The sequence below is a fragment of the Panthera leo genome, chromosome B4, assembly GCF_018350215.1.
Source record: "Panthera leo isolate Ple1 chromosome B4, P.leo_Ple1_pat1.1, whole genome shotgun sequence".
Taxonomy (NCBI): domain Eukaryota; kingdom Metazoa; phylum Chordata; class Mammalia; order Carnivora; family Felidae; genus Panthera; species Panthera leo.
This window is the reverse complement of record NC_056685.1, coordinates 66887567-66993469: the sequence shown is the minus strand read 5'-3', so window position 1 is coordinate 66993469 and position 105903 is coordinate 66887567. Positions and strand designations below refer to the sequence as shown.

General features: G+C 36.9%; 1 protein-coding gene and 1 pseudogene across 3 annotated transcripts; one reads left to right on the top strand and one right to left on the bottom strand.

The window, feature by feature from the left end:
• Positions 1-35072: 35072 nt before the first annotated feature.
• Positions 35073-105622, top strand: ABCD2 (ATP binding cassette subfamily D member 2). 3 transcript variants are annotated; one of them, XR_006204786.1, is made up of 12 exons: positions 35073-35155; positions 39180-40448; positions 42014-42194; positions 52859-52980; positions 56304-56472; positions 57113-57207; positions 61334-61479; positions 85120-85265; positions 92373-92457; positions 96386-96511; positions 100173-100292; positions 100482-100563. XR_006204786.1 is itself a non-coding variant. In XM_042946259.1 (11 exons), exons 2-11 carry the CDS (start codon positions 39510-39512, stop codon positions 102268-102270), a joined length of 2229 nt encoding a protein of 742 aa, XP_042802193.1. In that variant the 5' UTR covers positions 35073-35155; positions 39180-39509; the 3' UTR covers positions 102271-105622. The 3 variants fall into 3 exon arrangements, 2 of the variants coding, with proteins under 2 accessions (XP_042802193.1, XP_042802194.1); XM_042946259.1 differs by lacking the exons at positions 100173-100292; positions 100482-100563 and adding an exon at positions 102051-105622; XM_042946260.1 differs by lacking the exon at positions 100482-100563 and having other exon boundaries at positions 100173-100303.
• LOC122225785 lies at positions 77520-77599 on the bottom strand (annotated as a pseudogene).
• Positions 105623-105903: the final 281 nt, after the last annotated feature.

Here is a 105903-nt window from a genome sequence, read left to right as displayed (position 1 = left end):
AAGTGCTTTTATTCCAGGTTGATTTTCCATTATCCAGGACACTTCTTATGGCTCTCACCAAATTCTTTGTACTACACAATCCCCATCACTACGTGCCTAAGAAAAGTCCATTAGGAACTCAAGACTAGCTCCTACATCAGCCTACTAATCACTAGACCATAATGAAAGTGAAAAAGGATCCTGATGTAGAAGTCAAAGGTAATTTCTTAAATAGGACATTTTAGATTGTTATAAAGGAAACCAATGCTACTCAACAGTGTCTAAATGTTTTACTGAATATAATCACTCTCAATGAGGTGCCCTAAAGAAAAAACATTGCATCAATTAGGATTCTTAGTTACAAGAAACTGAAAGCCCCTTTGGTTAAACAGAAAATAAATGTATTAAAAGGAAGCTGGGTAGCCAACAGACCTGGCAAGAAGGCTGAGAAAGCAAGTTTGGCAACCAGTAGGAAGAAGAAATCGAGGCTGTTGTGAGGTCACAGTAAAAAATCATGCCATAATTAGTTTCATAGGACACCACTGCTGACATGGTGAACCCTGGACACCACTGACTATACCACTGTCACCAAAAACCCAAGTTTGGCTGCCTGTCACTTGAAAAGCCAATACTCAAGAGCTTTGATTGGAAAGGAATTTGAGCTTTATTCAGGAGGCTGGCCACCTGGGAAGAAGGCAGACTCCTGTGCAAAAACCAACTCCAAGGTTTCTGCCTGACCCAAAGATTTTTAAAGGAACTTTAGGGCAGTTAATCAGTAAAAGAAAAAAACCTACGACTATCTGGTCAATTAATCTTTGACAAAGCAGGAAAGAATATGCAATGGAAAAAAGACAGTCTCTTCAAAAAACAGTGTTGGAAACTAGACAGCAATGTACAAAAGAACAAAACTGGGGGTGCCTGGCTGGTTCGGTCAGTACATCATGTGACTCTTGATCTCAGGGTCAGGGGTTTAAGCCCCATTTAGGCATGGAGACTACCAAAAAAAAAAAAAAAAGAGAGAGAGAGCTAAAAAAATACAAAATTGGACCACTTTCTTACACTGTACACAAAACAAATTCAAAATGGATTAAAGACCTAAATGTGAGACAGGAAAACATCAAAACCCTAGAGCAGAACAAAGACAGCAACCTCTTTCACATCAGTCATAGCAACTTTTTACTAGATATGTCTCTTGAGGCAAGAGAAACAAAAGCAAAAATATATTGGGACTTAATTAAAATAAAAAGCTTCTGCACAGCAAAGGAAACAATCAACAAAACTAAAAGGTAACCTATAGAATGGGAGAACATATTCACAAATGACGTATCTGATAAAAGGTTAGTATCCAAACCTATAAAGAACCTATCAAATTCAACACCCAAAAAACAAATGATCCAGTTAAAATACTGGACAGAAGACATACATGTTTTCCAAGGAAGACATACAGATGGCCAACAGACACACGGAAAGATGTTCAACATCACTCATTATCAGGGAAATTTAAATCAATATTACAATGAGATAACACCTCACACCTGTCAAAACAGCTAAAATAAAGGACATAAAAAACAACAGGTGTTGCTGAGGATGTGGAGAAAGGAGAACCCTCCTGCACTGGTGGTGGAAATGCAAACTGGCCCAGTTACTGTGGAAAATGATATGGAGGTTCCTCAAAAAGTTAAAAATAGAACTACCCTGTAACCCAGCATTTGCACTGCTAGGTATTTACCCAAAGACTACAAAAATACTAATTTGAAGGGATACATGCGCCCTGATGTTTATAGCAGCATTATCGACAGTAGGCAAATTATCTAACAGCCCAAATGTCCACTGATTGATGAATGGATAAAGAAGATGTGGTGTATGTATGTGTGTGTGGGTACACACACACACACACACACACACACACACACATACACACACACACACACACACACACACAAAATGGAGTATCACCCAGCCATAAAAAAGAATGAACTTTTGCTACTCACAATATGTGGATGGAGCTAGAGAGTATTACACTAAGCAAAATAGAGACAGACGAACAGAAATATGATTTCACTGATACATGGAATTTAAGAAACAAATGATCATGGGGGGGGAGGGGAGGAAGAAAGAGGAAAACTGAGAAACAGACTCTTAACTACAGAAAACAAACTAATGGTTACCAGAGTAGAGGTGGGTGGGGGGATGGATTAAATAGGCAATGGGAATTCAGGAGAGCACCTGTGAGGAGCGCCAGGTGTTTTATGGAAGTGCGGAATGACTATATTGTACACCTGAAAATAATATTACACTTTATGTTAACCAACTGGAATTTAAATAAAAACTTTAAAAAATTAGTGGCACCTGGGTGGCTCAGTCGGTTGATCGTCCAACTTTGGCTCAGGTCATGATCTCACGGCTCGTGAGTTCAAGCCCTGCATCAGGCTCTGTGCTGACAGCTCAGAGCCTTGGAGCCTGCTTCAGATTCTATGTCTCCCTCTCTCTCTCTACCCCTCCCCCACTCATGGTCTGTCTCTCTCTGTCTCAAAAATAAATAAACATTAAAAAAAAACTTTAGAGGCGCCTGGGTGGCTCAGTCAGTTAAGCGGCCGACTTCGGCTCAGGTCATGATCTCACGGTCAGTGAGTTCAAGCCCCGCGTCGGGCTCTGTGCTGACAGCTCGGAGCCCGGAGCCTGTTTCAGATTCTGTGTCTCCCTCTCGCTGACCCTCCCCTGTTCATGCTCTGTCTCTCTCCGTCTCAAAAATAAATAAAACGTTAAAAAAAAAATTAAAAAAAAAACTTTAAAAAATTAAATTTAAAAATTAAAAAAAAATTTAAAAAATTAGTAAAAGGGGACACAGTGGTAACACTCCTTGAATGCTTACAGACTCAATGGTGCTAGCTACAAATGTCATCGTGGTGGTTGGAGGTTGTACCAGAGGGTTTTATTCTGAGTCTTTCTAGGAAACCATGCATGATCTATAGATAAAGAAAGGTTTAGTTAATCATGAGGGCTGAAGGTGCTTGCTAAAAGTTAAAGACTATAATAGGTTGGCCAGAGGCGCCAAGGTGGCTTCACCCTCTCCACTGCTGAACAGTAAATACCTCCGTCTGGCATCATTGACATTACTGCCTCTGAAAATTCAATCCTGCTGCAGCACCTACAAGTGCCTACAACTACAATAGATGCTCTGTATTCCTTAACTACTATTCAATATACAGGACAAATGCATCAAAGTCTGAGCTTAGATCATACGCCCATTCCGTAGCTGCAAAACAGACTGAAACAAGTATCTGGGTTTGTTTTGTTTTGTTTTGCCAGATTCTATAGAGGAATGTGGCCTATGCCTAGCACCAAAACTCAGAAGGTGGGAAATATCCCACATGCCAACAAGGGGCTCAGATGCTGGGCTGCCAAAGAGTGTAAACAGCTACTTAAAAAATGTTATACAATGAAATTAAGAAGTTAGTGACTCAAAAGTAATTTTTTATGTGGCTATGTCAGATGTGTGTGTGTGTGTGTGTGTGTGTGTTCCTAACAGTTGCATCTAATGTTCTAATGGATTTGCTTAGGTGAAAAGGTGAATATCAAAATAACAATGTTATTCTTTTTTTTTTTTGCTCCCCAAAGGGTTGAGCAAAATGGCAATATAGAAGGCTCCTGAGCTCCCCTCTTCCCACAGACACACCAAACGTACCACATTCCCTCTGAAAGAGATCCAGAAACTAGCTGAGTGACTCCTACATACTAGATAAATGAGAAAATACCCACACTGAAACGAGTAGGAAAGGCTCAGACACACACTTACCATAAACACGCCCTCCCCCCCAGCCATAGCACAGTGCCATATAGTGAGGAGGGAACCCCCAACTCCTAGTTTTGACCAGAGAAGCAAATGGTTTGTACTCCATATACAGCATTCCAACTCTCACTGGAGAGTCAGGTTCCTAAAAATGTAGGTCTGAAAGCCAACAGGGCCTATCTCCAGGAGACCCACAAGACATAGCAAACAAATAAGCTATTCATAATGGGCATGCAGCATTCATCACAGCTATCCCTGAGGGTTCAGCATGGAGTGAGCAGGTAAATCATCTATCTCCCAGCCTTTCCCTGAAAAAGGTTTATCTGCATACTTTAAAAGCTCCCGCCTGACAGTCAGGCTGATCATTCCATCAGAAATTAGCAAGCCAGAGGATACCTCTCCTGCCTATTTCTAAACCACTCCAGTTTACCAGCATCTCCCTAGAAGAGGATGCTGTGCTCCAGCCACTATAGCTGTCACCCAAAGAACAAGTCACTGGATGTCCTGACACTGATAACCAAAGGGGCTTCCACTCAAGAAACCAAAAGAACATTAGTAAACAAAGAAACAATTCTTAGCCTATCACCCCAGGGCTAAGCAAGAAGTAACCAGGCAAAATCTCTTAAATCCATTATTTCTCTGAAAAAGGTTTATCTGTTTACCTTAAAAAATGCTGCCCTGGGGCAAAGATCCTAATCTAGCAAGCATTAACAAGCTGTCTGTGATCTTCAGAGACCTTCGAAGACTGCAAACCTCTCTCATGCCTTCTCCCCACTCCAATGAAACCAAATCTCCAGTATCTACCAGGAAATAGCTTGTACAGCATATTTAGCACCACAACTTTTGTGACAGCCACCTAAAGGACTGGTCTCCAGATCACCTGATTCTAATAGTCAATGGAGCTTGCATTCACCATTCCCACAGAAATGTAGCAAACAATGAAATAGTTCTTTGGGCATAGAAACACAACCCAGAGGCTATCCAAGGAGCCCAGCACAGCTAGGGCAAGCAAAAAAGCTCACCTCTCAGTTTTGTTTTGTTTTGTTTTTCCTGGAAGGAGCTTAAATACATGCATACCTCAAGGCAGTTAGCAACCAGATGCTAACTGTATCTTACCCGCTAGGACCCACCTACTACTAAGAAACAGAACAAAGGAGGCTTGGACAATAATAAAAGTTTGAGAGACAACTAGGAGGTAGAGCCTGGCTGATCAAGGAGATTTAATTCCTTCATTAAGACCATTCTGTCAAAACTGGGAGAAAGAGGGAAATTTAGGGAGGATCAAGGAGTAGGAAGATCCTGAGCCTACCTCTTCACACAGACATAGCAAGGCAACAATTGTATATATACAACTCACTCTACAAATGACTTGAAGACTGGCAGAACAGATCCTCCACAGCTAATGCCACACTGAGAAGGGTAGCAAGGGAAGAGTTACAGCCAGGAAAAAACCCTCCGGTGAGACAACCTACAAACAGGAAGGATGTCATAGGGATGGAGGTCCTGGTGAGGAGTGAGGGAATCAATCCCCTTATCAGGCACACCCAGCACTGCTGGGGGTCAGGATTTCAGAGTCAGGGGGGCTTTACTGCAAGAGAGCCAGAGGGATACAGGAAACTGATATTCCACTCTTAAAGAGCCAGCATACTAATCACTCAGTCCAAGACCCAGAATAAAAATAGCATATTGAAAAGCACCAGGGTTATAAATAAAAGATTTATTGACTAATTTTAGGGCATGTGCCAGAGGGGCAGGGATCTGTAGAAGCTTTCTCTGGGAATAGAAATGCTGGCACAACTTTTCTTGCCCTCCTTCAACCTAGCTGGTCAGATTCTTGCAAGAGCCAGTTCCAACACTCTCTGTGTGCTCTCTATGTGCTCTCCATGTACTTTGCTAGTACCACTGGTTCCACCCTGGCATTCCCTTGAAATTATGCACTACCTAACCCACCTGTCCCAACAGGCACCCCTCCAAAGCAGCTCCCACCCCGCCACACCCAGCAGCCCCAGAGGAGATTAGCACCACTCTAAAGCAGTTCTTGCCCCAGAGAAAGGGAAGTCAGGCCAAGCCACCAACATGCCCACCGCAGTTGCAGATGGGCCTCTCAGCCAGCCATTCCAGTGCCCAGTCCTGCCCAGCGGTGCACCCATAGCAGTCAGGGCCAATCATTGCAGACAGTTGGCTTGGGGGCCAGTCCAAACTACCAGGGAACCCACAGAAGTCACAATCACAACAGGAAGGCACATGCAGCCCATAAAGGGGATACCCCTAGAGTGTCTGGTTCTTGTAACCAGGGGCAATTGCACTACTGGGTGCCACAGGATGCCTTCTACAGAAGACCACTACTTTCAAAACCAGGAGCTGACCTCCCTAATACATAGAAACAAACATAGAATCAGAAAAAAATAAAGAGACAAAGGAATATGTTCTAAACAAAAGAACAAAACCACAGAAAACTAAACAAAACAGAGATAAGTCATCTACCTGCTAAAGAGTTCAAACTAATGGTAATAAAGATGTTCGCTGAAATTGAGAGAAGAGTGGATGAACTCAGAACTTCAACAAAGAGAAAATATAAAAAGGAACCATCAAAACTAAAAAAATAACTGAAAGGAAAAATATATCACGGTGAATAATAACAGATTAAGAGAATGCAGAAGGGGCGACTGGGTGGCTCAGTCGGTTAAGCAACTGACTTAGGCTCAGATCATGATCTCACAGCTCGTGAGTTCGAGCCCCAGGTCGGGCTCTGTGCTGACAGCTCAGAGCTTGGAGCCTGCTTCAGATTCTGTGTCTCTGTCTCTCTCTCTGCCCCTCCCCCACTTGTGCTCTGTCTCTCTCTCTCTCTCTCTCTCAAAAATAAATAAAATGTAAAAAAAAAAAAAAAAAGAGAGAGAGAGAGACTGCATAAAAATAGATAGCAATCTGGAAGACAGGGTAGTGTAAAGCACCCAAGGACAATAACAAAAAAGAAACAAATAGAAAAAAAAGGAAAAACAAAATGAGGATAGCTTAAGGAATCTCTGGAATAATATCAAGCATAATAGCATTAACATTATAAGGGTCCCAGAGAAAAAGAGAGAGACAGAATGGGGCAGAAAACTTATTTGAAGATATAATAGCTAAAAACTTCCTTAACTTGGAGAAAGAGATAGACATCCAGGTCCAGGAAGCAAAGAAAGCCCAAACAAGATGAACCCAAGAAGGTCTACATAAATACAATAATTAAGATTTCAAAAGTTACAAATAAGAGAGAATCTTAAATGAAGCAAGAGCAAAGCAAATCGTTACATACAAGAGAAATCATATAAGACTATTGGCTGATTTTTCAGGAGAAACTTTGCAGACCAAAAGTAAGAACATGATATATTCAAAATAATAAAAGGAGAAAACTTACAAGAATCCTTTACCCTGTAAGGTTACCCTGTAATCTTTCAGAATTAAAAGAGAGAGAGTTTCCCAAAAAAGGAGTTCATCACCACAAAGCCAGGCTTTCAAAAAATATTAAGGGGACTTCTTCAAGGGAAAAAGAAAAAGTCAAACAAAGATAAAGAAAATAATGGAAGGAAAAAAATTTCACTGGCAAAAGCAAATATATAGAAAAGACACTAGATCAATCACTATAAAGCTAGTATGAAAATCAAAAGACAAAAGCAATAAAATCAATTATATCTACAAATTAGGAAATACACAAAATAAAACATCTAAAATATGAAAAATGTATTTTAGAAATAAAATCTTAAAAGCCTCTAAAATATATATATAATGTGGAAAGGGCAATAAATATGTTTATAAATGTGTTGTAACTTAAGTCACATCCAAATTAATATAGACTGTATTATACAAAGGATATTATATATAAGCCACATGATAACCAGAAACTAAAAACCTATATGAAATACACAAAGAACAAAGAGAAATAAATGCAAACACCACTAGGGAAAATCTGCAATTCACAGGGGAAGAGAGCAAGAATAGAGAAGAACTATAAAAACAACTAAGAAAACAATGAATAAAATGGCATAAGTACCCAACCAATAATTATTTTTAAAAAGTTTTTAATGTTTATTTTTGAGAGAGAAAGAATGTGAGCAGGGGAGTGGCAGAGACAAAGGTAGACACAGAATCCAAAGCAGGCTCCAGGCTCTGAGCTGTTAGCACAGAGCTCTAGGTGGGGTCAAACTCATGAACCATGAGATCATGACCTGAGCCAAAGTCAGAGGTTTAACTGACTGAGCCACCCAAGCACTCCCCAATAATTAACTTTAAATGTAAATGGAATAAACTCTCTAATCAAAAGACATATGCTGACTGCATGGATTTAAAAAAAAAAAAATTATACACTACTTACAAAAACCTTCAGAACTAAAGACACATACAAACTGAAAGAGAAGAGAAAGAAAAAGATATTCCAAGCAAATGGAAGCAAACAAACAAAAATTTGGGGCCGTAATACCTAGACTTTAAAACAAAGACTGTAACAAGACACAAAGAAGAGCATTACATAATGATATACACATCAATCCAAAAACTTTAATAATTGTAAATATCTGTACACCCAATACAGGAACATCTGAATACATAAAGCAATACTAACAGACACAAAGGGAGAAATTACAGTAGTGGATTAATATAATAATAGTAGTGTATTTTAACACCTCACTTACATCAATAGAAAATCATCCAGACGGAAGATCAATAAGACAACAGCGAATATGAACAACACATTAGACCACATGGACTTGACAGATATATATACAAATACAGATTATACATTCTTTTCATAAATTTTTTTAAGTTTATTTATTTATTTTGAGAGAGAGACCATGGGAATGGGGGAGGAGCAGAGAAAGAGGGAGACTGAGAATCCCAAGCAACTCCATACTGTTAGCTCAGAACTTGACAAGGGACTTGAATCCATGAAATCATGAAATCATGACCTGAGCCAAAACCAAGAGTCAGTTGTTTAACCAACTAAGCCACCCAGGTACCCTACATTCTTCTCAACATAGAACATAGTATGTTCCCCAGAACAGGGTGCATGTTGGGCCACGACACCAGTCTCAATAAATTTAAAAAGGCTGAAATCAAATAAAGCATTTTTCTAATCACAGCAGTATGAAACTAGAAATGAATTACAAGAAAAAACTTGGAAAAAACACAAATATGTAGAGACTAAATATCATGCTACCAAACAACCAATGGATCAATGAAGAAATCAGAGAGGAAACCAAAAAATATCTGGAGACAAATGAGAATGCAAATTTTCAAATTGGGGACATAGGAACGGCAATTCTAAGAGGGAATTTTATACCAATATAGGTGTACCTCAAGAAGCAAGACACATCTCAAATAAGTAATATAACCTTTTACCTAAGGGAACCAAAAACAAAACAAAACAAAAAGCCCAAAGTTAGTAGAGAGGAATAATAAAGCTTAAAATGGAAATAAAGAAAATAGAGACTATAAAAAAAGGAAAAAAAAAAAAATCAATGAACTAAGAGCTGGTTCTTTGAAAATTTAAACAAAAACTTAAAAAAAACCCTTAAACTTAGATTCATTAAGAATTTCAAAAAAATTAAACCAGAAATGAGGAAAAACTGATACCACAGAAATTCACAGGATTGTAAGAGACAACTTCAAAAATTATATGGCAACAAATTAAAAATGAAGAAATTAATAAACTTCCAGAAACATACAACAATCTTTCAAGATTGAACAGGAGGAAACAAATTCTGAACAAACCATTACTAGTAATGAAATCAAGTCAGTAATCAAAGAACTCAACAAAAGGCCAGGACAAGATGGCTTCCCAGGTGAATTTTACTAAATAAGAGTTAATACCTATCCTTCTCAAACTATTCCAAAAAACAGAAGAGGAAGGAATGTCTCCAAATTTATTCTATCAGGCAAGGGTTATCCTGACACCACAACACAACGAAAGTAAAATTTTAAAAATACATTAAAAGGATCATTCACCAAGATCGACTGCATTTTAACTAAGAGCTGCACAGATAGTTCAATATACACATATCAACATGCTACAGCACATTAACAAAATAAAATATAAAAATCACACATCATCTCAATAATGGCAAAGAAAACATTTGACAAAATTCAACTTCCTTTCATCGTAAAAAGTCACAGCAAAGTGGGTTTATAGAGAACATACCACAACATAATAAAGGCCATATATGACAAACCCACAGCTAACAACATAGTCAATGGTGAAAATCTGAAAGCTATTCTCTAAAATCAAGAGCAAGACAAGGATATCCACTCTCACCACTTTTGTTTGACAAAATATTGCAAATCCTGGCTGTGGTGTTCAGACAAAAAAAAAAAAAAAAAAAAAAAAAAAAAAGACATCCAAATTGGTAAGGAAGAAGTCAAACATCACTATTTGTAGATAACATTATACCTAACACAGAAAACTCTAAAAGCTCCACTAAAAAAATTTTTATAATTAATAACTGAATTCAGTAAAGTTGCAGAATAAAAATTAATATGCAGAAACCTGTTGTGTTTCTATATACTAATAATGAAGTAGCAAAAAAAGATATTAAGAAAACTATTCCATTTACAATTGTATCAAAGAGAATAAAATACTTAGGAATAAATTTAACCAAAGAGGTGAAAGACCTATACTCTGAAAACTTTAAGACTTTGATGAAAGAAACTGAAGAAAACACAAATAAATGGAAAAATACTCTATGTTCATGTACTGGAAAAATTCTTATTGTAAAAAATGTCCTTACTACCCAAAGCAATCTACAGATTCAGTGCAAACTCAATAAAAATATCAATTATATTTTTCACAGAACTAAAACAAGTAATCCTAAAATTTGTATCAGGCTACAAAAGACACTGAACAGCCAAAGCAATGTTGAGAAAGGAGGACAAAGATGAAGGCTTCACAATCCCAGATTTTGAATATACTACAAACCTGTGGTAATCAAGACAATAAGATATTGATATAAAAAAACAACACCAGAACGAAACAGAGTCCAGAAATAAACCCACATTTTTATGGTCAACTAATCTATGACAAGGGAGGCAAAAATGTACATTAGAAAAGACAGTCTTTTCAATAATTAGTACTGGGAATACAGGACAGCTATATGCATTAAAAAAAAAAAAAGAAGAAGAAAGAAACTGGACCACTCTTTTATACCATACGCAAAAATGAATTCAAAATGTATTAATGATATAGATGTAAAACCTGAAACCACAAAAAACTCCTATAAGAAAACATAGGCAGTAAACTCATGGACATTGACCTTAGCAATATTTTTCTGGATCTGTCTTCTTACAAAGGGAAACAAAAGCAAAAATGAACAACTGGAATATCAACAAACTAAGAAGCTTTTGCACAATGATATATACCATCAACAAAACAAAACAGCAACCTTGTTAATGGGAGAAATATTTTCAAGTGATGTATCCAATAAGGGGTTAATATCCAAAACAGGCAGAAGACATGAAAAGACATTTTTCCAAAGAAGACATACAGATGGCCAACAGACCATGAAAAGATACTCAAAATCGTCAGGGAAATGCAAATCAAACCACAATAAGACATCACCTCACACCAGACAGAATAGCTAGTATCAAAAACACAAGAAATAACATGTTGGTGAGGATGTGGAGAAAAGGGAACCCTAATACAAACCAAACAAAAACACTACAAGGAAAGAAAATTACAGGCCAATAAACCTGTTGACCATGAATGCAAAAATCTTCAACATAATATTAGCAAACCAAATTTAACATAACGACAAAAGATCCTTCACCATGATCAAGTTGATTTAATCCAGGGATGCAATGATGGCTCACCATATGCAAATCAATGTGATAAACCACATTAATAAGAATCATATGATCATGTCAATAGTTACAGAAAAAGCATTTGACAATATTCAACATCTTTTCATCATAAAAACTCCCAAAAAAGTGAGCACCAGAGAGAATATGCCTAACCAAGGCCATAAATGACAGCCCACAGCTAATCTCAAATGCAATAGTGAAACACTGAAACCTTTTCTTCTATGATCAGAAACAAGATGCCACTCCCAACACTTTCATTCAATATAGTAAGGAAGTCCTAGCCAGAGCAATCAGGAAAGAAAAAGAAATAAACAACACCCAAAACAGAAAAGAACAAGTAAAACTGAATTTATTTGCAGATAACATGAATATACAGAAAGCTCTAGAGACTCTACCAAAAGAACTGTTAGAATAAACAAATTCAGTAAAGCTGCAGGATATAATATCAATGTACAAAATCAGCTGTATATTAAAAAGAGAAATGAAGAGAATAATCCCACTTACAATAGCAGAGAAAAAAAATACTTAGAATAAATTTAACCAAGGAGATAAAACATCTGTACACTGAAAACTATGACACACTGATGAAAGAAATTAAAGAATACACAAATAATGGTGAGATATTTCATGCTCATGGATTGGAAAAAAATCAATACTGTTAAAATGTCCATATATTCAAAATAACCTACAGATTCAATGCAATCCGTGTCAAAATTCCAATGGAATTTTTCACAGAAATAAAACAATCCTAAAATGTGAATGGGATCACAAAAGACTCCAAATAGCCAAGGCAATTTTGAAAAAAAGAAAAAAACATAGCTGGAGACATCACACTTGATTTCAACTATACAGATCTTCCTTGACTTACAATGGGGCTAAATTCTGATAAATCCATTGTAAATTGAAAATACTGTAGTGACGGGTATTGAGGAGGGCACCTTTTGGGATGAGCACTGGGTGTTGTATGGAAACCAATAGGACAATAAACTTCATATATTGAAAAAAAAATTATAAAATATACCTAATAAAGATCATCTCTTTCTTTCTGTGGAAAAAAAAAAAAAAAAAGAAAATATTGTAGTTAAAAATGCATTTAACACACCTAACCTACCAAATTTCATAGCTTAGCCTAGCCTACCTGAAACATGCTCAGAACATTTTACATTGGCCTACAGCTGGGGAAAATAATCTAACACAAAGCCTGTTTTATAATAAAGTGTTGAATATCTCATGGAATTTATTACATGCTATACTGAACATAAACAACAAAATGGTTGTATGGGTACAGAATAATTGTTAAGTGTACCACTCTTAACCATCCGAGTGCATAGCTGACTGGGGGCTACAAAACACTGCCACTGCCCAGCATTTTGAAAGAATAGCATACTGCAAATCACTAGCCCAGGAAAAGATCAAAAATCAAAATTCGAAGTATGGTTTCTACTAAATGCATACTGCTTTTGCATCACTGTGAGGTCAAAAAAATCTTAAGGCAAATCATCATCAGTCAGGGACCATCTATGTTACAAACCCACAGTAATCAAATAGTATGGTCTTGGCATAAATGTAAATACATAGACTGAGACCCCAGGAAGAAATAGAGAGCCTAGCATGCACATATGGTCATTTATGACAAAACTGCCAAAAAACTATAATCGTGAAAGGACAGTCTTTAATAAATTGTTGGGAAAACTGGATAGCCACATGCAAATGAATGAAAGTGGACCCCTATCTTTTACCATATACAAAAATCCACTCAAAATTAAGTAAAGACTTGAACATCAGACCTGAAAACATAAAAGTGTTACAGGGAAACACAGGGGGGTAAGTTCATTGACAATGGTCTTGGCCACAAATTTTTTTAGCTTAATCCAAAAACAAAGACAACAAAAGCAAAAATAAATAAGTAGGCCTCCATCAAACTAAAAAACTTTTGCACAGGAAAAGAAATTATCAACAAAATGTAAAGGCAACCTAAGGAATGAGAGTAAATACTTACAAACATTCTAGCTGATAAAGGGTAAGTATACACAATATATAAGGAACTCATACTATTCGAAAGCACACACAACAAAAACAAACAACCCAATTACAAATGAGGCAAAAAGGCAGCCCTTCCTGCCCAGTCCCCATGTTTTAATAAAAACTTTTGCATCATGGAAAACCCAAAAGATGCCATCAAAAAACTGCTAAAACTGATTCATGAATTCAGCAAAGTTGCAGTATATAAAAAAACAATGCACAGAAATCGGTTGCATTCCTATACACCAACAATGAAACAACAGAAAGAGAAATCAAGGAATCGATCCCATTTACAATTGCACCAAAAACCATAAAATACCTAGGAATAAATCTAACCAAAAAGGTGAAAAATCTATACACTGAAAACTATAGACAGCTTATGAAAGAAATTGAAGACACAAAAAATGAAAAAATATTCCATGCTCCTGGATAGGAAGAACAAATATTGTTAAAATGTCGATATGACCCAAAGCAATCTACGTATTCAATGCAATCCCTATCAAAATAACACCACCATTCCTCACAGAGCTAGAACAAACAATCCTAAAATTTGTATGGAACCAGAAAAGACCCCAAAGAGCCAAAGCAATCTTGAAAAAGAAAACCAAAGCAGAAGGCATCACAATCCCGGACTTCAAACTATACTACAAAGCTGTAATCATCAAGACAGTATCGTACTGGCACAAGAACAGACACTCAGATCAATGGAACAGAATAGAGAACCCAGAAACGGACCCACAAAGGTATGGCCAACTGAACTTTGACAAAGCAGGAAAGAATATCCAATACAATAAAGACAGTCTCTTCAGCAAGTGGTGCTGGGAGAACTGGACAGTGACCTGCAGAAGAATGAACCTGGACCACTTTCTTACACCATACACAAAAATAAACTCAAAATGGATGAAAGACCATAATGTAAGACAGGAAGCCATCGAAATCCTCAAGGAGAAAGCAGGCAAAAACGTCTTTGATCTTGGCTGCAGCAACTTCTTACTCAACACGTCTCCAGAGGCAAGGGAAACAAAAGCAAAAATAACTATTGGGACCTCAAAATAAAAAACTTCTGCACAGCGAAGGAAACAATCAGCAAAACTAAAAGGCAACTGATGGAATGGGAGAAGACATTTGCAAATGACATATCAGATAAAGGGTTAGTATCCAAAATCTATAAAGAACTTATCCAACTCAACACCCAAAAAAATATATAATCCAGTGAAGAAAGGGGCAAAAGACATGAATAGACACTTCTCCAAAGAAGATATCCAGATGGCCAACCGACACATGAAAAAATGCTCAACATCACTCATCATCAGGGAAATACAAATCAAAACCACAATGAGATACCACCTCATACCTGTCAGAATGGCTAACATTAACAACGGAGGCAACAACAGATGTTGGTGAGGATGGGGAGAAAAAGGATCTCTTTTTCATTCTTTTTGGCAATGCAAGCTGGTGCAGCCACTCTGGAAAACAGTATGGAGGTTCCTCAAGAAACTAAAAATAGAACTACCCTACAACTCAGCAACTGCACTACTAGGCATTTATCCAAGGGATACAAGTGTGCTGTTTTGAAAGGACACACACACACCAGTGTTTATAGCAGCACTATCAACAATAGCCAAAGGATGGAAAGAACCCAAATGTCCATAGATAGATGAATGGATATATACAATATTCGAATATACAATATTCGGCAATCAAAAAGAATGAAATCTTGCCATTTGCAACTACACGGATGGAACTGGAGGGTATTATGCGAAGTGAAATCAGTCAGTCAGAGAAAGACAAATATCACATGACTTCACTCATATGAAGGCTTTAAGACACAGAACAGATGAACACAAGGGAAGGGAAGCAAAAATAATATAGAAACAGGGAGGGGGGCAAAACATAAGAGACTCTTAAATATAGACAACAAACAGAGGGTTATTGGAGGGGTTGTGGGAGGGGGGATGGGCTAAATGGGTCAGGGGAATTAAGGAATTTACTCCTGAAATCATTGTTGCACTATATGCTAACTTGGATGTAAATTTAAAACATAAAAAATATAATTATGAAAATAAACAAATAAAAATTTTTGCACCAAACAGAGAGAGAATAAAAGATGTTCTGGGAAGATGGCAGGGTAGAAGGACTCTAAGCTCACTTCATCCCACAGATACAACTAGATAACACCCATATCAGTGTAAATAACCCAGAAAATAACCCACGACTGGCAGAACAGAGTCTCCATCTTCACAGCTAAGTGTAGAAAAAAGGCAACATTGAAGAGGGTAGGAAGGGCAGAGATGCAGTCCACAGCTAAGAGGACGTGTGGGACTGTGTGTAGAAGGGAGGGATGGCAGCCCACAAGAGGGGAGAGGAGAGGACCCTGAGCAGGGAGCCATTGCACCTCAGGCATGGGGGACCCATACTGGGAAGACAAATCTCCATAACATTTGGCTTTGAAAACCAGAGGGGCATAATTCCATGAGTTCTTACAATCAGAGGGGTTTAACATCTGGAAGAACAAAATGAGTTGGCTTGGCTCTGGGATAGCAAAGAGGACAAGGGGAAACTGAGTCCCTGCCCTTAGAGACACAGCACAAGAAACAGCCAGGTGATACAGACTAACAGTAGCAGTTTGAAAAAAAATGCCTGGGGAGATTTGTTTACTAATCTCAGAGTATGTGCTGGAGGGGTAGGGATCATTGGAAGATTTCTCTGGGAACAATATATCTGGCAGGTACCATTCCCCTCCCCCACCCTGCAGCCTAGACCCTAGGACAGCTATAGGGACCAGCACAGTGCCACCACTAGCTACCTAACTTTCTAACTGCATACCTGCCTCTGAATTCTCCCACGGAACTGCCCCCTCCAATACACCTTTGGTCAGGTCCATCCAAAGTGGTGCCACAGCCTGGCAGTGTGCAAACAGCCCTGGCAGGGTCCAAGACCACTCAAAAGTGACTCCTGTTCCAGGGAGGGGAAAGGTAACTACACACACCAGTCAGACTGTGGCTCCAGAAGTAGGCTGGGGGCAGGCATCTTGCCTGACAGCAAGGCCCGACCATCATCAAAAGCTTCTCAGGGAACAAGACAGGAAAAGCACCTGCAGTTCAGTCCTACTGCATCTCTGGCAAAAGCCTAGTCTGACACAACTCAAGTCCAAGGCAGCCCCAGACAGGCCCAATAACAACACAGGGATCTAAGTCTGTCCACAACAGGCAAAGGGAGCCATTGCAAATGATTGGACGGAAGGAAACATTGGCTCAGTGACAACAGCAGAGTGCACATGCGCATATGCGCACAGACACACAGACACACACACACACACACACACACACAGATACCCCTGAAGCACCGGATTCTGCTAAACAGGGGACGCTGCACTTCAGGGCAGTATAGGACCTCTTCTTCATAAGGCTACTACTTCCAAGAGCAGAAGATGGAGCTTCCTAATACAGAGAAACAGACACAAGGAATCAGACAAAATGAGAAAACAGAGGAATATGTCCCAAATGAAAGAGCAGGACAAAATCACAAGAGAGCTAAGTGAAACAGATAACATACCTGACAGAGAATTTAAAGTAATAGTCATAAAGATACTCACTGGGCTTCAAAAAAAGAGTGGAGGACCTCAATGGAACCCTTAACAAAGAGATACAAAACATAACAAAGAACCAATCAGAGACGAAGAGTCAGTAACTAAAACTTAAAAATACACAAAGGGAATAAATAGTAGATTAGAGAAAACAGAAGAACAGATCAGCAACCTAGAGGATAGAGTAATGGACAGCGATCAAGCTGAACAGAAGAGAGGAAAAAGCAATGAAAATTAAAATACACTTAGGGAACTTAGCAACACTGTCAAGTATAATAACATTTTCATTACAAGATATCAGAAAGAAAAGAGGGAAAAAAGAGGCCAGAGAATTTATTTGAAGAAATGATAGCCGAAAACTTCCTGAATTTGAAAAAAACAAATCCAGATCCAGAAGGCACAGAGAGTCCACAACAAAATCAACCCAAGGAGGTCCACACCAAGACACACAGTAATTAAAATGGCAAAAAAAAGTAGTGACATAGAATTTTTAAAGCAAGAGAAAATAAAACCGTTGCATACAAGTAAGATCCCATAATGTTATCAACTATTTTCAACAGAAACTCCACAGGCTGAAGGAAGTAGCATGCATGACATATTCAAAGTGCCAAAGGGAAAAATCTTCAGTCAAGAATACTGTATCCAGCAAGGCTATCATCCAGAATAGAGGGAATGATAAAAAGAGTTTCCCAGAAAAACAAAAGTTAAAGGAATTCATGACCACTAAACCAGCCCTATGAGAAATGTTAAAGGAGACTCTCAGTGGGAAGACCATGAGCAGAACTAAGAAAATTAGAAAACACAATAGTAAAATTAAGTGTATCTATAAAAACCAGTTAAGGGACTCACGAAAGGATGTAAAATAAGACACCATGTACCTAAAATGTGAGGGGGAAAGGAGTAAAGAATGGGTTCAAACTTAAGTGACCATCAACTTAATATAGACTGCTATATAAAGAATATGTTATATAGAAATCTAATAGTAACACAAATAGGAAACCAGAAGTAGATACTACTAAAGCAAAAACTGAAGCAAAAGGAACCCAAGGAGGTCACTAAAAAAAGCCAGCAAACTCTGAGACAAGAGATCAAGAAAGGAACAGAAAAGAACTATAAAAACAACCATAAAACAAGTAACAAAATGGCAATAAGTACATACCTATCAATAATTACTTTGAATGTAATACATTAAACACTCCAATCAAAAGACATAGGATGACAAAATGATTTAAAAAGACCCATTTATATATTGCCTACAAGAGACTCATTTCAGACTAAAGACACACGTAGATTGAAAGTGAAGGGATAGAGAAGGATTTATCATCCAAATGGAAGTGACCGGTTAGCAGGACTTACATCAGAAAAAAAAGATTTTAAAAAAAGATTGTACTAAGACAAGACACAAAGAAGGACACTATATAATCAAAAAGAGAACAATTCATGAAGACAGTATAACAACCGTAAATATTTACCACCCAGTGTGGAAGCACCCAAATACATAAAGCAGTTAGTAACAAACATAAAGGAAATAATTGATCATAATACAATAACGGTAGGGGACTTTTAACACTGCACTTACAACAATGGACAGATCATCCAAACATAAAATCAACAAAGAAACAGTGGCTTTGAATGACACACTGAACCAGGTGGATTTAACAGATATATTCAGAACATTCCCTCCCAAAACAGCAGAACACTTTCCAAGTGCACTTAGAATATTCTCCAGAAGAGATCACATATTAGGCCACAGAGAAGTCTCAACAAATTTAAAAAAAAAAAAAAAAAAAAAAAAAAAAAGATGAAGTCATTCCATGCATCTTTTCTGACCACAGCACTACGAAACCAGAATCAAACACAAGAAAAACACTGGAAGAATACAAAGTCATGGAGGTTAAATAGCATACTACTAAACAATGGGTCAACCAGGAAATCAAAGAAGTAAAAAAATACATGGAGACAATTAAAATGAAAACACAACAGTCCAATATCTTTGAGATACAGCAAAAGCTGTTCTATGATACAAGTCTATAATAATATACGCCTACCTCAGAAAGCAAGAAAAGTCTTAAATAAACAACAACCTAAAGGAGCTAAAAAAAAAAAAAAGAAAAAAAGAACAAATAAAACCCAAAGTCAGCAGAAGGAAGGAAATAAAAATTACAGCAGAAATAAAAGAAGTAGAAACTAAAACAAAGAAACCAGGGTTACTTCTTCAAAAATATCAACAAAATTCACAAACCTTTAGCCAGACTCATCAAAAAATTTTTAAAAATTAAAAAAAAGAAGAGAAGATGCAAATAAAATCAGAAAGAAAAGAGATTTAAACACCAATACCACAGAAATATGAGGATTTAGGAACACCAGGGTGGCTCAGTCAGTTGAGCAACTGACACTTGGTTTTGGCTCAGGTCACAGTCTCATGGTTGGTGAGTTCGAGCACCGCATTGGGCTCCACACTATGATAGTGTGGAACCTGCTTGGGATTTCTCTCTCCCCCCCCTCCCCCCCAACTCTGTTTCTCCCCCCCCCCCGTCTCCCCCCTCTCTCTCCTCCCCTCTCTCCCTCCCCCCTCTCTCCCCCCCCATCTCTCTTCCCCCTCTCTCCCCGCTACTGTCCCCCCTCTCTGTCTCCCCCCTCTCTCCCTCTCTCTCCCTCTCTCCCCCCTCTCTCCCTCTCTCTCCCCTCTATCCCCCTTCTTTGTCTCCCCCCTCCCCTCTCTCTCCCCCCGTCTCTCTTCCCCTTCTCCCCCCTCTGTCCCCCCTCTCTGTCTCCCCCCTCTCTCCCTCTCTCCCCCCTCTCTGTCTCCCCCCTCTCTCCCTCTCTCCCGCTCTCTCCCTCTCTCCCCCTTCTGTCTCCCCCCTCTCTCCTTCTCTACCCCCTGTCCCCCTTCTCTGTCTCCCCCCTCTCCCCCCCATCTCTCCCTCTCTCCCCCCTCTGTCCCCCTTCTCTGTCTCCCCCCTCTCTCCTTCTCTCCCCCCGTCCCCCTTCTCTGTCTCCCCCCTCTCTCCCCCCTCTGTCCCCCTTCTCTATCTCCCCCCTCTCCCCCCTCTCTCCCCCATCTCTATCTCCCCCCTCTCCCCCCTCTCTCCCCCATCTCTCCCTCTCTCCCCCCCTCTGTCCCCCTTCTGTCTCCCCCCTCTCTCCTTCTCTCCCCCCCGTCCCCCTTCTCTGTCTCCCCCCTCTCTCCCTCTCTCCCCCCTCTGTCCCCCTTCTCTATCTCCCCCCTCTCTCCCTCTCTCCCCCCCCTCTCTCCCTCTCTCCCCCTCTCTCTCTCCCCCCTCTCCCTCTATCCCTCCACCTCTCCCCCTCTATCTCTCCCCCTCTCTCTCTCCCCCCTCTCCCTCTATCCCTCCACCTCTCCCCCTCTATCTCTCCCCCTCTCTCTTCTCTCCCTCCCCTCTCTCCCTCCCCTCTCTCCTCCCCTTCTCTCCCTCCCCTTCTCTCCCTCCCCTCTCTCCTCCCCTTCTCTCCCTCCCCTTCTCTCCCTCTCTCTCCCCTTCTCTCCCTCTCTCTCCCCTTCTCTCCCTCTCTCTCCCCTTCTCTCCCTCTCTCTCCCTCCCCTTCTCTCCCTCCCCTTCTCTCCCTCCCCTTCTCCCCCTCTCTCCCCTTCTCTCCCTCCCCGTCTCCCCCTCTCTCTCCCCTTCTCTCCCTCCCCGTCTCCCCCTCTCTCTCCCCTTCTCTCCCTCCCCGTCTCCCCCTCTCTCTCCCCTTCTCTCCCTCCCCGTCTCCCCCTCTCTCTCCCCTTCTCTCCCTCCCCGTCTCCCCCTCTCTCTCCCCTTCTCTCCCTCCCCGTCTCCCCCTCTCTCTCCCCTTCTCTCCCTCCCCTTCTCTCCCTCTCTCTCCCCTTCTCTCCCTCTCTCTCTCCCCTTCTCTCCCTCTCTCTCCCCTTCTCTCCCTCCCCTTCTCTCCCTCCCCGTCTCCCCCTCTCTCCCCCTTCTCTCTCCCTCCCCGTCTCCCCCCTCTCTCTCCCCTTCTCTCCCTCCCCGTCTCCCCCCTCTCTCTCCCCTTCTCTCCCTCCCCGTCTCCCCCTCTCTCTCCCCTTCTCTCCCTCCCCGTCTCCCCCTCTCTCTCCCCTTCTCTCTCCCTCCCCGTCTCCCCCCTCTCTCTCCCCTTCTCTCCCTCCCCGTCTCCCCCCTCTCTCTCTCCCCTTCTCTCCCTCCCCGTCTCCCCCTCTCTCTCCCCTTCTCTCCCTCCCCGTCTCCCCCTCTCTCTCCCCTTCTCTCCCTCCCCGTCTCCCCCTCTCTCTCCCCTTCTCTCCCTCCCCGTCTCCCCCTCTCTCTCCCCTTCTCTCCCTCCCCGTCTCCCCCTCTCTCTCCCCTTCTCTCCCCCTCTCTCCCTCCCCGTCTCCCCCTCTCTCTCCCCTTCTCTCCCCCTCTCTCTCTCCCTCCCCGTCTCCCCCTCTCCCTCCCCTTCTCTCTCCCTCCCCTTCTCTCTCCCTCCCCTTCTCTCTCCCTCCCCTTCTCTCTCCCTCCCCCTCTCTGCCTCCCCCTCTCTGCCTCTCTCCCCTTCTCTCCCTCCCCTTCTCTCCCCCTCTCTCCCCCTCTCTCCCCCTCTCTCCCCCCCTCTCTCCCCCTCTCTCCCTCCCCGTCTCCCCTCTCTCTCCCCTTCTCTCCCCTCTCTCCCTCTCTCTCTCCCCTTCTCTCCCTCCCCGTCTCCCCCTCTCTCTCCCCTTCTCTCCCTCCCCGTCTCCCCCTCTCTCTCCCCTTCTCTCCCTCCCCGTCTCCCCCTCTCTCTCCCCTTCTCTCCCTCCCCGTCTCCCCCTCTCTCTCCCCTTCTCTCCCCCCTCTCTCCCTCCCCGTCTCCCCCTCTCTCTCCCCCTCTCTCCCTCCCCGTCTCCCCCTCTCTCTCCCCTTCTCTCCCCCTCTCTCTCTCTCCCTCCCCGTCTCCCCCTCTCCCTCCCCTTCTCTCTCCCTCCCCTTCTCTCTCCCTCCCCTTCTCTCTCCCTCCCCTTCTCTCTCCCTCCCCTTCTCTCTCCCTCCCCCTCTCTGCCTCCCCCTCTCTGCCTCTCTCCCCTTCTCTCCCTCCCCTTCTCTCCCCCTCTCTCCCCCTCTCTCCCCCCTCTCTCCCTCCCCGTCTCCCCTCTCTCTCCCCTTCTCTCCCCTCTCTCCCTCCCCGTCTCCCCTCTCTCTCCCCCTTCTCTCCCCTCTCTCCCCCTCTCTCCCTCCCCGTCTCCCCCTCTCTCTCCCCCTCTCTCTCCCCCTCTCTCCCTCCCCTTCTCTCTCCCCCTCTCTCCCTCCCCTTCTCTCTCCCCTTCTCTCTCCCTCTCTCTCTCCCCTTCTCTCTCCCTCTCTCTCTCCCTCCCCTTCTCTCCCCCTCTCCCTCCCCTTCTCTCCCCTTCTCTCCCTCCCCTTCTCTCCCCCTCTCCCTCCCCTTTTCTCCCCCTCTCCCTCCCCTTTTCTCTCCCCCTCTCTCCCTCCCCTTCTCTCTCCCCCTCTCTCCCTCCCCTTCTCTCTCCCCTTCTCTCTCCCTCTCTCTCTCTCTCCCTCCCCTTCTCTCTCCCCCTCTCTCCCTCCCCTTCTCTCTCCCCCTCTCTCCCTCCCCTCTCTCCCCCCCTTCTCTCTCCTTCTCTCTCTCCCTCCCCTTCTCTCTCCTTCTCTCTCTCCCTCCCCTTCTCTCTCCTTCTCTCTCTCCCTCCCCTTCTCTCTCCCCCTCTCTCTCTCCCTCCCCTTCTCTCTCCCCCTCTCTCCCCCTCTCTCCCTCCCCTTCTCTCTCCCCCTCTCTCCCTCCCTCTCTCCCTCCCCTTCTCTCTCCCCCTCTCTCCCTCCCTCTCTCTCTCCCCTTCTCTCCCCCTCTCCCTCCCCTTTTCTCTCCCCCTCTCTCCCTCCCCTTCTCTCTCCCCCTCTCTCCCTCCCCTTCTCTCTCCCCCTCTCTCCCTCCCCTTCTCTCTCCCCCTCTCTCCCTCCCCTTCTCTCTCCCCCTCTCTCCCTCCCCTTCTCTCTCCCCCTCTCTCCCTCCCTCTCTCCCTCCCCTTCTCTCTCCCCTTCTCTCTCCCTCTCTCTCTCCCCTTCTCTCCCCCTCTCCCTCCCCTTTTCTCTCCCCCTCTCTCCCTCCCCTTCTCTCTCCCCCTCTCTCCCTCCCCTTCTCTCTCCCCCTCTCTCCCTCCCCTTCTCTCTCCCCCTCTCTCCCTCCCCTTCTCTCTCCCCCTCTCTCCCTCCCTTCTCTCTCCCTCTCTCTCTCCCTCCCCTTCTCTCTCCCCCTCTCTCCCTCCCCTTCTCTCTCCCCCTCTCTCCCTCCCCTTCTCTCTCCCCCTCTCTCTCCCTCCCCTTCTCTCTCCCCCTCTCCCTCCCCTTCTCTCTCCCCCTCTCCCTCCCCTTCTCTCTCCCCCTCTCTCCCTCCCCTTCTCTCTCCCTCTCTCTCTCCCTCCCCTTCTCTCTCCCTCTCTCTCTCCCTCCCCTTTTCTCTCCCCCTCTCTCCCTCCCCTTTTCTCTCCCCCCTCTCTCCCTCCCCTTCTCTCTCCCCCTCTCTCCCTCCCCTTCTCTCTCCCCCTCTCTCCCTCCCCTTCTCTCTCCCCCTCTCTCTCCCTCTCTCTCTCCTCTCCCTCCCTCTCTCTCCCTCTCTCTCTCCCTCCCCTTCTCTCTCCCCCTCTCTCTCCCTCCCCTTCTCTCTCCCCCTCTCTCTCCCTCCCCTTCTCTCTCCCCCTCTCTCTCTCCCTCCCCTTCTCTCTCCCCCTCTCTCTCCCTCCCCTTCTCTCTCCCCCTCTCTCTCCCTCCCCTTCTCTCTCCTTCTCTCTCTCCCTCCCCTTCTCTCTCCTTCTCTCTCTCCCTCCCCTTCTCTCTCCTTCTCTCTCTCCCTCCCCTTCTCTCTCCTTCTCTCTCTCCCTCCCCTTCTCTCTCCTTCTCTCTCTCCCTCCCCTTCTCTCTCCCCCTCTCTCCCTCCCCTTCTCTCTCCCTCTCTCTCTCCCTCCCCTTCTCTCTCCCTCTCTCTCTCCCTCCCCTTTTCTCTCCCCCTCTCTCCCTCCCCTTTTCTCTCCCCCTCTCTCCCTCCCCTTCTCTCTCTCCCTCCCCTTCTCTCTCCTTCTCTCTCTCCCTCCCCTTCTCTCTCCTTCTCTCTCTCCCTCCCCTTCTCTCTCCTTCTCTCTCTCCCTCCCCTTCTCTCTCCTTCTCTCTCTCCCTCCCCTTCTCTCTCCTTCTCTCTCTCCCTCCCCTTCTCTCTCCTTCTCTCTCTCCCTCCCCTTCTCTCTCCTTCTCTCTCTCCCTCCCCTTCTCTCTCCCCCTCTCTCCCTCCCCTTCTCTCTCCCCCTCTCTCCCTCCCCTTCTCTCTCCCCCTCTCTCCCTCCCCTTCTCTCTCTCCCTCTCTCCCTCCCCTTCTCTCTCCCTCTCTCCCTCCCCCTCCCCCTCCCTCCCCCTCCCCCTCTCTCCCTCCCCCTCTCTCTCTCCCTCCCCCTCTCTCCCTCCCCCTCTCTCCCTCCCCTTCTCTCCCTCCCCTTCTCTCCCCTTCTCTCTCCCCTTCTCTCTCCCCTTCTCCCTCCCCTTCTCCCTCCCCTTCTCTCTCCCCTTCTCTCTCCCCCTCTCTCCCTCCCCTTCTCTCCCCCTCTCTCTCTCCCTCCCCTTCTCTCTCTCCCCCTCTCTTCCTATCTCTTCCTATCTCTTCCCCTCTCTCTATCTCTCCCCCCTCTATATCTCTCCCCCTCTCCCTGTCCCCCTCTCTATCTCTATCTCTCCCCCTCTCTCTCTGTCTCTCCCTCTCTCTCGGCTCCTCCTGTGTGCTATAAATAAATAAATAAATAAATAAATAAATAAATCTTAAAAAAATATATATGAAGGCTAATATTTTGAAAAATTATATGCCAACAAATTAGACAACCTAGACAAAATGAATACATTCCTAGAAACATATAACCTCCCAAAACTGAATCAGGAAGATTTGAGATTTCTTCTCAAATTATTCCAAGAAATAGAAGAGGAAGGAAAGCTTTCAAATCCATTCTATGACTCCAACATTACCCTATACCAAAACCAGATAAAGACACTGCCAAAAAAAGGGACCTAAAGGCCAATATCTCTGATGAACATAATTGCAAAAATCCTCAGCAAAATTTTAGCAAAATGAATCCAACATTGCACTAAAAAAAAAGAAAAAAAAATTCACCATAATCAAGTGAGATTTATTCCTGGGATGCAAGAGTGGTTCAATATTCACAAAATCAATATGATAAATCACATCAATAAGTGAAAGGATAAAAACAATATGATCATTTTAATAGATGCAGAAAAAGCACTGGACAAGGTACATCCATTCAGGATAAAAACCCTCAACAAAGTAGGTTTAAAGGGAACATACCTCAACATATAAAGGGCACATACAAAAAACGCACAGCTAACATCATATTTCAGTGGAGAAAAGCAGCTTTTCCCTGAGGTCAGGAACAAGATAAGGATGTCCACTCTCACTGCTTTCATTCAACCTAATACTGGAAGTCCTAGCCAGCAATAATTTGTCAATTATATCTCAATAAAGCTAGAAAAAAAAAAATAACAGAGCAAAAGGAAAACACAGCCCCTAAATAAAGGGGGAAGTAGAATTTTGTACCTGACAAAAATGTGGACATAATTAAAACAGCCAGATATAAACTATGCCAGATATAAACTATAAAACATGCCAGATATAAACTATGAATCCTAAGAAGTCATTTGCTGCTTTGACAACTGCAATATTATATAGCTAACTACTATAATGATATTTTAAAGAGTTTCCTGGATTTTATGCAAATGTTCTCCAATACATTTCACTACATTGGTAATCGCAATAAACCCATCTCTGTTTATCATTTAGGGACATGACTTCCATAGTCTGTTCCCAACTCAGATTTCAAACTTGTTTCTGTTCTTCTACTTCATGTATTCCAACACCCAACCAAATTAAAATATACAATTTTCTCCTCCATATATGGACACTTCTCCCATCACACTTATTTTTTTCCCCACCACACTTCTGTATTCAAAACTTTCAATACCTTCAAGGTCTTAATTATATTCAAGTTTCTTCATGAAATTTATATCTACTTTATAAAAAAATAACTTTAAGAGTTTCTCTAGCTTTTGCCTTAAAATTTAAATTACCAGTTATTAGAAGTGGGGCAGTGAAAATGAGGCTCATCTTTTTAATAGCAATCATTACTTTATTCAAGAAAGTAGACTTTTAAAGAAAGCTATTGTAACCATCTCTTTCAATAAAAGGATGAACAATATTAGTTGCCTTTATAGCTACATACTAAAAGAAAATCAGTAGTAGGTCATAACCCTTCATAGAACGCTCTACAGGTTATTAATTCTGGAGAGCGGGAATATGGATATTTGTTACATAATTCTTTGTAAGAAAGAATAAAGTAAAATAGGTGTAAAAAGATTAAGGGAGGGAAAGAAGGTAAGAGATAGAAGGAGGGGAAGGTGGAAAAGGGGGACAGAGAGACACAGAAACACACTAAGAAATAAAAGCATGCTTTTATCCTGAGTATTCTTCCCCTTGCTATTCTTTCTAGTAAGAATATATTTAAAGGAAAAGGCTAAAGAAATACTTCCTTAAAAAAAAAAAACAACAGTAAGGTTGACAAAGAAAGATAAAAAAACAACACTAACACATTTTACATGGGAGGATGTAGGAGATATTGAAACTACATTATGAATTAAATACTATGGGTGTCATATGTCTTGTCAGTATTGAATTGCTTCTGTTTCTTTTGTTTTGCTTTTTAGTTTGCCGCTTAGTTTATTTTTTAGTGGCATGGTGCCATGCAAAGGAAACTTTCCAAATTGTTAAGATCTTATAATATTATCTTAAGTGTGATTAAAAGTGTAAAATGTAAATAAAATAAACAGAGCAATAACTAACCAATGAAAAACAATAGTTTATGGCTTGTGTTACATTGATACTAATTTAATCTAAAACATCATAATCCAACATTGTTAGCTAGCAAACTTATTAAGATTCAGGACAGTAACTAGCCTAGAAAAAGTACTTACATTGGCTTTCCACAAAACTAAAACAGGTCTACCTGATGTGTTAAGAATAGTAATGATATATGTTAGAACATTATGGCTTTTACATAGATTTTTCTCTTATAATACAAGAAAAAGGTTTTTAGAGATGTGTGAGTTATAAAAGGTAAGGTATTGAAAAAAAATTGTCAAATCAATTAAGGCAGAAATCTAATACTCAAAATGCACAGCCTAATTTAAATAAGTTCTTGCAGACTGAATTTTTATAGTATTTTCACAAAGAAAACATTGTTTCACAGTCACAGTCTGTAATGATAAATATGAGCAGCCCTCTCCTGATCACATAGTGGAAGAGATTTTGGAAAGTGAATGATATCTCAACCTAAATGTATATTTCAGGCTATTCCCAATTAAATCATAAAAATTTTATTTTCAATAATTCACTAAAGCTTCTAAAGTTGAAGTTTTTCCATTCTATTTATAGAATAAAGATTTGTTTATTTTGAATAAAGATGTTTTTGAACAAAGTGTCATCAAAATTTAGGATATTTGCTTACAAAAATGTTCAAAACAATGTAGGACACATTAATTTGCAAAGTCATTCTTCAAAATCTCAAGTGATTATGAAATTCAATTAATGAAAGGCAGCAAAAAGAGAAAGCTTATAATGACACGCCAAAGTATTTTTTCAACATTAGTATTGTCTTAGAAACTGTAATTCAGTTATATTAATTGTGCATATATAAAATTGAAATTCTGACAACTGCAGTTTCTGTTCGGTAAAATATCAAGCTTCTTGGGATATGTAAATCACAATCAATCCAAGTATATATTAGTCACACAGATTGTAATATTTAATAAGAATCCTGTTTTACACATGATGCTATAACCCATCAAATGTGTATCACTGCAGATATAATTTTGTCTTCAATGTTTTGCAGTTACACGTGTCAAATTATTTGCCACTATGATACTCTTAAAATAACTACTAAATCTGAAAGTAAATCTGGATGCTTTTTCAGTAGATTTTGTTTATTCTGTTTGTCATGTGCTCAATGATAAAACATAAGAGATGCTAAATGTTGGTAAAATTTTTGTGCCTAAGTCCACCATCAACTTAATTTGAAAACAAAGTATCAGTACATAATTTATTATTAAGCATTAATTTTCCTTTATGTGAGGTCCTTGCTACAAAAAGATTACAAAACCATTACCAAACAATATTAAAAAAAAAAAAAAGTTGACAGAAAGCATCACAGCAACAATATTCCTATTACTCTTAATATGCTCTCTGGCAGGACTGATTAGCCTTGTATTCCTTACAAGTATTTCACTTACACCTAACCTGAAATTTCCCAAGCTTCATATTGACCCCACCCCCAGGTATGGCAGCTATACACATGTCTCAGACTTTAGCATGCAATAGCACAACTAGCTGGTACAAGTGGCCAGCAGGGACAGCAGCATTTAATACTTTCACAACCCCAACCAGTAAATTAATTGTCCCTAGCTGCGCGTGTCCCAGCACATTACCAGCTAGTGCCCTCCACACTATCTTTAAGAGGAGAGGTTAGTTATTTTTCGATCTGGGAAGTATCTTTCCTGGGTTATCAGTGCAGGTCTTTGGATTTAACCACATGTTAAAGTGAGAAATCTCTTCATGGCACACGTGGCTCATGTACTAATTCAGACCATGGCAGAGGTTAAAAAAAATAGGTCATTCCTTGAATCTGTGTGGGCTCATTTTAACAGAAATAGTAATGGTAGTTTCTTTAGTTAAAAAACAAAAACTCCATCAGGGCACCTGGGTGGCTCAATCAATGAAGTGTCTGACTTCTACTCAGGTCATGATCTCATTGTTCGTGGGTTCGAGCCCGTGTCAGCTCTGTGCTGACAGCTCAGAACCTGGAGCCTGCTTCGGATTCTATGTCTCGCTTTCTTTGCCCCTGCCCCACTCGTGCTCTGTCTCTCTCTCAAAAATAAACATTAAAAAGTTAAAAACAAAAACAAAAACTCCAAGACAAATGCTAAACTGCACATGCCACAAGGACCATAATATAAATCATGACTGCACCAGTCAAATGGAAATGTTCACTGTGCATTTAAGTATTATCCCCCATTAACAGATAAGGAAAAGGATGCTCAGAGACTAATTTACTATAAAAATAATTTATTGTAAAGTTAATTAAGGTTAAGCTTCAGGTGCCTTAACATAAAAATGTCCCTTCCAAGCCCTGTATCTAATTTTGCAGTCATGATTTTGCATTATTTTTCCATACAGAAGGTTCCTCACAACTTGGATCTGCCCTTGTATAGAGAGGTTTAGTAACAAACCCAAATTCACACAGCCCCCCCAAAACATACAAGTGAGTTAGGATTGCTGTTGATTTGGAGAATCACAGAATATGGAAAAATAGTATTAATTTTTCCCCCCCATCAGATTCCCAACTGGTATCACTATCTTAGAGTTTTTCTCCCACTGCATTCCAAACTACAAAATACTAATACTACAGTCATAAAAATACCATTTTTATTGTATTACTTCCAAATTTGTATGACTCAGTAGCTAACAGATCAAATTTCAACTTCTCAGTCTGGCTTTCAACCTCACCATCAAGTAGACCCATACGCATTTTTAAATATTTAAATATTATAATTTTATCTCCAACTACTTATGTAATGTTTATTTGCTTCTTTGTTTTCTCCATCTAAACTTGTTTCTGACTGTCAAAGCTTCAGCTAAAACTATCCTATATTGTATCGTTCAGAGTATCTATTTTTTAAATCATATATTTTGGCCCCTTATCTTAAATGTTTTCAAACTTAATGGCATGTCATATCCCCACCCCCAATAAAATATGAATCTCTCAGAAAACAATTAAATTTTGTTACTTTGCATGCCCACCTGGCACAGTGCTTGGTCCACAGCACTTAACAAATATTCTGCACAAATGTTCCAGACCTACATTTATTAATGCAAACCTCTCCCTCACCTAAATTTAAACAGGATTTTATCTATGTTCCTCTTATGACACTGGTTGCATTATTCAATCTAAGTTACAAAAATAAACTTCCCCTAGGGGCACCTGGGTGGCTCAGTTGGTTAAGCCTCTCATTCTTGATTTTGGCTCAGGTCCTGATCTCAGTTGGTGAGATCGAGCCCTGCGTCAGGCTCTGTGCTGACAGTGCAGAGCTTGCTTGGGATGGTCTCTCTGCCCCCCTCTCTCTCTCTGCCCCTTCCCTGCTCACTCTCACTCCCTCTCAAAATAAACATTAAACAAGTTTTATTTTAAAATAAGTAAGCTTCCCCTAATTAAAAATTTTTTCCCTTATACTTCATATATAGTGCTATATAGCCCATCTACAGTCAAGCTCATTCTAAAAGGCATGTTGTGGCCCAAAGACTGGCTACAGCTTTTTATTTTCCCTTCCTCTCCCATCTTCCTAACACCTTCATGTCTAAGGGGCTATGAATTTGGTGAAACAAGTCAGTGATAAACAGGAAAATAGAATTGTTTCCAAACTTAAAAATATCAGTAGTTATACCTGTTCTGTCTCAAATTTACACTTCAACCTGACTACAAAAATACAGGCTCTTAGTATAAATCATACAACATAAGAATTAGAGTTGTAGGTCAATGATTTCCAGACAAGTAAAAAAAAATTTTTTTTTTAAATTGGCAAGACTCACATTGATATTTTAACTCTGTCAAGAAAGGACGTGAGGGCGGGGGGGTGGGGGGAAGGGAGGGGGTTAATTTTAAAATAAAAAAAATAATATAATTTTGGGAAAAAAGAAAGAACAGACCATTAAATTGAAAAACCTGACATTATCACTGATTAGCAAGTTTCAGAAAGTTGATTGGGAATTTCGATCATAGAGGTGTAAATTACTTTCAGCTTAGACCAAATCTCTACCCAAAATGAGATTGTTTGAAATGAAATGTTATGATATCTTGCAAAAATGTCCACAATCCATAACATTAAAGCCAAATAAAACAATTTTAGTAATTGTAAACAATTTTTTTTTTTTTTTTACATTTTACTTATTTTTTTTTTGAGAGAGAGAGAGAGAGAGAGACAGAGCACAAGTCGGGGAGAGGCAGAGGGAGTGGCAGACACAGAATCCAAAGCAGGCTCCAGGCCCTGAGCTGTCAACACAGAGCCCGACATGGGGCTCGAACTCACAAACTGTGAGATCATGTCCTGAGCTAAAGTCGGACGCGCAACTGACTGAGCCACCAAGGCACCCCTAATTTTAATTTTAAAAAGGAAGATAAGAGCCACCTGGGTGGCTCAGTTGGTTAAGTGTCTGACTCCTGATCTCAGCTCAGCTCATGATCTCACAGGTTCATGAGATTGAATACTTCATCAGGCTCTGGGCTGACAGTGAAGGAGCCTGCTTGGGATTCTCTCTCTCTCCTTCCACTCTGTTTCTCACCCTGCTCACTCTCTGTCAAAAATAAATAAACATTCTTTTTAAAAAGGAAAATAAGGGAAGCTTACTTCTTCCATAGCTACCAACTCTTTACCTGTTTTTATTTCACATAAAAAAACATTTTATGTATGACCAATAGAGTCCCTAAACAGAAGAGTAGCAAAAAATCATATGCCAAGTTTGTTTTAGGACAAGAAAAATTGTAGACCTTTGCAATCCTAAGATTCTCCCATGAAATGATTCTGCAATTAAACTTAACAGATATCAGGTTCCTATCATATACAAGAATATTCTGCTTCTATTTTGTGTATGCAATCAGATTGCTACGAGCAAAACATAAACTTGGCTATAGCCTGCTTCTTTAATTCCCTTAACAACATTGTAAAGCTTCTTCCTGTTTTCCTGTGTTAATGCAGACCCACCTGCTGTCTAACGAATAATCCTTTCAGTTTCTCTAATACCTCTGCTCTCAACCCATCTCTTCTAAGCCTTGCTAAAAACTAGGTCTCTAATCTGATTAATTATTTATCTCACCTACTTTTCAACTTTTAAGAACCTGTGCTTCATTGTTTCCCTGTGATGCTTGTTCTGTGCAATATTGCTATCTTTCAAGGCTTAATGTAATTTTGTTTCTCAGTTCCCTAAGTATCCACAGCCCTTTATGTGTGCCACTTTTACAATACTCATGTTCCCACACAGCATAACAGAGTGGTTAAGCACTTTGTTTTCAAATCCTAACTCTACCACAGATTAGCTGGGTGACCTTAGGCAAGTCACTTAACATTTAACAGTGTGTAAGTTTCCCCATCAGTAAACTGGGGGTAGCATTTGTATACACCTCATTAGGATCTTGTTAAGAGTAAATGAGCTAGTTTTGAAAAAGCACTTAGAACAGTGCTTATTTTGGGGCAGCTGGGTGGCTCAGTCAGTTGGGCATCTGGCTCTTGGTTTCAGATAGGGTCATAATATCAAGTTCTTGGGATTGACCCCTGCATCTTCACACTGTAAACTCAGAGCCTGCTTGGGATTCTCTCACCCTCTATCTCTCTTCCCCTCCCTTGCTCACTCACTCTCTCAAAATAAATAAAATGAGCCTTTTTTTTTTTTAAGGTTATTTATTATTAAGTGCTATTTAACTATTCTTTTCAGTATAATAGTCATTTACCAAATTCTATTCTCACCATTCTACCACTGATTATTTTTGTGGCTCAAAATTATATCTTTTTCTTTTCTGAACTCCCCTCCCCCACGTAGGGCTTAACCATGTCCTAAACAGGTAGGCATGTGAAAATCTATTTGTTTAATTAATGTTGAATGCTCTTTGGGAGCAGTTCTAATGGAGCTTTGTAAGTGTTCTCCAATTATTTATCTATAAGTTCTTAACAGTTCTCAAAATTTTCAACCAAAACCAATCCTAATAACAGAGAGTAATAAACAAGTACTTCAAGATGGACTGGGGTATGGATTAAAATGTCTATTCTCTAATAGCTCTAATTAAGCTAGAAGTGGTTACTGAGCACTGTTGTGGATTCTGAGATCCTTCAGGCCTCATGATCATAAACCATGATCAACTCATCTTGTCCACCCTTGTCTACTGTGATAGTAGAAAGTGGAGACACTCATTGTTTCATTACCAATATAGGGTTTGACCTAAGGAGGCCATTCGTCCAAGAAAATTTATCTAAAATTTCATGTTATTGTAATATTCCAAGAGTTTTGCACTTTACTCCATAATGTATCCATGTTTAAGTTTAAAAATATATTTTCAGGGCATCTGGGGGGCTCGGTCAGTTAAGCATCTGACTTTTGATTTTGGCTCAGATCATGATCTCACAGTTCGTGAGTTCAAGCCCTAAGTGGGGCTCTTCGCTGACAGCAGGGAGCCTGCTTGGGATTCTCCCTCCCTCCCTCCCTCCCTCCCTCTCTCTGCCCCTCTCCTTCTCATGCTCTCTCTATCAAAATAAATAAAATAAAACTTTAATACATCCAGGCACAGCACTACCTCATTTTGAGAAACACAACTACTATTTTCCTGCAGTATTTTGCTTTTGTGTCCTCCTAATAGCAACTAAAATATTACTCCTAGAATAGCCAGAAGTTTTAAATATAGGACAGAATGGCACCTACATCGTAACAGTACTTAAGCATTTGTAAAATGATTTAATCTCATTTATTATTCACATTTTGAAGAATTTCAAATTCAAAAACATCAAATTATAATCATCTATCAACTAAAATCCTGTGAAACCTATAAGTGAATTTTCAGTTTTCTCCAAAGTGGAAGTGTGATGCTAGAACCCCAGCCAGAAATAATTCAGATAAATTTCTAACATACAATGCTAACATATTCTTCAACAGGATAAATGCTCCTGCTAAAATTACTGAGCATAATTAACAATACTTGGTGAACACAAAAGCTGTCTTTCTCCTTACAAAATTCCTTAGAATGTAAATGTGTTACATTCTAACCACATCACCTGGGTCTACCTGTGACAAAAAAAAAATTGTATTCAATGGTTTAGTGTTTCAATCAAAACAATTCTTTTCATCAAATGAAATTACAGGCCTACATTATTTCCATCCTAGTGGACTTTAGGCCAATAGGAATGAACATGTTATATATAAAACTAAATTGCCAACCCATCACGCTTTAGATGATTAATGCTAAATACAAAACAAATCGCAAATTATCTTGTGAGTTATTGCCATTAGAAACTGTTCACCTTACCTCCCTTTAAAAAACAAACTAAATATACGATTGATACTGCCGCCCCTCTCCCCACCGAGGAACTTAGGGGCAGCAGGAAATGGTCTTTTCCGCAATACGGTCCAAATTCATGAAAAAAATATATACAGTCCTAGAAAGAAAACCTTTTCCAAGTGAGAGGGGCAGGAGCGGGAAGAAGGTAGAAGAGGGCTCAGGTGGTGAGATGCCTCGTTAGAGAAGCAAGATGTGAGACACCTGGGAGGGAGAGCCGAGAGCTTCACCCACGGTGGGCGGCTCCACACGCGAAGCCTTTGAAGAGCCAGCGGGGAGAAGCCCACTTGCTTTTGGCTTAAGAACAGAGACGTGGTGGCTAGGGTCGCCCTTCCTGGCTCCCGATGAAAAGCCCCACGCCTACAAGTTCTCCCCAGCTAAAGCTATCCCCGCCCCTCGACGGCCTAGGAAAGAGGCGCCATTATGGGAATGAACGTCCAGGGACTCAAGGTCTCCAGTCTCAAGCTCCAGCAACACAACTCACCGGGATCCCCCGACCCAGTTCATCTCCCTGAAACGTCTGAGGCCCCAGAGGCTGGAAGTTCAGATGCCTGGGTTGTGTACGGAACCACTTCTTCAGCCTCAGCCAATTTATTAGGCCTCGGCCACCTACTTCCGCCCCGCCCCAGGGCCGACGGCCCACCCTCCCGACAGCCTCTGCGCCCAGGCTGGCTGCTTGTTAGCCTCCCGAAAGCCTCTGCGGTTTCTGCGGAGACAGTGGCCTGATAGGGCGGCAAGGGACCCTGTGGGAAAGCAGCCAGTCCGCCTAAGGGAAGAGGAATCAGCAGTTTTAACCGCTCAGGCAAGGGAAGCCTAAGTAAATGAAGTTTCGGACTGTGGCCACAGGGTTAGAGTTTCAAGCCACCGCCACCATAATTTCATTTAGTTCTATATTGGTCTCAGCCTTCTTTTTCAGATCAAAGATCTTTTTCAGATCAAAGATCTTTTTCTTGGGGGAGAAAAAGAAGGCAAAGAGAAAGTTATAAGATTCCTAATCCTAACGATAATGTTTGCATTCCCCGCTTATCACTCTGTATCCAGTTCCTTTAAATATCTTTCACATACGGTTTTAATATTCCGTAAACAGTTGTTTATTAGAAACCTTGCACCTTGGTGATTTACTCTTCGGTACATTTTTATAAGTTTCTGAGAGTGATCAAAATTTTATTTAAGCTGTAAAGGCCCAAAGACTCTCAACTTCTTAACGAAAAAAAAATCTCAAAACAAAAATTGAATTTTGCTATTCATTTCTGTGTTATGTTTGTATATCTTCATAAAACATTTATCCTACAACCTGCTCTATGATATTTTGGCTGGAAACTAGAAATCTCTTGTCCCCCCAAAAATGCACAAAGTAATTCCACCCGTTCCCCAATTGTCAAGATCGTTTCCCAGAATTTAACCTAGGGAATATCTCATAATTTCAAATATAAAATATCTTCTATTAAGTCATTGGGAATAAATATTTAAATAGGATTACCTCCCAGGGTAGATATCTTGTTTAATGATATAAATACCAATTTTTATAATAAAAATTCATCAAAGTATATCTATTATTGGTTTGAATTAGACCAAGTGAATATTTCAGAACAAATTTCAGAACAAATCAATCTTCCACATTGTATAGCTGGTCATTCTCAGTAACTAAACCATACAGTTAAGTTAGAAGCAACGACCCAATGTTATTAGCTTTTCCTACTTTTAACATTTTTTGAACAGGAACAAATTGACTAAAAGGGTAAAATAACTTGCTAAAAGATTAACTGACTTTTGGTATATTATTGTATGTGGAAAGGACATAAAGGAGAGGTTAACCAATTTACTAAAAAAATCAAGAACTGGGAGCTGGATATAAACATCTCTTCTCCCTGACTAAAGTTACTGCTTTCCTTCCAGTCAGTCACAGGGAGGCAGTAGATGTGGTGAATTACGCTAAGGAAAAATTAATCTAGGAGACACATCTTCAGACAAGATATTTTCTGGGTTTTCCTTCACAGCAAAAGACATTTCCTCATGAACTAATTATTAGGTGGTTATTTATAACATCTGAAATGTTGACCTAAGATCTCATCTTCAGTGTTGTTTTATACCTCACATGAATAAGACTAGCATGATCAATAGATAATGAGTCAAACACAGTGCTATTTTAGGGCCAGTAGGGCAATTAGGTAATCTCTTGGGTCAGTAAACAGTTCAAGAAAGGAATACAGCACAGATGAAATACTACTTACCATTTGTTGAAAGGAAATCCATCTAAAATTCTTAAACCTTAATTTATCTTTGTTACTAAAAATTACTTACTTTCTGGTGATTTACTATATAAACATACAACATATATATAATCTACAATATATATTGTTATTTATGTGTAGATGTCTTTATTATAAAAATCATTTCTGATGTTTTACACTTTTAAAGCATATAGTTTTATATGTTTTGTATATATCCTTGAATATATATAAGCATGGGAGTAGAATTTAAATGGTTTTAATTAGATCTGTACTTAAGGGGCTCAACATCAAGTCATATCTCACATTGACCTTTTCCCCAGTTCTAGTAACTGGCTTTCAACCTTCCTTATACCACAATTCTAGCAACCAAATTTCTATCTTATTTTCCTCATACCTAGTCTTTTGCTCCAAGACATTAAAAACTTGTTCCTGCACCTCAGCGTCAGTATCAGTTGGTAAACTGACCTACCTACAATTAAGTGTGGGCCCATTTGGATCTCTAATGTTCTACGCTTCTAGACTCCCCCTGCACTGCTCCTTCTATACAATGGCTTGGCCTCCAGTGATGTAAGCCACTTGCCTCGATTGCCGGCTGCTTTCTGACCTACACATCCCTCTGTGTAGCATATTCTGCCTGGCTGAACATCCTCCTGTCACTTCCATTTAAGGTTACCCTGGCCCTCCACTTCTCCTGTCACAGTCAGGAGATGTGATATAAAGAATTAAAATTTATAAATGTAAGACAGCCTCATTTTGACACATGAAAAGCATGAGATTAGGAGTAAAAGATGTTGAAAATAAACACCTTAACACTACAATCTCTACATACAGACTTTGTAAATTTTAATGAAATGATTGTGCTGCTAATATGGCCAGCTATCAAAGAGACTTGCATGACTTTGCCACTCACATGTTAGTAAATTTGCTGAATTGAATGCAAACAAATGAGAAGAGACCTGTGATGATTCTTGGAATTAATATAGGTACATGGGAAAGTTAAGAATATTGTTACTTATAAAAGTCAGAATAGTTCTTTACTCATAGTAAAATGAAAATGAAAATCATTCAACACTGAGACAGGTTATATATTCTATCACAGAGGTTGGGAAACTTCTTCCGAAGGGGGTCAGATAGTAAATATTTAAGCTCTGTTTTATCTACCCCATTCTGTCACTGTAGCTTAAAAACCAGAAACAATAAATAAATGGGTATGACTGTGTTCCAATAAAACTTTATTGCTGGATGCTGAAATAAAAACCTCATAAAAGTCTCACATCACAAAATATTATTCTTCTTTTGATGTATTTTTGACCACTTTAAAATGTAAAAACTGTTCTTGGCTCAAGGGCCAAATTTGGCTCACTGCTTGGGTTGTAATTTGCCAACCTCCATTTTAGTTTAATGCATATTTTCCCAGGCTTCCAGATGACTAGAAATGTGTATGTATGTTGTGTATGGGGGTGGATGGGGAAGCAAAAATGTTTTTGCATATTCAAGAATATACTCATCCTTACCAAAAAAAAAAAAAAAAAAAAAAGGCCCTTTACATTTTTTTTAAATATGCAAAATTTTGCTTGGCTATTTAGCAGTTTAAGTCCTCCATTCGTGATGTAGAGAATTTTTTTAATGCTCTTGGTTATTATCAAATAACAAAAATGGAAGTGGGAAGTAATCAAATTATCTCAAAGCCTTAACAAAAGCTAGAAAAAGACAAACAAGCAAACAAACAAAATCTCTTAAAAATAAGGTTCTCGAGAAGCTATTTCTACCATCTAACTGGGGTTGGATTCCCAAATGGTTAACTTTTGATTATAGAGTCACATACCTCCAAGTAACAACTATCTAAAGGACACAAGGAAGGAGATAGAAGTGAAACCTTGCACTCGTTTATTTAATAGTTACATTGTAAATAAATATGCTCCATTGCTAAAAATAGCCGTTATGGAGTTGGAAGATTTTTACTATAAGGACAAGTAAATATACGGATGGGAGTATAGCAAATAATTATTTTTTATACTACAGAAGACTTCTATTTACCAAAAACAAACAAACAAACACCCCCCCCCCCAAAACAAAACAAAACAAAACAAAAAACACACAAAAAGGAATATCCTCAATTACAACTTGTCTGATAGGTTCTAGGACTTCATGTGGAACCACAGAAAAAAACAAAATGGGGGTTGGGGCAGCGGCACCAAAGATCATATCTAAGTATTTGATACTTTGTTTTTTCCAGTGGCCTCCATACTTGTCACTTTCTTTTCTCTCCATTTTAGATTCATTCAATACTCTTTTCAGACTCTTTATGTTGACACTCTTGTCCCTCCTCCCCCATTTCCCTCGTTCCTTCTCCCTCATCTCGTTTTACAGCTCTTGAAAAATCTACCTTCCTTTTTGCTCTTCCCCTTGTGGTATCCACTAAAACCTTAGAGAAGAGACGTATATCCTGAAACTTCTGTGGGTTTCTAAGTGACGCTGAGCATGCTCAGTAGCAAGGGCAGGTTTTGTTGCCAGCAGCTGCCCTGATTCGACCTCTCCAAAAATAGACATTTAACTCTTTGAACTCCCGGGTAAAGATGTAATTCGTTTTGCTCTCTCCTCATTTTCAAGGTTCAAAGGGAGGCAGCGAGGATTCCAAGGTCCCACCGCTCTGCCAGCCAATGAGGAGCCTGAGAGGGAGGAGCCTGGGGCGGCTTGGTGCAGCTTGAGCTTCTGAGAGATTCATCCCCGTAGATGCAGTGGAGTCTGAGGTCTGCTGCATCTGTCACAGCAGAATAAAATTAAAACAAAAACAAAAACAAAAACAAAAACAACAGAAGAGGAGAAATGCTGCAGACTATGGAACGCTGTAGGACTTTCTGAAACATTTGCTGGGGATTCCCGCGGAGCATGATCTTTTAAAACCAATTCTTTTTGAAGCCGGTTTGGGTAACTGGGAAAATGACAAATATGCTAAATGCAGCAGCTGATCGGGTGAAATGGACCAGATCGAGTGCTGCTAAAAGGGCTGCCTGCCTGGTGGCTGCGGCATATGCTCTGAAAACACTCTATCCCGTCATTGGCAAGCGTTTAAAGCAATCTGGCCACAGGAAGAAAAAAGAAGCAGTTTACCCGGCTGCAGAGAACAGAGAAATACTGCATTGCACCGAGAACACTTGTAAAAAACCTTGTCCTGGAGTGAATGCAGATTTTTTCAAACAGCTACTAGAACTTCGTAAAATTCTCTTTCCAAAACTTGTGACCACTGAAACAGGCTGGCTCTGCCTTCACTCAGTGGCTCTAATCTCAAGAACCTTTCTATCGATCTATGTGGCTGGTCTGGATGGAAAAATCGTGAAAAGCATTGTGGAAAAGAAGCCTCGAACTTTCATCATCAAATTAATCAAGTGGCTTATGATTGCCATCCCTGCCACCTTTGTTAACAGTGCAATAAGGTACCTGGAGTGCAAATTGGCTTTGGCCTTCAGAACTCGCCTGGTAGACCATGCCTATGAGACCTATTTTACAAATCAGACTTATTATAAGGTGATCAATATGGATGGGAGGCTGGCAAACCCTGACCAGTCTCTTACTGAGGATATCATGATGTTCTCCCAGTCTGTGGCTCACTTGTACTCCAATCTGACCAAGCCTATTTTAGATGTAATCTTGACCTCCTATACGCTTATCCAGACTGCTACATCCAGAGGAGCGAGCCCAATTGGGCCCACCCTATTAGCAGGACTTGTGGTATATGCCACTGCTAAAGTTTTGAAAGCTTGCTCTCCCAAATTTGGCAAATTGGTGGCTGAAGAAGCTCACAGAAAAGGCTATTTGCGGTATGTGCACTCCAGAATTATAGCCAATGTTGAAGAAATTGCCTTTTACAGAGGACATAAGGTAAGATAGAAATTAAGGTGATGGGTGAAATGTGAGACTCTTCCAGCTGCCACTGCAGTGCTAGATAGCATCTGTTGTACTGTCGATGGACCCACTTCTTTAGCGTTTTAGATTTCTATGACGTCTAAACCTGTATTGAAGTATATGCTTCCTTACCTTTCCGATTACAAGCTGTTAAAGAACTATGGAGTGCAAACTTTTCTAAAGTGTCATAAGAATACGATATCCAACAATCTGAAAAACAGCCTGCTTAGCCTCAGGTACCCAAATATGCTCAGAAGTTTCTCTAAAGCATTTTCTTAAAACTAAAATTCTAACTAGTCCTAGAGCATTAGAAGAAAATGTTTGTTTGGAAACTAAGTAAACACGTTTCCACTGGGATGGAAAATTTAGGATGGTATTCTTGTTGTTGTTCTTTTGTTTTTCAAGAAGGGGAAAGAAAAACAAACCCGATGCTTTCACATGAAAGACAAGTTTGACAATTTTGCCTGCCTGGTCAATGGACTGACTTCAGTCCTAAGAATTGCAGGAGAATGTGTCTCACAAATAGTATTTGCATTACTATTGGTTACTGTTCAGTACCATATTTTGACACAAATAAAAAGAGGCAGTGAAATGAAATTTTGTCTAGCTTTCAGGGAAAAGCTAAGATTAGAGAAGAAATGAGGATGAGAAAAAGAGTTCCAGAATGTTATTTTTAAATATTAAAGATTTTCAACATGAAGCAGATCCCTAAAATAGTTAGCCTAATTACATAAGCAGGCAGTGCATTAAAGTAACTTCAGAATATTAAGTATGATGGAAATTTTTAAGGTGATGAATCTGAAATCTTAACACAAATGACTTCACAAATGAAATATTAAGGAATTCTAAAATTGAAGATGGTATTTTAATTACCAAGCAGTATTATTTAATTTTTGAAGCATCATCAATTATCAAAATACTTTTAAAGTAACAGCAACCTGAAGAAGAAAATTTAAAGCAAATTTAGGACTTTTACTTCCACTTGAAAATTGGTCTCATGCGTTATATTAATCATACTGATTGGTCATTCCTCTTGAATCATTGAACTCAGTGATGTAAATTATAGCATGTTGTAGGCTTCTTGCATTTAAGACAAAATCCAGTAAATTGAGTTAGTTCAAAAATGGAGTCTAATTACACGTATACGTGTCACATCTTTATTTTTAGGTATTTTTGGTGTGATCAAGAAAGATAAGGTTCTAACATTGCTTATTCATGTCTTACAGGATATTATTTAATCTTAACATCTTATATATATAATTTTGAAATCATAATTGTAAATCAGTTATGTGTATTTTATACTTACTATTCTATTGACTGAGTATCATGGTTTTTTAAAAATAATACAGGTGTGACCAAAATTAAAAAATAATGACTAATTCTGATAGTGATCTATATTTATTCATTGTTAGATCGTAGATAATAATATCCTAATTAAAACAAAATAATATGTACTTATCTTTTTAAAAAGTCCTCAAACGTACAGTATTTAATTTTATAGCTCATGCTGAGTTAATTCTTATCTCTGTTTGCCTCCATAGGTAGAAATGAAGCAACTCCAGAAAAGTTACAAAGCTTTAGCAGATCAAATGAACCTCATCTTATCCAAACGTTTGTGGTATATCATGATAGAGCAATTCTTGATGAAGTATGTTTGGAGCAGCAGTGGACTAATTATGGTGGCTGTACCTATTATCACTGCAACTGGCTTTGCCGATGGTGGTAATGGCATTTATGCTCCATCTCAACTATATGTTTAAGATTATTTCTCTTGAAGGTGTCAATGCTGGTTTGGTGTGAGTGAAACTGTGTATATAGTCATTGTTCTATGGTCATTTATTGGTCAGAAACAACGGCAGACTTTGCAACATCCAATAATGAGACCAGCAATATGAAAAGAAGTGTCTCAAAACACCTTTCTAGTTCTGAGATATTTCAGAGATCCCTGATGCAGTGTTTCTGGAAGTTGACCTTGAGCAATCTTAATTATTCTACCTAATACAAAATGATTCCCTAGTTTGCATTTAAATTCAAAGCAAATTAATACCTTCAAAAAGAGTATTATACAAGTTTTCTGCATGTGTTGTAAACTTCAGTTCTGAACATCCTATGCGTTTAGTCTGTAGATATTCTATAACTGGATTAGTCCTGATTTGTGATTTGAAGAACTGGTTGACTACATGAAGGAACCAGGAATATTGTTTCAAGGAGTGTTTCAGGCCATAGAGCAAGGTCTTCTCTACTTGTAGGTAATGTAGATAATTTCCTCGGTAGCATGATTTAGTGGCATTGTGGAAGTAGGGGTTGGCAAGTTGCAGGCATCTAATTCTATTCTATCACCATCTCAATGGTTTTTGCCAACATTGTCATCCTTTGGAATAAATGAAAAATATAAGGGCAAGAAGGACAACATTAAAATGTTGTGTAATACCTAAGATGGGAGTTTGGGTTGTAATTGGCAGGGACAGGAGGGAATTAATTAAAGAAGTATCATTTTCTGCTCTTCCACTGATATAAAATATTCCCCTTCCTCTTTAGAAACCACTCGACCAAAATGGGCCTTGGTGTTGAAGGCACTAGAGAAAAGCGTGGGCTTTTAGTAAGACAACTCTTGGCTTTCCCTCTTCTTGCCTGCATCCTCTTAGTCATGTTAAACATTCTAAAACTCAATTTTCTCATCTATAAAATGAAAATCAGAAGGACTACTTCAGAGAATTGTGAGACTTTAGTAAAATAATGTTTTTACAGTACAGAGCATACTCTTGATGTTCTTGATACATGGTGATAATTATTACCTAGAAAACAAAAGGCAACACTAAGAATAGTATAACAGAATATAGTGTAACAGAATAGTTACAGTTATTTTTGGTATGGAATTGAGAATCAATAGCTATTCGTTGGAAGTCGTCTAATAAAAACAAGTACAAAATTACCTTTTCTTTAATGTTTTGAAACAGTGCTTCAATGCTTTAACCAATTCTTACAAAAATATTTGTCAAATTTGGGTCATTCTTAACCTAAAATTGTTCACTTTAGTAAATTTAGATTCGTCAATTCCTTGTGATGTGTGCTATACATAAACCAATAAACTCCACAACTTAACTGTCTAATAGCCAGTGCATTTAGACTGCTAGGGAAAGTGACTTTTATCTGTTTTAAAATTTTATTAAAAAAATCATTTTAATAAGTTTATATTGAAAAAGGTATTGTTAGTAATAATATTTTTAGACTTAATCCTTCTGTAATGAAATAAATTACTTTTCAAAAGAGTATTAGAGAAAAAAAAGACACTTCAAAACCTATGGTCTTAAGATTAGTTTTACTAAGAAACTTGACAAAATTATCAGATATTTGTAGTAAGTCTCTTTAAATGTAGGGGTATTTTTAAGGTTTCATATATGAGGAATATTAGAGACAACCCCAATGATGAGATAATGGTGTAGTTCTATTAGTCGTTAGAAGCATTGGTCTTATTAGAAAACCCTGGAGTATTCAACAAAGAACAGAGAAAATGCAGCTATTAGTGGGTGACAAATTAACCCTACAGAGACCAGTTGGAAGTAAACAATGTATGCAAAGAATCTAACAATCTTACTTTCATAGGTGATGTAATAAGATATTTAAAAATAGACCCTATAAATTCTAAAAAATGCCTTATTAAACTAAAGAAACAACATTAAAATTTTAAATAGAAATTATGATAATGATTACATTTATGCAAATGAACAAAGTAATTCTCAAAGCTTCTTTTCAAATTTTTTTTTAATGCTTATTTATTTTTGAGACAGAGAAAGACAGAGCATGAGCAGGGGAGGGGCAGAGAGAGACAGGGAGACACAGAATCTGAAACAGGCTCCAGGCTCCAAGTTATCAGCCCAGAGCCCAATGCAGGGCTTGAACTCACAAACCATGAGATCAGGACGTGAGCTGAAGTCGGACGCTTAACCGACTGAGCCACCCAGGTGCCCCTTAAAGTTTCTTTTAAAAGAAAATTTTATACAAAGAGAAGCAATATGGCAATTAAATAGACAAAAAATGAATTCACAGATCAACATTATAAGAGTATGCTTCCACTGGGTGTTGTATGGAAACCAATTTGACAATAAACTTCATATATTGAAAAAAAAAATGAAAAAAAAAGTATGCTTCAATATTTTCTGTAACTTCTAAAGTTACTGTATGATGCTTATAATGTTTATATGTATATTTTTACTAAATGTACTTGACCTACAATGATTTAACACACAAAAATATTAGCTTACCATTTTACTCAGACAAAATTATTTATCTATTTTTTTAATGTTTATTTATTTTTGATAGAGACAGAGTGCGAGTGGGTCATGGGCAGAGAGAAAGGGAGACACAGAATCTGAAGCAGGCTCCAGGCTCTGAGCTGTTAGCACAGAGCCCAACGCGCGGCTCGAACTCATGAACCATGAGTCATGACCTGGGCCGAAGTCAGATGCTTACCTGACTTAGCCACCCAGGCGCCCCTATTTATTTATTTTTTTAGATAATGACATATCTTTGAGCCCTTAGGTCTTGGAATTACATACCCTATATTCTACTCTTGTCTTTAATCTTAATTTACACTTATGCCCTGCATTGCCCTTTATGTTAGAGATGAATTAAGTACATGATACTGTATATTTTAAGACAAAAAGACATGAAAAGAAATGGGTGATTAAGAGAGGAATGGCAGGCGTGCCTAATTGTCTGTCGGTTAAGCATCTGGCTCTTGATTTCAGCTCACGTCATGATCTCAGAGTTCATGGGATCGAGCCCCAAGTTGGGCTCTGTGCTGACAGCACAGAGCCTGCTGGGGATTCTCTCTCTCCCTCTCTCTCTACCCTTCTCTCACTCACTTGTGCTCTCTCTCTCAAAATAAATAAACTTTTTATAAAAAGAGAGGAATGACAAAGAGAAAAGGAGAAAAAGTAGGATAGAGAAAAGATAGAATGAAGAAAGAAGCAGGCCACTGCTCAAATTTTCACTCTGCTGTTTAATACTTAACCATCCTTGAGAAAGTTACATAAGCTTTCTATGTCCCAGTTTTCTCATCTTAACTATAGGGATAAGAATATATATCTTACAGAATTGTTATGAAATTATATGTAAAGTATTTAATGTGCTTTGAAACAGTCCTTGGCAACAAACAGAGGGTTACTGGAACGGTTGTGGGAGGGGGGATGGGCTAAATGGGTAAGGGGAATTAAGGAATCTACTCCTGAAATCATTGTTGCACTATATGCTAACTAATTTGAATGTAAATTAAAAAAAGAAAATTAAAAGAAAAAAAAAAAAAAGAAACAGTCCTTGGCAAATAGTAAAAGCTTAGGTGGAAGCAACTGTTAATATTTATTATATTCTTAACATGTGGGCACTGGAGTCAGATTTTCTGGGTTCAAATGCTGGCCCTTTTGCTTACTAGGTAAAGCTGTGACTACAGGAAAATCATTTAACTTTTTTGTGCTTCAATTTTCTCATTTCCAAAATGGGGGAAATTATAGCAGGGTTGTTATGAGGATTAAAACTGACATACGTAAAACTTAGAATATTCCCTGCCTCATAAGAAATGGTCAATAGATGTTTGCTGGCATGGTTCTCATAGTTAAAGGAGCAAAGCATTTGGAAATGATTAGGAAATCAGAAGTATAGGAGCATGCACAATGCACAATTTTTCTTTCTTCCTTTCTTTCCTTTTTTTTTTTTTTGGAGGAGAAAAGGAAAATAGTTCTGTAGTAGTTTTGTTATACCATTTACCTACAGCTTTAAGTGAAATCTTCTGGTAAGGGCAGGATTATGTTTATGTTCAAGTTCCCATTACAAAATTGCATACAGAATCATGCTATTTTCACATCAGAAGAGGAGCTTCCAAGTCATCTATTCTGGAGCCCCAGAATTGCCTACATTCACACAAATGGTTAGTGGAAGCACTAAGGATGGAAGGCACCACATAATTCCTAGTGCGCTATGTTTTCCCCCGTCACCATGTGGCCTCCATATTAGATACTGGAACTTGCTCTAGAAGCGATTTAACTTAGTTTGACACTAAGTAATCATGTGACCATATGGTTGAAAAAGAAGCACTGATATAGTTAATTATGTATATTTTCTATTTTATTTTTTAGAGGATATTACTTTTATCTGGTGTCAAAAGAGAGATTGAAATGCTATGAAGAAAATCTCGAAATTTTTTTTATTTTAACTTCCAATGTAGTTAACATACAGTGTTATATTAGTTTCATGTGTACAATATTGTGATTCAACAATTTCATACATCACCCAGGGCTCGTTATGACAAGTGCACTCCTTAATCCCCAGCACCTATTTCACCCATCCCCCCCAACCACCTCCCCTCTGGTAACCATCACTTTGTTCTCTATAGTTAAGAGTTTGTTTCATGGTTTGTCTCTCTCTCTCTTTTTTTTTTTTTTTTTTTACCTTTGCTCATTTATTTAATTTCTTAAATTCACATATGAGTGAAATCATACAGTACTTGTCTTTCTCTGACTTATTTCGCTTAGCATTTTACTCTCTAGCTCCATCCATATTGTTGCAAGTGGCAGGATTTCATTCTTCTCTTATGGCTGAATAATATTCCATTGGGTGTACATACCACATCCAGTCATTAATCAATGGATACTTGGGCTGCTTCCATGATTTGGTTATTGTAAATAATGCTGCTAAACATAGGGATGCATGTATCCCTTTAAATTAGTGTTTTTGTATTGTTTGGGTAAATACCCAGGAGTACAATTACTGGATTATAGGGTAGTTCTATTTTCGGTTTTTTGAGGAACCTCCATACTGTTGTCCATTGTGATTGCGCCAGTTTGCATCCCCCCAATAGTATAAAAGGGTTCCTTTTTTCCACATCCTTGCCAACACTTGCTGTTTCTTGTGTTTGGATTTTAGCCACTCTGATGGGTACGATGTGATATCTCATTGTAGTTTGGACTTGCATTTCCTCCATGATGAGTGATTTTTGAGCATCTTTTCATATGTCTGTTGGCTACCTGGTATCATCTCAATTTTTTAATGTTATAGGCCCCTTTTCTTCTGTTCATATCAAGAACAGTTCTGGGCAAGGCCAAAGAAAGCTACTTTAGTTCTCTCCTACCAGATCTTATCACAGGCATGTAACAGGGAAGCAAGCTTCTAAGCTGCTAGCACTACGGGTAGTACCTGCCTGTTGGTGGTCTGCTAGTGTAAGGCGGCAGAGCAGAAATAGTAACTGACAGATACTGCGCTTAAGAATTGAACTAAACTCTATCATCACCTAGTAACATGGGTGATGTTTTTTATTCCTAAAAGGTACCTCCCACAAAATCATAGTTATAACTCCTGTTGTGTTAGTGTCTCATATTCTAATGTCAAATCATTGGAATATAATTTTATATCATGGGTCAATTTGGATGTAATTCGTCTCCTGTTGACCAATTTATTGTAACAATAATTACCAAAACATATGAAAGACATACTTTTTTAGCTGTAATTAGCTATGCCTATTACATAGCTATAATTTTTAAAGTATAACATACATGCAGTAAAGGACCCGATCATTAGTGTACCACTCAATGAACTGTCACAAAGTTAACAAATATAAATAATTACCACTCCCAAGAAATAGAAACTTACCTACATCCCAGAATCCCCCATGCTCCTTGCTAGTTTTATTCCCATCTTCAGCCCCCTGTCCCCAGTCCCACTTACTCCCGTTCCCAGTATGCCCCAGTAAAGGTAATTATTCTACTGACCATTCATTAGTGTTTGCTGGGTTTGAAACTTGTATAAATAGTATCATACAGTACACATAGGAGTTCTAGTTGCTCCACATCTTTGTCGATGTTTGATGTCAGTCTTTTTCATTTTAGGCATAGTGGTAAATCACTGTGGCCTTAGTTTGCATTTCTCTGATGACTAATGAAATTAAGCAATTTTTTTTTAACATTTATCTATTATTGAGAGACAGAGAGAGACAGAGCATGAGCAGGGGAGAGGCAGAGAGAGGAGGAGACACAGAATCCGAAGCAGGCTCCAGGCTCCAGCTGTCAGCAGAGAGCCGGAGGCAGGGCTCGAACTCACAAAACGCGAGATCATGACCTGAGCCTAAGTCAGATGCTCAACTGACTGAGCCACCCAGGCCCCAAGAGATTAAGCACTTTTTATTTGTTTATTGGCCATTTGGATAGCTTTTCTTTTTAAAACAAATTTTTAGTGTTTATTTTTGAGAGAGAGAGAGCGTGTGCGTGCGTGCGTGCGCGCATGAGTTGGGGGAGGGGCAGGGAGAAAGGGAGACACAGAATCTGAAGCAGGTTCCAGGCTCTGAGCTGCCAACACAGAGCCTGACACTGGGCTCCCAACTCATGAATAAGTTACTTTGGTTTTTTTCATTTTAATTATTATTCTTTTCTTTTCTTGTTTCTTTAATGTTTATTTTTGAGAGAGAGAGAGAAAGAGAGAGACAGAGCACAAGTAGGGGAGAGGCAGAGAAAGAGAGGGAGACACAGAATCCAAAGCAGGCTCCAGGCTCTGAGCTGTCAGCACAGAGCCCAATGTGGGGCCCAACGCAGGGTTCGAACTCACAAACCTCGAGATCATGACCTGAGCTGAAGTCGGACACCTAACCAACTGAGCCACCCAGGCACCCCAGATAGCTTTTCTTATGAAGCGCCAATAAGTTTTTTGCTCACTTTTAAATGGACTTTTCTGTTTTTTTCTTATTGATTTGTAAAAATTCTTATGTACTCTATAATGTGACTTTTGTCAGACACACACACACACACACACACAATCTTAAATATCTTTTCCCACTCTATTCTTACCTTTTCAGTCTCTTAATAGTGTGTAAGAGAAGTTCATTTTAACAGTTCAGTTTATCAATCATTTTTGCGTGTATGGTTAGTGGTTTTATGTCTTATTCAAGAAATATTTGCCTAATCCAAGGCCATGAAGATATTCTCCTACTTTATCTTCTAGAAAATTATTGGTTTTTCATTTCACATTGAGATCTTCAATCCAATTAGAATTGATATTTTATACAGCGTGAGGTAGGGAAAGACCATAAGGTTTTGCTGAGATTTGTCAATGTGATAAAGATAAAATCCAAGTGCAAAGAAATAAACTCAGATTATAAGTCCAAAGAAAAAAGTACGGAGGAATAACCTACTATTTTAATTCTTAAAAAATTAATAGACTTAGGGTGCCTCGGTGGCTCAGAGTCACCTGCTGAGAGTCCAATTCTTGATCTCAGCTCAGGTCTGAATCTTAGGCTCGTGAGTTGAAACCCTGCTTTGAGGTTCTGTGCTGGGCATGAAGCCTACTTAAACAAAAAATTAATAGACTTAATTTTCTTAGAGCAGTTTTAGGTGTACAGAAAAATTGAGCAGGAAGTACAAAGAGTTCCAAATAAATATCCAGTTTCCCTCACAGCTTCCCCTATTATTTACATCTTGTATTAGTGTGGTACATTTGTTACAACTGATGAACCAATATGCACACATTATTAACTGAAGTGCATAGTTTACATTAGGATTTATTCTTTGCATTGTACAGCTGTAGGGTTTTTGACAAGTGCATCATGACATAACCTTAGTTTTTAAATTTTTTCTCACCTTTGCAGTGAATAACAGATGTCACCATCTTTCAATATATACTTTTTATTAGCAGAGCTGAAAGGTTGAAGTAAAATGAGCAAATAATGTTAAATATTACATCCTTAAATGAGAAACATTTGACAAAATATTTAAACTATTTGGTGAGGAAAATAAAATGTGTTGACCTATGATACAAAATACGTGAGTGCCCTAGGTCATGAATTTATATTCTGCCACTAAAGAATTTGGCTTTTTCATAGAAGTTATGCAGTTGGCTGTTGTATGCATGACAAAATACTACTGGCACTGTCCTCATAGTACCTGCCAAAAAACAACCAATAGAATAAAAGTCAAATGAAATCGGTCCACAGCTATTTGTAATTTTGTTGCTAAAAGCATGAAGAAAACCCAGTAAGCACTAATCTGCCAGAGCAACATGGAAAGTACCATGCCGTATCAAGCACAAATCCATCTGTGCTAGTGTTTTTCCTTGTTAACAGAGGCTGTTGATGAAAGCTGCTACTCAAACCCCTTTTAACCTAAATTCATAAAATTCCATAATTATTTTAGATCATCAGCCAGATTCTCTATGAGCCAAACCTATTCTTAGAACTTTAACTGATACAGCAATTCATTATTTTTGTAGCTTGCTGAGAACCCTTCTGTAATTTTTTTGTGACTATCTAAATTTTATCACATTTAAATGTGTTAAGAATATCTACATTCTGTTCCCAGTCTATTTATCCAATCACATCCTTCACTCCTCACTTCTACCAGCACTCAAAGCCTTTCTTTTTTCATTCTTCAAGGAAACTAACTTCAAGGGACTAATGGTAGTTCTGTAAAGCAGTGATTAACAGTAGGGCCAGGAGGGACCATAGTGGATTATCATAAAATGTCTCCATGGACACATGGTGATTCTGATATTCAAGTGAAATCTGTGCCTGCCACCACCCATTCTGTAACATGAGCAGGCTGTTTATCATCCAATTGGCATTGTTTGAAATTTCCCTTCTCTGTGCCATTACTTACGCTGTACTTGTGATTTCTTAATTGTACATAGTCTTCAAGGCCTCTGTCACAGTCGGCTGCTCCGTGAAACATTTCCTGTGTCTTGCAGCAAGAATTGATTTTTGCCCTCTCCAAACACCTCACACTAACTCTTGTCATAGGCTACCCTGCGTAATTTAGGAACTTGTCTTCTGTCTCCTACCAGACTGTAAGTCCCCCAAGGAAAGAGTCTGAAAATCACATTTATCCTTGCATGTCATATAATACTGTGCCTAATTTCTTAACACATCTAGTTGTTTAGTAAATATCTGCTGAGTGAATTTTACCTTATATTATGCATGGAACCCTTTCAAACTCAGCTGAGCTGTCTATGAGCAAGTAAAGGTAAAAGTATTTGGTAGTCCTAGCAGGGCACAAGTTAAATATTTGCACTGTTGTAGAAAACAAAACACAAAAAACGAAACAAACAAACGAAAAAACACTTTACACTGAGATAAAACAGAGAGAAATATATATCAAAACGGGCCTATGGCTATCTATAGCATTCTAATACTTTCATTAATTTATAGTATTTAATTTAGAACTTTGGAGATAATTTATGGAAGAACCATGTTGAAAATCCTATAGACGATGGGAAATATAAAGTAATGACTGGGGAGAATAATTTAGAAGAATAAGACTAAATTGAGTACATACACAATAATAACCAAAGAAAGTAATCACCGCTAACACTTAGAGCACTTATTATCAGCCATGGATTAGACTAATACTTCATTTGTATCTCACCTTTAAACCTCACAACAATCCTTTGAGATACAATTGTTTAAGATAGTAGTATGAATTCCCTCATTTACACATGAGAAAATAGGCATGAAGAAGGTCATTGGCTTGTTTTATTTCTCTTACCATTGTCATTAAGTAGTAGAGCCTGCATTCAAACCTAGTCTACCTCCTACTCTTGACCGTAATTCTGCTTTGACAGTAATTTAGGATGTTCATCCATGTATCCATTTATTCATCCATGCATTCAATACACATTGAGGTGTACTCTGTGCTGGACACTCTGCTGAGTACTGGGAATAAAGAGTCAAAAACAGTCTTGACTCTTAAGGAGCCTATAGATTATTAGAAAAGGCAGACGAGGGTTTCCAGGGAAATCTCTTCTAACGAGTTGACTTTCTTAAAGAAAGAGCTAGGCAAAAAAAGGAAGGGAAGTGTAGTAAGTATATATATTAATGGTATATATGCCATTTCAAGGAAATGATATATGCAAATACCAAAGGATAAACAGAATTTTGTATGCTTGAGGTGAATGGAATATTGTATGTTTGAAGTGCTGTAGGTACAGTTTGGGTGAAACATATAAACTAAGTCTAGATTATGAAGATCAGCTAATTTACATTTCTATTGAAGGAATCACCCTAGAAATACTTGCTTATATTCCAGTTATTACTAGTTTATTGAACAAATCACTAGCATTTTATTGCATAACTGTAAGAAGGGCTGAATGTTGAATTTGGAAAGGTTTGAAAAAATGCTAAATGAAAATAGTCTTAATTGGTAATTTAATTGCTCTAACTCTCTCCTAAAAAAATAATGAAAGGAAGCTTTAAATAAAATCCGGTACAAATAGTGTATTTTCAATAATTCATTAAATTTCTAGAAAATTGCTGATATTAATGAAAAATTTACACGTGGGTTTTTTAGTCACCATTTCATTTGTAAAAATGAAACAGTTACTTGAAAAAACTCAATAGTTTTGTAATTGGCTTTTAGATCTAGAAGATGGCCAAAAACAAGCTATGGTTAGTGAACGGACAGAAGCCTTTACTACTGCTCGAAATTTATTGGCCTCTGGAGCTGATGCTATCGAAAGGATTATGTCGTCATACAAAGAGGTACTTGCATATCTTGTTTTCAATTTGATTAAAATAAAATATTTGAATATCAAGAAAGATGTAAATTATCAGATATACTTAGCATTTTGAAAGCATCTTTTCTCTACTATAAATTCCTAAAACTGTAATCAAGATAAAGGCAGCAACTCCTAAGTGTTTTGATGCTAATACTATTTGAGTTTTACACTCTCAATTGAAACTCCCCTTTTTCGGTGTATAGTTTTCTTTTCTTTCTTTTTTTTTTTTAATGTTTTTTTGTTTATTTTGAGACAGAGCGAGTAAGTGCACAAGGAGGGGAGGGGCAGAGAGAGAGAGGGAGAGTGAGAATCCTAAGCAGCCCCAGCCCTATCAGCTAGAGCCTGACTTAAGGGCTTGATCTCAAGAACAGTGAGATCATGAACTGAGCCCAAATCAAGAGCAGGGCACTCAACTGACTGAGCCGCAGAGGCGCCCCTAGTATGACATATCTGTTTAAAAAAAAAAAAAAGTCTATTAGGTGTGGATTCTGGAACCAGAGAACCTACATTTAAAAGCTTACTCCAGTATTTACAAATTATGTGAACTTCATCAAGTTCCTTAACCTATCTGCATTTGTTTCCTCATATGTGAAGTGGGGATAATGACGGCATTGATTTTGTAGGGTTGTTGTGAGTCAATGCATGTAGAATATTTAAAACAACAGGGGCATCTGGGTGGCTCAGTCGGTTAAGCATCCAAGCTTTGGCTTAGGTCATGATCTCATGGTTCGTGAGTTCAAACCCTGTGTGGGGCTCTTGCTGACAGCTCGGAGCCTGGAGCCTGCTTTGGATTCTGTGTCTCCCTCTCTCTCTCTCTGTCCCTCCCCTGCTCACTCTCTGTCTCTCTCTGTCTCTCTCAAAAATAAATAAACATTAAAAAAATCATAATAATTATAAAAATAACACATATTAAGGAATTCAATCACCGCTAGCCAATAATATCATTTATATACTTTGCAAACTTGTACTCATCGTTCATGACAAGTCAAGCCTCACCAACCGCATATAAAATCCTCTTGTGATTCCACCTTCTTCCTCACCTTCCTTGCAGAGTCTGGGTCTTCCTTCTCCGTGTCCCAGTAAATCTGATGCTTTACCACATTACAATTGTCTGTCTGCTCACCAGACCTTGAGTGGAAAGCAGCAACTTACTCATCTTTGCAGTCCTAATCATTTTAATACTTGGAATATTGTATGTGGTCAAGAAATATTTGCTGAAAGAATGGTATTAAGACCTGAAGATGTCACAGTGTTAAAATTAGAAATTATTTATTTCAGATATTATATAATATTCCCATGATTAATCATTTTCACCATTAATTTACTCTTTTGGCTTTTGTATCAATATGAATCACCAGACCATCATTATAAATTTATCTGCCTATTAAATCAGCCTTGAATAGACCATATAAAAGAGTAAGAAAGTTTGTGATTTGCTGACAAAAGTTTTCAGTGTCATTCAACAACTGATTTATTGAAAGGATTTTTTTTTTTTTTAAAAAGTAAAACCGATTGTTTAGGGTCATATACCAAAACAACTCAGCTTTAAATTTTTCTTCAAATAATAATTTTGATAATGTGTACATCGTTTTTAAGATAGGTTTTTGATGTAATAAATCATTATTAAAATTAAATGACAAATCAAAGTTTTACGCATCTCATATTAAAATACTTTGCTACCTAAGTCACAGAAAGAAATCGACTAGTTTTTTCTACATTGTATCCAATACAAGAAATAATTTAATTTTGCTTTATTTTCCCTGAATATACTTGGGATCATAGAATGTTCACATCTAAAGAATCTTACCATTGCTGTAACAGCACAAGCAAGAACCATGCGTTCTCTCTGCTGGTTCCAGAAGAAACAGGATTCCTCGCTAGAGTAAGAGTCCTAGGGCAAACTCCCTGCCTTGTATCCCAAAGTAATTTGTCAACAGTCATATGCTCACTCTGCCTACTCCACCTTGCATTCTAGCATATTAACTCATTGCCTCTTGCCTTTCTTTAACTGACCCATACATTTCATTTTGGACCCATACATTTCATTTTGGATTTTTTCCTCTATGCAAATACATTTACTGAGTTTCTTTTGAATCTGTATGTTGTTAATTCTTGGCTCTGTTTTGCTCCACTTGGGGACTCAAGGGATTCTTGTAGATAACATTTTAGAAATTACCGATTAAAGAGTTACAACATTAATATACAGAAATGAAATACTAAATACAGACGTCTCACATAGTAGAGACGTGTGCTGGAAGGCTATTGATAACTATACATACTCATTTACGGCTTAGGTTTTGCACACACATAAATCTTACACAAATGTCAGCATTGTTGTATTATCCCACAATTTATTAGTGACATGCCTTGCTTATTGGTACCAATTTCCTAGTAAATATTCCCATAAGGGAATGGTTTTTGTACTTTTCTTTTCACTGAGAAAGATGGTCTTGACAGGAGATGAGTCACCTTTCACATTACCCTGATAACAACAAGGTATTATTTTAATAGAAAAACAGCAAGGGATTCAACCTAAATTGGACAACTGGCAGAATAAGAGCAAGACACCATTCTACTTAGCCTTAGGGACTAAAACAGAGATTTATCTCATTTTTAATCTCACTCAGAATAAAAGTCAGATTTAATGTTTTTCTTTGGGCATGTAAATCATGTTTGGCTGGAAAAGAAGCTGAACTATGGGATTTGGACTAAAAAGGATTTGAAGCTTTTCACTGAGCTCACTTCCAGTATTGATATCCTCTGACAGGAGTGTTTTCTTTGGCGAAGCTTAGGAATTTTGACAATCGATTTGACTTAAAAACATTCATTTCATAATAAGGAAAAAAACCCTATTTTTCTTATATTTAAAATCTTCCATTTTAAATTGAAAAAAGATATCAAAACAAAGGATTGTTATTTCATTGAATGACGTTAAGCTTTTCACAAAATTTCTAATTTTCTGGAAATAAAATTTGTCATGCAAACAGGAGCCAAATCAGAAATTTGATTGAAAGATTTTAAGCCTCACTAACATTCTGAAATCTTTACATTTTATTTTGAACACTCATTTGAATGAATAATTTTTATGGGTTTTATAATTCCAATCAAATTTACATTGACACTGTGTTATTTTGTTCTCTTGGTAAGCCTTTTCTGTTATTTTTTATCATTAACAGATGTATTATTTTTTTCATGTATTATGAAATAAGATCTTTAATATTAAATCAAGAAGCTAATAGATCGCATATTTATTTAAAAGTCTATCTGGAGTATATTAACTCTATTTTATCTCTGTGCTGATTTTAGATCACAGAATTAGCAGGCTATACTGCTCGAGTGTACAATATGTTTTGGGTCTTTGATGAAGTAAAAAGAGGCATTTATAAGAGAGCTGCTGTCATGCAAGAGTCTGAAAACCATAGCAAGAATGGAGTTAACATAGAATTACCCCTCAGTGACACATTGGAAATCAAAGGTATTAAAGCAAATGTTTTATATTTTCCTATTTTGAAATGCTTACTTTATCAACAGAACCAAAATTTTTTAGAAGATCACTGTTATTAGTTACCAAGAGCTAATATTTACTTATTTAAACAACTATTCCTAAAGTTAGTGTCACAGTTTGAGGAGTGGTGACTAACATTACCAAGAAAAAATTATGCTATTTTATTTAGAACAAATTTCTAGAATTATTTTTAGAAACTGAACATATGGCAGGATGAATTGTTTGCTTTTAAAATTCAAATACAGAATTAGAGCTAACATTTTATTGTTCTTCATTATTCTATATTTTTTAACTTAACTTTAATTATCACATTTTAAAAAATTGTGTTAGTCCACACCTTAATTCTCTTATTGCAGCATTGTATTTTTTCTGTAGGGAAGGTTAATTTAGTGAAATAAACAATTATAAAGAATATAGCTAGGTTATATCAGATAGAGTTTATCTCATTATGCTCTCATTATGATGTTGACATTAGATTATTGTATAATGTTTCTGAGAAATATTTTCCAAATATATGTGTCAGAATGTCCAAATTTACATTAAACCTCTTTTGAGATGTAGATACAACATATACTAGCTTTTATAACTTAAACTATTCCTTAACTTTTAGGAAGAGTTATTGATGTGGATCATGGAATTATTTGTGAAAATGTTCCCATAATTACACCAACGGGAGAAGTGGTGGCTTCCAGGCTAAACTTCAAAGTAAGATGATATTCAAGAATCTTCTGATTGTTGCCATCACACTAATACAAAACAACTCAGAATTCATGTACCTTATGTTAAGTACTTGGAGGAGCATATGGAAAGGAGGGGAAATCAAGAAAGGTATGCATAGTGGCTCAATTACAGAAGCAGTTCCTCAGAAAGCAAAGAGAAAGAGAAATTTGATTTCTACTGCTTTTTTGCTGGGGTGAAAATCAAAATTTCTCAGTGCACTGAGGGCCCATACAAGGTAACTTTTGGGAATAATAGAAAAATTCCTCAGAAATTAATATCTGGAAAAAAGATTTTAATTTTTTCCTTATAGGGATTACTCAAAATATACAAGCCTATGTTGTAATGTATCTACTAAAATATAAGGAAGAGGTCATTAGCAAGTTTACTTCTGCTATTATATATTCTCTAAATATAATTTATATTTCCAATAATCACCTCTTCCATAGGAAGAAATAATCAGAAGATTCATGGATTGGAATTTAGTGTTTAATTTTGTTGAGATTAAGAGTTGTTATTTATTATTCTATGTCTTGGTAACAAAAACCAAGAAGTGAAAATTGCTTAGTAAACCAGAGGCCCTAATTTAAAGCATTGTAAAATTTGAACAAACATTTTTGGAATTCAAGCACACAATAATTCTCTGATAAGCATTAATGACTACAATGAAGGCATCTAAATTTACAAAGACATGATTGGACTTGGTAACAGAATTACAAACATGACAATACACATACTAATGATTTCAGCATGGACCTCAGTCTAAGTTTAATTATTACAGATGTGCTTGCAAATGAATAAGGGTTCTGGAAGATGATAAGTACTGAACATGGGAAAATTCTGTGTTAATAAATATAGGAGAAATTGTGTTTGTTTTGAGAGAGAGAATGAGTGGGGGGAGGGGCAGAGAGAGAGACTCTTAAGCAGGCTCCTCAGTGTAGAGGCTGATTTAGGGATTAATCCCATGACCCTGGGATCATGACCTGAGCTGAAATCAAGAGTCGGATGCTTAATCGACCAAGCCACCCAGATGCCTGAGAAATTGTATTTAAATTACAATTTGGTTAGGCTTTATTTTTCCATTTATAGACTTACAGAATGATTTAATTAGTTGGATATGATCATGAGTACCAATTAGGTGCTAATGATGCACCATAATCTTAAGTAGATTTGAAATAAAACATTTGAAGGGGCATATATGGAATGTTTAATTATTTATTAATAGTTTAGCAATTTTTTATTTATGACTTGTTATACAGAGTTTGTCAGGTTATGTTTTGTAGTATCAATTCTTGTTCCATTTATTAAATAGTATTAAGAGTCTTGAATTATACCACCTACTAACTACATTATTGTGGACACATCACACTCTTTCTGTGAAAAAATTCAGGGCTCAGTTTGTTTTTTATACAAAATGAATTTAAAAATACTTAATCTAATGAAATGTCATCAATTTTGAAGTTCTACAAAGATATATGTTAATATAGTATACTTTATGATAGTTGGCTTTGTTTCTGACTCGGGGAGTTTTATTTAAAAAGTGTCAGGTCCCTAAAATATAATGAAAATTCTGTTTCCTATATATACATTGACAAACAGGTTTCTAGAGGAAAAGGTTCTTATCCATTATGGGATTAAAAAACTATTTGATAGAGAAAATTCAATGATGTGGGAATTATTTTTGCTTCACACTCACTGTTAAACATAAGAAAACTTATGCTAATAAAATAATACGAATATAGAAAAGGCTTCTATTATGACTCAAATGTGTTAAATTTCTGAGAATTCCTAATAGAGAATGATGCTATTAAAATATTTTGTGAATATGCCTTTCGCCATGCCACATACCTTTAAAAAAAATCATTTAGGAGGTATTCATGCTTCTACAAAATTAAACTTCCTTAACCCTCTCTCTAGTGACAGAGTGCAGCAAATCACAAAATTAATTCTTTCTGGGTTCTTCCCAGGATTTTCTTCAAACTTTATTCTATCAAAATAACTTTTCAGTTGGCTACAATTAGGGAGAAAAAATATGTATAGTAAAATGTTTAGACTCAAGCTCACTGCTGTCTTATGTCCTTGTGGTAGCTGCCTTCAGTGCTTGAAATGTTCTTTCTCCTGCTCTGACTGGCTGTTTCTTGTCACACAGGCTCAGCCTAAATGTTACCTCCTCAAAGAGGATTTTCCTGTCCACCCATTCAAAAGAAGCATCCCCCTACCACCTCCAACCCCACAATGCCACCATTGGCATTGGCATTCTTTCCCAAATGAATCTTTCTTGTTTTGCCATTATAAAAGTATTTATCACTGCTTAATTTTTGTTCACATGTTTCTTGCCGTCTTTCCCATTGGAATATAAGCTCTATGAGAACAGAAATGTGTCTTGGGTAGCACTGTAGCCCTTGTGCCTAGAGGAATGTCTGGCACATGGTAGATATCCAATCAGTGTTTACTAAGGAAATCTAATTATTTAGACAGAACATAAATCTGAACCATTTTGGCTTTACATATACTTATTGTATACATCCCTAGCTCCTTTATCTTAACCTCCTTCCCAATCCTTCCCTTTTTTCCTTCCCTTCCTTCCTCTTCCCACCACCTTCTTTCAACAAGAAGATTCCAGTTTATGTTATACACAATATGTAGACACGGAAGTGATCCCTTATACTGACATAATGCAAATAATATAGTGTTTTTTCACCTTTGAGTTTTTTTTTTTAAGTTTATTTATTTATTTATTTATTTATTTATTTATTTATTTATTTATTTATTTATTGGGTGAGGGGGGTAGAGAGAATGGAAGAGAGAGCGAATCCCAAGCAAGCTCTGTGCAGGCTAACAGCACAGAACCTCAGTGCTCAATCTCAAAAACTGTGAGATCATGACCTGAGCCAAAATCAAGAGTCAAGCCCTTAACAGACTGAGCCACCCAGGCGCTCCTTCATCATTGAGTTTTAAATATGACATATTCTATATCACTGATACTTAGATATTTGTGTCCCTATTATACAACACTGTATCTACAAGCATACAGATTTCTGCCTTTCATACGTTGATGATGCTCTATTCACTTTTTAGTACTGATTACAAAATATCATTTGTTCTTAGAAATGTTCTTATCAGTGTTCTTAAGGCAAATTTTTAAATGCTGTTCTTTTTCCTTGTTTTTTACAATGCCTTTTAAATACCACACTAAGACAACTTCCTGATTCTATTGGGTGGAATGGGAATTCATGAAACTTAACTGTTTAAATTTAAATGATAAATAAGATGGAAGATTCTAAAGAGAAGCATCCAACTGATAATGGATAAATAACTTATTTTATATATATATACATATATGTTTTAATTCATTCCTAGAATTATATATTATACATATACAACATATGTAACATATATATAACACATATAACATATATATAACATATATGACATATATATGTATATATACATATACATATATATATGTTTTAATCCATTCCTAGACATAAGACTAAATTATAGTCTTCTTGCTTTCCTCTCTCTTGGCTTGGTAAATGTATTTTCCCCATCTGTGAACAAAACAGAATTAGAATCATTTCATCTCTCTGATGAGCTTTTGTGATTGTGTAACATTTCAGACTGCTGAAATAGAAAATTAAACCAACCATCTGGATCTTAGAATAAACTTTGCTTTATAGCTAATAACTCCAACTGACAAATACAACAAAGTTGTATTTGAATTCAGTATAAATTTAGTCAAATATTAATATAAATAAAGTCAAATTTAATATATGTTAATTTAAAATTTTATACTTTCTTATTTCCCATGTGGTTTTGTTTCTACATATATGTATAACATCTGATGACAGGACCTCAATTAAAATTTTAGAAATCCAGTGCTCATTCCAAGAAGGTCTATTTCCTTTGGAGTTGGATTATCTTATCATGCTATTAGCCTCAGAGCAAAGTCAAAGCCAAATTTGATGTTCTCAGTTGTGATATATATATTTTTTGAATCCTTGCTAATCCTAGGTTATCATGTGTTTCAAAATTTGCAAAGAATTGCTTTTAAATGCTGCCAAATGAAATCACTTTTAAATATTGCAGTTTATAATTCTATTTCTTACTCTAGGTACAAGAAGGAATGCACCTTTTGATAACTGGGCCCAATGGTTGTGGAAAAAGTTCTCTCTTCAGAATTTTAAGTGGGCTCTGGCCTGTGTATGAAGGAGTCCTCTATAAACCACCTCCCCAACATATGTTCTACATTCCACAAAGGTACGTACATATTTTATATCACAAGAACATTTCATTTTTCTTTTGAATTATATTGATTTCCTTAGGCTCCTCAGTTTGTCATCTTTAAACAAGTTTTCACTCAGAGCAGCTATTAAGGAAATAAAAATTTAGTTATCCAAAAAGTTTTATTATTGCTTTGATTAGAAGTTTCCGGGACAATACCACTTCTTTTTATTTTCACATCTATCTAGATATAATGAGCACTCAAAGACTACAGATGTTAATCTCAAGGAATAGCAAGCTAGTTGAAGGAATAATTTGATTGCTTTAGATGTCAACTTATCTCTTCTCACAGAAAAAATATTACCTGGATAGTATACTAATCTCTTCATCAAGCTGTATACATTCATATGTTCTAAAATTGTTCACTTATATTTTAAGAGCCTTTATAAAATAGTCTCTATTACTGTTATGCTATATTATTAATGATTTGAAACTACCTTAATTAAAATTTTACTCTAAGAATGAGTGTAAAGTAAGCATAGAAATATTTAAAAGGAACATTGTTTCTTTTGAAGTCTTTAGCCATCTTTCCTCATAGGCATTTAGAAATATCTGAATACAAAGTCATACGTGAGAATTTGGAATATTTATTCCTGCTCATCTTTTCCATCTGTCATCACCCTGGGTTAGGTAGACATCACAGAGTACTTACTCCTATTGTGTTAGAACATTCTTCTGTGGAACCTAAAAGAGCACTTAGGCTGGAGGTATAGAACCAGAGCAAATGTGAAATTTATATCAAGTATGGTGCTATCACATGTCTGTCTTGCTCCTTTTCTTTTGTCATAAAGTGCTTGCACCTTCCTGCCCTCTGGTCTAATTTTTAGACCACATGTTGTAGTTAGGCAGATGAAGTTATGTGGGGTTCTTTGCTTTAAAGTAAGACTTATGGGGCGCCTGCGTGGCTCAGTCAGTTAAGCGTCCGACTCCAGCTCAGGTCACGATCTCGCAGTCCGTGAGTTCCAGCCCCGCGTCGAGCTCTGGGCTGATGGCTCAGAGCCTGGAGCCTGCTTCCGATTCTGTGTCTCCCTCTCTCTCTGCCCCTCCCCAGTTCATGGTCTGTCTCTCTCTGTCTCAAAAATAAATAAACATTAAAAACAATTTTTTTTAAAGTAAGACTTATGTTAGCAGTGAAAAGCTACTTGAAGTATAAGAGAATTAAGAAATGCGCTAGCAATAAGAAAATATTGGATGTGAGCAGTGTCATGAATTCTTATGTTTACCACAAAATAGATAACATCTTGTGACACCAGAATCCTTCTCTTTCTCTATATGATTTAAAGTTTCTTGGGAGATCTTCTGAATCTGACAACTAAATTATCCTGCCAAAGCTTAAGTTTCAGACACTAATGTGTTAAGTAAATGGATTTTTAATTTTTAATTTAGGTTATAAGGCATAGAATCATGAGGAAAATATTCTATCATAGAATTCTACTCTCAATTCAAATAAAATCATATATATATATAAATTTTATATTTTAAGCTATTTTAGATTTCCTAAATAATATAAAAGGTACAGTTCGTTTTTTTTTTTTTTTAATTTTTTTTTATTATTTTTGAGAGAGACAGAGACAGAATGCGAGTGGGTTAGGGGCAGAGAGAGAGGGAGACACAGAATCCAAAGCAGGCTCCAGGCTGTGAACTGTCAGCACAGAGCCCTACGTGGGGCCCGAACTCATGTGCCGTGAGATCATGACCTGAGCCAAAGTTGGAGGCTAAACCGACTGAGCCACCCAGGCACCCCAGAAAGGTACAGATCTTGAATATAGCTGTAACCTGAACAACACAAGATATTTCCAAGGCATACAAAAGTGCATAATCAAGCAAAATCATCCTTCAGAAATTAAGGAAAAATAAAGACTTTCCCAGACAAACAAAAGCTGAGGGAATCCATCACTACTAGACCTGCCTGAAATGCTGAAGGGAGTTCTTGAAACTGAAATGAAGCTAGCTAGTAACATGAAAACATGTGAACATATACAACACTAGTAAAGGTAAATATATAGTCAAATTCAGAATATTCTAATACTGTAATAAGATGGTATGTTAACCACTTAAATATTAGTATGAAAGTTAGAGGACAGAGTACTAAAAATCACTACAACTCGTGTAACTTTTAAGTGATACACAATACAAAAAGAGATAAATTGTGATATTAAGAACATAAAAGAAAGGGTCGAGTTTTTTAAAAAAAATATAATGATCATTCATTTTTGAGAGACAGAGAGAGACAGAGCATGAGCAGGGGAGGGGGCAGAGAGAAAGGGTGGCACAGAATCCGAAGCAGTTTCCAGGCTCTGAGCTGTCAGCACAGAGCCTGACACAGGGCTTGAACCCATGAACTGTGAGATCATGACCTGAGCCTAAGTTGGATCCTCAACTGATTGAGTCACTTAGGCACCCCAGAGTAGAGCTTTTATATGCATTTGAAGTTAGGTTGTTACCACAAAGTGAAAACCTATAGTAGATTCATAGATAAAAACAAGGGAATCAGCATACTACCACATAAAATCACCAGTTCACTCAAAGAAATAAAAGGCATCCAAATTGGCCAGGAGGAGGTCAAACTTTCACTCTTTGTAGATGACATGATACTATTTGGAAAACCCTAAAGATTCCACCAAAAAAATCTGCTAGAACTGATTCATGAATTCAGCAAAGTTGCAGGATATAAAACCAACACACAGAAATCGGTCGCATTCCTATACACCAACAATGAAACAACAGAAAGAGAAATCAAGGAATCTATCCCATTTACAATTGCACCAAAAACCATAAAATACCTAGGAATAAATCTAACCAAAAAGGTGAAAAATCTATACACTGAAAACTATGGACAGCCTATGAAAGAAATTGAAGAAGACACAAAAAAATGGAAAAAGATTCCATGCTCCTGGATAGGAAGAACAAATATTGTTAAAATGTCGATACTACCCAAAGCAATCTACATATTCAATGCAATCCCTATCAAAATAACACCACCATTCTTCACAGAACTAGAACAAATAATCCTAAAATTGTATGGAACCAGAAAAGACCCCAAAGAGCCAGAGCAATCTTGAAAAAGAAAACCAAAGCAGAAGGCATCACAATCCTGGACTTCAAACTATACTACAAAGCTGTAATCATCAAGACAGTATCGTACTGGCACAAGAACAGACACTCAGATCAATGGAACAGAATAGAGAACCCAGAAATGGACCCACAAATGTATGGCGAACTAAACTTTGACAAAGCAGGAAAGAATATCCAATGGAATAAAGACAGTCTCTTCAGCAAGTGGTGCTGAGAAAACTGGACAGCGACAGGCAGAAGAATGAACCTGGACCACTTTCTTACACCATACACAAAAATAAACTCAAAATGGATGAAAGACCTCAATGTAAGACAGGAAGCCATCAAAATCCTTGAGGAGAAAACAGGCAAAACCTCTTTGATCTTGGCCACAGCAACTTCTTACTCAATGCGTCTCTGGAGGCAAGAGAAACAAAAGCAAATATGAACTACTGGGATCTCATCAAAATAAAAAACTTCTTCACAGCGAAGGAAACAATCAGCAAAATTAAAAGGCAACCGACAGAATGGGAGAAAATATTTGCAAATGACATATCAGATAAAGGGTTAGTATCCAAAATCTATAAAGAACTTATCCAACTCAACACCCCAAAAAATATAGAATCCAGTGAAGAAAGGGGCAAAAGACATGAATAGACACTTCTCCAAAGAAGACATCCAGATGGCCAACCGACACATGAAAAAAATGCTCAACATCACTCATCATCAGGGAAATACAAATCAAAACCACAATGAGATACCACCTTAAACCTGTCAGAATGGCTAACATTAACAACTCAGGCAACAACAGAAGTTGGCGAGGATGTGGAGAAAGATGATCTCTTTTGTATTGTTGGTAGGAATGCAAGCTGGTGCAGTCACTCTGGAAAACAGTATGGAGGTTCCTCAAAAAACTAAAAATAGAACTACCCTACAACCCAGAAAATGCACTACTAGGCATTTATCCAAGGGATACAGGTGTGTTTCGAAGGGATACATGCACCCCAGTGTTTATAGCAGCACTATCAACAATAGCCAAAGTATGGAAAGAGCCCAAATGTCCATCAATGGATTAATGGATAAAGAAGATGTGGTATATACGGAGTATTACTTGGCAATCAAAAAGAATGAAATCTTGCCATTTGCAACTATGTGAATGGAACTGGAGGGTATTATGCTAAGTGAAATCAGTCAGTCAGAGAAAGACAAATATCATATGACTTCACTCATATGTGGACTTTAAGAGACAAAACAGATGAACATAAGGGAAGGGAAACAAAACTAATATAAAAACAGGGAGGGGGACAAAACATAAGAGACTCATAAATATGGAGAACAAACAGAGGGTTACTGGAAGGGGTTTTGGGAGGGGGGGATGGGCTAAATGGGTAAGGGGCACTAAGTAATCTACTCCCCGAAATCATTGTTGCACTATATGCTAACTAATTTGGATGTAAATTTAAAAAAATAAAATTAAAAAAATAAAAAAAGAAAAAGAAAAAAGAAAAGAAAAAAAGAAAAAAGAAAAAAGAAAATCAGCAATTCACAAAGGAGGGCTGTGAAGAGGAAGAAAGAAGTCAGAGAACTACAAAAAAAGCCAGAAAACAATAAGCCAGTATTAGTAAGTCCTTGCCTATTAACACTTACTCTAAATGTAAATGGATTGAATTCTCCAATCAAAAGGCATAGACAGGACAGATGGATAAAAACAAAAAACAAAAAACAAAAAAACAACAACAAAAAAAAACAAAACAAGACCCAACTATATGCTGCTTACAAGAGACTCACTTCAGCTTTAAGGACACACATAGATTGAAAGTGAAGGGATGAAAAAAGATATTCCATGTAAATGGAAACCAAAAGACACCAGGAGTAGCCATGCTTATATCAGACAAAACACACTTCTGGTGAAAAATGGTAACAAGAGACAAAGAAGGTCATTATATAATGATAATGTGTCCAATGTGTCAAGAAGGTACAATAATTGTAATATATATGCACCCAACAGTGGAGTTGGGTGCATATATAAGCAAATACTAACAAATATTAAATATGGGTGCATATTAAGCAAATACTAACAAATATGAAGGAAGTTACACAATACATGAATAGTTGGGGACTTCAGTATCCTACTTTCAACAACAGATAGATCATTCAGACAGAAAATTAACAAGAAACATTGGACTCAAACCATACTTTACACCAAATGGACCTAACAGACATATACAGATATTCTATCCAAAAGCAGTAAACTACATATTCTTCTCAAGCACGCATGGAACATTGTCTGACATATAACACAAAACTAGTCTTAGCAAATTTAAGAAGATTGAAATCATACCAAGTATTTTTTTTTCATTATAATAGTGTGAAACTAGTATCAATAATAGGAGGAAAGCTGGAAAATTTACAAATATGTGAAAATTAAATAACACGCTCCTGAGCAACCAATATGGGTCAAAAAAGAAATCAAAAGAGAAATTTAAAAATCTTGAAACAAATGAAAATGGAAACTAAACATATGGGATGCTACAATAGCAGTTCTAAGGCGATCATTTATATCAATAAATGCCTGTATTAAAAATGAAAAAAGATGTTTCTAATAAACTTAACTTCGTGCCTCAAAGAACTAGAAAAAGAAGAAAAAAAAGAAGAAGAAAAAATAAAAGAAAAAGAAGAAAAAATAAAAGAAGAAAAAATAAAAAAGTTAACAGAAGGAAGGACATAACTAATATCAGAGCAAAAATAAATGAAATAGAGACCAAAAGAACAATAAAAAAGATCAACAAACCTAAGAGCTAATAATTTGAAAAGATAAACAATATTGATAAACCTTCAGCTAGACTAAGGGAAAAAGAAAGAAGACTCATGAATAAAATTAGAAATGAAAGGGGAGATATTACAACTGATACATCTAAAATATATACGTTCTTAAAAAACTATTGTGAACAATGTTATACTAACAAATTGGATAACTTAGAAGAAATGGATGACTGCCTAGAAATAACCAATTTACCAAGACTGAATTATGAAGAAAGAAAATATGAAAAGACCAATAACAAGAAAGGAGATTAAATTAGTAATGAAAAACCTTCCAGGAAAGAAAAGCCAAAACCAGTTGGTTTCACTGGTTAATTTCTAACAAACATTTAAAGAAGAATTAACGTCAGTCTTCTTAAATTCTTCCAAAAAATCAAAGAGGAGAGAGCACTCCCAAACTTATTTTATGAGGCCAGCACTACCCTGATAACAAAGCAAGATAAGGACTCTACAAAATAAGAAAACTATAGACCAATATCCGAGATAAATATAGATGTAAAAATTCTCAACAAAACTAACAAACCAAATTTAACAGCTCATTAAAAGAATCATTCTATGATTAAGGAAGATTTATTCCTGGGATGTGTTTAACATATGCAAATCAATAAATGTGATGCACCACATGAATAGAATAAAAATCGTATGATTATCTCAATAGATGAAGAAAAAGCATTTGAAAAAATACAACATGCTCTCATGACAAAATCTCCCAATAAGGTGGGTATGTAAGGAACATACCTCAACATTATAAAAGGCCATATATGACAAACGCACAGCTAACATAATACTCAACAGTGAAAAGTTGAAAGTGAAAGCTTTTTATCTAAGATCTCAAGAACAAGACAAGAGTGCCTAATCTGACCACTGTTATTCAACATAGTACTAGAATTTCTAGCCAGAGCAATTAGGCAATATAAAGAAATAAAAGACATCCAAATCAAAAGGGAAGAAGTAAATTGTCTTTGTTAGTAGATGGTATGATCTTACATATATATAGAAAAGCCTGAAGCCTCCACCAAAACATTCAGGACAAATCAATGAATTAAATGAAGTTGTAGGATACAAAACCAACATACAGAAATTAACTGCATTTCTATACACTAACAACAAAGTATCTGAAAAAGAAGTAAAATAATCTTATTTACAATACCATTGAAAACCATAAAGTACTTAGATATAAATTTGACCAAGGGGGTGAGAGATCTGTATATTGAAACTATATGACTTTGATGAAAGAAACTAAAGAAGACACAAATGGAAAGACATCCCAAGTTCATGGATTGGAAGAATTAATATTACTAAAATGTCCAAACTACCCAAAGCTGTCTATAGATTCAATGCAATTCTGGTCAAAATCTCAATGGCATTTTTTACAGAAATAGAAAAAAAAACAATCCTAAAAATTGTGTGGAGCCACAAACTGACCTGAATAGAGAAAGCAATCCTGAGAAAGAAGAACAAAGCTGGAAGCATTAACTTCTGATTTCAGCTATACTGCAAACCTATAGTCACCAAAACAGTATGATGCTAGCATAAAAATAGACATAGACCAGTGGAATAGAATCAAAAGACCAGAAATAAACCCCTGCATATGATCAGAGGTTTATTATTAAATTATTATTTAATTATTATTATTAAATAAACCCCTGCATATTTGACAAGGGAGCCATGACTACACAATGAGGAAAGGATAGTCTCTTTAATAAAGGTTTAAAAAAAAAAAAACTAGATGACCACAGGTAGAAAAATGAAATTGGAACTGTATTTACACCACTCACAAAAAATGAACTTGAGATGGATTGAAAACTTGAATGTGAGACCTGAAACCATAAAAGTCCTAGAAGAAAGTAGGGGAAAAGCTCCTTGGCATTGGTCTTGGCAATGATTTTTTGGATATAACACCGAAAGCACAAACAGCAAAAGCAAAAATCAGTAAGTGGGACTACATCAACATATAGAAGGGGAGAAAATATTTGCAAATCTTATATCTAGTAAGGGTTTAATATCCAAAAAATATAAAGAACACATACAGCTCATTAGCAAAAACTCAAACAGTCTGATTTAAAAATGGGCAGAGAATTGAATAGACACTTTTTTCAAAGACAAATGGCCAACGGGTACATGAAAAGATGGTAACATCACTAAATGCAAACCATATGGACAATGAGATATCACCTAACGCTTGTGAGAATGACTGGTATCAACAAGACAAAAGATAACAAGTGTTGGCAAGGATGTAGAGAAAAGGGGATCCTTGTGCACTGTTAGTGGGAATGTAAATTGGTTTAGCCATTATGGAAAACAGTATGGAAGCTCCACAAAAAATTAAAAAGAACTATCATATGATCCAGCAATACCACTTCTGGGTATATATAACTAAAGGAAATGAAAACAGGATCTTGAAGAGATATCTGTATTCCCATGTTCATTGCAGCATTATTTGCAATAGCCAAAATATGAAAACAACCTCAGTGTCCATCAACAGTTAAATGGCAAGAGAAGATATAGTACACACACACACACACACACACACACACACACACACACACACAGGAAACTTCTTCAGCCAAGAGAAAGAAGGAAATCCTGGTATCTATGACAACATGAATGGATCTTGAGGGCATTATGCTAAGTGAAATATCTGACAAAGAAAGATGAATACTATACGATAACACCTACATGTAGAATCTAAAAAAGCCAAACTTATAGAAACAGAGAATAGAATGGTGGTTACCAGGAGCCAGAGAGTAGAGGAAATGGGAAGATGTTGGTCAGGAGCACAAAATTCTAGTTAGAAGATGATTAAGTTCAGGGAATCTAATGCACAGTGTCATGATGACCATTAACAATAACATACACTTGGAAGTTGTTGAGAGAGTAAATCTAAAATGTTCTCACCATAATAAAGTAATGATAAATATGTGAAGTGATAAAGTCATCAGGTAACATTTCAGTGATCATTTTGCTATATATAAGTACATCAAATCAACATTTTTATATCTTAAACTTACGCAATGTTGGATGTCAATTTTATTTCAGTAAAACTGAAAAAAAAACCAAAATAATGCCACTGGACTGTACACATAAAAATGGTTAAAATGGCAAATTTTATGCCACGTGTATTTTACCAAATCTTTAAAAAGTGGGAAAATAAAGAAAGTACATAAATCCCAGTGTTTGCCCTCAGAGAGACCTATGTTATTTTGCAATGAACCTAAATCACTGAGAAACCTGTTTTTAGTTATGAAATTTACTGTTGGCTAAGCAAAAGGTCAACTGCAACTTAGTTAAGAAGAAATGAGACTGAAACTCTGTTTTTTAAGGCTAAATGTGTTTTAAAATAATTACTGTTAAAAGTCATTTTATCTTCATTATATAGCTTCTAGAAATATGAAAATTTGTATTTATATTTAAAATTTTATAAGACAAATATCTCATATGCAAAATAATATGCAAAAAAGCATAGAATGTACATAAATGTATATGTAAACCAAGAGAGACTAAATGTAGTATTTATTTCTTATATCCTAAACACTGCTGATTTTTTTCAAGAACATTTGAAAATAATCTCATAAGTGTTTATGATTTCAAAAAAAGCTGTGACAACCTACTTCAAAATATTTGCCAATAAACATTTCTTCTTCAAATATTCGTATTAATGAGAATTATTATCTAATGGTTTATTGCATTAATTTAGGGAAGCAGAATATTGATTAAGTACTACTTTGGCAGAAACAAAAACTGTAAAGTGAATACAGGATCGAGTTTATGTACCTACAGAATAAATTTCATCAGTCACTAACAGACTTTATTAAAATCTCCCTGTTTTCACTTTTTATGACTGAAAGACTTCTTGATAGAGGGTGGATCTCATTGTTATTTTCATGGGGGAAAAGGAGTGGATTTTGTTAAGGTGCATATCTAATAATATCATTTGTATTCAAAAGAAAAAAGTGAACTGAGGAAAATAAATGTTCTAATTAAGCAAATTGGGACACTTACATTTTATTTTATTTTAATTATTTTTAACGTTTATTTATTTTTGAGACAGAGAGAGACAGAGCATGAACGGGGGAGGGTCAGAGAGAGGGGGAGACACAGAATCTGAAACAGGCTCCAGGCTCTGAGCGGTCAGCACAGAGCCCGACGCGGGGCTCGAACTCACGGAGTGCAAGATCATGACCTGAGCCAAATTCGGACACTTAACCGACTGAGCCACCCAGGCGCCCCGACACTTACATTTTAAATCACATCTTCAGAGAGTGTTGCTGTGGCTCACTTTGCAAGCTGGGAAACCTGAATTCCTAAGAAATTGTGAAATCTCCTCAATATCAGCCCAGATACTGTCTTCTAATACTTAAACAATGTTAATAATGAGAACCAGATAAAAGAAAATCTGGGCCTTAGTTCAATAGAAATAAATATTGTGCTAGATAAATTAGTTTCAAAACAGCTTCCTCTCATCCTATTTCATTAATGATTGGATACAATAACTACTAGAACATTTGATACGTTTTAGCAAAGAAAAATGTTACCTCTAATGTAGATTTAGTACTCTAAATCTATGGGATGATATATGGTGAAATGTTTTGTTTTGCTCAGATGTAACTTTAAAAAATATTCTGGCAATTTTAGGCTATTGGAGACTGAAATTCCTGAATAATGTGACTGTATTGTAATCTTCAAACTGATGACTGAAACTCATTGTTCCCTACTGTTAGCCATCTTGACCCTTAGGAAAAGTTTTCCACTTGAATACAGATCCCGAATTTCTTTTGTCAATTCTTGGTGCAGTTTCTCTGTCTTCCCAACTACCCAAGGGTAGATTTGTGATCTGCTTTTGCATTCACCAATCCACTAATTTATGACCCATTAGTCATGTTGTAGTTCTTCAGCCATTAAACCTCAAAAGTCCAATATTTTACTTGTTTAGTTCACCTGCTAACAAAACATTATTATATGCTAACATTCACCTAAATGGGGAATGGAAACATTTTGGTGGGGTTTGGGGGCACAGAGAGTGAGGAGAGGGAAGGAGAGAGTGGGGAAGGAACAAAGAGGGAAGGAATGGAAAGAAGAGAGGGAAGGAAGAAAGACATAAGAAATAGGTGTTTATTAACAAAAGGTAGCAAAATCTTGGGTCTTTCATATTACTTTTTCTTCTTTTTAATCATCCAGAGGACCATTTGTATACTTCACATATTTCTCCTCAGCAACAGTCTCCAGTTGGTCACCAACCCACTATGTAATTCTGTTCCCAGAGCTCTTGTTCTCACTACCCTTCCTTGGTAGAAATATCTTGGGACAGAAATTTTAACCATGATGTTGTTACTACTCAATCCTTATGCCTTAATACTTAACATTCAACAGATCTGAAATAGATTCAGACTTCCCATAATTGTGTATGAAAAGAAAACTTGTGCAAATTTTTGTCTATCTTTGACTTTGGGGGTTGAGAAGTAAAAGGTTAGGAAAGTGAGAGGACTGTATTATAAGGGTTGAATTAAATTTGACTAAACATTTTGTAAAAGAAACAGACAACAGAAAAAACAAAAGGAGGAAAAAGAGGCATAGAATGGCCAGGATATTATACTTCATATCTTGGGAACATTAATGTATATTATTTTTTGTCAGTACTCTTTTTTTTAAAATTTTAAGTGTTTATTAAAGCCCTGCTATAAGATACTATGTAGGATAGACAGTAAGACATAATCACTCTCAATGTAGAGCTTATGTTAAATTTGGTTATAAACAAAAACATGCAATCAACTTCAATAAAAGTAGGAAAAAGTGCCTCAAGAAAAGCAAGAAATGCTGTAGATGTTCAAAAGGAGGAAAACCATGATATAACAGTGTGTCATTTGACCCAGGTTTTGAAAGTTAATTAGGATTTTAACAGTTGTCATGAATTAGATGTTTTCTCCCATGACTAAATAGATCAGAAATGCCTCAGATTCAAGTACACATACAATTATTGTTTTTCTTTTTGGACACTTCTAAGCAAGGTTGCCCTATCCACCTTTCCTCTAATACACCACTCTGAGAAAAGCAAACATTTATTAGACTCACCTCCACTAATATTATGTCATTGATATATCCCGGAAATAACAGTACCCATCCCCTAGGTCCTTAAGCAGTGCTAAAGTGTTCTTCATGCTGAAGTTCTTTGAATTACTTTTTTTTTTTTTTAATAAAAGTTTAAACATTTGTTTGTTTATTTTTGAGAGAGAGAGTAAGCAGAGGAGGGGCAGAGGATCCAAAGCAGGCTCTGTGCTGACAGCAGTGAGCCTGATGCAGGGCTTGAACTTACAAACTGTGAGATCATGACCTGAGCTGAAGTCAGATGCTCCACTGACTGAGCCACCCAGGCACCCCTCTTTGAGTTTTTAAAAATTTTTGGTACTTTGTGGGTCTGTCTGGCATTTGTCTAATTTCCACCTAAGGAACTTGTCTCCTCTTTATAAGTAAATGGTACATTTTCCTTATATATGTAATATAAGCTTATATGTTAAATTTTAGTCTGTTAATGCTCCTTGAGAAATATAAAAGATGACATAACTTCTATTATAATCATTACTTCTCATTCTCTTTTGTCAGCAGATATTCTGAAATTATAAAAAAAAAAACATTTTATTTATCAGTTCAGTAATTGTTTACTACTTCATTCCAGGAGAGTATATTCAAGTACCATGTAGCTTAATCTTCTAGACTAAATGTAAATACTGCTTAATAAAGTAGTTATGAACCACATTTTTAAGTTAAATGAAAGAGAAAAATCCTAAATTTGATTGTATGTAAGAATGATAGCATGATTAAAAAGATTGTAAAGAAAATTAAATATAGATAGTTACCTCTGACTATCTTTTAATGTATAAACAGCACTTACTGATTATGCTCTGCATAAGTCATGCTAAATAGAATATTTTGAATAATTAAATTGGAGTTCAAAGAGATTAGAGACTTTAATACTTTGAGTTACATAGCATTTCAGAGCCCGAAGTTAGAGTTCATCAAATCTCTGGATATAAATCCCTCTGCATTCACTGCCTCTTATTTTCAGATTAACAAAATAATCACATTAAAAACATCTACCTGTGATTGAAAAGAAAAAATAAACCACTGTTTGACCTTAAATGTTTTCTCAGACAATCATAGTAATTAAATCTTCTTGAGCGCTGTCCCAGATTTATGGGGAATAACAAACTATGATTCTTTTATAGTTTGCATTCACTTTCAAAAATTTCTGTCTTTTTCAATTGTTTTTCTTAGTTAGATGAGCTTATGACATGAAACTTCTTCTTTTAACAGTGCCAGCATTTAATCCATGCTTTCTGGGATGGCATTTCCACTCATGCCTTTAATGATTTAGCCTATGCATTTTTACTTTTTTTTTTTTTTTTTTTTTTTTTTTTTACTGAAGTATACTTGACTAGCCTATGTTATTTTTTACCATAAAGTGAGTTAATATTGATTTTTAGTTGAGAATCTTATGACCTCTTGAAATAATTGATGGATCCTGAGGCATCTTTAGCAAGGGTTAAGTATCTCTGGACTTACTACTTTGTTTTTTGTTTTGTTTTGCTTTTTGTTAATTTAAAATACACTAATTATTATGCATTAGTCACTATTCTACACATATTATATGTTCTTAATTTTTCTGTATGAAAACACATAAAGTTGGCATTAGTATTCCTATTTTATAGGTGAGAAAACTTAGGTTGAAGTCAAGCAGCTGACTACAGCTAACATTTGAACTTACGTGTGTCTGACTCTAAAGTCATTTTCACTTGGGTATTGCTAGCAGCAGGGCATATTTCTCTAAAAAATTACTACTCTCTTGCCTGACCTTGCAAGTATCACCATCTAGGGTTGTTTGGTATGCTAAATCTGTATTAATATTAAGCTATTGTTCAGAAGCAGAGGTCCATACAATGCTAGGGGAACATGGCAATCCCAGGCAATTTTAGCATAGTACTGCCTGTCATTCATTTATGTTAATGTGAAGGAAACTATATTCTTGTGTAACATTGAAATTCCTTTAAACTATGTTCAGATCACTTTCAGATTAGAATATGTTCTCTATTCTTTCGTATTCTTCTAAAACCCACTTATCTCTAAAGTTTTAAAAAATCTCTAAAAATATTCCCTTAATTTAAAATCAGTCTTCCTGAAGAGATATAAAACAAGCAAATCTTAATTTTAACAATGGATTATGGCGTTAAAAATCATTATTTAACCTTTATGTTGTCAAAAAAAGAGACTGTATTCTGCAACAGTGCAAGATTTTTGGTTTAAGTAGTTCAACAGAATGAACAAAACACTTAAATAACACCAAAAGCACCCACATTGACAAACTGCATTGCAGGCCAAGATGTGTATGTGTCAAATGAGTTTTGTAGATACTTAAAAATCTGAACATCCTAGGGCACCTGGGTGGTTCAGTTGGTTAAGCATCCAACTTCAGCTCAAGTCATGATCTCCTGGTTCGTGGGTTGAAGCCCCACATTGGGCTCTGTGCTGACAGCTCGGAGCCTGGAGCCAGCTTCAGATTCTGTGTCTCCCTCTCTCTATGCCTCTCCCCTGTTCAGTCTCTGTCTCTGTCTCTCAAAAATAAATAAACATTAAAAAATCATTTTTTAAAAAAAATCTGCACATTCCTTTGAATTGTTTCTATATAAATACGTCCCAAATCCAGGATTTCCTATTTGGAGAGATAGAAGAACTATGTTATAGTAGACCATCATTTTTTTTTTTTTTTTTTTTTTTTTTTTTTTTTTTTTTAGTAGATCATCATTTAAGCCACACATATAAAACCAGGGAATGACTATTAGAGAACCAGGAGCATGTGAGATCAGGAGGGAGGTTAGAAGACCTAGTTTGCCTCCTCTCTCCATGGCAGACAGAGTACCCTCATAGTCAATAAAGTATTTTCAGTGAGATCCTTGCTTTCCTTTGCTTTGCTTTTTTTTTTTTTTTTTCTTTTTCCTTTCTTTTGCCTCAGCTGTCAGATTTAAAAATGAGGATGTGGCTTGGAAAAGGACCTAAGTAAGAATATAGGGGAATGCAAGTTAAATATCTCAATTACCATTTTCCTCTGGGTTTCTAGCTTTCAGACTTTTTGATTCTTAATGAATCTCTAAGTGCAAAAAAAAAAAAAAAAAAATAGGGAGAGCCTCTGAAGGACAAAGAATGTGCTTATTTAAGTAAGATGCAGGCTACCCGGACCATTGCCTGAGTGGAATGTTGGTCTGAAAGGGTTGCTGGAATAAAGGAAGAATGTGATATGCTTAATTCAGGGCTACTCATGGAGCCCCATACCCAGTTGGTTACACATACACTGGTCTTGCTGCCCCCAAATTAGACAAATCTGGGCTTAGGGAGTAAGAGTTATTACTAGAACAGACTTTGCCCATGTTGAGTTACTATTGAACAAATCTTTATAGAATATAAGCTAGAAAGGGCATCTGCATATCTGTATGTCACTGGTGGTACCTACTGAATCTAAAGAATAGTATATTATAACAGTGCAATGAACACCTGATGAATGATTGAATAAATGAGTGGATGAACATCTCCATAGATTTGGTTTCTACTGCCAAATCAGTCTGGCTCCATATACTAATTAGGAAGCAAACTATTTATTTTGCTGCATGCACTAGATATGTCACGTAATCCTCTTTATGATATTTGCCACTTCACATGTCCCTTGTAAAAGAAATGATTTTTGCCATGAAGAAGGCTCAGTTATATGGCTGTAGCTAATTCACTTCTTTTCCTTTGCTTTATAACTATTAGACTAAAAGCAAGTAAACTTTGCATAAATATCTTTGGGCAATTGGCTGACAATTGAAAGTATACATTTTGGTACTTCCTGTGTAGTAGTTGGTACAGTTCAGTTTTTTAAAACTCTCTTAAAGAATCTATAAATGTAAACAATTTCCTATAGCTTTCTTTTGCTTGGGAAAATATTTAGGATAATTTTTTTCATATTTAACTCTTCTATGGGTTAATTTATGAAAATAATAATGGAAATAATCTTCCTTTGCTTCTAAAAGTTTTCCTCAATTTATGAGCCAATTATTAGGTTGCACCATATGGAATTAGAATTTTTGTAGGTCAAAAAGTCAAATAATAGGGATTTCAAATGGTAATCTAATATAATGATAAATATTCTTAAAGTTGACTCTTACACTTGATCTTAGCCAAAAGGCCGAGAAGCGATTAAAGTTGACTTTTAAGAAGTTTGCATTCTCATCAGGTTAGCCATACTTTGATTATTCCACTACATTATTCTTATTACTTGGAAATAAATATAGTCCCTGCTCTTCAGGGGGCAGTGCACATCTCTCCTTTGGTGCCTAGGAATAACATTCTAAAAATATAATTTCGATAATAGTTCATATCTCTTTAGTTGAGTATTTCTTCTTTTTGCTACATATTTATTTAAAGAATATTAGGAATGACTTATGCATTGAGGACTCAAATTTAATTCTTGCTATTCATGAGAAAAATCAGATGACATGATTGGTCCCAGTGTGTACATTTATATGAATTATTAATAGCTAGACCTTATGGCTTTCAGATTGCTAACTTATCACTATGGTTACACAGCAGTACTTAGCAGTACCTTATTCTTAAATTTAACACATATCATGTTTAAATCTAGTTAATATTGCTGTGAAATTTTTATAACCATTGTTGAAAATTAAATTCCAGATGACTATGAAACATTTCACATTTTGGGTGATCATTCCAGACTCCAAGCACAAGAGACAGAGCCAACATTTCTCAACACTTTCTCCTTCTTTCTACTTTTGTCTCTATTAAAGAAAAAAATAGAGATACCATGAGTATAAACCCTAAGAAATGTTAATACATTTTACCAAAGCAATCATAAACTGTCAGATTTTTAAATGTTAACACAGAAAAGTGGGAGTAGAATACAAATTATAAGTGTACCCTGAGACATTTGTAATATAAATATAAAAAGCCATAATCACTGCGAATTGATTTGATCTGAAATAATTTTAATTTTACTATTATAACTAATAGTTTTAAATATAGATGCATTTGAAGTCATCCCAGATTACAAAGAAAAACAATTATGATAATTGTTTAAATAATAATTATTATTTAAATTATAATGTGATACCTATGAATTTATTCCAATATCTTTTCCACAGCAAATAGTGGTGATTCTAAATGTTACTTAGAGAAGAGTAAATTGAAACTAGTTAGTGCTTCTTCTTTGATATCTGCTAATTATAAGCAATCTATTTATTTTGTTGCTTGTAGTAGGTATGTTGCAGGATCCCCTCTCTGATGGGCCAGAGCAAGTAAGCTAATAACATTCTGACATGGTAACTGGTCTACCTGAAATATTTAGAAGATGATCTGAATAGGTCTATATGTCTAGAAAGGAAAGTTCAGTAGAGGGTACTTTAAGTGCTTATCAATTCTGTAAAACTCTAGTAGGACCAGAGGAACTTGAGCTAGCTTAAAACGTTAAACTTCAGGCCTATGAGCTGGAAAGGATCACATGCAAATTAATCACATAAACATTGGGTATAAGGTCCTCATCTGTTATGTTTCCAAAGACACTCAGTATCATCCCAGCTTCTCTGGATATAGCTTTTCCAGAGAGTTTGGTGGTGGCTTCATAATATTTTTAAATGCGTATATTAATAAAACCTATCAAAATATCCTTAGTTGCCATGTACCTCATTGGACACATATAGAATGTGTTGTTTTTACCATTTTACATGATTTTTAAACAATAATTGAGAGAAAATGGGACTTTAATAAAGCAATATTTGTTGAGTCCTTATAAATATAAAATTTTATAAATTTTTTTTATAATTTCATCTGTATTCCCTTTACATAAATTTTCAGACTAGCAGTTTTCATATTCTATTACATCATTTGATTAACAAATAGCTCAAATAATAAGTTATGTGGACATATTTGCTGTTCCTCATTTTGCATCATAATATGTTTATGATTTGGCATTTTGCTTAAATCTCACGTTGATTGAATTTTAAATACTTTGTGGCTAAACACCATGTTTGTTTTGTTTTGTTTTGCCTTTTATTTCAAGAGTGCTTATTCAAAATGTTATTAGACTTATAAACTCAATAAAAACTTCAGCATTGCAAAAACATATTTACTTTGCCTTATAATGAAGAGCCATTTTGAAATAAATTTCCCTATCTATTCATCAAAGAGAACTGACATATTTCAAAAAGCGTAGCAAAATCATAAATAATGTAAATTAGCCTTTTAAAGAAGTTACAGAGTTTTTCTCCTCCAAGTTCTTCTTACAAAGAAAGCACATGGAAGGAAGCCTTACATGCATTAATACCTTCGAGGCCCTTATAAGTTGCTCCAGTGAACTAAGTGGTGCTCCAGTTACTAAGAGAAGTACTTCTAGGTAAACCCAAGATGGTTTCTTGAGTGTTTAACAGAATACGATTTCTAAAATTTACATAATTATGTACTTGTTATTTATTAATTTTGTGAATATAATAAAAATTTGCTATGTGGTATAAAATCACAAGTATCTTAGCTGGTTAAATAGGAATTCCTTTGCGTCTGTTTGTTTTTTTTTTTTTTTTTTTTAAGATGTTGCTTCTTCACATAGGTAGAGAACTTAAGCCTAAGTAGAGGTGATTTTTTTGTGTGTAACAGTTTATTGAGTGCCTACTATGTGCCTATACTATACTAAGTGTTCTGACTACATTGCTTCATTTAAGATTTATATAAACCCACTGCTTCATTTAGTTTTCATAACAAATGCAATAAAGTAAGTTACTCTAAAAATGAGGTAGTTCTAGTTCAGAATTTGGGTCACATTGCTAGTACATAGTGGGATTGGAATTTCAGCCCAGAGCCTATTATCACAACTATGACTCTATACTGTCTTCCCTGAAATGTAGATATAAAATATGATTTCATCCAATATTACCAGTTAATCAAGTCTTATGGTAGAATCCTATAGAAACACTTGTGAAATGAATGTTCAGGTGTATTTTATTCATTGTAGTCTCCCTTATATATTGTGTCATGGCTGTTCTACAGATCGAATTATATCTGAGATTTATACTAAGGTATAGAATATATCTGTGCTTCTAATTTACTTTGGAAATTAGCAAAAGTACTACCTACTAAGGTTTCCTTGGATTTCTTCCTTAACTTGTCTGAGTACCAGCTGAAAAACTACTCATTGACTCTGATAGTCAGTTTCTATTTTATGCTACTAATATTATTACCAGATATTAACTTAGGATACTGTCACGTTAGATGAATGCTTAATATAATGTAAACAAATAATTATGCATCCTAATTCTGATTTTTTTTAAAAATTACGGTTAGACTGGAGAAGGAAAGATAAAGAATAAGACAGAAGATATAGAAGAGATATAGAAGAGAGGAAGATATAGGGACATGGTAGAAGAAATGTGACCAGAAATGGTGTAGTCACTTCAGAAAACAGTTGGGTGGTTCCTCAAAGAGCAAACAAAGAATTATCATATGCCCCAGAAATTCCACTCTTAGGTGTGTGCCCACTGTTTCTAATAGTCAAATAGCGAAAACAACTGGAACATCCATCAACTTATGAATGAATTACCAAAATGTGGCATATTCATACAGTGGAATATTATTCAGCCATGAAAAAGAATGAAATACTATGACATGCTACAACATGAACAAACCTGAAAACATTATGCTAACAGAAGGGCCATCACAAAAGACCACATATTGTGTGATTTCGTGTATATGAAATGTCCAGAATAGGCAAATCCATGGACACAGAAAGTATATTAGTGATTGGCAGTGACAGGGAGGAGGGAAGAATGGGGAGTGTCTGCTATTGGGTATGAAGCTTCTTTTTGATGTGAAGAAAATGTTACGGAATTAGATAGTGGCAATGGTTATATGAGCTTGTGAATATAATAAAAAAATCATTCAAAAAGTATTGTGTACTTTACTAGGGTGGATTTTATGATATGTGAATTATATATCAATTTTTAAAATATGGCCAGGGATTCCCATATTTTTAAAGACCCCATTGAAAATCTTTACAGGAATGTATATATATCTCATTAAAATACAAATACTTTTATTTTCAAATATTAGTTAAACCTGTTGTAAAATAACCTTGTGTTATCTGTGCTCCAACTAAATCATTTGCACGTTATGGGAAAATAGGTAGACGAGTGACCTACAAAAATATATTTATATTTAAAACCTTCAACTTTCTCTCTCTCTTTCTCTCACACCCTTCCCCTTTAAAAAGTAAGTTGCAGTAATCATAAATCTTCATCCGTAACTACTTTAGGGTGTGTTTCCAAAGAGCAAAGATATTCTTTAGCATAACCACAGTACAATGATCAAATTCATGAAAATTCACATTGGTATTATTATCTAAACACGCTTTTGGTTCCCAAACTGGCCCCTGTCCCTGGAGGCAAAAGTAGACAGAAGAGACCATTCCTATTTGGCAGGTGGCAGGTGGTAATAAGCAAGGGAACTTACCATATGAGGCTTGTCCTGGGCAGCTACAAGGTGAGTGGATCTCTGCACTCGCCCACCAGAATCTTAAGTTTGTATAGAGGCCTTAACTGGATTCAGTCACATATAGCATCCAGACGGTCCCAATAACACCATGCTCTCTCACGCTGCTTCCTTGGAAACGGTTCCAGCTGTGGGAATGGTAGGCAGAGCATACATTCCAAGCATGTGCGAGGGGGTGAGGAGCCTTCGATTGTCCCAGTCCAGCTCATGGTCAACTGGCAGTCGTGTCCTTCAAATGAGCCCCAACAACTTCCCATATTTAAATTTTCTATTTTTAAATTTCCAATTATCATAATGCTATCCTTTATAATAACTACTTTTTCTCAATTCATTTGCATCTAAGATGCCATGTTACTCCAGTTTCTTTTAATCTCACCTCCTCAGCTTCTCTTTGTTGTTGTTTTTTCTTTTTTATGACATTTATATGCATAGAGTGCAGAACTGTTGTTATTATTTTAAGAAAGTCCCTGGAATTAGTTTTGATTGGTAGTTTCCTGATGCTATGATTCAGGTTACATTTTTTTTTTTTTTTTTTTTTTTTTTTTTTTTAGTGCAAGAAAACTACCTATTTCCAAGATCTGCTGGGTAACCAAAAGCTTGGCAGTTTAAAACAACATAAATGTATTCTTTCATAGTTCTGGAGGTCAGGAATTCAAAATCAAGGTCTTGGTAGGTCTAAACCCCCTAAGCTCTAGGGTAGAATCTTTTCTTGCCTCTTCCAGTTCCTGGCAGTTTCAGGCATTCCTCTGCCTGTGACAACATAACCCCAATCTCTGCCTGCGTCTTCACATGACTTTCTTCCCTGTGTTTCTCTTCTGCTTATAAGGGCAATTATTGGATTTAGGGCCCATCTGGTTAATCCAGGATAATCTCACCTGGAGATCCCTAGCGTAGTTACATCTGAGAAGACCCATTTTTTTCCAAATAAGGTCACATTCACAGGTACCGAGGGTTTAGGACTTGGGCATATCTTCTTGGGTCTGCAGTTCAACCCACTACAGTATGTAAATGATGTTGTGTCCTTCTCAGAGGATAACATCAGGACATACCAAATATAGACAGAACAGAAAATAGATTTTTTTTTTTAAAGCATGGATTTATATGGACACTCTAATTCAAATTAAATATTACAGTTCTTTCCTTCTCACCTTCTGTATTTATATCTTCTTTCTTCAGGAGTGAGAACCCTACCTCCTAATATTATTAAAATGTTTACTTCTTTGGTCAATCCTGCAACATGGGTAAAACAATTTCAGAATTGCTACATCTATATGATTACCAACAAGAAACTTGCCAAATAAGGTTCAAGATTTCTTTGTGGTTCTTTTGGTCTTCAACTGAAATAGTGTAGCCACGCACAGGTTCCATGGATCACTACCTCCTCCCCCTTCCATGTGGTTGTTATTCATTTGATACACCATTCAGTTCATGTGTTTCTGTTTGTACTTAATGTTAAGGTTTCTTCCTTCACCCTTATTGGTTTAATGCTATTTTTTTGAACAATGACATTTTAACATGATTCTAAAAGTAAAAATATATAGAAAGGATACTTAGGCCACTCCCTCCCCTATCCATTCTGCCTTGTTTCTCCAATCTCTAGTAGGTAACCAATTTTACTAGTTTCTGGTTTACTTTGTTTCCTTTTATGAATATAAGCAGATAAATGTATACTTTCTCATTTCGCTTTCATTTTGTATAAAGGTAGTATATTGTATATTAGTGGTTCTCAAATGGGGATGGTTTGGTGCAGGGGGTAATGTCTGGAGACTCTTTATTGGGGGAGGGGCATCTAGTGGGTGGAGACCAGGTAGGCTGCTAAACATTTAGAATACATAAGATAGCCCTCAACAGGGGCGTCTGGGTGGCTCAGTCGGTTGAGCGTCCAACTTCGGCTCAGGTCATGATCTCACAGTCCGTGAGTTCGAGCCCCGCGTCAGGCTCTGTGCTGCAGCTCAGAGCCTGGAGCCTGTTTCAGATTCTGTGTCTCCCTCTCTCTCTGACCCTCCCCCCCGATCATGCTCTCTCCCTGTCTCAAAAATAAATAAATGTTAAAAAAAAAAAAAGCCCTCAACAACAAAGAATTACTGGTTTCATTTATCCATAATGCTGCTGTTGAGAAACCCTGCTATACATCTACTTCTGCACTTTGATTTTCAACATAAAACTATTTTTTGGAAAATCACTCTGTAGAGATAGTCCACATCCTGTTTTACAGCTCCACAGTGTAGATGCTGTAGTTTATTCAGTCTCCTTTGTATGTGCATTTAGGTTGTTTTCAATATTTTGCAATTATAGATAATGCTGTGATGGATAGCCTTACACACTTCTATCTTTGTAATTTTTGAAGTATATCTTTAGAATAAATTGCCAGAAGTGGTTCGAAGGCCAAAATATATGATGGTTTGCCAAATCCCCTCCAAAACATTGTACATTTTTTCACTGTCACCAGTGTTTGAGACTACCTGTTTCTCCATAGGTTGCTAGTTGAGTAAGTTGTCAAGTTTTTGAACTTTTACCATCTGAAAACTAAGAAGCCCAGTGTAGTTTTAATTTGCACTCATTTTATTATTAATGGCATTTCTCTGTCTCGGTCTCTCTCTTTTAGAGAGAGGGATAGAGAGTAAGCAGGGGAGGAACAAAGGGAGAGGGGAAGAGAGAATCTCAAGCTGGGCGTGGAGCCTAATGTGGGGCTCGATCTCACAGTATTGAGATCACAACCTGAGCCGAAGTCAAGAGTTGGACACTTAACCAACTGAGCCACCCAGGTGCCCCTAATTAATGGTATTTTTTTTTTAAGTTTTGCTTGGGCACGTCTCTGGGCCAAAACCTCAAATTTTGTAATATTTAACTCAAATAATTTTAGACAGATTACAGAAGCAATGTTTATAAAATACAGTGAAACAAGATAGGTGTTTCTGTGTGAAAGTATCCAACTATTCCTTGAGGAAACTTTTCTTTGTGGCTATGTCTCAATAAATTTTTACATGAACATAACAGAGTATTATCCTGTCATGCCTGAGAGAGAAATACTCGTCACCAGGTAATAAATGTAATTCTAGAAATACAGTATTTAAAACGTGCTCTCGAGCTTTCAGACCACAAGAACGTCACACTGAGTAAACTAAAATGGCTTTGTACGAGGATTCTTATGTGGTTGGTGTTTTATAGGCCATACATGTCTCTTGGGAGTCTTCGCGATCAAGTCATCTACCCTGATTCGGTGGATGACATGCGTGACAAAGGCCACACAGACCATGACCTGGAATGTATTCTACACAATGTCCACCTCTATCACATAGTTCAAAGAGAAGGAGGTAAAGTCTACCATTTTCTAAATGCATTTAACTTTGTTTCAAAAACTAAACTTATGTAAATCATCCCTATTTTAATTTGAACATATGCTATCATTGGAACATAAACACACACATGGACTTCACAGCATTTATTGATTTTCCATTCTTGACGTCCTGTCTTCTGCTCGGGTTGTATTTCCTACAGCACACCAGGATTTTTTATTGTCTGCTGCTAGCATTTGAAAACAGTTTTTTGGGGGGGCGCCTGGGTGGCTCAGTCAGTTAAGTGCCGACTTTGGCTGAGGTCATGATCTCATGGTTGGTGAGTTTGAGCCCCGTGTTGGGCTCTGTGCTGACAGCTCAGAGCCTGGAGGCTGCTTCTGATTCTGGGTCTCCCTCTTTCTGCCCCTCCCCCGCTCGTGTTCTGTCTCTCTTTCTCAAAAATAAACATTAAAAAAACACATTTTTTTTAAATGAAAAGGGTTTTTTTCTTCATATTTGAATATACAAGTGTCTCTGAGGCCATCATTAATCTAGATGCATGTAAAATCTGTGGCAGAAATATCCTCCTGTCAAGTTCTCAACTTACATTAAACTTAATAATTTGAAGAGTGGTATCGCAGAACTTCTTTTTTGTTTTCAGACCCACAGTCTTACCAATACATTTTTTCCCTCTGTCAAGCAGCACATAGAGAATTAGATAAGATATAGAAACTTATTTTTTTAAGTATTTTTTAATGTTTATTTATTTATTTTTTGAAAAGTGGTGGTGGGGAAAGAGGGAGACAGAATTCCAAGCAGGTTCCATGCTGCCAGTGCAGAGCCTGATGTGGGGCTCGAACTCATGAACTGTGAGATCATGACCTGAGCTGAAATCAAGGGATGGACATTTACCCGACTGTGCCACCCAGGTGCCCCAGGAACTTCTGTGCTGTGTGTTTTATGAACAAGGCATTTTTTTCAAATATATGAAATTGATTGTCAAATTGGTTTCCATACAACACCCAGTGCTCATCCCAAAAGATGCCCTCTTCAATGCCCATCATCTACCCTCCCCTCCCTCCCACCCCCCCATCAACCCTCAGTTTGTTCTCAGTTTTTAAGAGTCTCTTATGCTTTGGCTCTCTCCCACTCTAACCTCTTTTTTTTTTTTTCCTTCCCCTCCCCCATGGGTTTCTGTTAAGTTTCTCAGGATCCACATAAGAGTGAAAACATATGGTATCTGTCTTTCTCTGTATGGTTTATTTCACTTAGCATCACACTCTCCAGTTCCATCCACATTGCTACAAAGGACCATATTTCATTCTTTCTCATTGCCACGTAGTACTCCATTGTATATATAAATCACAATTTCTTTATGAATAAGGCATTTTTGAAAGAGTAGAAATAACAGTTACACATATGAGCTTTAAAAAGAATTACTTTCTAATAGTCACACTTTCAAATAACTTGTAACATAATTTGATAGCCTAGAAAAAGTAGTGAAATAACAAGCTAGAATTCTAGGTTTAATTTTGCATAGATTTTATCTTTTACTTCCTAGCCCATTTACCTATCAGAAATACAGTGATTAGGAATGTGAGCTTTGAAGTCAGAGTTCTGGACTCAAATATAATTAGCACTGTTCTGTGTCTTCAGTTCTAAAATGGGGATAAATATCTACCTATAAGGATTCTGTGAATATTAAGTAAGACTCTGCAGAGTCACCAACTATATGGTCAATTAATCTTCAACAAAGCAGGAAAGAATATCCAATAGAAAAAGGAAAGTTTCTTCAACATATGGTGTTGGGAAAACTGGACAGCAACACGAAAAAGAATAAAACTGGACCACTTTCTTACACCATACATAAAAATAAATTCAAAATAGATTAAAGACCTAAATGTGAGACCTGAAACCATAAAAATCCTAGAAGAGAACACAGGCAGTAACCTCTTTGACATGAGCCATAGCAACTTTTATCTAGATATGTCACCTGAGGCAAGGGAAACAGAAGCAGAAATAAACTATTGGGACTTATCAAAATAAAAAGCTTCTGCACAGTGAAGGAAACAATCAACAAAACTGAAAGACAACCTACCAAATGGGAGAAGATATTTGCAAATGACATATCTCAAGAAGGATTAGTATCCAAAATACAATGTTTTGGGGTATAAACAGATACCAAAAACCAAATAATCCAATTAAAAATAGGCAGAAGACATGAACAGACATTTCTCCAAAGAAGACATCCAGACGGCCAACAGACATGAAAAGGTGTTCATCATCACTTACTATCAGGGAAATGCAAATCAAAACTACAATGAGATATCTCCTTACACCTGACAGAATGGCTAAAGTCAAAAACACAAAAAACAAGTGTTGGCAAGGATGTGGATAAAAAGCAACCAAACCTCTTGTACTGCTGTTGGGGATGAAAACTGATGCAGCCACTATGGAAACAGTATGGAGGTTCCTCAAAAAGTTAAAAATAGAACTACCCTGTGATCCAGCAATGGAACTACTGGATATTTACTCAAAGAATACAAAGACACTAATTCGAAAACATAGATGCATCCCTGTTTTTATTGCAGCATTATTTACAATAGCCAAGATATGGAAGCAGCCAGAAGTGTCCACTTATTGAGGAATGGATTAAGAAGAGGTGGTATGTATGTGTGTGTGTGTGTGTGTGTATATATATATATATATATGGATATAACAGAGTATTACTCAGCTATAAAAAAGAATTAAGTCTTGCCATTTGCAAAGACATGGACGGAGCTAGAGAATACTATGCTGAGCTAAATAAGTCAGAGAAAGACAAATACCATGTGATTTCACTCATATGTGGAATTTAAGAAACAAAACAAATGAGCAAAGGGGAGAAAAAAAGAGACCGAGACAAGTCAAGAAACAGACTCAACTCTAGAGAACAAACTGACGGTCACCAGAGGGGAGTGGGTGAGGAGTTGGGTGAAAGAGGTGCTGGGGATTAAGGAGTGCACTTGTAATGAGCACTGGGTAATGTATGGAATTGTTGAATCTCTATATTGTACACCTGAAACTAATACAGCACTGTATATTAACTAACTGGAATTAAAATGAAAACTTAAAGAAATGCTCTCTAAAGAGCATTTATAACAGTGGCACATAGTGAATACACAATAATTAGTAGCTAATGGTAACATTACTACTTGTAATATTGATACTATGATATTTTGTCTTTGTGTGCCAGTACTTGGTATATTACATGGCAATTTCATATACGTTGTTTCATTTGATCCCTATAATAAGCAAATGAGGCAGACAGGAGAGGTATTATTACACTTATTTTTATGGTGTTTATAATCACAATTCATAAGTACTAAAAATATGGAAAGCAGATTATCTTTTTGTTTCATATGATCATCTCCTTCACCGTTTTAAAACACCGGGGAAGCAGAATAAATGCTACATGTTAATCTTGGGTAGGTTTGAAATCCAATAATCCAAATAGAAATTTACAATAAACATGGGCTATTCTATTCTTTCAGAAGTCATTGAGAAGTTTAAGAACTGTTTTTAAGAATGTTCTTACCTTAATAATGTAACAGTAATTATGGTTTATTGAGTGCCTACTGTGCAGAATATATTAAGCAATGCACATTGTCATCTTATTTAATATTTAAAACTGTCTTATGATGGGGGTTTTACTAACCCCATTTTACAGGTGAAATTCAGAATTTTAGTAACTTCCTCAGGGGCCCACAGCAAGTGTTATGACAGGGATTCAAATAAAGATCTCACTTGAAAGTCAATGTTCTATAGTAGGCTATGCCACTGTGCTATGCAATCTACTAGCTTCTTAGACACTAATAAGAATTGTTATATCCTTACGCATAAAACAATTCCAAGGAAACCTACTCTACTTGCTTCATCCTTAAAACACGAAGCATGTTTTTAAGCCAAGCTGAAAAGCATCTAAATTTGCAAGGACGTCACTTACTTTGGAAGAAGTATACTGAGGTTCTATTTAGACTAGCTAATACTTTGCTTAGAGAAATGCTTTGCTCTAGTAAAAGATGGAATGAAAAACTATGTTTCATTCCATGAAAAGAGATTAGAAAATAGAAAAGAGTAAAAGTGTTACCAAATGTTACCAAAAGTGTTACCAAATGTTAACATGAACTAAATTAACATGTACCTCTCAAGGAAGCAGGAAAACTGTCCTCAGCTGGCGTAGTCTCACTTACTCAGCATCAGAGATGATACTATAACTCAGAGGTTTGATTTTTATGTTCTGTGATCAAGCAGTATTGCCTATTAAAACTTCTGGGTTTAGTGGAACAGAAGACATGATTTATTTAAATATGTAAAGCTAAAGTTTCCTTTGACCCACTTTTCTCTTGCCCCTTCTCAGTTGGCAGGAGCAACAAATTTTTAAGCCCCAAATATTTCTCCACTATGAAGCAATCTGAGCTTATTTTTCAAATCCTTGCTTATGTTTCATAAATGCTATAAAATTCAGTTATCGAGAAAAATTATATTTCAACAGTTTTCACTAGAAGCAAGAACTTGAAATCAGATGGCATTTGGAGATTTTTCTCTTAACATAAAATTTTAAGGCTATATTTAAAATTTTTTTTATGTTTATTCATTTTTGAAAGACAGAGAGAGACAGAGCACAAGCTGGGGTGGGGCGGAGAGAGAGGGGGACACAGAATCTGAAGCAGGCTCCGGGCTCTGAGCTGTCAGCACAGAGCCTGACGCAGGGCTCAAACTCACAAACTGCGAGATCATGACCTGAACTGAAGTTGGACGCTTAACCAACTGAGCCACCCAGGCACCCCAAGCTATATTTTTAAATGAACAGAAAATTCCTGGAAGTTTATCCAAGAAAATGAACAGTGGTTCCCTACTGGGGAGTATCATTGGGAAACAGGGAAAATCTATTCAATCCACTGCACAGAAAACAACAATGACTCTACTTCCTATTTTCTTTTCCTTTGACCCAGTTTATTTAAAGTTTAATAAAGGTGAAAATTCAGCTGATAGAGAAAGAAGAGGCCAAAGAGCCTGATTTTTTTCTACATGGGAAAATTACGCCTTGAACACTTGGGATTTGGAACTGTTGTCCTAAGTGTATGTGGCAAGTTTTGGCAGTAATTTTGCTCTTTGAAAATCAGACTTTGCCTACTCTGCTCTATTATTTTCTGACATTTCCATGAATAAATATTTGATACGGCCCTCTCTCTCTTAGGCCTCATGGTTTTGTTTTCTTTCTTTTTTCCTTTTAAATATTTATTTATTTATTTTGAACGAGAAAGAGAGAGAGCACGCAAGTGAGGGAGGAACAAAGAGAGAGAGGGAGACACATCTGAAGAGGCTCCAGGCTCTGAGCTGTCAGCACAGAGCCTGATGTGGGGCTCAAACCCATGAACCATGAGATCATGACTTGAGCTTAAGTTGGATGTTTAACCAACTGAGCTACCCAGGAGCCCCTAGTTTTATTTTGGAGTACACTTCTTTTGTTACAAAATAAAGATAAACCATAAAAATAATAAAAATCATTATATTTCCCAATATTATAAAAATGTGTAACTTAGAAAGTAAAAGTCTCATAATTCCATTCCTGTGGGGTGTGAGCTATGTGTGTGTTTATAGAAATGCAGTCATAGTTTATATAAATGTGTATGTGTAGGGGCGCCTGGGTGGCGCAGTCGGTTAAGCGTCCGACTTTAGCCAGGTCACGATCTCACGGTCCGTGAGTTCGAGCCCCGCGTCAGGCTCTGGGCTGATGGCTCAGAGCCTGGAGACTGTTTCCAATTCTGTGTCTCCCTCTCTCTCTGTCCCTCCCCCGTTCATGCTCTGTCTCTCTCTGTCCCAAAAATAAATAAACGTTGAAAAAAAAAAATGTGTATGTGTGTGTCCATATCTATACATACACACAATTCTGCAACTTGATTTTTCATTCAAAGATGTTCCAAGTACATTTCTACATCAGTATGTATAGATGTAACCAATTTTTTAATATATAGAAGCATTGCTTTTTATATAAATATCCAACAGAAAGTCAGTAGTGAAGATGTAAGAGAGCAGATCCTGGGTGGCTCAGTAAAGTGTACAACTTTCGATTTCAGCTCAGGTCATGGTCTCATGGTTCATGGGATCCAGCCCTGTGTCAGTTCTGCACTGACAGCACAGAGCCTGTTTGGAATTCTCTCTCTCCCTCCCTCTCTGCCCCTCCCCTGTTCTCTCTCCCAAAATAAATAAATAAACTTAAAAAAAAAAAAAAAAACTTAAAACTAATTTTTAAATAAAACCCAGATGTTGTAAGAGATAGTGTGGATATAGACCTACATATGAATCCTAGCTCTGATCTCTAGCTGTGTAAACTTAGACATGTCAACTCCTCTATGGATTTCAGCTCACCCACTTATAAAATGCAACAATAAGATCTAACTCATAAGGTTATGGATATATAATGAGAATTATATATGGATATATAATGAGAAAACTCAGATAAAGTACCAGGCACATGGAAGCCATTTAAGTTAGTTTCTGTTTTACTCTTTGTAGATTGGGCAATAGGCCTATGCAAATTGTTGGTCTTTTCTCCTACCACCCTCCCAAATAAGTATAAGTGTATCAACTTTTTGGAGATATTCAGAAACAAACAAATTTTTTAAGTGCCAGTATTTAGAATCTTAGAAGATGTTTTGTCAGCATAAGGAATTATTACTATTAAAAAAAACATGAAATCTAAAACAAAATGTTTATACATGAGGCTCTCTAGTTTATCCAAGCATATGTTCTGTAAAATATCAGGTACTTTGGGATGCCAAGGTGGCTCAGTCAGTTAAGCATCCGACTTCAGCTCAGGTCATGATCTCATGGTTTGTGACTTCGAGCCCCACATTGGTCTCTGTGATGACAGCTCAGAGTCTAGAGCTGCTTTGGATTATGTGTCTCCCTCTCTCTCTGCTCCTACCCCTGCTTGTGCTCTGTTTCTCTCTCTGTGTCTCAAAAATAAACATTAAAAAAAATTTTTTTTAATACCAGGTACTTTGTGTTAATAACTTAAACTTGCCAGGAATCACTTGTCCGGGGTAAAAATGGTAACAAACAAATGCCTTATAAAAATATATGTTTTTATATATTTTTAAGGATGGGATGCTGTTATGGACTGGAAAGATGTTCTGTCAGGAGGAGAAAAGCAAAGAATGGGCATGGCTCGCATGTTTTATCATAGGTAAGTAGGCTATACTCAGGAAACTAGTTCATTATTGTAACTAAAAAAAAAAATCTTTGAACATGATTCAATGCCCTCATCTTTAAAAATATCTTACTCCTTGGAGCTCCTGGGTGGCTCATTCAGTTAAGTGTCTGACTCTTGATTTTGGCTCAGGTCATGATTCTGCAGTTTGTGGAATCAAGCCCAATGGGCTTGGTGCTGACAGTGCAGACCCTGCTTGGGATTCTCTCTTTCCCTCTCTCTCTGCCCCTCATCCACTCATGCTCACTCTCTCTCTCTCTCTTTCTCTCTCAAAATAAATAAATAAACATTTGAAACATAGAAATATCTTCCTGGGGAATAGAGGGATGGGCAAAATGGGTGAAGGAGATTGGGAGATACAAGCTTCCAGTTAGGGAATGAATAACTCATAGAAATAAAAAGGCACAGTATAAGGAATACAGTCAATGATATTGTAGTAGCACTGTATAGTGACATGTTAGCTACACTTGTGGTTAACATAGCATAATATGTAAACTTGTCTAATCACTATGTTGTACACCTGAAACTAATGTCAACACGTGTGTCAACTAAAATAAAAAAGAAAGAAAAGAAAAAGAAAGAAAAACTAATCCTTAGAATATATAGGTTTTACGCTTCTTAAGTAATTTTTTTTAGGTGTCAGAAGTCTGTCAGTACTTTTTTTGTATTTCTTATGTTGAGTAATGCTAGATGACAAAATTAAATTTTCATGTATAGAGATAGACAGAATATGAGCAGGGGAGGGGCAGAAAGAGAGGGAGACACAGAATCAGAAGCAGGCTCCAGGCTCTGAGCTGTCAGCACAGAGCCCGATGTGGGGCTCCAACCCACAAACCGTGAGATCATGACCTGAGCCGAAGTCAGATGCTTAACCGACTGAGCCGCACAGGTTCCCCAATAACATGGTATTTGTAATAATGTACATGGTTAGTTCAAGAATATGGCAAGCTAATTTGCAACAACATGGATGGAGCTAGAGAGGATTATGCTAAGCAAAATTAAGTCAGTCAGAGAAAGACAAATACCATATGATTTCACTCATATGTGGAATTTAAGAAACAAAATAAATGAGCAAAGGGAAAAAAAGAGAGAAAGAGAGAGAGGCAAACCAAGAAACAGACTCTTAACTATAGAGAACAAACTGATGGTTACCAGAAGGGAGGTGGGTTGGGGGTATGGGTTAAATAGGTGATGTAGATCAAGGACTGCACTTGTGATGAGCACCTGGTGATGTATAGAGGTGTTGAATCACTAATTGTACACCTGAAACAAATATTACACTGTGTGTTAACTAACAGGAATTTAAATAAAAACTTAAAAAAAAAGAATATGGTGAACTAAAAAAAAATACAAACCAAAATTTGCTAACTCAGAACTTTTAGTTCAGTATTTTAAAATGTCCCTTTCTCAGATGATGTGGTGAGATTCAAGGGTAAAGTTTTCTGTTTGACATTTATGACCAGCTGTTAGCCACTATCACCCTGAATCTGTTTGAGCCTTGTCCATAAATATTCAGTAACATGATCACCAGCATAGCTGGTGAAATTTAATATGGTGGAATGTAAAATGTGACCATAAATTTCTCACTGTGTCAGTGTGTTAATAAAATAAACCCTGTAACAAAGAGCAAGAGGCATTAATCTAAACCCAAAGAGATCTGTAAACACTTGTAACTAGAAATCAATAGTTGATACTTGGTATCTAAAATATTTTGGATATAATGTGAGACTAAATAAGCTCAGGTTACAAACATCACTAGAAGGAAAATTAGTGATCTGTATAGAAAGATCAGTGAAGATGAGCAAGTTGTTGGAAAGCAGAATCTGTTGAGAAAAAACAAAATTAAATAGAAATTTCAAATCCAGTGAAGGAAAAGAATAATTATGAGAAACTGCCTTCCCTTGTTCCCAAAGGATTAATATCAATATTTGAATGCAGTATGAAAGACCTGAACTAACTAAAATGGAGAACATTGGCAGGGAGTACTAAGTATCACAGTAGTATACTCTTTTGGAGAGGATTTTAATTTTAATGTTTAAAGAATGATCCGAAGAGTTCTGTCTTAAGGGGATAGAGTAGATCCTTCACAAAGCTGCCTCCTCTGATGATACATCAAAACAAAAAGAATGGAAAATCTGAGAAACAATATTACATAATGTTTCACTTGGTTATATCAGCCCAGATTCCAGCTATTGCTTAATTTAAATACACACACACATGCACACACATACACATACACACATACCCCAGTTCTGCCAAGAAAACAAAAGTACGCAGTCTATCTTACATCTGCTAGACTAAGGATTGCTATGACAACTGAATGTAAGACATATACTTTATTTCTGATTCTAAGATGGCATCTCTTCTCTGTTTAGCTCAAAAAGCGACACAGTACAATAAGTAACTAAATTACTAGGAGATTCACACAGAAAAAGAAAAGTTTATCTCTTTTATACTTCCTTTTCTTCTTCCTCTTTTTTACTTAAAAAAAATTATCCACAAAACAGTAATCAACTCTGAGACAAAAATGTAATGCTTAATACTTAAACCGGAACAGTAACCAAAAACCACCCAGCACAACTATTTCTGCTAATGTCATGGGGAATCTCCAGTGATCCTTAAGTTCTTTGCATGGAAAGCAGTTGTTAAAGTCAAATGGGGTGTTAAAGTTAAGTTGACTCCTATATCTATTAGCCTTGTCTACCCATCCTGGAATAGATAAAAAGATCCTATTAATAAGATCATAGAAAAACAATTTAAAGTACTAAATAATTATACTGAAGGAGAAATTACTACTGGTTTCAACGTTTATCTTTTCAGTGTCATTTATTTTTAAAGATCAGAATATCTTCATGGAGGACAGTGTCCTGGAAAAATACTTAATACTGGTTTTCAGCTCTAAAATAAATAATAAATGACAGTGCATGAGTTGACCTTTGGTCCCATTGACCAAGCTAAGTCATGTTGTTGAGTACCAAATATATACCCAAAGTCCAGATGACCCTGTCTCCTTCTTGAAAGAAGACAGGGAAGGGGAAAGAAAGAAAGATAAGAGCAGGGGGTGAGATGAAAGGACGAGAATAAATAGAAGGAAATGGTATCCAATGATAGGTACCTCTGATAGTGGTAGACAGTCCTTTCCAAAGTAAAAATTGAGCTAGAAAAAGTAATTAACTGAGTGTAATGAGAAAATAGTTACTGATTTTTTTCCCTTAAGAATTTGCAAAGCATGGTCTCAGTATTACCAGGTTAAATGCCAGTGTCAATTTGTCCGATTAGGCATACTACTTTTGCAGAATTTAGTAGCAATGAAATTCCATTAATAGTGTTTTGGTACTGACATTGTTGATAAAGTTATCTTCTCAATAAATCTTTGCTAACAGGGCCTTGGCCTTTTTGATAATTAGCTACTGTAATGCATTTTTCATGTAATTAGTCAGAACCTGTCACCAGGAATGAACTTGCCTTCTATGGGAAAATGCACTCAGTGACCTGCCTCATCTTTCCTATGTCTCATACCCATGATTCACCCATTTGCATAACAATAAAGCTTATTGTATAGTGAGTAGGCATCAGGAAATCTATTTAAAATTTAAGAACAATATAATGTCCTAATCCAAAGAGGGAGGGTGACCCCTCTTTTACTTTATCATTTGTCACCTTTACTAATTTCATATACTCTTTTGCTCCTTTAAAGTTAACATTGCAGGGCACCTGGCTGGCTCAGTTGGTAGATAGAGCATGCTACTCTTGATCTCAGGGTCTTGAGTTCAAGCTCCACATTGGGCATAGAGCTTAAACAATTAAAAAATAAAGTTAACGTTGCAACTCATATTGTCCATGTAAAGATATATAATTCAAATAGGAAAGCCATTAATTTATTTGTGTTAATTTTTTTTTCAAGACCAAAATATGCATTACTGGATGAATGTACCAGTGCTGTCAGCATTGATGTTGAAGGAAAGATATTTCAGGCTGCAAAAGGGGCTGGAATTTCCTTACTATCTATAACGCACAGGCCTTCTCTATGGTAAGTGTTTCCAATGCTAATTTGCAATAGATGGTTTTTCTTTATATTTCTTTCTTTTTTTTCTTTTGTTTAGGGAGAGAGAAAGAGAGAGATCATGCAAGCAGGGGAGAGGGGCAAAGGAATAGGGAGAGAGAGAGAGAGAGAGAGAGAGAGAGAGAGAGAGAGAGAGAATATCTCAAGCAGGCTCTATAATCAGCCTGGAGCATGACCTAAGGCTGGATCTCACAACCTAGGATCATGACCTGAGCCAAAATCAAGAGTTGGATGCTCAACCAACTAAGCCACTCAGGCAACCCTCTATATTTCTTAAATAGTAGCTTTGCCTAGGGGTGCCTAGGTAGCTCAGTCGATTGGCAACCAATTCTTGATTTCGGCACAGGTCATGATTTCTCAGTTCATGATATCGAGCCCCATGTCAGGCTTGGCACTGACAGTGCAGAGACTGCTTGAGATTCTTTCTCTCGCTCTCTCTGCTCCTCCCCAGTTCATGTGCATACACGTGTGTGTATTCTCTCTCTCAAAATAAATAAATTAAAAAAAAATTTTTTAAAGAGCAACTTTGCCTAAACTTTCACTATAGAGCATCAGATACTTTGCTTATTCTACGTATATTTCTGTTAAGTTGCACACTAGTAGTAGAGATATCCCAAACCTCACATCGTAACATATATGTGCTATTTAAAAACTATTATCACATTCCAATAATTCTGAAAAAAAGTGGAAAAATCAAGTGTGTTTAACTGAAAATATTCATAATCCATAGCGTGTACTAGGAATGAATATATTTGTGTAATTTTATATCATCTTTTTACCCCTTTTTTCAAAATCCAGGAAAAAACCTGCACAACATACTATTCCTACAGATGATTAAGTTGGAGAAAACACAAGGGGAAAAAAAGCTTTTTTTTTTTTTTTTTTTTTTGCTTTTGTTTTAAGGAAAATTCAAAATATTTTCTAAATATTATCCCATTAAACCTAATGGGATTTCCCATATTTAAAGAAATGGCAACACTATTTTTACCATTCCCCTACTTTTCCCATTGATTGACAACCATAATAATAGTTGATAGTGCAGATTCAGCACCTATTCTGGTCCAGGCTCATTTTATTCAAGTCTCATAACAACCCTATAGAGAGTATAGATAGTCTAATTATTCCCATTTTATGATTAAGAAGCTGAGAACTAGAAAAATGAGAAAAGTAACTTACCATGATCACTCTATACTATAGTATGCTGCTCTAGTTAGTATAAGGAGCTCAAAATGCACCTTATATATAAGCCATAAAAACACTGTTCATTTATACTATACTCCACTACTTTGGTATTTGTTTCATCAATCAAAATCTTTTCTTTTGACATATTAGTTACTACAGTGGATTCTATATGCTTTAGCCTATCTCCCAAGGGACAGGCAGGACTTTTCCTCTCTCTCTAGCTGGAGTATTCTGTAGCAGGTGGCTAATCACATTCTGTGCCAAAGCCTCCATCACGTAGGTGACTTCAAACCTAGGCTAAGTAACCAGTTTTATTTGAGTTAATCCTAGGAGGCATTCTAGAACTTCCACTGTATAGAGAATACTTACCTTAAAATTGTGAGTAAACTGAGTATTCAGTTTAGATGAGGCTTTCATTGTTGAAAATTCTTTGATTCTGTACTTCTATTGAGAAGATACTAACCTGTTTTGTCTTCATTTAAACATTCAGATTTTTCATAATTTTCCCTGCAGAGAGTTAACCTGAAAATAGAGCATTTCATGAAATGACCCTTTCTATAGAACTTGGTGGTTTGTCTCTCTGTCATTAAGAACTAATTAGCATCTGGAGTGATAAAATCTCTCCAGAAGCAGTCTGGATCTAGTCCAGGATGAGTACATGGCAATGAATGTGATTCCTCTGACTTTTCCCTGGAGAAAACCAGCAGGAACTGGATCTCCACAACAATTATGACATTTGTCTATAAATCCCTGTATCAGCGATGGCATAGAACCACGCCAGAACTCTTGAACCCTTTCTGGTATACACTTGTCATTTCCAGACATGCTTCCTAATTGATCACATGTTAGGATAACATGGAGTTATGTCTTAGTTCTGGTAATTTTCTGACCTCTATCAATTAATTTATCACGTTATTATGTCACTCAGTTCCTTATTCGAGAAGCCTAAAAAGGCATTGGAAACATATTCACTCATTTATTTTTTTCTCAATTGAAGGAACAAATAGGTTTTGGTTGCTGTGATTTTAAATACTTTATTTAGAGTAATTTAGTATGTTACAATAAACTGACAGGAAGAGACAGAAATATCCCATATACTCTGCCCCTACATATGCATAGCTATACACAATAGAATGAAACATTTGTTATGATTAATGAACCTACACTGACACATCATTATGACCCAAAGTCCATAATTTACATTAGGGTCACTCTTGGTGTTGTACAGTCTGTGGGTTGGAACAAATTTTTAGTTGCATATATCCATCATTACAGTATTGTATAGAGGATTTTAACTGCTCTAAAAATTTTCTGTGCTCTGCCTATTCATCCCTCTCTTTCCTCAAGCTCTGGAAACCACTGATCTTTAATGCCTCCATAGTTTTGCTTTTTTCAGAATGTCATATGGCTGGAATCATACAGTATGTAGCCTTTTCAGTTTGGCTTCTTTCACTTAGTAGTACTCATTGAAGTTTCCTCCATGTCTTTTTATCACTTGAAACCTCATTTCTTTTTAGCACCAATATTCCATTGTTTGGATGTAGACAGTTTATTTATCCATTCACCTACTAAAGGACATCTTGGTTGCTTCCAGTTTGGGAAATTATGAATAAACCTGCTGTAAACATTCATATGAGGTTTTTTAGGTGGACACAAGTTTTCTCAACTCCTTCGGGTAATATCAAGGAGTGCAATTGCTGGATCATATGATAAGAGTGTGTTTAGTTCGGTAGGAAACTGAAAAATTGTCTGCCAAAGTGGCTGTACCATTTTGCATCCCAACAAGCAATGAATGAGAGTTTCTGTTGCTCCACAGCCTTGTTGGCACTTGGTGATATCAGGGTCCTGGATTTTGGCCATTCTAATAGGTGTATAGAGGACAGATATATTTTTAAGCTAATAACAAAATCTGTAATTTTATGCCTTTTAATGAGAAAAACATGTTTTTAATTGTAGCTATTCATAGTACATTTCCCCATAAAACTAAAAATTATGTTACTTCTGCAGTATGAATTAATTTAGGCATTTTAGGTTGAAGAAATCTATCATTTCTGATTAACCTTTCTCCCTAGATGAAATTCTTATTTTCCCTGAAAAGATACCAGATGAGGGAAAACTGTATTACATTTTCCCCAAGACAGCAAAGTAGTAATTATTGATTGTAAAGATTAAAATCAATATCAGTATATAAAAAGGTCAAAAATGATAAGAGCTTATTAAATTATTTGATTCCTGGATAGAATTATAGCTTTATATCTACCACTTTCCTAAGCTTGACTCGATTTGTGCAGGAAGTCTGTAGATTATCTCTGAGTCTCAGTTAATATAGTAGTTTCCTGTAAAATCCTCTTAAGCAAACCCTGAAATACTATTTAGCCCATTATGTAGGACACACCTTTGAATCTCAGGTAATGAAACACCCATACATTTTCTTCCTCCCATGTAGAAATCAAATGATGTTGTGAGACTGGAGGGACGAGCCAAACCTTCATTATACCTTGAAGATAAAAGTTGCCCAAGATCAGAACTACTGCATCCTGAAATTGCTCCCAGCTGTACATCCAAAGTTAGGAAAAGCCCAGGAATATATATATATATATATATATATATATATATATATATATACACACACACACACAAAGATCATTAATCTCTGTCATATGTTATCAAGCATATGAACTTTCAACCTTCATCTTGAGAGTGATTTTATTCTTTTAGACACAGTTTAACCCAGGTTAATTTCCTCATCTTACAGCATGATAAAACCATCTAATCAAAATGAGATGAAACCACAGGTCCTACAATTGATGAATAGATCAACAAAATGTGCAAATCCATACAATGGAATATTATTCAGCCATAAAAATGAAGGAAGTACTAATATATGCTCCAACTTAGATGAACTTTGAAATCATTTTGAGTGAAAGAAGTCAGTCACAAAAAGCCATGTATTATATGATTGTATGTATATAAAATGTCTAGAATAGACAAATCCAGAGACACAGAAAGAAAATTGATGGTTGGGAGGGGTTGAGCAGAGCAGGGAAAAGGGAAGGACCGCTAATAGGTGTGGGGTTTCTTTTGGCGGTAAAGAAAATATTCTGGAATTGGATAGTAGTGATGGTCACATGAGCTTCTGAATAAACTAAAAATCACTGAATTTTACACTTAAAAGGATGAGTTTGTGTTATGTGAATCATATCTCAAGTTTAAAAAAGGAAGTGAATTTACTTGAAATAAGCCCACTGATTATAGTAAATAATGACAGATGAGTGCTTAAAGGGGATCAAGAAGCAACAAAAACTGGAAGGAAAAGACAGGAAAACTGAGGGACACATAGGAGTATGTGCCACGTCAGGAAAGTGACAAAATGCAGGGACACAGCAATGCAAGGCCAACTCTGCTAGCATTATTCTCTCCACACATCCCCCACAAATTCCAGAAACCAATAATCTTAGCCTCTTTTTAGGACAACATGGATTATCTCCTGTGTCATCAATAAAATAATCTCTATACTTGTCTGAAGTTTCTAATTATGAACCAGAGCCATGAGAAAGGATATTAAACTGTATGAAGGCATGGAAGTATCTTTCAAAGATTTCTATCAAAGAGTTCATTTTTTTTAATGTTTTAAAACTGGGGCGCTTGGGGGGGCCCAGGAGGGTAAGTGTCTGACTCTTGATTTTGGCTCAGGTCACGATCTCATGGTTGTGAGATGGAGTCCCGCATTGGGCTCCCGGCTAGATGTGCACCCTGCTTAAGATTTTCTCTCTCTCCCTCTCCCTCTGCCCCTCCCCAGCTTGCACACATGCACGCTCTCTCTCTTTCTCTTAAAAAAATGTTTTAAAACTTTATTAGTGAGGACTTTTTACTTATGTAGAATAATTCATTCCGAAAAGGTAGTATATTAATGAATTGATATTGTATTTCCCTTATTTTTCTTAGTTTTTTTCCCCTGTATAACTTTAAAAGTTTACTTTCTTCTCTCAGCTTGCTTTCCTTATTCCCATTCTAACTAAGCTTTGATATTTATTTAGGGGCCATACTGGGTTCTGAAGATAAATAGATACAAACAGCATATCTTCCTTTGAAGTTCGTATATATTCAGAATATAAAATAAATATAAGCAATGGAATTCCTAAGAGATTAATGACTTTTGAAATTAAAAAGATTATAATATTTAACCTCATGAGGGATTCTTGAAAATCAAATGTATAACAGTCACCTTACTTAAAATTTGCCTTTGGATACCAACTGGAATGATAAACCTAAAATGGCTTTTCACAATTATTGCTAATAATATTATTTCATTTTGATCATGCAGGAAATACCACACTCATTTATTACAGTTTGATGGTGAAGGAGGCTGGCGCTTTGAACAATTGGATACCGCTATCCGTTTAACACTCAGTGAAGAAAAACAAAAGCTAGAATCTCAGCTAGCTGGAATTCCCAAAATGCAGCAGAGACTCAATGAACTATGTAAAATTTTGGGAGAAGACTCAGTGCTGAAAACAATCAAAACCGAAGATGAGACATCCTAATTTGTTTTGACGTGTTTTAAAAGTTAATTTTTAGGTAAAGGCTCAGAGACACTCTGTTATGTTGCATGCATTGTGTTTAAGCACAGAGAAAAAGGAAGGAATGTTTTATAAGACTTTAGCATCAAGGAAATATATGATCTGACTTTTCAGAGGAAAATAAACAAATGCATTATGTGAGATTAGTCATTCTCGCTTATACTAATTCCTAGTGATGGCCTAGTTCACCTGTAAAACAAGATTTTCTAGGTGAATTTATGATGAATACCAGATTTGCTATGTGTATGTGATGCATCTGAAGTTCTTAACAAACATGGGAGATATCTTGAGAATGGAACAACTTAACATTATTTGGTTTGAAAACAGGTGCATAAAATTAGAAGTTTGAGTAATGTCTCAGTCCATTTATGGTTATTAGGTTTAATAGCTAGAATTCATGTTCATCATTGCTAGTGGTCAACTAAACCTGCATACAAAATAGCTGACAGTTTGATAAATAATGTCAATATGAAAAAAAAATATTTTAATGGCAGTGGTTGAAAGAAAGAAGCATGGCTGTACGTGTGTAAAGTGCCATATCTTTAAATTTTAGATTTTCAGCATCTTAATGTGGACACATAACAAATTAGTCTTAATGAGAATCTTACATATTTGTTAATAAACCCTTTCGTTTTAAAAAGAGAATGGCCAATACAGAAAAGGAGTATCCAAACAACGTATGTCTCAGCCTGTTACTTTGCTTGGCAGCATTTTCTACTGCAACTTCTGTCTAAAAATACTCAGCTTGTTTTTGGGCTCAGAGGAGGAGTCCACCACATTTTTAAATAATAGCGCTATCATGGAATATAGGGGTTCTCAAAATCACAGTAGTAATAGCACACTTGAAATAGCACTTTAGAATTTATAATCCTCGTTTATATCATTTCACTTTAATTCTTATGGCAATCTATTGAGGCAAATATTCTTTGCCTACTTCGCGTTTGCGGAAATTGACACTCAGACTTGCCTTAATTATGCAATTTATTTAGGGACAGATCCAAGGATCAAATAAAGTTCTCCTGATTCCTTGATCATTGCTATTTCCACTTTCTACTATTATCCTTGAAATGTAACTGGACTATAATATCAATAAAAGTTAGATGAGATGTTGAAAAGAAAATAAATTTGGTAATGATAGGGCTGTTACTATGTGGTTATTGTTTACAAGACATGGAAATTAAATACAAAGTGGAAAGGTCATTGGTCTGTGGTTTAAAATGAACCAAGAAAGTTAGCAAATTTTTCAGCAACTATACACTCATACTCAATATCGATGTACCTCTATAGCCAACAATCAGAAGGGAAATTAGTTGTGTTATAAATTTTAATATTTATTGAATGTAATGAGAAAGAATCTGCATGGAATAGTCCATGTGAAATAAAGCTTATCTATTCATGTGCCCTGAAGTTGGAAATACAAAATCCAGAACTGGCATTTTAATCTCGTACTGCCTATGCCACCACATTGACAGGCCAGGAAAAATGAGAGTGATCAGTTGTTAGAGGTTTTGGATTTTATTTACATATTTAGACACAATCATAAGAGATGCTAAGTCAGTGATTCTCAGACTTTATCAGGCGGTAGAGTACCCAGAAGTCATCCATGATCACTGTAGTAGAACATCATGATGTGTTCACATTTGCAATTCTTCCATGCTAATCAAGACATTTTTAGTTATCAACAAATGTAACCATCTTGTATGAAGGAAGTCAGTAGAAAATCATAATCAGTACATCTGTCTAGGTTTTTCTCTTAGTATCTTCAGGTACTCAGTGAGGCAAGTGTCAAAGTTTCAAAAAAATGCATGGACCCAAAATTTAAACTTGATAAAAATCATCCATTAATCTTAACTTCTGTTTAGTGGTTATTCAGTTTATCCTGCTGTAGGAAACAGTCGGAGGCAAGTGTCTTGTTAACTCTTAAAGGTACAGGAAGAAAATGAAAAGTCACATTTGAAATATGTGCGTAATTTCCATGCCTTAATTTTCACAATTTGAAATATAAAGCATTTAGGACCTGATATATTGTTTTGAAACCTAGAAATGAATGCCAAAACAAATATTAGATTTGTAATTAGCCCTTATTTGATACATCCTATCAATGAGCTGAAGTAAGTAAGATTCATTATTTATAATGTACAGGATTCAAGGATGTTTAAAATTCTGTACTAACAACTGTACACACTGTAATTTAAATGTTAAAATTCTAAGAGAAACATGGTTTACATGAGCTTTTTGTGCCTATTTATTTTCTGAATTTTCATCAAGGACCAATATCCTCCAACTTGGAGGGGAAAAAATCTGTGATTTCAATTTGTGTTGATGTACCATCTAACTGTTTCCAAAATGGTCCAATGGGTATACCATATTTTGCTATTCTTATAGTTACATTTTACAAAAAAACATGAACAAGATTAAGATATCAAATAGCCATCTTTGAATACAGCAAAGGGTAGATGAAAAGAAAAAGAAAGGATATTTCAATTTTCAAACTACTTTACTACTTTTACTTTTACTACTTTTACCAGGTTATCTATTTACCCAAACTTTTGACTTCTGGGTTTTTTGGGTTTTTTGTCAAAGAAAGCTGTAAGTTTATGGAGATTGATTTTTAAACGTGCAATTTTTGGCTAACTTCCAACTTGGAAAATAAGTTGCATTCTATAAAAATGTTGCATTTTATTTCTCCAGCATGTAGTGTTAGGCCAAGCATGAATCTAAAATTGTGTGCGTTCTTGTAAACAAGATAATGTTTAAAAATCCCTCTCCGGTAATCTCAAGGACGATGATATACCGATATTCAGCCCAAGTTTACATTTGTTTACAATGGGAAGTTTTTCCTCGACAGTAATTTGGGTTTTGTTTCAAATTATGCTTTTCCAGTAAATGTATAAATGAACATGTTAGTTTTTTATTTGAGACTTTGGTTCCAAGTATAATTTCATATTTGGCGATAGGTGTCGCCTATTAAAATCTTCTTGGAATAGTTTTTGATTCCATAAGCCTAGAAAAATTTGTGACACATTGGAACCCAAAATCCAGAGAATGTTACACACTTCTGAGGTGTGCAGAATATGGTAATGATGATCAAACCATTGATTAAAAGAGATACCTTTGAAAGAATTACGTTATGGGCAAATAGGGGTCTCATTTAGAAATGTGAAGTACTTCCATAGACCCCAGGGTATTTACATTTCTGCTGATATACCCTTAGGTATGTCGAATATGTTTTAGAGCTGTACTTGTCATGTTTGCCACATGAGAACTTTCAGATGGATGCAAAAAATATTTTTATTAAAAGCAAATTCCTTCTTCATTGTTGGTGCCTTTCTTGATTATCAAATACAAAACTGCTTTACAGTTTTTATTGTGAAATGTTCAAAACCAGTTGCCTATACTTATACACAGGGCTTGTGTTAATGAAAGCAAGTGAGAAAAATGTCCTTAATGGTAAAAATAACTATGTAGCTAATCTAGAATGTGGCTATTTGTGAATGCTCTATGATATAGTCTCCAATGTGCAGTTGCTTGAGCTCAACATTTCTTGTGAATTCCTTAATAATCATTAAAAAACGTTTGATTAATCAAAGGAATTAC

Bases quoted from the DNA above. Each gene is read 5' to 3' on its own strand.
- ABCD2 (XM_042946259.1), top strand. From the start codon at position 39,510: ATGACAAATATGCTAAATGCAGCAGCTGATCGGGTGAAATGGACCAGA. The intron at 52,981-56,303 runs GTACTTGCATAT...TGCTGATTTTAG, and splicing joins TTATGTCGTCATACAAAGAG to ATCACAGAATTAGCAGGCTA. The intron at 96,512-102,050 runs GTAAGTGTTTCC...TTGATCATGCAG, and splicing joins ACGCACAGGCCTTCTCTATG to GAAATACCACACTCATTTAT.